Here is a 119,764-nt window from a genome sequence, read left to right as displayed (position 1 = left end):
ATGGTTGAAAACGACGTTAAACACCAAATAAAGAAAGAATCGACTGTGTACTGTGCGGCAACACGAACAACACTTTAAAGGCACAGTAAGCCTCCCGTAAACCATCACAGAGCTCCCCGAGCGTCTACATACAGTACAAGCATACTTCCATTTGAACGCTCACCGAACGGGAACATCCTGGCTGCTTTCTGTCGAGCGTGAGAAATTTTCAAAGAATTTATTTTCGTGGACTTGGTCTTCAACAACAATGGCGCCTCGTTTTGGTGCTGGACGGCTGTTATGAATATTCCCGGACAGTAAGCCTCCCGTAAACCATCACAGATACTGTCAGGCTTTTACACACAGTACAAACACCCTTCCTTTTGAACGCTCACCAAACGGGAACATCCTAGGTGCCCTACGTAAAGAGCGAGCAATTTTTAAAGAATTAATTTTGCAGATTGTCTCAAACACTTGTTGGACCCATCCTGAACTCAGGTCAAAAATGAGTTACTTCCCTTCTGGTCTCATTCTATCGATGTAAACTGGCGATGATTATCAGAATGTTTTTGGACCGTGGTGCGTTTTTGCGCTAGACCTAACTTTTAAAATCTAAATAATAAATTGACAGCTTGTTACACAAACATTCTTTAATCATAAAAGAATTATTTTTTCATCAAGACAAGATCAGTACATCGAAGTTGTGAAAGTTTGAAAAAAGAAAAGCCCGGAAGCACGGTCACGCAAGGATCGTAGCAGACGACGGTTTATCAGTGCATATCGCCGTTCCTCTCAACAGTCAAAAGCCATCGCTAGAGTTCTTGTGAACCACTATAATGAGCGCTCCGTTTGGGCCCATTTGCCCTCTCATAAACCACAGCCGTTCGTTTCGTGCATAAAACCGTGCTATTGTAGATAAGCTGACATCGAGTCGCATTCAAATGACCAACTGACGACTACATTGTGAAAAAGGGAAACTGGATCAAACGGGTTCACGATGGCTCAGGGGTAAGATAAACCACGCAAAAATAAATTCTTTGAAAATTGTTCGCTCTTTACGGCCGGGAGGGCACTTGGGATGTTCTTAATCGGCGAGTGTTTAAATGAAAGGGTGTTTGTACTGTGTGTAAAACTGAGCCTGACCGTATCTGTGATGGTTTACGGAAGGCTTACTGTGCCTTTAAGTCATTCCAATCTACCAACAGTTTTTATCAATCAATCAATCAATGAGGCTTCAATCAATCAATGAGGCTTATATCGCGCATATTCCGTGGGTACAGTTCTAGGCGCTCTGCAGTGATGCCGTGTGAGATGAAATTTTATACGGCCAGTAGATTGCAGCCATGTCGGCGCATATTTACCTTTCACGGCCTTATTCCAAGTCACACGGGTATGGTAGACAATTATTAACTGTGCCTAAGTAATTTTGCCAGGAAAGACCCTTTCGTCAATCGTGGGATCTTTAACGTGCACACCCAATGTAGTATACACGGGGGGTGGTTCGGACTGTAACCGCAGTTGAGTTGTCTCAGTTGTCTCGTTTGAACAAAGCTTTAAACAACTGGAATATAAGTGTTCTTTTGAAAACGAATAAAGTGGTCGAAAGTCATGCAAAAACAAGAAGAATATGTGACTCAGTCAACCCCCCCCCCTCCACCCCCCCCCCACCCTCACCCCACAAATTGTACTAATTGAGTTAATTTCTTTAAGAGACTATGGTTCTAATACGCCGAACAAGACCCGCCACTGAGTTTGACAGGAATACACGCATTGATAATGAGTCTAATAACGGACAAGAAGTAACTCGGAATCATTTTGCGTGTTTATTTTGGCCAGCATGCACAGCCTCACCCACATGCAACGTGACACCTTCTCCGGTGCATCGTTCTGAACACTCTGATATCTTCTGCTTGCCCCATTCCCCCCCAACCCCCCTGCCCTGCCAGAGGCAATGAGAGGCAGCTTTTGATTGGCCCAAGCAAGGCCCCTAAAGTCACGTTCTGATCAGTTGAGCAGTTTCCGTCTCAACACTGAATTAAGAGTCATTTTTCAATGAATAATTATGTGCATGTTCTTATTGATTGAATTTGGATGATTTGCTTTTACATGCACCTAAATAATTAGTGTTAACTTTAGATAATTACAGTAAACTTTAATCGAAATAAAGTGAAGTTTAATTGCTTGCCGGTGTGACGTTTTCATCTTTCGCCGTGTCACGTTGATATTTCGCTTCTCGGTCTCGTTGATCTAGTATAAACTCTACACTGAACAAAAAAACACCCGGCTTCGACAGTACTGATGAGCGACCTTGTGTACCTTACATTCATGGGGCCAAATTTGTCCAACCAATTTATTTTATTTAACTTAGAAACTGATTTGATTCATCCTAAAATGTTTTTCTTATTACTCGATTTTGGGGGTGAAATCTATTAAATTTTACCACCAATTTTCTTCACATGCAACTAGAAACTGACATGCTTTTCGTCCATAAATGATTTCACTTCCTAATTTTACCAGGAAACAACATTTCAGTCTTGAGTATAATGTCGAGGGGGAAATATGTACACAGGCGAAAGATGAAATCGTGACACCGTATCCCCAAGCCGCACATGACACCCCTCTTCCCGCCCCTCCTCAGCCCCTGCCTTTGAGGAGGAAATGAATTGGACCTAATCAGTGCGGATATTTTGTATACCTGTCGGAACCTTTTTTGGAAGTTTTTGGTAAAAAGAAAAGTAGTAATTGGAATCTAAATTGTTTTCTCTCAGACAAATGTCTAGTCGGTGTCATACCACTAAACCACACCAGTTCCGTATTTTCGAAGGGACACAACTCTATTGATTTGCATGCCAAGTGCTTCCGCCGCTTTTACCATTGCAACACAAAGCAGATGAGATTGGATTTTCGGTAATTGTATTCTTATTTTGTTTACATGCACTGCCCAGATAAGATGCATCACTCATGAACAGTACAGGTAACTGCCACCAAACCTTTTTATGAAATGACCTGAATCAACCCCGATGCGGCTGTGTTTTCTGCGTGCCACCTGTCCGTGTCTGGAAAATTCGCAAGCCGAGCGTACCCCAATGCTTGTGCTACTACTTTTCGTGTTTTGATAATGTTCAAGAAAACTGTCCTAAATTCGGAGAAGCTTTTGCAAGGTTCCAATCTTTTCAGATGGAGAGAACCGTCGCGGTATGTCAATTGGTGTGTACTGGCCTCTTTAGTTCTGTTCAAGGAAGTAAAAGACTAAAACCCTCATTTAGTATAATTCTGATACCTAGTATTGTAGTATTTCATCCACTTGTGTACATAGAGAATACTACATGGCTTGCTGTGTCGTACCAGATTTACACGAGTTGTTTTTTTAAATATTGAACTGCGAGCGAAAGCGAGCTGTTCACTATTTGAAAAAGCAACGAGTGTAAATCTGGTATGACACAGCAAGCCATGTAGTATTCTGTTTATCCTACATACTGTACTTACGTGTATTTGACTGAAAATGTCTTGCAGACGAGGCAGCTAAATTGAAGACGCTTGTTTTGGAACCTCGATCTCTTCTAAAGCCTCATGCAATCTATTACGTCAAAGCAAAGAAACGTCACTCTGAAAGTGTGGCGTGACGTGAAAGATTTATCGAGGGTAATTAGCGAGCGCAAGTTTTGTTTCCATAATGACGTTTGTCTCGGTGACTTTGGCATCATAAGCAGTGAAAAAACAGGTCCCTGCCAGACTTGCTTGACATGACCTCATTTACATGATAAACACAAGTAATATGATTTGAACGATTATTATCTCACGGGTGTCTCTCTCACGTATGTAGGATAAAGACCCATATGAGTCTATACAGAGAGGTAGAATCAAAGTCTGTCGTTTGCTATTTGAGCGCTGTTTCTTGAATAGACAGATCTAGATCAGCACTTTTCAGCATGTGTACGGGAACGTGTATGTCATCAAATCTAGTTTTTGCGTCACACTTTTGCCAAGATCTGCAGTCTTGGTGGGAGCAAAACAACGTATGCATAAAAAAAAAGTAGGACATTGGAGAAAAAAATGAGTCAGGGATGACGCTATAACTACACGTACGCGTACAGGTCTTTGCTACATGTTCGATTATCTAGAAGTAGAACACTGTAATACGTCACCTGGAGGGCTGGCCGGCAAAGGCACATGCATGCGTCAGCCATTTAGACAAAAGAGACATGCGCCAGGTGTGCTAACAAAAAGAGTCCACCCAATGTATACAGACAGCATATCGGACAGTCGTGCGCTGCTGATTTGCCTGACAAATGCGGGTAGGTGTCACGATTTCATCTTTCGCCTGTGTACATATTTCCCCCTCGATATATATATACTCAAGACTGAAATGTTGTTTCCTGGTAAAATTAAGAAGTGAAATTATTTATGGACGAAAAACATGTCAGTTTCGTGCATGTGAAGAAAATTGATGGTGAAATGTACCCCCAAAATCGATTTATTTGAAAACGTGTACCGAGTGGTTACGTCCCTTGAGTAAGAAGGGAAACATTTTAGGATGAATCAAATTTCTAAGTTAAATAAAAAAAAAATGGTGGGACAAATTTGGCCCCATGAATGTAAGGTACACAAGGTCGCTCCTCAGTACTATTGAAGGGTGGGTTTTTTGTTCAGTGTAGAGTTTATACTAGATCAACGAGGCCGAGAATCGAAATATCACCAGGGCGAAAGATGAAAACGTCACATAGGCATAAATTGTGAAAGATCGAAGACCGGCCTCTACACTAACATACCGCAGACCTGGTTACTGTACGAAATTTGCGTACAATCTTACGAAATTGAAGACCGCTGTACGATTATACGCCAGACATTAAAATCATACGCAAAAAAAAATAAAACAAGAAGAGCAAACGCTCGATCGAGTCACTTTCGCAGTTCTGAATATTATATGAGGCATCAGATGGACAGGAAGAAATTGCTATTCACAACACAATACAGATGTAAATAATTTGATGTAAAGAATAATCCTATAAAGTTTGAATCAAATCCGATGAATAGTTTCAGAGATATGATATTTCAATTTTTTTCCTTCAAGACATACCTGTGACCTTGAAAAAGGTCAAAGGTCACCAAAGCAGACGTCAAAGTGTAGAGGTCACTGGGAGTCACGTTCACATAAAATTTGAGCCCGGTCACTTTTATAGTTTCCGAGAAAAGCCCAACGTTAAGTTGTGTGTTGCCGAACAGAAAAGGCTAGTTATCTCCCTTGTTTTTCTGATAACGTTCGTAAAAGGCTACAGATGTAAATACTTTGATGTAAAGAATAATCCTACAAAGTTTCAATCACATCCGATGAACTTTGTCAAAGATATAAAATGTCTAATTTTTCCTTTGACGCTGACCTGTGACCTTGAAAAAGGTCAAAGGTCAACGAAACCATCGTTAAAGTGTAGAGGTCATTGGAGGTCACGACTAAACAAAATATGAGCCGGATCGCTTTGATAGTTTCCGAGAAAAGTCCAACGTTAAGGTGGTGTCTACGGACGGCCGGCCGGACAGACTAACACTGACCGATTACATAGAGTCACTTTTTCTCAAGTGACTCAAAAAATAAAATAAAAATTAAAAAACTATTTTAAAAAAAATCAATCGAGAACATTCCTGTACATCACTGAAGGGGTTTTTGTGTGAAGATGGAACATGACTACCTTAATTATGGGGTTCTTCCGGAGTTAAAAATATAAGTCTGAAGAGGACTGTGTGAGCCTAGAAAGCAGTGTGTAAAGAGGACTGTATGAGACCAGAAAATACTGACCCGTGCAGTGACAGAAATGAAGGGCTGACTCAATACTGCTGACAGCAGCTGATGCAAATTTTCCTCAGAGGTCAAAAATAAAAATTATGTTTTTCTATCATTCGTTTTGTGTCACATTTTCAAATATCTAATAGTGCATGGGGTTTTTTTTTCAACAAAAATGTTTTAATTTACTTTCAGCACAAATTCTTTCTTACATGTATTTAGGGGAGAGTTACTGATTGCGTACCTGTTATCCATATCGTACCACCCCCATTCCCGCGAAATGACGAATGCCTGAAGCCCCTGCTGAAGTGTGGGGAGAACCCCGTAGGAAAGAAGCATTCTTCCGGTGTCAACATGGCAGCTAGCGAGAAAACCACCAGCAAGAACGAAAAATTCACTTTTTTCGCATTTTGATGTTATTTTTGTAGTGACAAATTTGTGTGACTATGCAAAGACTACACCACTGAGCAAGTTAACTTGACTATACATTAATACCTTGTTGAGTGTAGGCTGCATTTGGATCAAAACATTGGCCTTTGCTTTACATGTAGAAGGGTAGATCTACTTATTGTCCAGCCTACCGAAGTCACGCATATCGTACCAGCCAGAGTCTTGATATAGTACCGGTGGTACGATAACAATGACTTCTGGTACGATATGCAGGATGACACAACCTCTTATTAATTGCCAAATGATCCATTTAGGAGTACTTATTAAGAAGTCTGAAGCCTGAAGTTGTTTCAGAAAAATGCTTTCCCCCTCGAACTGGACATCAGAGGACATGAAAAAATGTCTGGCAGCCATTGCAAACGGAATGGGCTTCAGCGCTGCTTCAAGAGTTATTGATATTGTACCACAAGGTCACTAATATCGTACCCCTAGTACGTTATAAGTGACTGACAGGTACGCATTACAGAACTGGTCTTGTAATTCGTACCATTTGGATGATCTTTTTAAATCCGTACTGAAACCAAGTTTGCGTTTTTTTCATTGAAAACAATATACGGAACGTTGAAGGCACAGGAGATGAGTGTTTATGGACAATTTGAAGTGCCTAGCATAAAATGGTTGCGTTATAGAGCTGTTTGTCCTTAAGTGGTACGATATCAGTAACTCTCCCCTACAGTCTTTAAATAATGGGGTTTGAGGGGGGAATAAAGCACAGTGTGTACCGCGAGAATATACGAATTGTACACCTTAAAATTCTGATTGTACACATTTTTAGCCTCATTTGTACACCAGGAAATTTTAGTGGTAATCAGGTCTGATACCGGGTAGATTAGATATGGTGTACATCCTGTCAAATCTTTTCCAAATTTGGAATGACTGTATGTGTCATTGTTTTGAGCTATAATGCAGTGAAGTGTGAAACTGAAACCGTGACCGGTGAATTTGCATCACACTTACTGGGAAGTGTTATAAATTCAAGTTCCAGGAAATATGAAATGATTGTGTGTAAAAGTTCTACAAGTGGCTTAGAGTACAGGGACTGCATCATGATGGTTCACTTAGTGACTTGCAGGTGCTGGGCTGCAGTTATATCCCTAGATGGGTGACAGCTGTTTAACTACATTTTATAAAACAGCTGTCACCCATCTAGGGATATATTTTATTACTAAATTTACTTGTATACATTATTTGTTTATTTTAGAGTTGTGCAGCTGATGAATGATTTTTAACAGAAGTATTTACCATACGTAATGAGCCATTTCTTGTACAGTTTGCAATACATTGAGCCATATTTCTGTGTATCACTATATCACTTTCGGGTGGGTCCGGTACGACAGAGTAGTACAGTTATTAATTCACTAATGAAATGAAATAACAGAGAATTAAGTTGCAGAGCAGCATTCATGGTCATAAAATTTAAATATAACAGCATGCACTCATTCATTTACCATTACATGTACCCACAGTCACATGACAGAAGTTACATTTTACATTTAAAATCAGATAGACTGCTAACGTTCTAAAAATAAATAGAAAAACAAATTTTTATGACAATTTTTATTATTATTCAAATTTCAATTAGTTTAAATCATATGTTATAAATGAGATGTTGCAATTACCTGCCATACCAGTGTTTTGATTCTAACATTTTACGTGATCATACATGATACACTCGTGAATATAAACGAACACACAGTAGACACAGGCTCACTGTCACACAGACGCACACGCACACGCACACACACACACACACACACACACATGCACGCACACACACACACACACACACACACACACACACACACACCAAGTGTTGGTATTAATTAGGTTTGAATAATGTTGTTTTCAGATGCTGAGGCAGCTTCCACACCTATAACGGTCCAAGTCCAACAACATCAGAAAGACACAGAAAAAAACTCAGCTTTATAGCTTAGAATAACCATGGAAGTGATCGAGAAAAACAGCATTCCTGAAACGTCAGGTGCAAACAGTAGCGCCTCAGGTGCCAGTGACAAAGACTGGTCTGTGGTGGCAAGTGTACAGGGCAGTGGTAATGGTGGCATGAGTCAGACGCCAGTGGCTGTTCTCAAGGGAGATGCTGGCGAATCCATCGTTGTTCAGAAAAATACAGACGACGCTGACGCCACTTTTACAGAATACAGACAGCCCCCTTCTGAGGACCCATCAGCCAAATCCGATGACGAGTTTCTCATCATGTACAGTGACGATGAAGCAAAAGAGGCAGGAGGATCAGACAAGAGAAAGAAGAAAGGGGACCCCTCGAAGTCGAAACCAGCTGACAGTGTCTCTACCCCTACAAAGGAAGTCAGCGTCAAACCGACTGTGACCAAGCCAAGCAATCCTTTGTTTGACCCTGAGGATAACCCGGAGAACGATGGAGGATTTACATCGTTGGTCACCATGGTGGATAGCTTCATCAAATCCTCTAGTCCTTTTGAGGGCAAAGATGGAGAGGGAGATGCTGCCAACAAGGACACAGAGCAAGCAAACTCTGCAACGCCAGGACTGCTGTTTCAGAACGGTGCCAGCATATCACAGGATCCAGACGACATCCAAGTGGTAGAAGACAGTACCAAGGACTTCCAGGAAGGGGAACTGGTCAAGGAATTTCGCCATGGTACCAACTCCGCAACTTTCCTTAGCCAGATGCACTTCTTCGGTGGTCGTACCTGGGCCAGGGGCCGGGGGAGAGGGAGGGGGAGAGGACGGGGGCGGGACAAAGATGTCACCAACATCGCCCTCAAACTGATCGAGATGGACAAAGATGACAGAGCAGGTGGTACCAGTGAAGAAAGCCCAGAAAAGGTTGCAGCTGAGACGGTGACAACAGATGATGCGACTCCTGCACGTGGCAGAGGCCAGATAAGCCGAGTAACGCCGAGTGCGGGACAGAGAAGGTCACCCAGGGGGCCTGAGTCCACACCTGCCGACAAACCTGTGTCCACCAGAGGCAGAGGGAGGCCGAGGGGCACGAGAAGAGGCAGGGGGAGAGGGAGGGGGTCAAGAGGAGGGGGAGGAGCCGGCAGAGGAAAGCTCCCGACGTCAACACCTGCGGCAGAGCAAAACTCTGAAGATGCTGCAGCAACAGAACAAGGCTACGTATCAAACGAGGAGGAAACTCTTGCTGCCATCAAAGCTTCTTTAGATGAGAAGAACGCTGACAGCACAGATGGGAAAAAGGATGGTGGGAAGAAGAAAAGCATTGATTCAGTAAACGGGAAGAGGAGTGGTGTCTGTGCTAAACAAGCTGGAGGGAAGGCGAACGTCACAACAAAAAGTGACAGAGGAAGGTCTTCTTCACAGAGAACAACAAGAGCCAGGGACAACAGCAAATCTGACAAAGAAGGCGCAGAAAGTTCAGGCAAGGGAAAGAAGTCGAGTCTTGCTGAAACCAAAAAGGCTGAAGTGGCTGAATCTTCCGAGGAGTCAGAGCTGGAGGGATCCCCACTGATGCCAGTAGCGTCCCGTGCCAAACCTACCATCAAACCCAAAGCAGCAGGAAAAACCAGCAGACTCTTAGTCTTAAACCAGCTTGCGGCAGACGTCAAAACATCCGGCTCTAGGAAACGCAGATTTCAGAAGTCGGATGATGAAGATGCTGCCACTGAAGAGTCGCCATCAGCTAGAAAATCCCGTGGATCTCAAGGCGCCAGCATTGAAAGTTTACCTGATGAAAAGTCAGGAACAAAACCAGGAAGAGGAAAAGGCCGTGTCCCACCCTGTGAAAGAGATTCGGTCACGGATGGAAGGATGAGGAGTCTGGTCACAGAAGTTTCTGACTTTGACACTGTGGCAAAAGAACACTTTGCTGGTGCAAAGTCAAAGTCCCCATCGCCCTCTGCTAAACGAGGAAGAGGACGACCGAAGAAAAATACTGCAGGCCCAAGAAAGAATGACTCAAGCTCAGTAGATGTTATAGAAGTAGACTCTGAGGATGAACCACTGCATCATAAATCTGACAGTGACTTTGACACTGTGGCAAAAAACCACTTTGCTGGTGCAAAGTCACAGTCCCCATCGCCCTCTGCTAAACGAGGAAGAGGACGACCGAAGAAAAATACTGCAGGCCCAAGAAAGAATGACTCAAGCTCAGTAGATGTTATAGAAGTAGACTCTGAGGATGAACCACTGCATCATAAATCTGACAGTTCAATGACTTCGGCCAGGATTAATCCATTAGATTCACTGATCCCAGGCAGAACACCTTTTGTCAAGCTCACAAAATTGAACCCTGACAATGAGAATTCGCTGAGTGGAGTTTCATCGCGCGCAAGCTCCGTCATACCAGTTGTGCCCAAAAGATCACGCTCATCTGTAGATGAGCCCATTAAGGCAGGTCCCAGCAAAGTTTCAAGGAGATCAACGTCCAATTCACAAGCAGGTTGGATCCACCATTCTAACAGATCCGTTACTGATATGACGTCTGTTCTTGGGGGTGCTGCATCGGTGAGTAAAACTTGCTTGAGGAATTATTCCTAACAGGTACCAGTTAGAGACTGTGCGTGTGTGTGTGTGTGTGTGTATACGTGCTATAGTCAAAATGTGTGTGTGTTTGTACTTTGTGTGTCCGTCTATGCATCTGTTTGGCTGTTTGTCTGTGCAGTTAGTTGTGTAAAGCATTTAAGGAAATCTCTCTCTCTCTCTCTCTCTCTCTCTCTCTCTCTCTCTCTCCTCTCTCTCTCTCTCTCTCTCTCTCTCTCTTTCTCTTTCTCTCTCTCTCTCTCTCTCTCTCTCTCTCTCTTGTGCATATGCTGGTGGGAATGAAGAAAAAATGGAAAAGGAAAGAGAAAAATTGCATGTAAAAACATCATCAGTCTGCATTCATACATCGTCCAGGACATCTCTTTTGCTTTTATAATGAAGTCTTTTATATTTTTCAGTCCAAAGCTCAGGCAGGGAGTCTGACCAAGTCGGTTGGGGGAAGTAAGTAATTTACCCTACTTTGCATAAGTGTTTGATGACACAAGAATGTATCTGTGAGCGTTTAGTACGAAGGCTTCATAGAAGTGATAAAAAGACTTGTTTTGCTAATTTTGATTGAGTTGATTGCTTTGAAAGTGCAAGTGTAACTATTTTTATCTAGTAATAGTGAAGGAGAAGTGAGAGAATGTGGTTATTCGTTGAACCATGCAAATACAATGCTTGTTAATTTTTTTCAATTTGCTAATAACTATACTCTATAGGGCTCCTTACCTCAGATTTATGTTTACAGATCTATACATGGGTGTACTGTTTACCTAATACAGTTCATGCATTTGTACATGTTGAAGCTGTTAAAAAATAAAGAAACATAAGCACTGCTTTTTCTTTACTTTTAATCAGTATGAAATTCAACCCCTCCCATCATTAAAATATAATACATTTTAAGACCTCCAAAACTCTGAGAAAATCAGGTCTTGAAAAGGAGGGAGTCTTAAAATGGGGGTAAAGTTACAGAGGTTATGAATGCAAAGTCTGAAAAAGTAAGGTCTTAAACTGGGGGGTCTTGAAAGAGGGTTCTACTGTAGTCCGGTGAAGGAAGTGGTTTTTCCTGTGGCTGTGCAGTGATGTCATACCTGTTTGGAGACAATCTGGCGGAGGAGTGCCCGGATGGTTTTGTGGTGAACGTGCGTCTGGAGGTGGAGAAAAAGAACGAAGGCGAAAATAACGCTGATAACAACAGGTGAGCATGACTGGCACTGCTGGTTCAGGGTCTGCCAATGTCAAATTCATATGAAAACTTTGAAAACACATCAAAGTGAGCGTCTTTGAACCATATTTGTTTTACAACTGAGAAAGCATACAATGCGAAAAAACACCATATGCATATATAACAGGCCTGAAAGTAAAAAAAAATGGTGCACTAGCCAAAACTAGTGATTCTTAACATTGATTTACTAGCCAGAGAGTAAACTTTTCTAGCCAAACCAACAATTTTGTTTCAGCAACTTTACTCACATTTGGCGAGTAGATGAACATGTCTACTCGCCAGTTACACGTTTCTACTCGCCATGGCGAGTATTTTACTCGCCATTTTCAGGGCTGTATAAAATATACTGTGCATGAACATTAATTAATTATTTGCATGTACATGGGCTCATATTGCCAATACGACCCCCTGATATTCTTGTCACCAAGAGCCACTATAACAATGACGTTTAATGATTTTTACAGCCTTAAAACATCAGAAAACCTTAAATTGATCCTTGTCTACTCCTTTATTCCAGCCAAGGGGCATGCTGCAAAGGCAAGAAGCCTGAGACGTGCCCGTGCCTGCAGAAAGTGTCGGACAGAAAACTGGCAGCAGTGCTGAAAGAGAGAATCGAGCTGCGCAGAGATCTGACAGTGAGAGCGAAGGGATCTCTTCTCGCCTCCATTCTCAACTTCACACAAGAGCTAGAGTCGGCATAATCGGGCTGAAAAGGGGCAGGGTTTGTATTGAAATCCGGGGCGGGGATGTAGCTCAGTCGGTAGCGCGCTGGATTTGTATCCAGTTGGCCGCTGTCAGCGTGAGTTTGTCCCCACGTTTGGCGAGAGATTTATTTCTCAGAGTCAATTTTGTGTGCAGACTCTCCTCGGTGTCCGAACACCCCCGTGTGTACACGCAAGCACAAGACCAAGTGCGCACGAAAAAGATCCTGTAATCCATGTCAGAGTTCGGTGGGTTATAGAAACACAAAAATACCCAGCATGCTTCCTCCGAAAACGGCATATGGCTGCCTAAATGGCGGGGTAAAAAACGGTCATACACGTAAAATTCCACTCGTGCAAAAAACACGAGTGTACGTGGGAGTTTCAGCTCACGAACGCAGAAGAAGAAGAAGTATTGAAATCCCCTGACAGTGGATGCTGCATAAAAGTTCAGTGGGACGGACGGCCTGAGTGTGAAGTGAGAACCGGACTGGAAAAAATCCACATTTCTAACTTCAGAAACAGAATTCAGACTGCATGTGGTTTTGAGTTGAATGTGACAGATTGTGTGTTGAAATCCAATTTTGGTGGATACTGCACACAAAGTTCAGGTGGACAGAATAAATGTGAAAAGAGCTGGATCGAGGGAAATTTTTAACCATCATAATGGATCAAGAGTCGACCGAATCTAGGTGAATGTGGCAGTGGACCAGTGGATGCTGCACAAAAGATTCAAGTGCACAGAATAACAGACCTGTTTACCAGTACGATTTGGACGTATATTGTACGCCAAATTATTATCGGTACGCAAATACGCGACACACGCACAAAATACGCCTAAGAAAAAGTCTAGAATACGTTTTCCGGTGTTGGTATGCTGATTACGGGATGGTACAACTGATACCGGTTTCGGTAAAAGGGAGATAACCATGACAGCGAGTCTTCAGCTGTGGAAACCTTGTTCAGTTGTTGGCACGTGCGATCGTCTGGACAATTGTGGCAAAATGAAGCGGTAAAATGTGCCAGTTTCGGATGACTGTACCAAGTCTAAACAGCAGAAGCAGCAGATTTTCTTGGAGAAATATAAGAAAGAGCCAGGAATTGTGGAGTCTACTATGGGAAAAAGTCATGCACACTGCAAGTATTGTAAATCAGATTTCTCCGTTGCCCATGCTGGGAAATATGACATCGAACAACACTGCAGTTCCAAAACTCACCTGGACAGGGTTGCTGCAAAGAAATCCGCTGAAAGCTGCCAAGAAATTATGAAGTTCATTCCCGCAAAGCAAATCCTGCCAGAAGAAAAGGCTGTAGTCTGTGCTGAAGCAATGTTTTCTGAGATGATTGTAAAAATGAACTTGCCACTGTCAACCACAGATGTTATTTCACAAACTTCATCTTTTCATTATCAATCTGTTTGGAAGACACTGGTTATAATGCTATAAACTGACAGGTAAATAAAATTGTTTTATCCCTGTTGTATTGGAAGGAGTTAAATTCTGAAGGTGTTCACAAGACATGCTATTCTTACACAAACACGTTTGCACCCACGCGTACATTTTCCCTAGCCCATATGGCTTTGCTTGCAAAGTACACCAACTTTTTGAAAAATACACTCAACTTTTTGGGAAAGTACTCTTGCCTCGGGTTTAGGGTAAACAGGTCTGGAATAAATATGAAGAGGGCTGGACTGTAAAAAAGTCCCCACTCAACTTCAGACATGAGCTGGAGATTGACTCCGCATGATCTAGCTGAACAGGGCAGGAGTTGTATTGACATCCTCTGCTGCCGACAATGGATGCTGTGCAAGGAGGACAGACTGAGTGTAAAGAGAACTGTGTGAAAACAGATATTCATTTTTAAGGTGAGGAATGGGATTCAGATTGCAATGAAAATGGGAGGCTGTTTGTTGAAATACTCGAACAGTGGATGCGGAAAAATGGACAGATTGAGTGTAGAGAGGAAAACGACGTTAAACACCAAATAAAGAAAGAAAGAAAGAAAAGAAAGTGTAGAGAGAGGTTAACGGCTGAAACATCATTAACCATCATGCAGGAATTAAAGTGGACATGACATGGCAGGCAGCGCACTGAAATCCTGTCGGTGAATGCTGCACAAACCTTCACAAGGACAAGTTGAGACCCTTTCTTGTGCATACACCACATCCCTGAACTGTGAAAAAAATCCCCATTTTTAAGTTCAGAAACAGGATTGATGCTGCAATATTGAGCTGAATGTATAGGTGCGTTTCAGAGTAATCTTTGATGTGGTCAGCTTGTTTAATATACTTACAAAAAAAATTACAATGAGGGCCATGAAGGATGTTTTAAGGTTGCCTGTTATGTTTGGTTTTGAGCATTATGAGTGTAGGTCACCAGGTGCTTGGGACGTTTACTGGAGTTTGTGACTGTGAGGTGTGTGATTCCATACAGTGTAATTTGAGGCCAAAAGAGATCCTAAAGTGTAAATGAATAAAGATACCATTCGTCTTGTGTAAGCAATCATGGTGACCACCGCAGATCTGTCAAGGCTTTTGCATGGGGTAAGAGCGTCTTACCACTTTGATACATACCAAAAATTAACAGCATAGCTGCTTCCTTGCAGAGTGGATATTTTTTGCTGAATTAATTTCATAGGTAATGACACTGGCGTCGATCATACAAAAGTACTTCATTCAAAAATTCCCACTCTACACAAAAATTAGCCATGGCGTAGATTTTAGGTGTGTTGACTTCGAGTGATACGATGTTGACTTTTCCCACGTAAAAACCCTGGGCAGATCTGAGATGGTGAGTAAGCCCTGTTTTCACGGGAGGATTGTGTCTATAAATGATTTAATTAACATCTGTCAGTACATTTTTAGACTTCTTGCTTCATTTACTGGTTCGCAAAATTATAAAACTTGGATAGCCTTTTGCTGCTGCTTTTTTTCACTGGACATGGAAGATTTGTAGCCATTATGTCTTCTGAACATTTATACACGCTTTGGCAGAAATATTTTGTTTTTATCTGCAGACAACTTAAAAAATAAAAAAAATATGAAGGATAAATTGTTTGTTTTTATCATTTTACATTAGCTATTTTGCTTTTGGGCGTGTTTTTTAAGGGATGGATGGTGGGAGTATAAAAAAGCTTTTGTTTTAAAAAGAAGAAACTGTATAACCAGTAGATTCAGTACAAACGTCAATAATTTTACTTTTAGGTGCATACCTAGATTGATTTATCTTAAATGGCGATATCTTATTTTGTGTGAATGTTGCTATGTGTTCAAAGTCACCATGTATGCTGGGGTTGTGACATTTTAAAAAGGGGGAGTCTTAAATGGGGGGGGGGGGGGAGGTCTTAAAAGGGGGTTCTACTGTATGGTTTTGTTGATGCCGTTTATTTTAACTTTCCTGGTCAGAAGTTCCATAATGGTTAGGAAATTATATGTGTTGATTGCTGGGTGTGACAATATGTGCATTGAATTGTGTGGATGTTGTGACGTAGACAACTCGATATTTTCTTTTAACATTTTCTGTATTAGTTTAATGTATACCCTGTCTGATCATGCTGTTGTTATTTTTTAGGACAAAGGCAAAAATGCCTGTATTTTTTCATGGCCATTTTGATGCATGCTGGCATTTGTGAATCTGAAACTGACCTCAGATGTCACGAAAACTTATGTCAATAAATTTGAGTGAATAGTATCCATATAAGGTACTATTTTTACCTTTACTCTGTCACAGGTTGCCTGGAGAATTTTTTTTAACCGTTCTACTTGATTTCTGGAAACAAAGTTAGCAGCTGAAATCATGTGGTACAAGTGGAAGTAATTGCATGTAAATCTATAATTTTGTATGTACTGTTCTGCCTGTGTATAGGTGTTTTTTTTAATAATTTTTATAGGTTCTGACTCTGGAAGTGTGTACATGCAGTTCCTGTGTTGAATTGTGTGCAGTTGTTACATTTCATTTCTTGGTTTAATTATTTTTAGCTCTCATTGACACAATCATGTTCTAAAGTATCTGGAAGTGTGTTTCATTTTATGTACTGAGTTCTTGTGTTTATGTCAATGTAGCACTGCCATTGCATTACATGTATTTGTTTGTTGAAATTCTTCTGTTTCTTGCTTTTCTCAGATCTCCTTTGCATTATTTTTGGGAAGTGAACGAGTCAGTACCATCAGTTTGAGATGAGCAAAACATCTGAGAAAGCAGGGTCTTAAATTGGGGGTCCTTTATCTTAGAGTCGGGGTAACACAGGGAGCATGCCCCTGATGGCTTTACTGTGACGGCGTAAAACAAAACATATCAGTTTGGGGTCATAAAAGGGGGTTTCATTGTACTATAACCCCCGCCCCCCGCGGGTTAGGGGGGAGAATTTACCGATGTCGTAAGAGGCGACTAACGGATTCTGTTTCTCCTTTTACCCTTGTTAAGTGTTTCTTGTATAGAATATAGTCAATGTTTGTAAAGATTTTAGTAAGAAATGTTAAGTCCTTTGTACTGGAAACTTGCATTCTCCCAGTAAGGTCATATATTGTACTACGTTGCAAGCCCCTGGAGCAATTTTTTGATTAGTGCTTTTGTGAACAAGAAACAATTAACAAGTGGCTCTATCCCATCCCCCCCCTTTCCCCGCCGCGATACAACCTTGAAGACCGGTTGAAAACGACGTTAAAACACCAAATAAAGAAAGAAAGAAAGAAATTGTACTATAGCAACTTGCTGTCAGTTGGCCCTAGCTATTAGAATGTGGCCCTGTTAGAGTGTTTCAGCTGTTGCACTACTTTTCCTGGCAGAAATACAAGAAATTCTGTATTGTTGGATATCTCATATTTCTATACTTTCACCTCTGGAAATCATTGTTGCTTGAGTTGAGGATTCGATATGCATCCTTTTGGTGGGATACATTTTTGGTGCGTTTTGTGTAAATAAGTTAACTGGCATAATACGACTCTAGATTGCAGTGTTTGTATGACTTAACTCTTACCAGTTCGGGGGTTTTAGGGCATATTTTACGGTGCTGTTGATGCCTACTTGCCGAGTGGCTATCTGGGGTCATATTCTAAATGAAATATAGAAAGTTATATATCAAATGAAAGGAAAATGAATAAGATTTTCATATTTGCAAAGATAAGTGTGCTATCTTTAAAGATAAAAAAGGTTATGGGGGTGACAACATGATTTTTGTTGAAATTTGTACGCCCATTTTTTGGAACACGTGACAAACACAAAGAAGACATTTTTTTTGTGTTCAGTTTATTTTAGATATGCTGCTACCTAGTCTGTTTTGGCATTCATTTTACATAGTCAAGTTTTGACTAAATGTTTTAACATAGAGGGGGAATCGAGACGAGGGTCGTGGTCTGTGTGTCTGTGCGTGTAGAGCGATTCAGACTAAACTACTGGACCGATCTTTATGAAATTTGAAATGAGAGGTCCTGGGAATGATATCCCCGGACGTTTTTTTCATTTTTTCGATAAATGTCTTTGATGACGTCATATCCGGCTTTTTGTAAAAGTTGAGGCGGCACTGTCACACCCTCATTTTTCAATCAAATGGATTGAAATTTTGGCCAAGCAATCTTCGACGAAGGCCGGACTTCGGTATTGCATTTCAGCTTGGTGGCTTAAAAATTAATTAATGACTTTTGTCATTAAAAATCTGAAAATTGTAAAAAAAAATAAAATTATAAAACGATCCAAATTTACGTTCATCTTATTCTTCATCATTTTCTGATTCCAAAAACATATAAATATGTTATATTTGGATTAAAAACAAGCTCTGAAAATTAAAAATATAAAAATTATGATCAAAATTAAATTTTCGAAATCAATTTAAAAACACTTTCATCTTATTCCTTGTCGGTCCCTGATTCCAAAAACATATAGATATGATATGTTTGGATTAAAAACAAACTCAGTAAGCTAAAAAGAATAGACATACAGAAAAGCGTATTATCCTGCTCAGCGCGACCACTACCGCACTATTCTGCATGGCTTGTCGATATCACTGCCTTTGCCACGAGCGGTAGACTGACGAAACTACGAGTATGTGGTCTTGGTGAAAAAAGCAGTGCGTTCAGTTTCATTCTGTGAGTTCGACAGCTTGACTAAATGTTGTTATTTCGCCTTACGCGACTTGTTTATTTTACCCCTGAACTCTCACCTGGCATGAATGAGTGAGACAGCTAAGAATGGTTGAACTAGTCTTCTGAGATGATAACAATCCTCTGAATCAGTTTGATGCCGATCTAGATGTATGAAGTGGTTCATTTTCATTTTGTATTAAGTGGTTTGTGTTCCCATAACCCCTTGGGCGGGGATAATAGCTCAGTTGGTAGCGCGCTGGATTTGTATTCAGTTGGCCGCTGTCAGCGTGAGTTCGATCCCAGGTTCGGCGGAAATTTATTTCACAGAGTCAACTTTGTGTGCAGACTCTCTTCGGTGTCCGAACCACCCCCCGTGTATACTACATTGGGTGTGCACGTTAAAGATCCCACGATTGACAAAAGGGTCTTTCCTGGCAAAATTGCTTAGGCACAGTTAATAATAAACCATACCCGTGTGACTTGGAATAAGGCCGTGAAAGGTAAATATGCGCCGACATGGCTGCAATCTACTGGCCGTATAAAATTTCATCTCACACGGCATCACTGCAGAGCGCCTAGAACTGTACCCACGGAATATGCGCGATATAAGCCTCATTGATTGATTGATTGATTGATTGTGTATAAACTTGAGCAGAACCAACTACGCAAGTCTTTGCTGTGAACAGAAATTTATCAGTGTGTACATGTTTTCAAGGTGTAACCCAAGTGTTATTGATGTAGTCTATTTGTAAAGCTGTGTTTTCATATAGCGACCTGATGACATCGCAACAGTAGAAACAAAGAAGGCATACTTGTTTTCAAATGCGTGGCCTGGGGGCTACAGGGTAGCGATGTTCGAGCAAAAAAAAACTGCTGCCAAGCAGCATTTTCACCAAAAGTGGGCAGGGTTCTACTGTCCTGCCTTAATCTTCACAGTCCCAATAAAACCAGGTTAAAATTGGAATCTTTGTTTACTGTTATTTTGTGAATCGTGCACGTTTTCCTAAATCGCTCTTTTTGAGTCACTTGAGAAAAAGTGACTCTATGTAATCGGTCAGTGTTAGTCTGTCCGGCCGGCCGGCCGTCCGGCCGGCCGTCCGTAGACACCACCTTAACGTTGGACTTTTCTCGGAAACTATCAAAGCGATCCGGCTCATATTTTGTTTAGTCGTGACCTCCAATGACCTCTACACTTTAACGATGGTTTCGTTGACCTTTGACCTTTTTCAAGGTCACAGGTCAGCGTCAAAGGAAAAATTAGACATTTTATATCTTTGACAAAGTTCATCGGATGTGATTGAAACTTTGTAGGATTATTCTTTACATCAAAGTATTTACATCTGTAGCCTTTTACGAACGTTATCAGAAAAACAAGGGAGATAACTAGCCTTTTCTGTTCGGCAACACACAACTTAACGTTGGGCTTTTCTCGGAAACTATAAAAGTGACCGGGCTCAAATTTTATGTGAACGTGACTCATTGTGTTGTGAATAGCAATTTCTTCCTGTCCATCTGATGCCTCATATAATATTCAGAACTGCGAAAGTGACTCGATCGAGCGTTTGCTCTTCTTGTTCTAGTAAGAATTCCTTCTGAGGTTATGAAAGCTGGCACCAAGTGTGTGTCGCTTTTGAGCAGTTAGTGGACATAAAAGGCGTTTTCTTTCTCTTCATATATATATATATATCTATTCTCTTCTGCCATGATTTTTTCACGAAAAGAGTTGACCTTAAATGAAGCATGCCTGCATGAGTTTTGATTAAGATTCATTCGTACGAGTCAAGCCAGAAAGGACGAGACCAGGCTGCTGCACTATTTTTAATGGAAACACACCAACTAAAATTTGCCTGCTGTGCAGCCTTCTCGCTGCGAACATACATGTCCCTTTATGGAAACATAGCTTTCGCCTCAGAGGTCAACTGACAGGGTTATATCTCACGTGTTTAGAGACCCAAGAATTCAGCTTGGTAATGTATGATCCGGTGAGAAATAAGTTTGGAATAAGATTTCGATTTTAGCCGAGCTTTGCGAAAATTGTACAAATCCGGAATTGGGATTTTTACCAAAATTATAAAAAGATCTAAAAAACGTTTTGTATGCAATAGATTAAAACCCACTACAGATCTGTTTACCCCCAAAGCTTGACAAGAGTAATGGTCAAGTAAAAAAATAGTAATCTGATGACCAAAATAGTAATCCATTGGTTACAAACGCCAACATTAGTAACACAAACCTAATTTGAAGCACATTCTAAAATCGTAGTCTGGACTCAAATGGAGTATTTTTTCCCCAACATCCTAAAAAAATAGTAATAAAATACTCCAAAATAGTAAGGGTAAACAGGTCTGCCACTAGATTCCACAAAGCTCAAAACGTTTTCCTCATAACCTTTACCATAGGGTTGACAATTTTCTGTCATTCATCATAGTGTTAAGTCGATAGAGACCTGAAGATTCACTTTGTCAAAATTGAAAATTTAATATTAACAGTTGTTAATATTGCATTGCTGCAAATGAATCATTTGACCATATTTATATCAGGCAGACAATAGTTTCTTGTATTGTACAGAAAACTATCTGTAGTATGGTGAGGAAGTAAGGTGAAATCAGGTAATATTGCCATGATAGACTGTCTCATATGCTTTCAGTATGCATGCAAGTTTACATTTTATTATTTTATAATTGGAAATGTGCATGTGTTGATGTATGTATGGTGCTGATTAAGACAGTTTTTGTGAAATCACACGGCTGTTTCGCTGTATGCGAGTGCATGCATGTCTGGCTGTGCATGTGACAAGGAGAGAGAGAGAGCATGAGAGAAAGTTTCACAGCACTACTGGCCGGAAGACACCAGCCTGGGCACCAAGCTCTGGGGACCCACTGCCGATCTACAGAAGACTGCGGACTTCTTGGCAGCCACCGAACTGAGGATTTAACGGCCATAACATCGAACGCAGAAGAAGATTAAAAAATGAGGCTGTCAGCGCAGTATGTGCCGCCTCAACTTTAGTTATAAGCTGGATGTGAGCCATCAATGACAAAGACACACAGTCACACACACACCAACTTCAATTTGCGCCTCGATCACCACTATTTCAGAAGGCATCCACAAAATTGGTGGAAACACATACACACAGTCACACATACTCGCACTTGTCGCAGGGCTAACACCCAAAAAAAGTGAAAAACCTGAAAAGCCAGGGTCCACAGCGGCGCTCCCCAGAAGCTGTGGCTTTTTTTTTTATTTTTTATTATCTTGTAGGGACAAAGAACAAAGTTTAACTTTGAGAAACCAGATTTTCCGGTTTTAAAAGTTTTCAAAAACCGTATTTCCGGCGAGAACCGGAAAGGTGTTAGCCATGCATACTCTCAAATCAAGAAAAGATTTGTTTACTGCTGGTTAAACCCAAACACTTTCGGGAGAATTTTGTCTTTAATTTTCCACAGGTATAAACCAAATTAGTAAGACAGACTTTGCAAAGAAATCACAACGAGAGAATAAAAGCAAGGAAATGGGCAAAAATTGTACAGCACATTTCACAATGGAAAATATTTATGAACGTTCTTCAGATCTTCTGCCAATCACACTCGCTGTGTGCAGTATGTACTGAATTACATCCCTCTGTGCAATTCACTCTCATCCTTAAATCTTTTCCAGGTATCCTTCTTCAATCTAACATGTAAAAATGGAATCAAAAAACAAGAATTATCAGAATGTTAAATTATTGACAAAACGAAACGTTACGTTTACTAGTATGTCGCCTTAGTTTTGTCAATTAAACTTTGCAATTACCTACAATTCTAGTGTTTTTATTCTGAATTTTGGATTGTTAGCAGTTGATCTGCTTGTGGATTTCAGGTAAAAATGCACATTCACCCACAATTAACAGATACCTACTTAAAACCAACCATGACTGTACTGAAATTACAGACTCATGTTCACAGGCAGCAGATCTGTGTTTCACAAACAAGCAACTTTTACAGTCAAATCATTTTCAACCTACTCCAGCAGGTAAGCATAGCCTGTCATTGTATACAGACAAGTCACACATGTTCTTGCAACTTAGAAACACACACACACAAGTACACCTTTTTTAACTGTGAAAAGAATGATGTTCCATCATCATACGTGTATTCATTTACAATTGTTTCTCCAACCTTCCAAGACATAGTCCTGAAACAAGCTGATGAACAGCCTTTGGAAACATATATTTACACCACAATAATCATGACACATTGGACCACAACAGATTTAACATATATTTACACCACAATAATCATGACACATTGGACCACAACAGATTTAGATTACAACCTTTTGATGCGTTCATTATATACAAAATATATTAAACAAATGAGGAAAATTTGAGAAAATGATAAAAACAACCAAAAGAGATTAACTTGGCAGCCACAAATTTAAAATTCAATTCTGCATTAGCATTATCCGGCTTGATTTAGAATAGAATGTGCTTACTACAACAATAAACTACTAATACATGTGCATCGAAGTACTTGATAAAACTACCAGGATAGATTTGCGAGTTGGAAATGTGTGCATGCGTTGCTCAAGCCAATTAACTCTTTGAACACTGATTAATTTACAAAACAAAATTCAACAAAGTACTATGCTCTCACTCTTCAGCTTCAGTTTAACTCATTGACAAAATACCCACAAAAGTATTACAAATATATGAGGCATGGTTTCATTAGCAACTCTCTTTATTTTCCACTTCCCTAACTTTATACACTCTTTGTGCGCGACTGAAAACTAATTGCTTTGAAAAAAACAAAATTATCCGGAATAAGAACCAGATTACATGTGTTATCATACAAATACATTTTCATTTCCCAAAAATGTTGGTGCGATGCAAGCTTCTTTGCAGCAGATATTATTACAATTAATCACACACAAATTGTCAATAATAGAAAAAGCTGCAAATTAAAAGAATATCTCTATTATCAGGACATAGGTAAATCCACTTAAATTACTGACAGACTGACACACACTGAAATCACAAGTCATGATTGCGTAATGAGAAATCCTAGTTAAATGGTGCATTAAATGTGCCACTTATAATAAATAAATGCAGCATTACCGACTTGTAGATGTAAATTCTACAAAATAGTAAAAGTAAATGGCAACTAAAAAGTGACAACAAATGACCACAAATATCCTAGAGATCCAAAACGTTACCGAAGGGCATAGGCTGGGGACGTTAAAGGGAATGAAGCAGTCAAATAAAGTCATTCCCAGATTTTGGTGCGAGTGCGCATTAGTAGTTCACAATGTTTGCCGCTTGGGGCGGTGCACAGTGTACCGATCAACGCATTATCCTTCTTTCATGTCTGTCCTAAGTTTGAAAAGCTAACATCAATCAGTGACAGGCAGAAGTGATGTTTGATAAAGGAATCGGCATACCGTTAGGCCAGCAAAATGTTTCATTGTTGTGACCTTCGAGTATTTGGTACACGTAACATTGTACACAAACTGTGCCAGCAGGCATTTTGGTGATGCTCACACGCTTGGCAAGACTTATTCTCATCTGACTCTCGAAAAGGGTGCATTAGGAAAATGCAAGGAAACGAGAAGCTATTGCCTCCATATACACATCCCGAAGCGCTCAGAAGGTCAAAAAGATTCTGGCAGACAACTCGCACCCTGCTTACAAGTTGTTCCGGCCCCTACCCTCGGGCAGGCGTTTTCGCTTGATCAGGACACGCACCACGCGTTTCAGAGACAGTTTTTATCCAAGTGCAGTGCGTGTCCTGGCTCCTTAAGTCCTCTAACTGCCGTTCTTAGTTAAAATTGAGCTTTTACTCAAGGTTTATGTCCTGGTATCTTGTGAGACACAGCCGTCAAGCCTTTAAATACCTTATTTCTTAAAGTTCACCTACCCAGTGTAGTATTGTAATAAATGTTTTGGTTTTAAAATTATTAAGGATTTGTGATTTTAGTTATTGTCGTCATAACTGATGTCTGATACATATATAATTCTTACTGATACTTCTATACTGTTTATCTTACGCATATGTACAATTGATGGTTAAACACGTTTTTGTTAAGGAGGAGCATGCTTGCGCGTGTGTGCTGTTGTGGGTTTTGTGTGGGGAATGTATGTGGGCGTGCGTGAGCGTGTGTGTGACTGAGATTGCAAGCGATGTTTGGAAGGGCGTGTATGGATTGATTGATTGTACTCTGGCCAAAACATGTCCCTAGTGTACTGCACATGGTTGAAATAAAGTCTTATGTCTTATGCTATTCAGAGTCAACACCACAGAGTGGTTCACACAATCAACTCAGCTGACATCACAAAACATCAACTTTTGTCAAAATAAGATCAAAAGAACTCTTGTCAAGTCAAGAGGATTGCACTTGAGATACGTCTAATGCTGTCACAACAACAAAACTATTCCTTCAAAAATCCTTTTCAAAACAAAAGGAAAATTTTGACTATAAAGAAAATAGCCTGTTAGAAAATATTGTAGGAAACAAATCATACAAAAAGGAAATACCTACACCACAAACAAAAGCAGTATTTCACAAATGTTTTACAAATATACATAAAATGGTAAAAACACAGATCAAGATATTTCACAGGAATGCCTGCACACAGTGGAAAGCTTGTTTAAAAAAACCATACCAAAGCGTTCATCTTCAGGGTTTAAATAAAGCAGGGATTTCAAAATAATTTGGTATAATATGGGATTTGGAAATCCACGGTCACAGGAGATTATGCATATTCACAATATTCAGTAAAAAAAAAAAAAAAAGTTACTGGGTTCACAAAAAAGGAGTGCAAGACCACAGCTAAAAAAGAACAGACTCAACTGACTCAGTTGAAAGAATATGGATTAGGCCAAAAAAAATAAATGCTTTGGTTACGGTTTCCCGACCGACCCTAACTTTTTGGGCCGACCCTAAACTTTTTTTTTTGGTCCTAAAGCTAAAAATAAAATGAACCAAACACATACATACACACACAAAAAACCCACACACACACAAAAAAAACCACCGAAAACGACAAACACCACGGCACAGAGAAAACATCGATCGCCGGCGAGCAAGCCCGACAAGGGACACCACTCCGCTTTTTACAACTCCCATATCCAAGGGAAGTCAGTCTCGTGCGTTCGTTCGTTGCGCGAACGTAAAAAGATGTCGTCTGCATTTGCAATCGTATTCGGAAAGTGCGTTCATATCGAACAAACACGACTGATAAGTCGGTACTCGAAGAGTGCAACCTTGGTGGACATTTTTCATGATTTTCATCCAACTTTGGACGGCAAACTGTTCGGGATAAAATGTGTTGGGTCGACGAAAATAAGTGCCGAGCCCGAAGACTCTTTCGAACTGGACTTTGGCATGACTCTCGAAAACTATTTTTATCATTTCAAGAGGGACCAACCAAAACAAAAACAAAAAAACAAAAAAAGTTTAATCGACCTACCTACCCTATTTTTTTTGGCCATGAAACCGTAACCAAAGCATTTTTTTTTTTGGCCTTAAGAAAATTAGCTCACCATATAAAAAGTATTTTTCAAAAACGGACTGAATTGTAACCTCATGTTGCAGTTCTTGCTCAACTTATGCCAAGGAATCATAAGTGCCAATTATACTGATGAGCAACTTCAAATGCTTCCTTAACGCCCATTCTTACATAGTAACTCACAACTGGCAAGAACAGACGTCATTAGAAATGCAAGTAAAGAAGGAATATGGAATGTTTCAGTGAACAATTGTCCACACTGGAATAACTTACCAGCCATGACTCAAACATGGGCTGTCATGTAAATGTTAGAAACAAGGAACAACACATGCCATGGAAGAAAAACCCAGCAAAAGACGTACAAATAGATGCACTGTGCCGACATGTCTGAGTTACAATCAAAGCAATTACAATTTTGTACTCATTTTAAACTGATCAGAAAAGAGAGGAGCGCTATTTTAAACATGGGTATATTTTTCTGCCATTCATGATGTCTGATGAGGAAATCTATTTTTGCAGGAAAACCTCTTCTTAAATGTCCAACATTCTCAAAATTGAACCCAAAATCACAACCACACCTGTGCTAGGAACTATTATCCAGTGATGTTCCTAGGACTGGAGGGCAACAGGACAAAATGTCCTGAATCAAAAAAACTAATAGGACATCATGTCCTGACTACAAAAAAACAATAGGACATTCAGATCAAGCGAACCAATCATGGCACCTAACCTTTTTAGATGACTGAGAATATATGAATAAAGGCAAATAAAAACTGAACAGTTCCAAATTTATTTTAATATTTTAAATGCAACAGTGTTCAGTAGGGTTACTTTCACACACACAGACACATGCTTCAGAATGTCATAAGTGATCTTTCACACACACTGACACACACACACACACACACACTATGCTTCAGAATTAATGTCACAAGTGACAAGTGATCTTTCACACACTTCAGAATGTCACACGTGATCAGTTTCAGTGAGCTTGAACTGCTTTCTATCCTTCTTTAGCTTCCATCTCCGACGGGGCCGAAGGCCCTGCAACTTGACTGTCCGTGTCGTCCTTTTTTTTAACAAAGCCACTCAAAAGTGTCTGCCCTTTTCCCACGCAAACCTTTTTCTTCGGCGGCATCTTTGCAGAAATGTGGCGGCGGAAGTAAAGTGTCGCTGTCAAAAGTAGCAAGAGTTGTGGCTCTTGTAATATTGTTCGGTCGAGAGTTGCATCCCTTGTGTTATTGTTCGACCGAGAGTGAAAATTGAAGTTTAAGTAGGCCCCGATTCGAACTCGTTTTAACGGGGTTTGATACTTCAGTTTGTACAGATTCTTCTTGCAGTGACCGCTCTAGACGTAATACTATCGGACAATGACCGCTGACTTCGCGATCGGATCGGACATTTGACGGGACAGAGGTGTTTGCAATCGGTCATTTTACAACCTAAATCGGTCTATGACCGATGACCGACGCCTCAGAACATCACTGATTATCTTCACATGGAGGTACATTGTATGACCCAAAGCAAAGACTTCACAGAAAAAGTTCTGTGCAAATTGTTATACTAAGAGTATAGTAACATTTAAATGCAGACTGTACTGTACAATTGGCGAGTGTAACATGCACTGAGAGCGGATGGAACACCTGCATTAGACATAGATCACAACATTGTTTCATTCGGGAAAAAAAAGGAAAAAAAGGCAAGTGCTTATGTTTGTCACAAAGAAAGAGTCATAACAAGGTCAAGTGAAATGGCAATGGCAAAACAGTGCAATCAGAAGGCAAAGGCAACATGCATGGACGCTTCTGTTTTTAAAAAAACCAATGAAGTAACATGACAGCACTTTAGCTTTACTTCTCTATGAATACAAACATAATTCATAGAAAATAATGGCTAAGTGACAATGGATCATTGAGTTTGGTTTTCAGGCAAGCGTACAGGAAAAATACACACAAAACACTGATATTTTAGTTTCAGCTTCCAAGCAGTGATGTGGAATGTACAAACATTACTGGATTCGCTTTTCAGGCAAGTGTACAGAAGGAATGCACACAAATGACTGAAATTGAAGTTTCAGCTTGCAGGCAGTAACGTGGAATGTACAAACATTACTAGATTTCTTTACACATGTAAGATATTATATGGGTGATGATTCTGAAGAACAGACTAACCTAACCCTTTACCTCTCAAGACAGCTTGAACCAAACTGACATAATACTCAAGGATTCCGCAAATGATGTTCATGACCATTTCACCGTATAACAGTCTCATAGATGTTTATGATCATTTTACCATGCACCAGTTCCCCAGAGATGCCATAAACACATCAATCTGAGCTGGATCAAGAGATTTCCGTGTGCTTCATATCTGTAAAGTACAATGAACAAGATGTGACACAATAGTTTTGTCAATATTACACAACATGTTATTATTTGCAATCCACCAGTGATGAACTTTTTGGGGAAAAACGCAAGCTAAAGCTTAGTATGCACAAGACAATGACAAGGAAGATGATGACCAAAAGAAAAGAGATTCATGTGTCTTCAATTACATGGCAGATCTGCAAAACACTAAATGAACTGAACTAAAATCAGCTTAGTAATTAAAAAAAAAAATTTTTTTTTTTTTTTAATATGACAGAATGAACAAATGGCAGGCAGGAAAGAAAGAAAATGAAAGAAAATGAAAACAAATAAATCCCCAAAATCGGCGTATGCTGCCAGAATGGCAGGGTAAAAACAGTCATACACGTACAAACCCACTCATGCAAAAACACGAGTGAACGTGGGAGTTTCAGCCCATGAACGAAGAAGAAGAAGAAACAAATAAATAAATAAAAGAGAGCAAGACATTTTTTTAACATTGTCTCTACTTTGATTCACAACCTATTGCGTATTCTTGAGACTCACAATTGCTGATAAAATCAAAAAACTTTCTTTACATTGATACAACAACTGGATTAGAAAAAGTTTAGACTGCCAAAATTTACAAAAATCCTTGGAAAAACAAAGAATTACAAAAAAATCATAAATTAAAATAATAATAAGTCGACAAATACAGAAAGAAATAAACAAGTATACAAACAAAACAGCAAATTAGTTTAAAAAAAAATCAATAATCATGCTCAAACTCAAAAACTGATGTATCATACACCGCGTTTATTCTGGATCCTGCAATGTACAATAACCTTAAACTACAGATGCTAGAAAGAAGATCTGTGTGAAGCACTGCATGGCCAGGAGTTAATGAACGAGTAATGAAGCCTGGGTATATATTCACACCAGCGCCTGGTTGTGTGAGAAGAAACACATTGCAGTGACGGACGAGGATGGGCAGAGGCAGTGATGATGAAGACTGCAGTCTAAAGCAAGCGATGGAGGTAAAAGATGATGGAGAGTTTCCAAGGCTGAACAAATCATCTATGTCAGAGGCAGTTTCTCATGCATGCGAACGGCAACAAAGGGGTTGTCATCATCCTGAAACAAACAACAATACCGTCGACTGCCAAGATGGTACAAAAACTCTTAATTTCTGAATAGACAGTTTGGCATGATGCCTCTGACAGTAATAACCTATTGTCAGGATTATGTTGTATCCAAGATGATTACATGTACAAGTCGCGTAAGGCGAAAATACAACATTTAGTCAAGTAGCTGTCGAACTCACAGAATGAAACTGAACGCAGTGCAACGCAGCAAGACCGTATACTCGTAGCATCGTCAGTCCACCACTCACGGCAAAGGCAGTGAAATTGACAAGAAGAGCGGTTTAGTAGTTGCGCTGAGAAGGATAGCACGCTTTTCTATACCTCTCTTCGTTTTAACTTTCTGAGCGTGTTTTTAATCCAAACATATCATATCTATATGTTTTTGGAATCAGGAACCGACAAGGAATAAGATGAAAGTGTTTTTAAATTGATTTCGACAATTTAATTTTCATATTGAATTTTATATATTTAATTTTCAGAGCTTGTGTTTAATCCAAATATAACATATTCATATGTTTTTGGAATCAGCAAATGATAGAGAATAAGATGAATGTAAATTTGGAACGTTTTATAAAAAAAATATTTTTTTTACAATTTTCAGATTTTTAATGACCAAAGTCATTAACTAATTGTTAAGCCACCAAGCTGAAATGCAATACCGAAGTCCGGGCTTCGTCGAACATTACTTGACACAAATTTCAACCAATTTGGTTGAAAAATGAGGGCGTGACAGTGCCGCCTCAAGTTTCACGAAAAGCCGGATATGACGTCATCAAAGACATTTATCAAAAAAATGAAAAAAACGTATGGGGATATCATACCCAGGAACTCTCCTGTCAAATTTCATAAAGATCGGTCCAGTAGTTAAGTCTGAATCGCTCTACACACACACACAGACAGACACACACACACACACACACACACGCACATACACCACGACCCTCGTCTCGATTCCCCCCTCTACGTTAAAACATTTAGTCAAAACTTGACTAAATGTAAAAAAACAAACAAACTAGTTTAACAGCAGGCAAGCAGTTATAAAATAATGGTAATCTGATACCTGCCCTTGAAAGGAATGTCCAGTTCTTTTCCACAACCATCCGTATTTTATTTTAATTTTATTTTTCTCTTTTTTTGAAGGATGATAGAACAAACTTTTATTGCAAAATCTCAGTGCTCTTGTGTACATATAGAAAATCGTCAAGTTCTGGAAGAAAATGTTATACAGTAACAAATACTGTTTTGAAGACCTAATTTTCCCTAAAAAAATAAAAAATAAAAATTAAATAAAAACCTCTGCCAGGTGTGTACGTTGTGAAAGGGTGAAAACTCTTAGAAATATCAACGCAGGGTTTCCCACGTGACATCATAGACCAGTAACTAGCGAGGGGTGTGTCTCCTCTAGTGGTCATTGTCCAGATGTGGAGACAAACCCATCGCTAGTCACTAGTGACAGGTCTGATGTCAAATGGGAAAGCGTGTCTCAATGTTTTCAAGAGTATTCACTCTTTCACAACCCATACAAACCTGACAGAGGCTTTTTTCAAACATTGTCTGTTGTGGGTGGCTACCAAATGATTCATACAACTACATGTATATCTTGCTTTGGCCAGCACATTAATTTTATGTGTGGGTAATTGGACCAACAACAAAAAATAATAATAATAATAAAAAATAAAAATCTGATATTAGATCAACCGATACCAAAATGCAGCCAGTACCAAGACTCAATTTTAGAGAATGTGCAAGAATAAAATCAGTCTGTAATAATCAGCAGAATGGAAGCACCTGTAACCCAAAACCTGCTTTCCCTTCATTCACCACAAGCATCCCACATTTCACAGCACCAGTGCAACAGTTAAACACATGTCCAAGGTAACAGTGGTAGTAATCCAGAATTAAATAAATTAAGAAAATAAAAAGAATGCACAGAATACGTGCTGGAGAAGTACTTGGAAGGTTTAAAAATGAATGCAGCTCATGCGGGTAAAGTAAATCATTCCTGGTGACGTCTTCGCAATGTTTCTGCAGTCAATTTGAAAGCAATTTACACTTGCATGTGTGTACATGAGTTCAGTGACGATGTGTGATACTGTATTTGTCCCCATCTCCCTTCCCCCCACCCCCTATCCTGGAATAATAAACCTGCAAATGATAAAGAAAAAAGACGACTAAAAACCATCAAACAAACTCAAACCGTAACTTAACATCCAACGAACTTTTAACTCCAATCTCGTTCACAACGAACAAGACAAAAGGCAAACCAACAGAAACAGAAAACTTCATGCATAATTTCATGTGCAGAGCTGCTTGTACAGACTATAGTTCCTCGACCAATTTGAAACATATGACACTGAACAGGACAGCTGTATCAGTAATTCTGAATTGTCCCACATATACATATGGGTTTCATTGAAAGCGCAGCATGCATTTTCAGACACCTCAGCCCCTGAAGGAGAGTTTACCTTCAAAATCCAGAATCATCCAAAATCTAGAGTAAAGGAAAAGGGATGGGGTGATAAATAAACGAAATCAGCAGTAGCGACAAACCTTTCCCTTTAACATTTGGTAAAGACACCATGATTCTGTAGTTCAAATAAGATTACTCTTTGACGTCAAGTTTAGGTTAATAATGTTACTGCTATCTTTACAAAATTGGGCCTAAAGATTGCTCTCAATCTCTCTCCTCAACCGTCCCCAACCAGTCACAAAACATAACAAGACAATTCTGCAAGGAAGGATCATAAGGCTTAACCTTTGCTCTGTCAAAAAAAACACGATACCCATAGTTTTACAATTTATCAAGTCACACCAGAGTAATTGATTTTAATTGCAAAGTTTCAACTTAAGTGACCTTTTTAAATTGCAAATGAAAATTAAAGAATTTTCAACATTCCCCCCAAAGCCCAGAAAAAAAGAAGGCAGGAAAGGGATCAGGCAGAAATAAACCTCAACAGTGGAATGCACAAAGAGGCCCTGTGACAGTAGCAATCCACCAACAAGACGAAGAATCACTTACTGAAAGCTCTTCCATGGTGAACTGATTAGTCGGAAACAAAAGGCATACATTTACCACTGCAGTATTGTATGTAAATGTCGTGAAACAGATTGTTGTAAAACAAAAGGACTTTTTTTTTACACCCCCGGTATAGGGGTGTGTATAGGTTTCGGTCGATGTGTTTGTGTGTTTGTGTGTTTTTTTATACTGACTTCATGTAGTACAATACAACTGCCTGAGACCTCCCTCAAGTTTATGGCACCTAAGAATACATCTAATTAGTCCCCTAGCCATGCAATTACGCACAATTCAGGTCTTCGAATATGTTTTATGTGTTAATATCAGGTAATTTTCTGCAAATGTTGACTGGCAAGTTGAAAGCTGCAGACTTTTCCATATGTTTTTAGACTCTTGAATGACACGTCGTAACTTAAATTCTCAAAAATAAGGCCTTTAGGATTCTTTAGATGCTTTTGCTCATGAATTTTAGAAACAAATCTCCTGAAATTTCTCTTCCTTTTTGATAGCAACCAAACTCAAACAAACATGAACGAACTGAACCTGTTCATGCCTCTCACCTTGTTTTTAACGCCGCTGATTTTAAGGCGTATTTTTTGCAGAAGTTTGGGCCCCTTGCTGTCGGAGAAGTGAACAGACTCATCCTCCTCCCCCTCCTCCATACCACATGATTCCACTCCAGGCAGTTCTCCGTCACGTCCTCCAGCAGACTCCACCAGCTTACAGTACTTGTACTCCAGTCTGAGAAATAAGTCAAACATGAAAGATAAGCGAAGAAAAGTTGAGAAAGAAGCACCTACATGGAAAGAAGAAAGACAAAAGAGAACAGCGGCAATGGTGCAGTATTACACAAGGGAAACACAAACAAGAAGCAGACAGACAGAAAAGTCTGACATGGTTAAGTCCTATCTTAGAACCCCCCCTTTTGAAAACCCTGCTGCAACTTGTGCAAGTAGCACTTCAAAAGCCTATTTGGCACACTAACAAAGAAGCAAAACTGTGAAAAGAAATCTAGTAAAATCAAACGGGAACTCTGTGACTCACTTTTTGTTTCTAGACCAGCAGTAGATGAGCATCAGAATGAGGATAAGACCAACTCCCAGAGCCACCGGGATAGACACCATTACCTGTGAAACAAAGGTGCATTCATGTACACACACGTGACATCATGATATTTGAATGAATTTGACACACAGATGATTCATACATGAACATGAAGCAAGATGCCGCAACAACAAGAAAAGCAAATGCTTATACGACTAGCCTTGATCACATGTCCCATTGCAATGGAACCGGGCCTTTCAAGACCCCCATACAGATGGACATTGTCCGCCACTAAGACCCAGGGATTACTCAGGTGAGTCTACAACAAAAAGTATTCAATTGATTGACCTTTAAAATGTTCACTGCTCATAATGGCAAAAGTGATTCTACAAATAACTTTCAACCAAAACAGCCAATTCTGAAAAAAACATGCAATGAACTTTCCCTCTTGTTAAATACCTATATTTTCTATGAACTCCACTGAAAGGAAAAATTTCAACATTAGAATAAGCACACAACTTTTCATTGCTAAGATTTTCTTTTACAACATAACTGAATTCCCAAAATGTGGCAATCTAAACACAGGCATGAAACTTTTTGTAATGCTTCGTTGATTCTGCGGAAGCCTAAATTCCCCCATATCCGAGCTGCATGCATACTCACAACAAAAGGCAGGAGCTGACACTTCTGTTTCATGGGTTTCAAGCCTTCGCCATCCAGTGGTAAACAGAACCTGCCCAAACAACAGGGATTTAAAACAACACATAATCAAGGTTTAGTCTTAAAGTGAAATTTAAAACAATCAAATAATCAAGATAAAGTCCCCAAGTGAAATTAAAAACCCCAAATAATCAAAGGGAAGTAAGCGCTCTAAATGCATACTAGAGTAAGTGAGAGTTATTTGGAAACCTGGCACCTAAGAGAATAACAAGCTTTGAAATAAACAAGCCACTTTCAACCTCGAATAATCAGGCAAAGTCCCCATCCTGAGCAGGTTTCATTACAAGAACCCACAGCGCACTCTAACTGACCATACCACCATGCCACTGCCAATTTAACACAGATATCCTTCAGAAAAAAAGTCATAGCATGTCAACACACCAAAGCTTTAGTTGTAAGCAGCAATAGGGCCAATAAGAGCACCACTATTAGTGGAAATAACGAATATCTCATTGTTATGTTTCTCCCGGTGACTGGTGGCGAAACTCTGCAACTTATTTCAAATCGCAGATTTGCACAACTTTTGCATAGCGGTGGGAAGGGCGATGTCAAGGACTGCCTGAATCTTGGAAATGGCAAAATTTTTTCGGCCATTCTGGCAAATTTGCCAAAGCGAATAAATCCCAGCAACCTCCCATTTCTCACTTTAACAGTACTGTTTCGCTCTTATCAACTGTCACTCACTTGGGAGGGTAGTAGTGAATCAGCTGCTCTCCCCCCACACACTCTCCGCGGATGACGTCATAATCCTCCCGCTGGCAGCGTGGGCAGGCGTGCTGGGTACGCCACAGGAAGTGGAAGGTGCAGCCATCGCATGTTCCGTCTGAGCACTTGGGTGGCAGGTAGATAGAGTTGTTGGCCTTTTCGTCCGGGTCACAGCGAAGACTGATGACGGTTGTTCGACCCTCGGGACAGGCCATGGTGGGGCTGGTGAACAAGAGAGAGGAAGACTGAGTAACGCTGTGTGATGTATTCTGCGCTGTAATAAAACTCAATAAAACATGTCTCCCAACATTGTACAAACTTAATGCACCTACAGTTTTCTAAATACCATACCAAGGTATTTCATTTCATTTTTTTTTCAATTTTCAAAACTATATTGTCCTATCGATGGGAAATTTGGGTCACTTCCTCCAGTGCAAAAGCTAGCAGCAACAAGTCTAAATTTACTAAAAATGTGCAAAACAAATACACGGAAAGGAAATAAACTTAAGTTCACAACATGAGGAGCAAAATTCAAGGTACAACCTCTCACACTTCAGACTCTGGACCTGAATAAAGACAATTTTCCCCATTATGTGTGCCTTACTGAAATCATTCCTTCTTGATCTTCTAACTGTCTTCTTCTACATAATTCTACTTACGTATCTGACTTGTAGTAAAAGTGGACATCCAGCTCTGACCCTGCAAACAATTTGAAGTCAATGTTAGTTAATAAAGCAAACATGAAAATTATGCAGACAAGAAAAGCAAATGCTTATACGACTCGCCAATGCCACATGTTATATGAATCAGAAACGAACTTTTCTGCTGCTCTGACTCAATAGACATCAAAGTAGCAAATGAAAATGTTTCAAAGCCACCAATATCATGGAATTATTGTTACTCTTCCTTCACCTTGGTTCAGACATGAATGTTCTTCAACTGGAACACATCTTTATTTTGGAATTTTTGCCGGAGCTAGCCACTCTCGGTAACAGTGACTCAACCGCAGGACTCTGAGACGTTCGCAAGAACCCAGTCCTCTACGGAAGAAGAAGAAGAAGGCCCAGCCACCCTTGGGTATTGTCAGAATACAAATTACCTTGAACATTTCTTTGCACTCCAACAGCGATTTAGCAACAGTTCTTAGTTTTCTGATATGTTTGCAGCCTCTTGGGGGAAAAAGACAAAGCAGTTAATTACTGGCACAACATGGCAGAGACACTGACTCACCCTCAGCATTAAAGCCCCCTGCAGTGTACATGTCAGCCAGCGATACGTTGTTGACGATCTTGGTCAGGTGAGTGGCCAGGCTGTAACACATAGTAAATCATGTACACCAGAAAAGAAAAGAAAATAGTACATCCCAGAAAAGCAAAACTTTCTCTTTACATGCAGGGGTCACGAAACCACACTGAACCAACCCCAGCTTTAACTCTTACCAGTTCGCTCCCTTACCCATCGTAAGCAAGTTTTCCACTGACCAATTATCTAATTATCCAAAAAAATTTTGTGTTATTTTACATTGGATGGGTCGGACAGTGGATAAACTCATATGTTAGACACACTTTATGACAGAAACAAGCTGGGTTTTTGTTATAAGTTAGTTATAGGAATGCATTATTAAGCACACACAAAAAAAAAGGTCTGTGTTAACGGTAACATAGGCCAATAAAATAGGGTCGGTCGGTCGGGCCTTTTTTTTTCTTTTTTTTTCTTTTCCCTAAAAAAACATATTTATAAGTTATTTTGCCAAAAAACAAAGACCTTTTTTTTATTTTATTTTTTTAATTTTTTATTTTTTCAAAAAATTATATTTTTAAATTATTTTGCCAAATTTTTTTTATTTTTTTATTTTTTTCCCCTTAAATGCCAAAAAAAAGTCTATGGTCGCGCGAAAAAATAGGGTCGGTCGGGATACCGTAAACAGACTATTTTTTTGTGTGCCTTAGGCATGCGTATGTCATGAAACGTCCAACTTTGAAATTTGGATGGGGGTATTCAGGTGACAATAACTTTTTTGTTTATCAGCAAAACTCAATAAAACTTTGCTATGTTATGTAAAATGAATGCCCAAACAGACTAGTTAGCAGCATATCTAAAATAAACTGAACACAAAAAAAATGTCTTCTTTGTGTTTGTCACGTGTTCCAAAAAATGGGCGTACAAATTTCAACAAAAATCATGTTGTCACCCCCATAACATTTTTTACCTTTAAAGATAGCACAATTCTCTTTGCAAATATGAAAAGCTTATTCATTTTCCTTTCATTTGATATATAACTTTCTATATTTCATTTAGAATATGACCCCAGATAGCCACTCGGCAAGTAGGCACCAACAGCACTGTAAAATATGCCCTAAAACCCCCGAACTGGTAAGAGTTAAATAAATCAGAAACAACTGCACACACAGCAAATTTCTATGGCTTATACCCAAAAATGTCAAAGAAGAGTACTGTTTAATGGCACACTGTGGTTCGCAAACACCATTCTTCTATGACTTCACCTTCTAACACAATCAAATCATACAATGTGACTGACTGTGAGCTACCAAATTCCATGCAAAAGTCACACTGAAAGTGGTTCACTAATCACACTGCATTTAGCCAAGCTTCCAACACAACCTTTTGCACATCTATCTACACCAACAATGCCCGAATTAAATGTGCCAAGGCAAGAAAAGTGTGTGTGAATAGTGTTGAAGAGAACCGACCTGGCAGGTTGTGTGGAGACGAGGGGCTTTGCCTTGTCAGACTGTGGGATCAGCGTGGAGCGACACACCATGCCAAACACCTTGGTCGGCATGTTCAGCATCTGATGATTGAAACGCAAACAAGAGTGTTCATTAAATCATACATGATAGATGTAAAAACTGTGGGGAAAATGAAGCGTTTGGAGGCTTTTTCGCAAAATGACACTATATCACTACTAACAGTGGCCTGTACATGCCAGACTACGTGGCTAGTGTTAACAATAAAGTCCCTATCACAGAAGGCCTTTTCCAGTTTAGCTGTTTTTCGTTTGTTTGATTGTTTGTTGTTGGTAGTGGTTTGTTTTTTTACTGGGGGTGGGGCTAAAAATACAGTCAAATATCTGCTTTTACCACAAACTTTAAAACAACTTTAACATTCACTTTCAGGCAACATCTTAAATGTAGCATACAGCTGAGTACAAAAGCCATGTATTTTGCTACAATACCAATGCCCAGGGGAAAACAGAGAACTCAGGCCTGCAATCAAAAATTGCAGCAATGCCTGTATAGTTCAGAGCTGTTGCAGCATTATTGTTATGCCGTGCAAGACTTCAAGACTGAAGAAGAGCTACCTATTGGAGCATATACATATCACTGTTAGTGTTAGGCAATACTAGAAATGATCACACAAATTATATTATTCTAAACTGCACTGCAGACCTTGAACAATATTGTTTTACTGCCTTCACAGACACCTTGTCCCAAGGAGACGTTAGATATGTTAAGTTAAGGTTAATATGTGAAAGAATCGGGTTACCATAGCTCACTAGCTGCTATTTCAGTACTGCAAAGAATATGGTCACAGGCAAAACTAAAAATTCAGTATGTCCACGAAAAAACCCATACCTTTGCCAGTTTTTGTTGCTTCTTTGGTATTTAGGCTCACAAAATTGTATTTCTGTTTACTTTGACTTGTCATAACAGGGGACCCTCACATGAACCCTAGGTTTGAAAACCTCAAACTCATGATCTTGCCTAACCCGATTCTGAATTTCACTGGAGTCTGGCTTTGCCTGTGAAGTAGATAACTGAACAGAAAATACCAACTAAATGAAATTCCTTGCACCCAAAACAAACAGCAGATGGTAAAATGCGTATGAACCACCACCAGGTTTAAGTAATTGATTCTACCTCGAACACACACACACACACACACACAAATCAGAATTGTATTACCATCACCAATCCTGTCCCAAAGCTAATAGACTGAATAGGCTTGTAAAGCAGAATTTATAAAGCTGCACTTCGTAATGTTCTAAATTGATATATTGAAGGACTTCTAGCAACAAAACTAAATGCATTCCAAAGCAAGTTCCTTCTATTAAAGCTGAAAATCTGTAGCATCATAACATCTGAACTGAATACAGAGGTATAGATTTTACACAAATGCCTGGTCTTTATGCACCATTCCGGTAATGACAAAATGAAAGATTTAACTCAAAAGAGGTAGATAAACATGAGTTCCAGAAGTAAAACCTTTCCCATGAGATGCATCTTGAAAGCCTTTTTTCCACACAAAAAGGTAAGATATTGCAAAAGAAAATTCGTCTTGCATATGTAACACATACATTATTACGACTGATTAGTTCACCCTCTTCAGACGTGTGGTTCTTTATCTGCAAATGTAAAACTGATGATAACCAAAAAGAAAACCATAGCCTATCTTGTATGCCATAGTTCAGAAGTGTTACACAACTTTTAAATGATTATAATTAAAATATAGAGTGACCACACCTTACACCTACACCTTACACCTACAGGGGTGAGGTTGTTTCCTATCACAGGCATTGCTTTACTATCTGTTATCAAACCCAAACTAGTTTAACAAAAATTCTGCTGCCACTGGAAGGATCCATGTGCATCTATTAAAAAATAAAATTCTTTGCAGCCAAAATCTACCACTGTACCAGTCTGCCACGCTGTAACTGCTGCACAAGTTATCTACCACACAAAATAATTCCTCAGAAGCTCCAACCTATCTAACTGCTGCAATTAATCATACTTTGTAAATTATTCAGCATTGGCCTAAGGTGGAAGGCATATACATAGATCCCAGGGATAAAGAAATGTCCCACATATATACTTTACCTTGTGATCCTTCTGTATTAGGTAAGTACAGAGAACAAACATTTTAGGTGGCATTCTATTCCCATCATTTGAGCTTCTCTACGCAAAATATGGGTTAATTGAAAGCTGGATTAGTAAAAGCAGCCACAGCCCATTTCAACTCATGTTTTAGTCTCAAATTTTTAAGACCGGAACAGAGGTTAGTTTTGTGCATGTCAAGATGCACGGTTAAATATAAAAAAACTAGTGTGTATACTGCTGTTTTGTGCACACCTTGGACTATATGTTGCTAGAAGTTGTAAAAGGAAATACGTTGATTGAAGAAGCTACCTTCATGACCGCCTTCTTGAGATCCTGAGAAATGCCCACAAAACAAGTATAGTATGAACTGTTCAAAACAAAATAAATGATTATCATGAAATATGTAATTATAATGCCACTCCATGGAGCCAGCATTTCAAGTCTGTATCATACCATGAAAGTGTGTGCAGTCTCAGATTTATACACAATAACTCTGTAAACTGCTTAGCAACTTTATAGCTGCACATACACGTCTATGGTACACACATACGTGTACACTCAAATAGACACTCTCTTCTGTCCCACTTTTTTTTTTACCTGACTCTCCCCTTTCCTTCTATTCATTTCGTTGTTGGACACAGAACGTAGCAACACACAGCAATACCGACCATATCATTTTTTTAATTTCATTTTATTACATTTAGTCAAGTTTTGACTAAATGTTTTAACATAGAGGGGGGAATCGAGACGAGGGTCTTGGTGTATGTGCATGTGTGTGTGTGTGTGTGTGTGTGTGTCTGTCTGTGTGTGTGTGTGTGTAGAGCGATTCAGACTAAACTACTGGGCCGATCTTTATGAAATTTGACATGAGAGTTCCTGGGTATGATATCCTCAGACGTTTTTTTCATTTTTTTGATAAATGTCTTTGATGACGTCATATCCGGCTTTTAGTGAAAGTTGAGGCGGCACTGTCACGCCCTCATTTTTCAACCAAATTGGTTGAAATTTTGGTCAAGTAATCTTCGACGAAGCCCGGACTTCGGTATTGCATTTCAGCTTGGTGGCTTAAAAATTAATTAATGACTTTGGTCATTAAAAATCTGAAAAATGTAAAAAAAAAATTTTTCTTATAAAACGATCCAAATTTACGTTCATCTTATTCTCCATCATTTTCTGATTACAAAAACATATAAATATGTTATATTTGGATTAAAAACAAGCTCTGAAAATTAAAAATATAAAAATTATTATCAAAATTAAATTGTCGAAATCAATTTCAAAACACTTTCATCTTATTCCTTGTCGGTTCCTGATTCCAAAAACATATAGATATGATATGTTTGGATTAAAAACACGCTCAGAAAGTTAAAACGAAGATAGGTACAGAAAAGTGTGCTATCCTTCTCAGCGCAAGTACTACCCCGCTCTTCTTGTCAATTTCACTGCCTTTGCCATGAGCGGTGGACTGACGATGCTACGAGTATACGGTCTTGCTGAAAAATGGCATTGCGTTCAGTTTCATTCTGTGAGTTCGACAGCTACTTGACTAAATGTTGTATTTTCGCCTTACGCGACTTGTTTTTTCTTTCTTCATTTTAATTACTTTATTGTTCCATCGCTGGGAAATTCGGGGTCGCTTCCTCTCAGTGGAAAGCTAGCAGCAACAAGAGTCGCGCTACCCAGGTGTCTGCGTGTTTAGGTGTAATCAGCCACCTGCCCTTATGACAGAATGACCGAGGTCTTTTACGTGCCACTGTGGTGACACGGGGATGGGACATGGATACCGTCTCTGAGTCTGCACATAAAGTTGACCCGTGTCCGTCCCTGCTGGGATTCGAACCTGCGACCTTTGGATCACAAGTCCAGTGCTCTACCAACTGAGCTACCCGGACCCCAATATCACAGCTCACTTTTGCTTTCTTTGGTGTGGCGAGGGATTCAAAACATATATTCAACAGTTGGCCTTTCAATACAGCTCACTAAAAATGTGGTTGTACATTCCCCAAGGACAACAACAAACAACAGCCATTTGCAATTACTTTTTTTGTCTAATCCTGAGATAACACCAGTTTTGCCAACATTCAGACCATCAGTTGACCATGTCCTTACCTGAGTGTCGGCAGTGACGTTGTTGATGCACACAGGGAGCTCCGTGTTCTTGGCATTGCACAGTGTGAGGTTGAAGCCATGGTAGTACATGGTGCCACTGGAAGTGAACAGACGTCCACCCTGAACGTAGTGCACTCTGAAAAACAACGCAAAATGTTCCCAGGTCTTGCAGTTATAACAGAAAATGAGAAAGGAAACGATAGAGTGGAAGAAAGAGGGAAAGAGGTGGAGAGATTTTGAGGTCAATTTGTCTCTGGGTCTGTGTGAATCTTTTTGTGTTTGAGCAGCTACGGCAACAAATGGGCTTGCTTTTCTAGATAACATATTTTTATTTATCTAAAACATCTTTTGTTCATTCTCTAAATGAAAGGAATAAAAAGCATCACAATTGCAGTGAATCACTGATCTGCATTCAAGAAGGCGGCGGGTGAGCCAAGTTAGAATGATATTCACATTGTTCCTACAACTGCCGCTAGTGCTAGTACTGTAAGAGTGTAGCAACTCTGAAATCAGCTAAAAGTATCAGGAATTTCACTTCTCTTCAACTGAGTCCTGGAATCATCAATATAGTTTCAATTCTCACCCATCCAGAGCTGTGAAGTCGTACAGTCTGCCAGCCTTGTCGGTGAACTGACAGTCAGATTTGCAGGCGCGCTTGTCTATTGCCTTGAGCCCCTCACCGCAAATCTTGCAGGAATCTTTGCCCCACGAGTTGCTGCTGGGGAGGACAGTGTCCGGTGGGCACTCCACACACTGTGTTGACTTCTGCTCAATGTACTGTCCATCTGGGCATGGCACGCACCTGAAACAATCATGACAACATCTTCAATGGAGAGTTTTGATTCAAGTTTGCTGTGTCGGCAATCTGCATGTTAGTTCCTGTCAACACACTGTGCTGTGTCAACCTCAGTGTACTGATGACTTTGGCACGGAATACAAATGCAACATTCCACAAAGAATCACTACATTGGGGTGTGCACGTTAAAGATCCCACGATTGACAAAAGGTTCTTTCCTGGCAAAATTGTATAGGCATAGATAAAAATGTCCACCAAATACCCGTGTGACTTGGAATAAAGGCCGTGAAAGGTGAATGCTCGCCCTAATAGGCTTGAGGTTTGCTGGCCGATGTGAATGCGTGATATATTGTGTAAAAAATTCCATCTCACACGGCAGAAATTAATATGTAAAGCGCTTAGAGAACGTCAAGCGCTATATAAATCTCCCCATACAATACAAAGGGTGACATTTACTGGTACTTTGGGTGGGTAGGGGGGGTCACCCAATGTCAATCACAGAAAACTCAACCTCCCCAAAAACACACACACATACAATCTCTTACCCCTTTTCAGAGATACCCTTGGGACAAGCCAAACAGTTAGTGGCACCTCCCCCCAGGGTGTTGGTGACTTTGATGGAATAGATTTTGGCCACACTGTCAAGTCCAATGGTGGTCAGCTTGGATCCGGGATCCTCCCCCTCCTCCTCCTCCATGTCATAGGACAAAGGCTGGAAGGCCCAGCTCAGCGTCACAGGTCCGTTGGTGTGGATGTCATAGCTGTTGCAAGAATAAAATGCAAGATATTATGTATCATCTTTTTGTGCTGCGCATACTGTTCAAATAAATAACAGTTGTTATTAAAAGTTTAAACATTGGTAAGTTAAAAATATCTCTCAAGATCAAAAGGCTGTGTAAATTGGATGCTAAATTTAAAGAGTGAATGCGAGCGCAGGCGCAAATGAATGCTTGGGTGTGTGTGTGTTCCTTTAAATGCAGTTGATGCATAGCAATCACAGAATGTGCAAACATTTATTTAAGAAATATCAGTTAAAAGACAATGACAAGATTGACAGAAAAACAGTCAAAATCTCAGTGTACATGACAAGCTTTCAATTTTCTTTAAAGACACTGTACTCACACAAATTCCTGTCTTTTTACACTGCCCATCCAAGACTGCACAACATTGTTCCTGCCTTTGGCATCCTGCAAAAAACAACCAACAAAACATTATTGTACAAGTAAAACAGGTATTCCCATTGGCAAACCTACAAAGCCAATTCAATAACACTTTACTTTAGATATATCTGTCTTGTTCAAACTGCGAATATTGCCGGAAAAAGAACTTTTCACCACACGCGCATGGCGATTAGAGGTTTGAGTGATAAATGCGCCCTTCGTTAATTGGCTCGGAGTGTGGCGCTGGAACTGACCGATGCGTCGCGGTCAGCGACTCGCGCAAAGCTTAGCTAGCGCACGCCGCTAGATTTTAGCAAGCTGAAAGGTCAAGTTTTTGGATTTGGTGAAAAGTTTTTCCACCACCCACCCCTCCTGCATGTTATCAATGGAGGCATCTTTTTGTAACTTTTTTGTTCTTAAAGCAACTGAAAATGTGATCAGAAAAGAATCTTCTGATGGGAAAAAAACCCAGATCTTTCTTTTCACCGTTATCGTTTTAAGCAGAGTCATTCCGAAAATATTTTCATTAAAGATATGCCACAAAACAGCAACATTATTCCGAACATATTTTCATTAAAGATATGCCACAAACCAGCAACACAACATCAAATGAAGTTTACACCAGCAACACTCACCGAGAGGAAGACCAACTCGCAAGAGATGGAGCAGTTGACCTCAAAGGTGAACTTGACCTGACCCAGAACGGACAGCTTGCCCCCTGATGTCGTGGGCTCCCCACGGAAACCCTCCACGTAGAGCCCCAAGGCCAAGAAGGTGTTGCGATCTGATGGTCCGAAGCTGGTCTGGATGTAGTCTCCTGCTGGCTGCCATCCTGCGTTCTCTGAACACTGGCCCACTGTGGGACGCACAATGTTTCGTACATTTCTTACATTTCAGAAACCTTTATTACTGTATATATTCAAACTGAAGGTAATGTTTGACTTTCAGAAGATATCATTTATCAAGGTAGCAGGGCATCAGCTCACTGAAATTCAAGCAAAAAGAAAATGTAGCATTTGCCTGCAGGAATCATAACACCCAGAGTGAGATGCCTTCTTTATCATGAAACCTCTGTGGTGCATGCACTGAAAATTTTCCCCTGGCATCATATAAACAAATTGATTTTCAATGCAGATGCAGCTTTGTTTCCTCTTTGCATTTTTAGCATACTGCAACTGCAATCCACTTTTGCAAAAATGACCACTTATTAAGACACATACTGCTCTGAAAAGTTTTGTCACCACATTAATAACTGCTTTTCGGTTCAGTACAGACACGACATAATCAAGTGTGGGTGAAAGAGAAACCGCTACACAGAGATTTTTCTGACAATATCAGTTTTGACTGTCTTTGCCATCACACCAAAACATTCATAACAATTAACTCACATCCCATAGGAATACAATGTGAAGACGCGTTCGGGGGCATGACTGTCCACCACTGATAATCCAACCCGTACTCCGGAGAAGTGGACACTGGACAAGCATGACACGCAGATGCTCCGTCGGAGTAGTGACCGTCTGGACAGAACTCGCAGTGTGACGCGTTAACAGGATGCATACCCGAGTTACAAGGAGGGCAAGACTTCAGGTCCGTGCTGGCTGGCAGAGACACGGAGCCAGCAACTTTGTCGTTGCAGGTTCTGGGTTCAATCCACTTGTATGTTCTGCGAGTCTGGACAAAGATTTGGTCAACATTTTGTTTAGTACAGATGATATTATTGGTCACAAAAGGCAGAGGATAGTTCCAAAATGTTAAAACAAATAAGAAAAGGCTGAGAGCTTGAAGGTTATTGGATCAGAATATATTCAATTTCAAGAAGTGTAGTGTAAGTTCTGTAACACAAGATTAAGTTACAACTTTCTGTGAATCTAAAAACTAAACCTAAACATCAAAATCTGACGGAGAAATGTTACAATTCATGGCAACAGCAGCTGGTGAGAACTGATGACGAGACAGTCCTAACTGAAAATCACACAAAGTGGTCACAAATTAATGTGTCTCTTTCTGTTCCTCAGACACAGTTATACCGTGAAAAGAATAGTACAAGTTTGAATACCTGTTTGTTTTGGTCACATGGGGTCTGGTATTCATAGTAGTCATACTTTGTGCAAGGAGGGCGCTTGGAACAGATCCTTGATCCTGGCTCTGAAACAGCACACAAACACTGTGTCTGAAATATGCCATGCTCTGACCCACACACATGTATGCACACACACACACACACACACAAACATACTAACAAATGCACATATACACATTGGAGCATCCACCCAAACACAAACATGCTAATGTTTTTCAAGCAACCTGCATCCACTCACATTTCCATGCACACACAGACCACAAACCTTCATAAAATGAGACTTTTCAAACATTTTCATCAAAATAATATTACATATTGGTAAATACAATCCACTGCAGGCTAACAAGGGAAACATCATGCATGCTTTGACACACATCTTTATTTTCTGGTAAATGTTCATCCCGAACAACCTTTCATTCTTTCTCAGTGTATTTCACGTACCAGCATATTCATCTGACTTGCATGCTTCACACTGTGTGGCCCCTCGCCCTGAATACTTGTTGGCTTCGCAGGGAGCACAGAAGGCAGTCCCCCCACTGCTGTAGGTGCCGTTACGACACTTGGTGCACTCAGAGGTAAATGCCACACCTGGAACAATCAGGCAGTCAAGATTTAACGCAATCAAACATTTTAAAAATCGTGAATATTTTGAGAAAAGTGAAGCTGTGGGCAACCTGGACATTTCTTAATGACAACTTTCTAAACATTACTTGAGTGAAGATTTAACTCACTCAAACATTTTAAACATCCTGACTATTTTGAGAAAAGTGAAGCTGTGGGCAATCTGTACATTTTTTAATGACAACTTAATACACATAACTGACAACACAATGACAGGCTCAACCAGACCTGTGCACACTCAAAACGCTCACCAGTAGAAAACCAAATTTCAGGAGTTTTTTTAAAATGTTTCAGTAGTAAGTTGTCTTGAGAATAACTGGACTTACAGCACTGTTGTGCCGTTTTCTTCTTCTTTCGTAACAGAGCTGGTATCTCCTCTTCACTATCTGAATCTCGCACTCTTTTTTTCTTTTCCATGTTTCACTTCAATCACAAGTTGCCACGCTGGACGAACTAAGTCTAAGAACAAAGACTTAACGCTGAGAACACGCGCGCTTCCGGTAAATCGGAAAACGTCTTTTCAGCGCAACAGCCAACTAATTGGTCAAAACATCTTAAAACAGAAAAAAAGTAAAACTTTTTTTTTTTTAGTAAAACATCGGAATTTTGGAATTTTAATTAAAAATCCGTAGCACCGTATTCTGCATATAAAAATCGGAGAAATTACGGAGAAACCGTAGATGTGCACAGGTCTGCTCAACCAAATTATGAACAACACTTGTTACAGGATGGAAAACTGCAAATGTAACTGATAATCACAAAAATCCTATTACCTTCTGTCAATTAAACAAATAAATAACTTTCTTTCCAAGCTAACCTCACTATTTATAATGGGTAAAAACAAGTAAAAAATATGAAACTGAGCAGGACAGGGCAGCAGCAGCAACAGCAACAACAACCGGAAGACACTCCCAGTCCACATACCTGTGATTTCAATTTTGCGAATGAGAATGGGATTCTGAGACCCGACCATGTCGGACAAAGCCCCAATCACACGCCACTGCAAGATGTTTGTCCCCGTTTTCAGTGCCACCTGCCAATACATAAGCATGTGATTCAGTAAAGAGGAAGCATTCGTTATACTATAGCAGACCAGACACTTACTCTCCTTTCATTTAAGAGTGCGATGTACAAGAATGAGTTTCTAAACAACAACAGTCATGTTTATTATTTGTATCTTTTTTCTTCTTTCTTTTTTTCAAAGAACAATATTTGTATCTTGATAAGTATTCAGAGTCCTATACGTTTAAATGTAACATGTTAAGTTTAACATTCACTTGTTCATGACAATATATTTACACTGAATTCATTATCTCACAGAATAGATGTGAAGTGCTCCGATCTTTATCTTTATTTAGAAGATATTGCAACCCTTAAAATTAAAAAACCCCACTATATGTCAAGAAAGGTAGCTATGTTATCGTCATGGGTGGGACTGAAAAATGTCATGAATCCTGAAGAATTTTAAGGGGGGCCTGGTGGCCCTTGTGCGCTGAAGGATTTGTATAATTAACAACCAAAAAAGCGTCACCACAGACATTACGAATCCAGATTTCCGGAAGAATCCCACCCATGTATCATTTATCACCGTTGTTCCCGTGCCCCGGTTTGCAGTCACTGTTGTACACTTGTTTCATCCGACGCATCTGTCTGATCCCTGGTCGGACGACCGACATATTTTTGTTTTAACATATTTTTAATCTAGGTCCAACAGACCTTTTGCCCTCATTGTGTGGGAACAAGACTGGTTTCTACAGTCCATCATTATCAAACTCACAGTCATAGATCCCCATTTTCCTTCCTCTGTGACTTCTGGCCACCGACTGCTGTTCTCGTCTTCTGCTGCCTGACACTGGTCGTTTTGCACCTGGCCACAACAATATTCACACAGTTAACAATGACTGGCCACAAAGAATGAACAAATCAATATTTGTATTTATTTTACATGCCACAGGAAATAGAGACAAACAATATTTATCTTTTGAAGAAACCATTTTTACCTGCACAAAGCTAGCCACCAACCTACACCCCCCCCCCCCCCCCCCCACACACACACACATTCATCTAAGCTCACATATCAATATGAACTATAATATACTGACACTTCTTTCTCTCTCTCTCTCTAACATTAATTGTCCCAAAGTTGTTTCCCCCCCGAGTTTGCATTGTGCAACAGCAGTACAGAACACACAATCAAACCATAAAATGCTCAAATTACTTTCATGGAAAAATAATGATCACTTATTAACTTCATCCCACATTTCTCCTTTATTATAAATGACATCTGCAAAATAATAAACCTTGCAGCCATCAACAGCGTACAGAATAAACTCTGACCAGTGCATTGACTTCCTTACAGCACAATCAACTCACAATAAAATGAAAGATGGTCTCCGGGTCTCTGTACTGGTATTCAAAAGTGACATGTCCGCCCTTCACCAGCTTTGTTGCGTAGGTCAAGGACGTTGTGCAAGCTGCTGGCAGTGAGTAGACGTAAGCGCCTCGCGGTTTCCACATTGATCTGTAACACAGGACCATTTTACAACTGTTATAATCCACAACAAAACGCAGCTTGCATTCTTCATCAGATTTGTATCAGACTTTGCAGTAACTAGAAATTTACCTATCTAAGTTACAGGGCGAGTTTTGATTCAACACCAGCTGGTGTGAAATTGCTAACACATTATATACACTAGATGATTACCCGCTTCGCCGGGAAGTAGAGCCGAATACCAGGCTGTGCCTGGGACCCGGCTTTGCCGGGTGTACGCCGCCGGCTTTGCCGGCGCACGAAGGAAAGGAGATAAACGCGCAAAACACTGGAGACCTTCTAAAAATAGTAACGTCCAGTGACATTGTAAAAAACGTAGTAACGGGAATATGGATTGACGCTACACGAAGGAAGGGAGATAAACGCTGAAAACACTAAGACTGGAGAAGATAAGGAAGAGTTACTGGAAATGGATCCAGAGAAAAAGCAAAATCGGTTCAGCGCTGCGCACTGAGAGCACGTGTTGAAATATCTCATCGAGCAGGTTGTGTCTGGGGTCTACCTGAATATAGCCCACCAAATTTGAAACAGATCCATCGAGAACCTTGGGCGTGCATCGCGGACACACACACACACACACACACACACACAGACAGACACAAGTCGTATATATATATATATATATAGATACTATTTGTGATTGCTGACAGTTTTCCTCATATAAAATTAAGTTTCACAAGGAGTGGAATTGCACTAGCTTGACTGGTTGCTGTAGCAAGGGATACGGTGTTGTGTTTTTTTGGGTTTTTTTACTTTTCTTTTCTTTATTTGGTGTAACGTCGTTTTCAACCACGAAGGTTATATCGCGACGGGGAAAGGGGGGAGATGGGATAGAGCCACTTGTCAATTGTTTCTTGTTCACAAAAGCACTAATCAAAAATTTGCTCCAGGGGCTTGCAACGTAGTACAATATATATATATATTACCTTACTGGGAGAATGCAAGTTTCCAGTACAAAGGACTTAACATTTCTTACATACTGGCATTGCCTAAAATCTTTACAAAAATTGACTATATTCTATACAAAAAACACTTAACAAGGGTAAAAGGAGAAACAGAATCCGCTTAAGTCACCTCTTACTACATGCTGGGGAGCATCGGGTAAATTCTTCCCCCTAACCCGCGGGTTGGTTTTTTTTTTTTTTTTAACTTCTTAACACTTTCGCGACGGGACACTGATAAATCAGTAACCGCGCTGACACGCCCATGGACGGGACGCGCATTTTTCAGTACCAGTCATACAAGGTACAAGACTCGTGATTGCTTCCCGGTTTTTGAAGATTGCAATAAATTGAGTTGTTTCCCTTGATACACGTGGTTTTCTCTTCCGGCTTGATCAAATTAGTGCAGATTTGCGTGGTGTTTTCGAACAAAAAAAATGAATCGAAGGCGAGCCTTGTCACGGGAGGAGATTCTCCGGATGTTGGATCTTGAGGATCCTGCAGATCATGATACATCGTGTCGTTTTAGCCTCAAGAAAGCGATAATAGCAGTGATATTGAGGAAGAAACAGTCCCGTTGTTGCTAGTACGAGTCGGCAAACTACACGTGGTAGGGGGTGATACTGCTAGACGAACATGTATCTCGGAATCGTGCAGGAGCTATGGGGGCGTGGCAGCACTGATAACAATGGATGGCTGGAGTCTTCAAATCCTTTTGGACTTGTTCATAGGTGTACAGTTGGTACTTTGTTGTGAAAATGTGACTTATATTCAATATGGATTACCTAGACATCATTTGGTGAGTGTTACAGTTTTGTTTCATTTGAGTCAGGATGCTGTGAGTGAATGCGTGATTTGCTTGTTTTTTTCTTTGTACTGTCTCCTTATTTCTGTGTACAATGTTAACAATATTTCAGCTAATTCATAGGTTTTACACCTTGTTTGGTTATAACATTATTTATAATACTTTCTGTTAAAAAATAACTTTTAAAAAAAGCAGTGGAAAATAAAACACACACAAAAAAACGTTAAAAAACACAAATTATCCCCCTTTCACCCCCCTTTGCTAAAACAAATCGCGTGACAAACTTATAAATAGCACGACTGAACTGGGCATCCATTTTTGAATTAGTACACAAAATTTGGTGGTGATTGGACTTAATTCAAGCTTGCTAGACAGATTTCTTTACAGTTACTGATTTTTGGTAAGTTTCTTGGTGGCAAGCTTGGGCTGGCAGGACGTCAACGCCGTGGCAGTGCTAGTCACAATAGTGTTAAAGGGTGTTTGTAATAGTTGCTTATACAATGTATTGACATGTGTTAATGTTGGTGTGTGTTTGTCAGCCACAATGTAAATTTTCATTTTGAGATAATAAAGTATTATTGTATTGTATTGTAATTGTATTGTACTGAACAGTGCCAGAGCTAATTCTTTCCAATATTCAATGTTAACAGTTTACACAAATCCAAGCACAGTCACATGTATTAAATACATGTACATGTACTCTAACTCAGAATGTGTCATGCCCAAACATTTCAACATTACATAAATATTTGCAGCGAGCAAACAATTTATACATTGATGAAACACCAATATTAACACATAAGTCTGGGAATGGGATGTCAGACAGCAATTGTTTGCTAACAAAAACAAGAGGCGAAGCCTTCACGGCTCATGTAAGAAATCGACAAACAGTAACACAAACTCAATCACTCCGTCACACATACACACACACAGTAAGCATACCGTCGCGATATAACCTTGAACGGTTTAAAACGACGTTAAACACCAAATAAAGAAAGAAAGAAACAGTAAGCATAAGTGATACGGTGCAAGAGTGCGAGACACGTACGATCTAGATCTGTCTGTCTGTAGCCTACTTTTTAGTACTTACGGGGACACGACTGCCAGATGGCCAGATCGACACTGCGCTTTCGACAGCGCTTCTTCGCGCAGACACTGGAAACACGCTGTGCAGATTAACCTGTAGGAAATCTCCTTTGGTATCTTCTTTATCTATTTTTCTGGAGCTACGAAACCGAACAATGTGAAAGCGTGTTCTCCGAATCGGCAAACTGCAGCTCGGTGATAACTGTATCTATACCACAATCCTTCACGCGATCTGACCTAACCTTGACCCCTGACCTGGTCTACATACCACACACGACACAAACCAGTCCGCTGTTTTTACCCCCACCACCCGTTTTCTTTGTATACACACTTTAACTACATACGTGCCGACGAAATGTTGATCATTGCTTCAATACTTTGAAGCTGTTGCTTGGATAATAACCAGGTAAAATTAGTATTTCGGTGTTCAGTCAAAAGTTTCTATCACATACACACGCACAGACAGACAAAAGTTAGCATCGCATAGGCTACACTTACGTGAGCCAATAAAAAATTTTGGAACACACGCACACAAACAATTACAAAGACAGACAGACACACACCTGACAGGGCATTTTGTAAAGAAGGCAGAGGGGGAAGGGGGAAGCTGTAATTCAGGTGTAACACATTTGAGCTATCACGCTGTATGGTTAAGTACAATTACATGCCTGTGAGATTCCAAGCCCTGACAGATGACCCTGAAATATTAGATTTTACAATGCTACCTTGTCTTAAGTTTTCTCTTTTGCTTCACAGTGACAAAGGCCTTTATCTTTTCAAAAACACCTGTCAAATTCTCTCGTGAGTGCTATTACTAGTCACACTCCGAAGTGTGTACACAAACGCTACACATTCCTATGCCCTTCCCAGTAACTGTGTGTGTATCAATTATAGGCAATCATCTCTAGGGGGTGGGAGCACATTGGCAGGGTGTTGATAATGGTCGCCTGACATTTTACATCACTTATACAAGGCAACCACACAGGGTGTAATCAAGTTAGCACAGTCTCTGCTGCTGGTGCTATTACAGTGGGTCACACATTGCCTGGGCAGACTGGACTGTACCTTGGAAGACTTCACTGTTCTGTTATAGCACTATTTTGAAGACATGAACAGATAGATTTTTTCTGTGTTTATCTTTTATGTGATGAAGTGTATGCGCAGCTGTTTTTCTTTTACTTCATTTTCTTCTCTTCATGACACCTTTGCACTGTACATTGAATTTTTTAATGTGTCTCAATCACATCCATAATGATATCACTAATGACTGGCAGCTGGCCTCTTCATTTTTATACATACAGTATAAGTTGATAAATAAAATGAGTATGATAATTTGTGTAATGCACCAGTCTAGGTTAACACACTAAAGGTCAAGTTCAAGGGCAAAAAGTATGGGGATAATAGCTCTAGGATATCTTGACATGCACCTGCAGCTTGTGTAATCTAGTACTTTTCTCTCAAAACAAACAGTTCCATGAATGTTTGTGTGAGTATGTAAAACAGATCAAGTTTTCACGCCTCCAACTCCAAGTTTAAGTTATTCAGCAGCTTGTTAACTCACCTAGTAGCATTATTGTAAAAAATTGTAACCAGGTTAAAAAAGCAACAAAACAAAACAAAAAAACATGCACACACACTCAGTCACACAAACAAACCCAAAATAAACACACAACAAAAACGCTGGCAATTGCAGACAACCCTGACAAAGCTTCAGTGTCTGATTTTCACTTGTAAGCACTAGTAGGTGTATGCATTGTTCATGACTTTTCATTTTGCGCACACAATGCACAACTAATGGGAAAAGATTAATAATTTGCAGGCAGGCCACCAAGACTAGTATTGATCTGTGGAAATGAAGAAGCTGTTAACACCCAGATGTGGTAGCAAAAATCGAAGGCAATCTAATTTGGGCCTAAGCTGGCCTTGCACATGCCTGGCTCAGTCTATCATGCATGCATGACTTCATCAAAAAAGGAAAAAATGCAGACTGGGACAATTTCTGTACCCATGAAGTATACTTTTTTGTTGTTACAATTCGCTTATATATGAGTCATTCTCAGAAATGGTGGTCCAGTGAGAGTGAGTAGGGGTGACACATTTGAAATTATGAAAAAGTAAAGTAAAATTATTTCTATTCCTGAGACATTAAAGCATTGTTGTATGCCAATACAAGAAGAGCAAACGCTCGATCGAGTCACTTTCGCAGTTCTGAATATTATATGAGGCATCAGATGGACAGGAAGAAATTGCTATTCACAACACAATGAGTCACGTTCACATAAAATTTGAGCCCGGTCACTTTTATAGTTTCCGAGAAAAGCCCAACGTTAAGTTGTGTGTTGCCGAACAGAAAAGGCTAGTTATCTCCCTTGTTTTTCTGATAACGTTCGTAAAAGGCTACAGATGTAAATACTTTGATGTAAAGAATAATCCTACAAAGTTTCAATCACATCCGATGAACTTTGTCAAAGATATAAAATGTCTAATTTTTCCTTTGACGCTGACCTGTGACCTTGAAAAAGGTCAAAGGTCAACGAAACCATCGTTAAAGTGTAGAGGTCATTGGAGGTCACGACTAAACAAAATATGAGCCCGATCGCTTTGATAGTTTCCGAGAAAAGATATAAAATGTCTAATTTTTCCTTTGACGCTGACCTGTGACCTTGAAAAAGGTCAAAGGTCAACGAAACCATCGTTAAAGTGTAGAGGTCATTGGAGGTCACGACTAAACAAAATATGAGCCCGATCGCTTTGATAGTTTCCGAGAAAAGTCCAACGTTAAGGTGGTGTCTACGGACGGCCGGCCGGACGGCCGGCCGGCCGGACAGACTAACACTGACCGATTACATAGAGTCACTTTTTCTCAAGTGACTCAAAAATGGTTTCTATACGTTGGTGTTGTTTTTGTGTGCTTTTCAATTGCGAAGTTCGGCCGTTTCCGGATCGCCGAAGCGTTACACGACTTTCGTGATCAACAATATGTTCAGTCTCATGGCTAAATGCAAACATGCAAACACCAACAAATTACTGCAATCGACAGTCAGGAGTTCAGTATTGGACGTAGCAACACATCTTTGCAAAAACTCACGCTGAATTTGAAGTTACGGGCTTCGAACAAAAAATTATGAATGTCGTAACGCATCGTATCCGGACTCGACGCGCGAACATCGGACAGCAATGTGCTCCATGACTTTGCCACATCACGGCTATTTTTAGCTCTTTGGCGCACAGGAAGTTCGAACAAAAAAATAGTCCTTTGAATCACAGCCAAATATTCACAGAAAACTCCAGAATCATATCATTTGCTGAAACTCATGGCGTCGTTTCCTGACCTACGTTACAACTGAAGATGGTTTTTACTTAATTGTCGAGCCTGCAAAGCTTTGTCACAAACTTACACACCGCGGATGGCGACAATGTAGTGTCGGAAGGATATCGAGTGCAAACAGTCTCTCAAAGCGCGAAGTTTAGCGGAACAAAGCAGCCAAGAAATTTTCGTATCCTCTGATCGTCGATGTTCGACATTCATCAAGTACTTAAAATGGGTAATCTGAACGCAACAGGAACTTTCAACAAATACAGCAAACTCTGACGAATTGTGTTTTGTGTAGTTATTTTGGGTCAGACGGGTTTTGCCGGCAGGAAAGGCCAAACAGTGCAGATTCATGTCTGTCGCACAGGAACCGAAAGTGGTTCAAGCATTTCGTTTCTGTGTTGCGACATTCACCTTAGTTTTGTTCCAAATGTCATTTTTTTACCAATATTAGTTGAAGTCCTTACCTTTCATAACTAGAATGTGTTGGGTAGAACACAAAAATACTGCAGAACTGATAAAAAATGCACAAAGGATTGAAGGCTTAGGTGGTTTAAAGTTGGAATTTGGTTTCCATGTTACAACATTCATCACGTAAATGAGACAATGACAAAAGGTGCCGTTTTCATGTCAGTATGTCCCAAATGACATCACCAGTACATTTTTCATTCTATCTAATCTGTTTTCGTTCTATTTTTTCTAATAACATGCGTTAACAATTGATTGCCAACTGGAATGGAAGAGCACAAAAAGTGTAACTTGATATGTAGTTTTTCTAGAGGGAAACAAATCTTCCACTTTCATGTCAGTGTGTCCCATGCAACATACATTTGCCAAACAGCTATGTGTAAGTAGATTATTTGTTAGTGGTATAGAACATACTGATCAACAATCAAAGTCAGTTTTCACATTCATTTTCTACCTATTTCTTATTTGTTTATTCTTTTGGCAATGGTGAAATGTCAGCAATCGTGTGTCATTCGGGACAGTAGACATGACACCTGACCTTTTGTCACTGTCTCAATTACTCTTTTTGTCTAATTTTTGCATTATTATGTATAGCAAACAATAGACTTCATAGTAAAAACAATTATTTTGTATTTCTTGACTCTTTATTTTTTACTTTGTATGTAACACTTTGGACCACCATTTCTGAGAATGACCCATATATATTCTGTTATAAAAGTGTGAGCTACATCAATGACTTTGTATCATTCATAGTAAACATACTAATAATATGGACATCAAGACAGACATACATGCATTTGTTGTGTTTTTGTTTTTAGCGAGTTCAAATCGTCTTCCAGGCTATGAACATGCACAATGAAATACATCGGGCAACAAATTTCTCCCCCAAAAAGTTTATGTACTATGGAATTTGTAATTAAATGTTACATAGGACATTCTAATTCCTCATCACTTGGGTTATTTTAGAGTCTAAATCTAATCTTTAAATCTCCCATTAGAGAGACTCAGGGGGTAGTCCACTAGTGTAACAGACAAACGTACAGATGGGAAGAAGAAGATCTGCTTAAATTAAACAAGTCACATTTCTGTAAACCTAAAATGTCAGAGTTAAAAAACAAAGGAATACTGTACTCACCGATACAAGAACGAGACAAGACGGTATGAATTTTCGCTTATGGAAGCTTCATCAGGAAAAATAAGAACACAAAAGACAACAAAAAGCAGACGCAACATGGAACGAACAAGGTTTGAAAGAAAATGTCAGAGACAAAGAGACACTAACAGTAACACACAAAAACAAGAGGGATACATATAATTCTCAGCCTTGCTTCAAAAACATACAAATTCAAAACGTAAATCTTTAATTCCTAATTCTGATGGAGAAGGAGACAGCACGCAGAAGGAAAAAGTGCTGAACAAAAACAGTAACTTCTCATTATGTTGACACAGTTAGTGCGCACCACAGACAACCAGGTGTGTTAGTGTTACTTGTAACTGGACATCCATTATTGAGTGACAGCCCAGACAAGGAATATTAGGTCTGTTCTTCGCAGCATCCTTTGTCCTTTTATTGACTGTTTTCACAGGAAAACCTGTCTTCACTGTCTGTCAGTGAGTGAGTTAAGCCTGTCATTCCGAGTCTCAAACATGGGAATTGAAATACATGTATAATTGTATGTGATTGTGAAATAGTCAGGAGGGGAAAGGGGGGGGGGGGGGGGGTGTGTCTGCGAGTCCAATATAAATATAGTCAGCAAATTCCAGGTTCAACTTAAAATCTTAAAAAGATTTTTTTTAAATTAAAAATCCCTTAAAGGCACAGTAAGCCTCCTGTAAACCATCACAAATACTGTCAGGCTTTTACATACAGTACAAACACCCTTTCATTTAAGCACTCACCGAACGGGAACATCCTAGGTGCCCTGCGTAAAGAGCGAGCAATTTGTAAATAATTAATTTTGCGGATTGTCTCCTCACACAATCGGACCGTGGTGCGTTTGGGCGCTGGACCTAACTTTTAAAATCTAAATAATAAATTGACAGCTTGTTACACAAACATTCTTAAATCATAAAAGAATTCTTTTTTCATCAAGACAAGACCAGTACAATTCGAAGTTTTGAAAGTTTGAAAAAAGAAAAGCCCGGAAGCAGGGTCACGCAAGGTCGTGGTTCTCGTAGCAGACGACGGTTTATGCCTATCGCCAGTTCCTCTGAACAGTCAAAAGCCATCGCTAGAGTTCTTGTGACCCACAACCGTTAGTTTCGTGCATTAGTCAGAGGTACATAATAACGTGCTATTGCAGATAAGCTCACATCGATTCACATTCAAATTACTAACTGACGACTACATTGTGAAAAAGGGATACTGGATCACACGGGTTCACGATGGCTCAGGGGTAAGACAGGGATGTCGTTAGGCGTCGGACATCGGATATATAACGATGAAAATCCCCAAATGTCCGATTCACATTGCCGCATGTCGGTCAGATGTCCTATCGTTTTAGCCTGAGCGTGGTCATTGTCCGATATGTACTCCATTCCTTCGGACAGCGCGATATTCGTTAATTTTCATTTCAAGATACAAATCTTCTAAAAGACCGAACGCTCTTGTGTTCAGCTGACACTGAAGTTGCCAGTGCCGCGTGCGGATCTTTTCTTTTGTCGGGAATTCCCGAACCGTTTGCGGTATGCGCCGTTTGGGTATAACCGTCTCGGTGCAGCGCACTGATCTAAAAATAGTGGATTATTTTTAGATCAGTGCATGCTACAGGAGTACGGGAGACAACTCCAACTGACTAAATTTGTCGTCTGCTTTTGTTTTCGATATGAGACGAAGCACTGAATTATGCCGCTGAAAAAAAACTAAAGCCTGCAAAAGATCAGCATTAGATCAAACCGATCATTTTATTTTTCAACTTTTATCCAAATCATGCAGTTTGTAATCAAAGTAAGAGCTGTGAAGTTGTTCATGTTGATTTCTTTTTTGTGGTTTCTTTGAAACTAAACAAATACAACATTATACGCACACTGTGTTGATGTATTTACTATATTATGTGTGTGTTCTACAGCGCGCGCGCATGGGTGTGTGGGTGTGTGTGTGTGTGTGTGGGCGCATGACTTTGGAACAATTCCATGGAATGTGTTATAAGCTGTTTGGTGCAAATTCATAATGTCCTATTACACTTTCTGAAAACGGTCAAGACTCAAATGTCCTATTGATGCTGAAGAACTTGTAGCAACATCCCTGGTAAGATAAACCATGCAAAAATAAATTCTTTGAAAATTGCTCGCTCTTTACGGAGGGCACCTAGGATGTTTGCATGTTTGTCAATGGAACTGACCGACAACTTAGAATTTTTTATGTGTGTACAAAAAGTGATTTGTAACAATATAATGTAACAATATTGGTCTCGCACCGAAACAGACAACACATTGCCACAAGTTACTGAACAAAGATAATGTATGCTTCGGTACAAGCACTGCGACAGGTACGAGATAAGTTAGTACATGTACTACAATATATGTGCTTGGAAGATGAGAACAAAGAGTTAAGTTTCACAGTAAAACGCCGCAGCAGCTGCTTCCAACACTGCATGTCAGATCCCATACAGCAGTATAATCCCTTCGTTACCCAGCTGACACCTATGCCTGTTGGCATTAACAGTACTGCAGTAACCTAGCTCTTCATTTCTGCCTTATCAAATGATGTATACATGTATAAAACATTTTTATTGTTTCCCTAGTTTTACACACACACACACACACACACAATAATGAAAATGCAGACAAAGAATTCAAACAAAATCAATAATAAAAAATAAAAATATTCAGCTCAATATACATAGAGCATAAAGATAATTGCTATGTTTATATCATTAACACAATTCATTTGAAGTCAGAACTTTATCAATCAATATGAGGCTTATATCGCGCGTATTCCGTGGGTACAGTTCTAAGCGCAGGGATTTTTTTAATTTTTTAAATTTTTTTATGCAATTTATATCGCGCACATATTCAAGGCGCAGGGATTTATTTATGCCGTGTGAGATGGAATTTTTTTTTACACAATACATCACGCATTCACATCGGCCAGCAGATCGCAGCCATTTCGGCGCATATCCTACTTTTCACGGCCTATTATTCCAAGTCACACTGGTATTTTGGTGGACATTGTTATCTATGCCTATACAATTTTGCCAGGAAAGACCCTTTTGTCAATCGTGGGATCTTTAAAGTTTAACGTGCACACCCCAATGTAGTGTACACGAACTTTATCAGACAATCATCTCTTCATGCATGACTGAACAAAGCCAGCTCTTTGGCCCTGGGACAGTGAGATTTGAAGTAGGACAAAGAAAATGAAGGAAAATAAGCCATGCATGAAAATCAATCAAGCATTTGGCCTGTCTAGGATCACTAGGAACTAAGTTGTCTGAAAAAAGTGAAGCCAAACTTCCTTTTAGTTTTACCATAGAAAAAATATTTGTACAGAAATGTCACACTTTGTTGGAGCGTTGTTGCTCACAGAACTGAGTGACCACCAACAGTTTATTATTAATATTATATACACATAATTATGTGGGTAATACAGCCAGAGCTCAGACATAATTTGAAAGTCCAATTAACCAAACACTGAAACACACCTGCCCCGTTGTGATGAACATATTCAACTGCAGTTACTGCGCGCACTGAACTCATGTCAGTCTGTCTGTTGAAGATTTAGTGATTGCCGATTGTCTGGCTAACAGGGGGTAAATGAACTGGCATCCACCTCAGTTGACATCGACAGCTGTGTGTGTCAGCAGCACAAGGATGTTCACTGCTTGCTAAAGGGACAAACTGAAATCTCCAGATATTGATCCGTCTAGAGCTTCCAAAGTCCTCTCTTTCCTCTGTTCACTATTTGTCCTGTTTTGCCCAGCCCACTACAGTCTGTAATGTGCTTCCCTTTAAACAAAACTTGTACAGAACAAGCAGCCTTTGAATTTTTTTATAAAAAATGTTGGTTTAGGGTAAGTTCCCCACTCTCTTACAAAACAATTGGGGCACATTTTGCAAACCATAACGAGGCTAAGGGACAAAATGGTGTTTGTGATGTTTTCATTATATTATTATGAGGTCAACTAAAAAAATTTAAAAGCCTACCTACCAACCCTATATGTTTTGGGTCGCGTTACCCTAAATTAACATTTTTTTGTTTGGCCTAACCTTTTATCTCAGTTAAATCTACTAAAATCTTATAAACCACTTATTTTGTTGATGTTGCTGTAATTAAGAGCTGGAGAAGAAGTTGAATTATTTTCCAAACAAAGCAAAAAGCCACAATTATTAACCATGGCATGTGCCTCAAAATGTACCTTAGTTATGACTAACAGTGTCACAGCATTCATCTCATATCATATCCATGCTGATTAATAACATTAACAGCATATCTCAGTGTGGAATTTCAAAACCAAAATAAGTTAGTGAGTAATGCCAAGGGCAGTATGGCAACAGCTGGAATTGAGACATCTGCAACATCTGTTGCCTTTAACAGGAGGGCTGGGCTAGGCTGTCTGCTGGTAGTGGTATTACACCATGTTAGTTGTTACATAAAACCTGATAACATCAAACCACCCATGTTTTACTAAGTATAATGGAGCTCAGTGGACTGTGACTCAGTGGCAACACTGAACAGGGTTTGATTAAGCTGGATGGTGTTAACCTTTATGTTTTCTAGAATTTACACTGCACATTTTTGAATACATGTGTAGTTTTGTAATCTCTTCTTACTCTTTGAGCCATTAGCTGTTCTGCACAAATAGCTCGGAGTCTACTGCCCTTAAGGCAGATAAGGTTTACTTTGAGTTTGAACACCGATATAATATATTATAATTTTATATGGCCTTGGCTCAGAAATGGCGTCGAACTCCACTTTCCCCCCACTCGGGTTATTCATGGCCTAATTTCTGTGAACAGAGCCACAGAAGGACAACGGAAAGAGATTTCTTGGATCTAAGACATGTTTACCTTTCCGTTTTCACTTCAAGTCGATAGCCGATGTTGTTCTTTTGGTCGCTGTGACCCAATTTATGCTAATTATCGGCCGAGTTTTCTCGATTTGTTTGTGACATTTTACAGTGGGTCTAATTGGATTAATTTATTGCGATAGTGTTCGAGGACATAACATAAAAAATGAAGTTTTCCTGTTCTGCAAAGGCTGATGAAATCATAGAGTATCTTTCGGGCAGAAACGGTCAATGCATCGCCGAGTATTTTCCGGAAACAAACGAAGTGATGTTCATCACGTATTGTCGTAAGGAAACACGCGGATGAATCGTTCACTACAATGAGTTATCAAAAAATACAATCGCCGTTGTTCACTCAAATATTTGATGAGACTAGACCCGAGTATTATTTGCTGGATCAAAATTCATGGTTTGCGTTGTAGTTTGTACAGAAAATGGCTTCATAGGTGAAATGTGTCAATTTGCTGTAAGATGCATCGTGATGAACTACATTTTTGATCGGACTAATATTTTATCGGAAAGGTGTGAGCGGTCACATTCCCTTGTTTTAGGCGCGAAATCAATAAAGGGTGAAGCGTCATTGTGAATGAAGTCGTCATGGACGAAGGAAATAGAGAACGTAAAGGTAAATGTATTGCTGTAATTGTGTTATCTAGCGTGATGAACTGCGTGGCTATGAATAAATGTTTGTAGTTTGTTAATTTGTCACAATGCAATGATGTTTGTTTTTCTGTATTGTTTAGCAAGTACTTGTGCGTAGTTTCCGATCTTGAGACAATTTTCAATTCGATTCCTACATGTAAAAAAAAAAAAAATGTGTATCGATCTTTTGTAAAGTGATGAACTTACATTTTATAGAAACAATTTAATGAAAGACTGGAGAAATAATCATAACTGGCATGATTTCACCAATAATTTGAAAAAAATAAAACCGTCAGCATGTTGTTATTTTGATAGACAAATGCAATGCCTAATGTCGACGTAGTTCATCACTTTTCAGCAAATAAATTACACTGATCTAAAAGTTAGCGATTTTTGTTGTTATTTTAGAAATCAGTCATGAAAAAAATGCCTTAATCTAATTGTTTACCACGGATCTTCATATAGTTTTGATAAAATCAAACTTATCTCCTAGAATTACTTAATTGGCGTAGTTCATAACCTTACAGCAAGCATCTATTGCCAAATGTGTGTAAAGTGATGAACAAAGGTAACTTTTTTTTCCTTTGTCATTGATTGGAATTTTTTAAACAGTTACCTTTTACTTGTGTCAATTTCAAAATCTGTGATGTTCAACTAATTACAAAATGTCTTCAAGTCACATGAGCATGCACAGTTCATCATCTTACATCAGATCTCTGCAATCTGATTTGTGTAAAGTTATGAACAAACACCAAAGTTTTCTCTATCTCACATTATTTTTTTGAACATATCATATTTGGAGTATTTTTAATCTTAAGTCATATATATTCTTCCATTTTCACTTATTTTGCTTATGTTCTGTCACCAAAGTGGTTTGCGGGTCTCATTATGTGTTCATCTTGTGATGTAAGGTGATGAACATTTTTCTTATTGGCGTCACTAAATCTTACTATGCTCGGTTTTTTCCTCCAATGTTCTATATTTTATGTCTGCCACCTAATGTAACTTGTTTAATGACATGTTAAATGAATTATGCAGACAGGACAGTCATTTATGTTCAATTTTTTGACAAGTTTGCTGTAATGTGATGAACATCTCCAGTTTTCATGTGATAACTTTTGAGTGCTTTAAGTTACAAGTTTTTTTTTGCCATTGATGTTACCCTCCTTTGATGTGTGTGTTCTGGATATGTGTATTGTGTTCTAGCTCTGTTCCGTTTGGATATTAATATGTGAAATGTGACCTTGTCACGCTGTAAAGTGATGAACAGAAAAGATGGATGAGTAATTTATGTAATTGTTTCTTGTTCACGAACTTGAATTTTGTCTCGTTGATGATAACATGATAATTTATGTCACTTGACATGATGTTTCAGATGACTTTCTAGATAACGTGCGACCTAAGTTTGATTTTCTAGTTTTTGTACTGAATAGAAACTTGCTGTTCATACAATTCAACATTTCATTGCTTTAAAAGTAAATATTTGCTTGCATTATCACTCTGAAATCTGCTACAGATGCTAATTGGTACATGAATGTGATTCCATGTATATTAACTGATAATTCTGTAAGTTTTTGCTATTTTTAACGGAGGCCCTCACATTGTTGTAAGGTGATGAACTGTCCTGCTGTTTATTTTTGTCGGGAACGTAATTCCAATTACTTTATTTTGAATTTTGTACATATTTATCCTTTTGGCTTCCTTTGTCAATTTACAACTGAAATTTGTAAGCTGTTTATTCAGGTTTCCTTTTAATTGGCATGTTTATCTTGTGACATGATGTAAGTGTGATGAACAGCATGTACGCACATTTTTGTCCACTGTTAACACAATAAATGTCCGATTTCTTCCAGACTTGTTGGGTTGTCTTTGTCATCTTTTTCTCTTTGAGGTGCAGTTTATAAAAACAACATTTTCTGAAAAACACTTTTTGTCACAGTTTCTAGACACCAATTCTGAGCCAAGGCCATATACACATGTGTAATATGCCGCGGAGAGTAATTTTTCCTACACCTGTAAAACAAGTGCCACAAAAACTATGCTGCAATCTAAAATGTTCCTTGGCTGTAGACAATCCATCTCTCTCTCTCTCTCTCAAGACATAGCTTATTTCTATCCAGTGAAAAAAATCTCTTTACCCCATGGGTTGTTCTAATTTCTAACCAAAGTGCCTGCAGTGTCTGAATCTGATGAATGTAACTTTTCATGGCAACATATATCACAATGACATACTCACTTGGAACAGTTTCCACTTCCGTGTCCACTTCGGCCTCTCCAGAGGAAACTGGACTCCAGCCCCTCTGAGGTGACAGAGAACACATCTGGAATTTTCTCCCAGTCGTCAAAACGTACTCCACCTCCCAGAGAGTAGGTGCCGGCCGGACAAGGCTGACATGTCTGGTCAGCACTCAGGTCAAGAAACTGACCAGCTGAGCAAGTGAAAGCTGAAAACAAACAAAAAAGAGAATAATAATGAACTCAAATCGCAAGGACAAACTCAACTTGGATAATTATAGATTAGTTGGGCCATGACTGATTTTGTTTTTAGGTACAAATGTCCTGGCTAAGAATAAGACCTTGTAGTTGTATCAATGTATGTGTCAACAATTTGGACAGCCAACCAGCAAGGGGTCAGAACAATGCTTTAAGATCAAAAAAGCATGTCAGGGACTGAAGACCCAGGACTGACAGCATGTAATGCAAATTGTTGCAAAATGTTCATGACAAGGTGTCTTTAAATGTGATTTTCTCTTGCTGACAATGACAACAGTTTTAGTCATAAAAGTTATGGTTCCCTGAGCATGCCTTGTTTTTGTGACAAAGCAAGTCAACCCACAAACCTGTCAAAACATGTATATTTTAATCTGGAGATAGATCTCTGCCCATCATCAGCACTCATAGATCCATCCTTGATAACAATTTCTGATGTTACAGTTACACTTACAAATACAATTATATTTATAGGTAACAATAATAATTTATATGATATAAATTTCTATTTAAATAAATATGAAAAGGATATTTGTAAACATCGTGCGAGCTAATAATAGAACACCCTGACGAAGGCCACGAGGCCGAAATATTGGTGAAAACGTGAAGGCTTGTTTTGGTTATTTTTTCCATATTTGTTTATATATATATATATATATATATATATATATTGGTAGGGGCTACTGTTACGCCTTTTTCAAGTCGTAATTCGACTCAGAAATTCTATAGTTACGGCATGACGTCATTTTACTGTCGTAACCCGCTCACTGCAGGCTTCGGTTACACCTTTTCCACGAGTCGTAGAGTCACTCGGCCAGACTTTGATTACGGCGCGGCGTGATCCTACCGGGACATTCTCTAGTTACGACATGACGCCATTTTACTGTCGTAACACGCTCACTATTATTCATGTCCCTTGTTAGGACATACTTGTATACATGTACTGGTGGTTGATTTTCCAGATATCCTCTCAGTGATTGAGGCTTATATGAGGCTCAGTGATTATAGATTTCACTGTTCCTTTAACGAGTTTATTCCGTATTTTTATCTGTACTAATGGTACAGGTGAATGTGGGGAGTGAAGTAGTTGTTTGTTCAACCCATCCCGTTATTTTGTTTCTCCAAACAAGGAATCATTTGTGTATGATTTGTGGTGGAATTTCCTCCATGGTGTGTACTAGGATGTACTGTACTGAATGTACTATGGGTTATATTTTCCCCGTATGTGTACTATGCGTACAGGTTAATTGGAGGGAAAATGTAGTGGTTGTTTGTTTGCATCAGATGGTTTCGTCCTCCATTGATGCAGGCATAGTCCAACTCGCCAAACTGCAATGCTTCGTTGAAAATCTTTCTGGGGGCTCGTTTGCGCTGCACCTGCAGAGTTCGCGACAACCGAACGTAGAGCTGGACGAACGCGTTCGTTTCAAAGTCCGAGATAACTTTTTGCAACCTGTCGAAGGACTCGAACGTACTTCCAACTGTCAAAACTGCTTCGCTGTGAAGTCCGCTATCCATGACTAAAGTAAACAGGCTTGCATACGGGTAGAAACGCACAACCACTACTAATGAACTGTTGAACACGTCTGTCCTCACTCAACCCACGCTTTAAAATGGCCGCCCAAACCGGAAGTAGAGCACGGCCCTGGCGGGGAAATGCTTTGTGACATAATCAAAGCAAAGAAGGAAAAAGTTACGGGTGGCGTAAGTGTAGCCACTGCGATATATATATTACAATTATAGGCAATTGCTGAAACTTGAAGTTCTATCATGCTCAACTGATATTTCATTTTGTTATATCATTCCATTCCCGATGCAATTGAATTTAAAGACCCTGCAATACAATGTTGTAACTGGTTATATTCGGAGACTGAATTCAATGCAAAGAATTGTGTTGATTTTTGATTAACACAATGTCAAACAAACAACAAAACACTAATGTGTATTTACAACAGCACCCCCCCCCCCCCCCCCCCACACACTCCTAAAAAAGAAAAGAAAATAACACTTACAGCAGTCTTTTCCTCTAACTGGTGGGTTTGGGGCACCACCGATACAAGTGTCAGGTTTGGGTACAGACACTCTCCATCGCCCTCCCTCACTGTCACACTCTGTGTACTCATAGTGGAAATCTTTCTGCAATGAAAGATTAAGAAAACAGACAGATGTATACAAAACTACAACAACATAATGGGAAATTAAAGGGTTGCCTAACTAAATTCCCTCACATTACCAGAATCCAAAACTTTTCACATGTAGCTGTAAGCATTTGAATTTTTTTTAAAAACATTGTTAAAAAACAAGCAGCCTATATATTATTATCACAAAATTAGAACTTTACCTAGGATTGAGCTTGTAAATCTTAACCTTGAAATTGTCTTTCGAGGAAAGAAAGTGAAAGAATTATGGAAGAAGAAAGAAGAAAAGAAAAGTCTTTCAACATCTACCCTACTTGATAATCTAGATTAGTATCTATAGTTAATAAAAAAAATAAAAACACAAGAAAACAACAATCTGTGATTAAAAAAAAAAATACGAAAGCTATTCTGTTTCACTTTCTGTAGCACCAGTTTGTTAATCAAACATCGGCCCACATGAAAGCAAATCGTCTTCATACATCAACACCTAACAATTTGACATCTCTCTCTTGTCATCTGACCGACAACAGCTGTCGTCTGCATCGTGCACGTGCGTGTCGATGACTGCATCCACAGGCCACCACAAATGATGGGACAAACTGCGATGCAAAATCAGGAAAACGATCATCAATTTGGACAAATATTCTAGCTTGCAGGACTTGTGTGAAAGCTGATCCTGATGAAGATAAAATAAACACATGTGTGTTTGTGTTTGGTTTTTGTCTTTTTTTTACAATATCAACTTACAGGTTGGCAAGCTGGTAAGTCGTCACCTGCTACTTGTCTGCCAGCAAGCACAACACACACCAACACTGCCACAACATATGATTTCATTTTCTGCAACGGTATCCCACACAATTCTTTTTCACAAACTTGCACCAGCCGATTGTTGAGTGAAAATGATGAAGATATGATGCAGTATTGTTACAACAGGACCTTTTCCCCACAAAGCCAGTAGGACCGTTTTGAAAGTGGTAGACAAATCTGCATGACAAGTGGAAGCGCCGTTCGCTGTCCACTGCCACTGCCGAAGTCGTCTGTCGGTCTCTAAATTTAGACTACCTTTCGTTCGCGTGACCTCCTTTTTCTCTACGCCTGCGCAGTGCGATCGGCACAACTCGGAAAATCAATAATTCAATTTATAAATGTTGTCAATATTCAGATGAAGATACAATTTGAGTGAGAATATTCCCTGATTGACTATTGATTTGATGAAAATGCAAAATTAATTCCTATTGAAATAACATTTCACTTTACCTACCCAGCAGGCCTTGCGGTATCCTAGGTGATTACTTCAACATCCTCTGCCTGTCTGCTAGCCACGAAACAGACACAAAACTCTATCTGCTGTGAGCTCTTTAGGTGTGCCTTTTAAACATTAAAACAGTCAAAATGGCTACGATGTCAACAAGGGATCCCTATCCTTTTCCCAAACAGCAAAACGATGGAAATTTCTGTGGCACCAGAATGAAGCAGGTAAGAGTGTTTCAGAACTTGATGCGTGTGTGTCTGGATGGTTACGTTGCAGGGCCGACTAGAAAATTGGTTGATTAAAATCAACATGGCCGAAGCAATGTTTTCATAAAAGAAGCGGTATTGTACGGGCACATGTTGTATTTGGGTTACATGTGTTGCAGAGTATTTGAAAATACGTAGGCATAACCCGAAAAGCATGCAAAGAAGAGTGATATATATGTCCCTGTTGTGAATATAGTCAAGTGCCGAAGTGGATAAATTGATTACTTACACATTAACATGCTTCAATTTGAAACTTTGAGGTCGTCATCGTGGATTGACGCCCGACCAAAGGTAATTGAAGCCCGACGGAGCGAAGCGGCGGAGGGCTCACTCCATCGGGCTTCAATTAAACTTTGGGAGGGCGTCAATCCACGATGAAGACCTCGAAGTTTCAAATGACCCTGTGAATGTGCACTTTCGGATGAACAATGTTTACTGTGTGTGTGTGTGTGTGTGTGTGTGGACATGTGTGGGTGTGTGTGTGTGTGTGTGTGTGTGTGCGCACATTATAATTGTTGTGTATACTGGGAGTTCGTTCCTGTAAGAGCCTCTGGATTTTTGTAACATTTATGTTTTGTTTTTTGGTTTTTGTTGTAAAGTGTTTATGATTGTGTTCTATTCCGTCAATGGCGTCATTCTGGTAATGATGTTGTTATTGCTTTTGTAAAGCGCTTTGTGTGTTCGAAAGCGCTATAGAAATCACCATTATTATTATTATTATTAAATGGAAGCATGTTAATGTTATTGTAATTCAATCTGACGACGATCTCTTTCCTGCTTTCATGCGATGGTAAACAGACAGAATTGGTTCTCTCCTGATTCCAAAAACATATAGATATGATATGTTTGGATTAAAAACACGCTCAGAAAGTTAAAACGAAGAGAGGTACAGAAAAGCGTGCTATCCTTCTCAGCGCAACTACTACCCCGCTCTTCTTGTCAATTTCACTGCCTTTGCCATGAGCGGTGGACTGACGATGCTACGAGTATACGGTCTTGCTGCGTTGCATTGCGTTCAGTTTCATTCTGTGAGTTCGACAGCTACTTGACTAAATGTTGTATTTTCGCCTTACGCGACTTGTTTTAACATTGTAAAAACCAATTCACTGGTTACGCAATTTAATTATTTATCCATCCATCCTCCCAATCACCAACACTTGGCCTTGCAGGTAGCCCCCAAAACCAACAGCTGGACCATCTACAAAGACTCCCAAGATGTGTATGGCGTTCCCACTCACCTTGCCCAGCAGCAAAACCCCTGGAACCGACTCAACAGCAAGCACACACTGAGCAGCTCTCGTCGTGAGGTCTATCACTTCGACCCCAAGGCTCCAAACGATTCACTGGATTTTACTCTCAAGGCCAAGTACAACCACCATGAGGAGATGTTCAAGAACAGGAACGAGACCAAGTACCAGAAAGAAACTATGGATGCTGACCAGGCAGGGTGAGTTGGTTTGAGTTGTGGAACAGTGTGGAACCCCACTCTTAAGACCCGCCAATTATAAACTCCCTCCCTTTTAAGACCCTGTTTTCTCTGATTTTCTGTTCATGGCCTCTGTAAATTTACCCCCATTTTACAACTCCCTCATTTTTAAGACCTGATTTTTTCAGATTTTTGGAGGTCTTAAAATGGGGGTTTCACTGTACATAATGTAATTGTATGTGTGTGCGTGTAGGGGAATTGGATATGTATGTTTGGGTTTGTGTTTTTGTGCATGTCTGTATGTATGCTAATGACTTTATGCGGATGTAATGTGTGTGTGCATGTGCGTGTGTGTGTGACTGTGTGGGAGGGAGGGAGAGAGACAGAGACAGACAGATAGACAGATGGACAGACAGACATACTATGAGACAGAGAGAGTGTGGGGGGGGGGGAGGTGAAGAGGAGAGAGAGTGGGAGAGATAATGACAATGACAATTCTTTATTTTACGAGGATAACAGAATAAGCCTGCATAGAGAGAGAGAGAGAGAGAGAGAGAGAGAGAGAGAGAGAGAGAGAGAGAGAGAGAGAGTGACAGAGAAAGACAGAGAGAGAGACAGAGAGAGATCGCGAGAGACTAAGCGTGGTCTCTGCATGTGTATGCATGTGTGCAGAGAGTGTGGGCTTTCAAAAAATCAACAATTTGTTGTTATCGCACTGAACTCAAAACACTAACTTTTAATGCTACTGTTTACTATCCTTAGCGGATTATGACTTTATTCAGTTATTCTACAGAAAAACAGAAATGCTGGAGAAAAACTGTTTGTTTCTGCAGCATTTCTGCATAATGTCATCTTTCGCGAGAGCAACGTTTTTTTCGGCAGTAAAACAGTTTTACTGCAGTAAAATTGAAATCAAGAATACTGCAGTAAAACGGTGATGTTGTTTTACTGTTTTCACTTTTTCTTCAGCATTTTGGCATTGGTTTAAACAATGTTTTATTAAATCAAACATGATACAATAATACAACGATAAACAATAGGGACACTAACTCAAGCAAACGCTTATATTACGCGCCCTACGTAGTAGGAAAATAACACAAATATGATGTCGGACAAGCATTACTTATAAATTTCTAGATTTTTTTGTTTGTTTGTTCGTTCATGGGCTGAAACTCCCACGACTTTTACGTGTATGACAGTTTTTACCCCGCCATTTAGGCAGCCATACGCCACTTTCGGAGGAAGCATGCTGGGTATTTTCGTGTTTCTATATTAACCCACCGAACTCTGACATGGATTACAGGATCTTTTTCGTGCGCACTTGGTCTTGTGCTTGCGTGTACACACGGGGGTGTTCGGACACCGAGGAGAGTCTGCACACAAAGTTGACTCTGAGAAATAAATCTCTCGCCGAACATGGGGACGAACTCACGCTGACAGCGGCCAACTGGATACAAATCCAGCGCACTACCGACTGAGCTACATCCCCGCCCATAACTTTCTAGATGAAAAGCATAGTTAAAGCAAATCAGAAAGAATAAGAAAAAGCTAGCAGGAGGAAGAGGGGGGAGGGTGGAGGTGGGAGGAAAGAACGGTAGGTACATATACAAGATGAAGGTGGTTAGCTCATACAAAAGAGAATATACATAGTTCATTACAAACCATAATTCTGTGGCAAATAAGCAGTAGCTCGCTAAATATATATTTGAAAAAGGCATATAGAATAAGGGTTGTTGGCATGAATATGGGTACTGAGTCAAATCAACAAAAACGACCAGATTCATGGATAAACGATTGGATACTTTCAAAATTAAGCTTTTTGGTGCATTATTCAGTTATTCTGCAGAAAAACAGAAATGCTGGAGAAAAACTGTCTTTTCTGCAGCATTTCTGCATAATGTCATCTTTCGCCGAAGCAACGGGTTTTTCTGGAGCAAAACATTTTACTGCGGTAAAATTGAAATCAAGAATGCTGCAGTAAAACGGTGCTGTTGTTTTATTGCAGAAAACCTGTTTACACTTTTTCTGCAGCATTTTGTACTGGCTCATTATAATGTTGGAGCACGCGAGCTCCCCTCTGTCGAGAGATGGACTCATCCAGAATTACCAATAGTTACAAACTATCATACTATCCCAGGGGGCGACGAATACAAACGCTACTTTACAAGGTCGTTTGTTTTTCTCCAGAAAAACTGTCACAGACTATTTTGAAGAAAAAGTTAATCGCAATAATGCTGCAGAAAACCAAGTAAACATTATGCTTCAGAAAAACTGTTTTACTGCAGTAAAAAAAACGTTGCTTCGGCGAAAGATGACATTATGCAGAAATGCTGCAGAAAAGACAGTTTTTCTCCAGCATTTCGGTTTTTCTCCAGAATAACTGAATAATGTCATAATCCGCCAAGAGCCAGTACAAAATGCTGCAGAAAAAATGTAAACAGGTTTTCTGCAGTAAAACAACAGCACCGTTTTACTGCAGCATTCTTGATTTCAATTTTACTGCAGTAAAATGTTTTGCTGCAGAAAAAAACGCTGCTTCGGCGAAAGATGACATTATGCAGAAATGCTGCAGAAAAGAACGGTTTTTCTCCAGCATTTGTCTTTTCTACAGAATAACTGAATAAAGTCATAATCCGCTAAGGATAGTTTACTATGTGTTTTAAAGTTTACTGTTGATATAGCTTTGGTTTCACAAAGAAAGCCCTCCCCCCCCCCCCCCCCCCCCCCCCCCCCCCCCCCCCCCCCTCTCCCTGAAAAAAGAAGAAATAATAACAACAAAAACTGACACACACAAAAACACAATTGACAAACAAGCAAGTGTCCTGTTAGCGCTTACCATCAGTACACATCATAAGGCAATTTAATCTATTTTTCTCACAGCCGCAAACTAAAGAACAGAGTGGTGGTTGAACCAAAGAAGGCACCAGAAATGAATCATCCCATCTCTCTTAATGCCCAGCAGAGAATGGAGAGTGCCAGCAGTGTCAAAAACGCTATTGGTGAGGACTATTTTCTCGTTACCATTTATTTGATTTTTCGTCATTTCTATGAATTCTTTTACTTCTATTTTCTTTGTCGTTTTGTTTCTTCTTAATCTGTGCATGCTGTTTGGTAAAGGAGCTCTTTAATTATATATATGAATATTGAAAGATACTCATGGCAAATAATACGCATCCATAAGTATACTTGCACATCTTTTAAAATCAGCCTCATCAACACCCACATTCCCATGCATGCATGTCTACTCAGATGTCAACAGATACTATATGCTAAGATAACACACAGTTTTAATAAAATAATTTCTCTAACTCTTTTTCAAATAAGTCTAACACTTTAGATTTGCAGAAGTCCAAAAGACTTAAGCTTTTCTGTTGAAGATAACTTTTATGCCATGATAGTATTTATACACCGTCGTGGTTAAGAAAGAAAGTATTTATACACGTACAGTTTTATCTGCAATCAGACAAGTTTTACCTTGAAGAACAGCTTATGTATGCATGGTACATTGTATTAAATTAAAATAATTTCAAGTGATCTTTTAGGTAAAAGATGGTTGTCGCTCTATTTGCATGTAATGGTTGTGCATGTGTTATTTTATGACAAAGCATTTTGATGAATGAAAATGATTACGTAATTGTTGTCTGACTCAGAATGACAAAGCCAACGGAATCACACACAAAAGACACAAACATCTCTCTCTCTCTCTTTCTCTGACTCTCTCTCTCTCTCTCTCTCTCTCTCTCTCTCTCTCTCTCTCTCTCTCTCTCTCTCTCTACCTCCCTCACACACACACACACACACACACATGAACGCATGAATACACACACACACACACACACACACACACACACACACACACACACGAATTAAGCAGACTTCTGTATTGTTCATGATTGTGCATGACTAGTTTGTCTTTGTTCATCTGCACGAGCCATGATCTGCCTGCCTTGTTATTCTGCATGTATTTGGTTTCCTTTTTCTGTGCATGCTTTGTGAATACCAGAGAGTCATCACACACAGACAACCAACAAGGGATACACACGAAAGCCAGACGGAGGATTCTTCTCGTCTTGAGGGAGAGCAATGTTTATAGCAGTGGCAGATTTCATAAAGCATGGCTTATGTGTACCCATACTTTGTTTGTGTGTGATGGTGATGACAAACCAATGACTTTAAGCAGAATCAAGGGAGATGACAGATCACCTTGTCAACAGGGTACACATAAGCGTAACATCATGAAACACGTTTTATAGTATTTGCAAGTCCTCAGACATAGAATTGAGTTATTTTCATCATGCATATGATATACCAGGAAGCAGCATCACAAGCAGAGAAATTAAGTTTTCTGCAGTTCTCTGTGTGCGACCCTCCCTCTCTTTTTCTTCTCCTCTCTGTCTTTCTTTCTTCTCTACCAACTCTATGTTTTTCTTTTTTTTCACTCTCTACTCTCATATCAATTAATGCTATGTTATTGCAGAGTGTTTGTACAAAGTTAAATGTTTCAAATCTGTACTGTATACAAAAAATTCAAGTCACACATATAGAAACAAAGGTAGAATTCGAATAGATTTATAGATTGAATCAATAATATTTTGTGATCGCCTGCACCAAACTGTGATACTTGTACATACACAAATAATTATACCTGTAAGCATGTAACCCCTTGTCATTTGTGTTGTAAGTACGTGCATATATGTATTGAATTATGTCTGTGTGCATATGTGCATGATTTATATTACAGATGATTACATTACACCTGTGAATACATTCCTTACTTGTTCAACTCTGCTAATTAGCAACACAATGTTGGTGTTTAAATTATTACTTTTACTTTGTTTAAAACATGATTTACCTGACATGTTCTGAAGCTGAACATGTGCATGATTTTTTTGGGGCACTCTTCTTGCTCATATTTGCCACCTTTCTGCGTTGGGAAAATCCCTGCCTTTTCTAGGAATTTCTTTACTTTGCTATTTTTTGTTTGTTTGTTTGTTAATGTGCAAATTTTCTGTTAATTTGCTCATTTGGAAATCTTTTGTTATTTTGCACACAGAGGGAGCTCATTCTGAGGAAACCAACGCTGGCTTCTCTCGAAAAAGCGATGGCGGTATCTTTGTATTTTGATTGTGGACATGCCTCTAAGAAATATAACACATTTGAAAAAGTGCCAATTGTTTTCATGTTGTATTTCTGGCTGGTAAGAGAGTCTTTGCAGTCATCATTTGTTTTGTGACAGCTTAGTATGTTTACTTGGCTTCAACGATCAACTAAAAGGAAAATAAACACCAAAGTTACTCATAATAAAAGGATGGCATTGTTATCACTCTTTCAAAAAAGACAAGAAAAGATGTGGAAGTAACTATATAAGACGTCATAAAAAAATAGGCATCACTGTTTATTATTTTCATCTTAACAGAAAAAAAGTCTTACCCTACCTTTTAAGAATTGATCTGTTTGCATTTGCTTTGCTTCCACATAAAAGCCTGTGCTTCTGAATAAATAATTAGTATTCAACGTAGGTGTTGGTTACACTAACTAGATCTGTTCCAAGAAACACAGCATTATTATTGTATTAATAATCACTGCTTTTACCTACATATCAGTATTGTAAATGTAGACATTCTGTCAAATTTGTTGAAAGATGCGGCTCAGAGAAAGAGAGACACACACACACACGCACATGCACACACAGGCACACACACAGCACACCACTGTGACATCACATCACATCACACACAAACACACACACACACACACACACACACACACACACACACACACACACACACACACACACAACAAAACATAAAATAGACAAAGACACAACCACACACATACATTTAAACTCAACCAGCCATTGAACTGTTTCAAATCAAACATATTGTGTCATTAAACAAAACAAGCTGTACTATCTGAGAGCAGTATTAGCTTTACATGTACTTGCCTAGAATAAACACTGTGACTGGCATAGTTTGCAATAAACTTGTATTAGTAATGCTGTGTTTAGTACTGTATATTATCAGAGATATTATTAGTGCTCTCTCTCTCTCTCTCTCTCTCTCTCTCTCTCTCTCTCTCTTTCTCTAAATATATATATATATACTAGATGAATACCCGCTTCGCCGGGTACGGCTTCGCTGGGAAGAAGTCGAGCCGAATTCCCGGCTGCGCCGGGGACCCGAAGCTGGCGCACCGCACGAAGGAAGGGAGATAAACGCGCAAAACACTGGAGAAGAGTAAAAATAGTATAACGGGAATATGGATTGAGCGTTGTCGACAGTGACCTTCTAAAAATAGAAACGGGAATATGGATTGACGCCACACGAAGGAAGGGAGATAAACGCTGAAAACACTGGAGAAGATAAGGAAGAGTTACTGGGAATGGATCCAGAGAAAAACCAAAATCGGTTCAGCGCTGCGCGCTGAGAGCACGTGTTGAAATATCTCATCAAGCAGGTTGTGTCCGGGGTCTACCTGAATATGCCCACCAAATTTGAAACAGATCCATTGAGAACCTTGGGCGTGCATCGCGGACACACACACACACACACACAGACACACACACAGACAGACATGCACAAGTCGTATATATTTATAGATATATATCCCATGACCTCCCTTCTTTGTCTCTGTAAATGTACTCTAGATATATTTCTTGTATTTCCATTGTTCCATATATATATAGCCTTTGCCATTAAAAACGCGACAAACGATCGACGGAGGTTTTTATGTTACTGGTTATAGCAAGCACCTGTGGTTTAGACTTCGTCAAAAACAAAAACAAAACTGCACGGAAAACTCATGCAAGAAGACACATAAAACACGTGGCGTTTCATTGAGTACAAAATTGAAACGAAACAGCTGGAGTTATGAATGGGTTATCATGAGTGTCGAGAACTGCACGTGTTTTCCATTATCGGTACTTACAGCTTCAAATCAACACAAGTTGTGGCCGAAGCAACCGACAGTGGTATTGACAGTAATTCTTCTTCTTCTTCTGCGTTCGTGGGCTGAAACTCCCACGTACACTCGTGTTTTTTCACGAGTGGATTTTTACGTGTATGGCCGTTTTTACCCCGCCATATAGGCAGCCATACGCCGCTTTCGGAGGTAATTGACAGTAATAAAGGTCACGGGTTTTTAGTGAATGAAACGTTTTACTGAATTAAACGCCACGTGTTATACGCGTCTTCTGACATGAGTTTTCCGTGCACTGTTTTGTTTTTGACCATGTCTAAACCACAGGTGCTTGCTATAACAAGTAACATAAAAATCGCTGTAGATCGTTTGTCGCGTTTTTAATGGCAAAGGATATATATATATATATATATATATATATATATATATATATATATATATATATATGTATAGGTTACAACACGAGTGGTTTTTTATATGGCTTGTATTTCAGTCAAGACCCAGCGGATGAATATCATCGGGAGACACGAGCCTCTGGCGAGTGGCTCTCGATTGATATTCCCGCTGGGTCTTGACTGAAATACAAGCCATATAAAAAACCACGAGTGTTGTAATCTGTATATCCCATTCTACCATCAAACACAAAGTGTAGACTACTAGCGGCACTGTTGCGATCTGTGCAGGGTAAAACTGTTGCCAGCGAGACTTAGCCCTTTTGCAACCTTAAACTAAGTGACCGTCGCTGAAAAAATAAAACGAATGAGTGCATCGATAAGTACGCGGTAACACTACTTTCAGACCATTTAAAAGCTTTAAGTAAAGGTTCGTAAGTTGCAAGAAAGTAATGAAGTCGAATAGAAATTAATTTAGTTGAAGCGCACAATTCTTTTGTTTTGCGTTTCAGGTCGGCAGAACGGGCGAAACGGGTTTGGGACCCATTTGGCTTACTCGATTCAGAATTGATTCCACGTTGTTTTTCTCGAACGTGTGTAATTAGGCTTATTGACAGAGAAGCAAATTTTAGGGAACAAATATGTAGGTTTAGATTTAACCATTTGCTCCCTATTTGAAATGTATCTACGTGATAAACTGTTTTGCGAGTGTGTTTGCATGGATGAACTTAAACTGGTATGGCCCGTGTGAGGAAAACGCGACCGACACGTCTGTCACCGCCGATTGATTGCATTTTGAAGGAATATGACTGGATTACGGAAAAATATGTGGACTTACTGCAGAGCCAGGCAAAAGAGTAGACTTGCTCGCAAAACACGTGAAACAGCCGATGTTTGATAGCTGAAGGCGCACACCAAAACACACTACCGACAGAAGTTCTCAAAAGTCGTCTGCTAACGATGCAAGGGGAGGGTACTCGTGTTTTTGTTTTGGTTCGCTAGCATCTGGTTATCTTGTAAGTTGAATGTTCGTTTTTTTCGACCTGCATTGCTTTCATAATGAAAGAAACTTTTGCTTATTGCATCTCATACATCAGATCAGTTCTGAGATTCATTTTTGCGTGCAACTGATATGGTTTTCTGAGCCGTGCAATACGATTTTAGAACTTCATACAAATGTGTCACATTGTTCGGCGCGAGGTCAAAGGTCGGGAGGAAAGTAGTCCTTTGCCCAAATCGGAATCTGCACTATCATATATTTTTTGGAGTCCATGATGTATTTATTGAGCTATAAAAATACAACATATATACCCATACTGAAGTAACAGAGACAAAGAAGGGAGGTCATGGGATATATATAGAGAGAGAGAGAGAGAGATATATATATATATATCCCATGACCTCCCTTCTTTGTCTCTGTTACTTCAGTATGGGTATATATGTTGTATTTTTATAGCTCAATAAATACATCATGGACTCAAAAAAATATATGATAGTGCAGATTCCGATTTGGGCGAAGAACTACTTTGCTCCCGACCTTTGACCTCGCGCCGAACAATGTGACACATTTGTATGAAGTTCCAAAATCGTATTGCACGGCTCAGAAAACCATATCAGTTGCACGCAAAAATGAATCTCAGAACTGATCTGATGTATGAGATGCAATAAGCAAACGTTTCTTTCATTATGAAAGCAATGCAGGTGGGAAAAAACGAACATTCAACTTACAAGATAACCAGATGGTAGCGAACCAAAACAAAAACACGAGTACCCTCCCCTTGCTTCGTTAGCAGACGACTTTTGAGAATCTGTCAGACCGTCCTTACCTGGCACGGTTGGGCTTCGCTATCATCAGCTGTTTCACGTGTTTTGCGAGCAAGTCTACTCTTTTGCCTGGCTCTGCAGTAAGTCCACATTGGCGATGAAGGTATCTAAGAACTTAACATGTGTGTATTTTTCCGTAATCCAGTCATATTCTTTCAAAATGCAATCAAGCGGCGGTGACAGACTTGGGTCCTGTTTTCCTCGCACCCATACCAGTTTAGGTTCATGCAAACACACTCGCAAAACATGTAGATACATTTCAAATAGGGAGCAAATGGTTAAATCTACATATGTGTTCCCTAAAATTTGCTTCTCTGTCAATAAGACTAATTGTATAATAATGCGTTCGAAAAAAACAACGTGGAATCGATTCTGAATCGAGTCGAGTAAGCCAAATGGGGGCCAAACCGGTTTCCCCGTTCCGCCGACCTGAAACGCAAAAGAATTGTGCGCTTCAACTAAATGGATTTCTATACGACTTCATTACTTTCTTGCAACTTATGAACCTTTACTTAAAGCTTTTAAACGGTCTGAAAGTAGTGTTACCGCGTACTTATAGATGCACTCATTCGTTTTATTTTTTCAGCGACGGTCACTTAGTTTAAGGTTGCAAAAAGGCCAAGTCTCGCTGAAAACACTGTTTCACACTCCACAGATCGCAAGAGTGCCGCTAGTAGTCTACACTTTGTGTTTGATGGTAGAATGGGATATACAGATTACAACACTCGTGGTTTTTTATATGGCTTGTATTTCAGTCAAGACCCAGCGGGAATATCAATCGAGAGCCACTCGCCAAAGGCTCGTGTCTCCCGATGATATTCATCCGCTGGGTCTTGACTGAAATACAAGCCATATAAAAAACCACTCGTGTTGTAACCTATACATATCCCATGACCTCCCTTCTTTGTCTCTGTTACTTCAGTATGGGTATATATGTTGTATTTTTATAGCTCAATAAATACATCATGGACTCCAAAAAATATATGATAGTGCAGATTCCGATTTGGGCAAAGGACTACTTTCCTCCCGACCTTTGACCTCGCGCCGAACAATGTGACACATTTGTATGAAGTTCTAAAATCGTATTGCACGGCTCAGAAAACCATATCAGTTGCACGCAAAAATGAATCTCAGAACTGATCTGATGTATGAGATGCAATAAGCAAAAGTTTCTTTCATTATGAAAGCAATGCAGGTCGAAAAAAACGAACATTCAACTTACAAGATAACCAGATGCTAGCGAACCAAAACAAAAACACGAGTACCCTCCCCTTGCATCGTTAGCAGACGACTTTTGAGAACTTCTGTCGGTAGTGTGTTTTGGTGTGCGCCTTCAGCTATCAAACATCGGCTGTTTCACGTGTTTTGCGAGCAAGTCTACTCTTTTGCCTGGCTCTGCAGTAAGTCCACATATTTTTCCGTAATCCAGTCATATTCCTTCAAAATGCAATCAATCGGCGGTGACAGACGTGTCGGTCGCGTTTTCCTCACACGGGCCATACCAGTTTAAGTTCATCCATGCAAACACACTCGCAAAACAGTTTATCACGTAGATACATTTCAAATAGGGAGCAAATGGTTAAATCTAAACCTACATATTTGTTCCCTAAAATTTGCTTCTCTGTCAATAAGCCTAATTACACACGTTCGAGAAAAACAACGTGGAATCAATTCTGAATCGAGTAAGCCAAATGGGTCCCAAACCCGTTTCGCCCGTTCTGCCGACCTGAAACGCAAAACAAAAGAATTGTGCGCTTCAACTAAATTAATTTCTATTCGACTTCATTACTTTCTTGCAACTTACGAACCTTTACTTAAAGCTTTTAAATGGTCTGAAAGTAGTGTTACCGCGTACTTATCGATGCACTCATTCGTTTTATTTTTTCAGCGACGGTCACTTAGTTTAAGGTTGCAAAAGGGCTAAGTCTCGCTGGCAACAGTTTTACCCTGCACAGATCGCAACAGTGCCGCTAGTAGTCTACACTTTGTGTTTGATGGTAGAATGGGATATACAGATTACAACACTCGTGGTTTTTTATATGGCTTGTATTTCAGTCAAGACCCAGCGGGAATATCAATCGAGAGCCACTCGCCAGAGGCTCGTGTCTCCCGATGATATTCATCCGCTGGGTCTTGACTGAAATACAAGCCATATAAAAAACCACTCGTGTTGTAACCTATAATATATAGATGTGTGTATGTGTGTGTGTGTGTGTGTGTGCACGCATTTCGCAAAGATACTGAGAAACAAAAAGCACAGACAGACATGCAGAGGCAAAGAGTCGGCAATGCATATTGCCGGTAATGCAAAGGAAACAGCAATATAATAGTAGCTCACAAGCTGAAGAAAACACAACACCAACACAGAGCACGCGTCACGGTAAGCACACAAAAACAAGTTAAGAAAATGCATTAAGGCAAGGGCCATGTCCAGCCAGATATGGTCTTCAGTTTTATCAACTGAAGCATCTATACCTATTACTTCACACGCGTCGGCATACACACTCTTTTACTTTTTCTCTCTCTCTCTTTCACTCATCTCAGAATTAATCCCCCCGGCCCTCACTCTCCTGCAAAACAAACAGAAAGACAAACACGTATCGGCGAGTGCTCATGCCGTACCCTTGCCCTGAGAATCGCGGAGTACCCAAGCCAAGTTCCATAATCCGAAAATCATGGGCCTGAAAAAAAATGCCTTGGCTGGAGAACCGACGAGTCGGTTAATTACGTAGCACGGAGCCACCAGGCTCGAGAACTTGACTAAATGTAAAAAGAAAATTAAACAGGTGATGCAAGTACCCGGCAATGAACTAACTACCAGCAGGTACCGCATTCAATAAAGCCAGAAAAAAAGAAAGTACGACATGCAGGATTTCAATTAATATTTTTGCAAAGTGTGTGTTTGTGGCTGCTTTCATGGGGTGCCTGTATCCCCAGGAATTTGAGGATTTCTTTTATCTCTCTTTTTCTGACACCGTTCATTTAACGTCATTTTTACAGGACAGTTTTTTTCCTTTCAGTTATACGTTGAAGTAGTTTGACCTTATTGTTTTAGTACAAGTAGAGCTCGTTCACCAGTAGCAAAGACTCAGTCAGTCCGTCAGTGTGTCTGAGTACGAGTGTGTGTGATGGGGGGAGGGCCTCTCCCGTGACCGGCCACCTGCAATGTACGGACAGGTTTGCACTGGTCCTAGGGTGTCCGTTCATGAGAGGGACTGCTGTAGCAGTAAAACTAGTGTGATACTAAGTAATCAATTTATCCACTTGACTATATTCACAACAGGGACTTATCACTCTTCTTTGCGTGTTTTTATGCCTACGTACTCTGCAACACTGACATGTAACCCAAATACAACATGTGCCCGTACCTACCGCTTCTTTTATGAAAACATTGCTTCGGCCATGTTGATTTTAATCAACCAATTTTCTTGTCTCATTTTGAAGTGGGCGGTGCACTTGTCAGATGCCTTGCCGTAGACGATACCTTGGGCTTGGGCCCCCAGGTGGTCGTTATGTAATGTGCCGCCAGCCAGACTGGGTATCTCGGGCCAGTCAGGGTTTGTCAAGTGGGTGTCATTCCTTTTGATCGGGTAGATCAAAGGAGAGGCCAGGTGGCTTGGAAGGTTTTGGTCCCTTAACCCCCCCCCCCCCTTCTTTGTCTCTTTGTTTACTTGTTTGACCAATGCGATGCGATGTCAGTTTTGTTAGCTAACTGTTGATTGGATGTTTGTGACTCTAGCTAAAGTTGAATTCTGTATGTACATGCTCGGGTGTGAGAGAGAACTTTGAGAACTTGGGAAGAGTGTGGACGTATTTTGTTGTGTGCTCCACTAACTCAGGAGATGAAGTCAACTTGGTATGTTGTGGCTTGTAGCCACCGGCTTCGCCGTCGGTAGGCAAAGAGGAGGAGGGAAGATCGAGAGACACAGAAATAAAGTTTGCCATGCCATTATACTGCTGTTCAGTGTCACAATTGTCATCTGTTGTGTCCGTGAGAGACTGAGTCCAGAGTGAGTCCGTAACACATCAAGAGAAGAGAAACAAAACAAGAGTTTTCCGAACCTCGTCGTAAAATAAGTTCACTTCTTTAATTTGACCAGGAAACAATATTTCAGTCTTGAGTATATATATCGAGTGGGAAAGGTGACAGAGTGGCCAATCTCGCATCGTTACACCGGTGTAAGTGACTATATATACCCACCCTAACCCCTCTCTCCCTCCTTCCCAATGGACACTATCCTAGTTGTTGTTTTTCTTGGAGTTTTTTTTTTTATCGAGGACCTTTTTTTTTAAAAATGTGAAAAGCTTTCCAAAGAAACAAAACTTAATTCCCTGCCATCTCTGCCCTTATGTTTCATTTTTTTGAACAAGTCCCTGATTGTTTGCTACACCCGTACCAATGAGCCAATCGTTAACGTGGAAACAAAATCAAACAGTTTCAGCTAAGAAACAAACATGACATAATTATTATGCTTGCCCACTCCGTAAAATTTCCGTAGTCTAACCGTAACACAACTAATTTTTGTTTGGCGTCCTTCTTAATATAAGACAATTAGGCTCATGAACTTTCACCAGGACTTTGAAATAATTCTGGTTTCTCGTGCGTCTTCACATTATTGTGCGTCCAGTCTACTGTTTAGCAGCTAAACTAAAGTAGAAAACGAGGACTGGTGTCAACCACTGAGGAGGACATCTTGCTATCATCTTCATGGAAAGTTTAGAAGACGATCTGAGAATAGGTCTGCATGAATATTTGCTTTTATCCCACATACGTGAGAGCAACACTAGTCACGAGTGAGATAATAATCGTTCAAATCACACTTTCTTTCTTTATTTGGTGTTTAACGTCGTTTTCAACCATTCAAGGGGTAATCCGGCTTGAACTTTAGCGTGTTAAATTCATAGCTCAGAATCCAGTGACATTCTTTACTTATTTTTGATACAAGTCCATGTAAGCAAGCCAAAGAACATTCAAGGTTATATCGCGACGGATCAAATCACACGTGTGTATATCATGTAAATGAGGTCATGTCAAGCAAATCTGGCAGGGACCTGTTTTTTCACTGCTTATGATGCCAAAGTCACCGAGACAAACGTCATTATAGAAAAACAAATTGCGCTCGCTAATTACCCTCGATGATTATTTAGAACTAACACGTCACGCCACACTTTTAGAGTGACGTGTCTTTGCTTTGACGTAGATTGCACGAGGCTTTAGAAGAGATCGAGGTTCCAAAAACAAGCGTCTTCAATTTAGCCGCTGCCTCGACTGCAGGACATTTTCAGTGAAATACACGTAAGTAGGCTACAGTAGGCTATGTAGGATAAACAGAATACTACATGGCTTGCTGTGTCGACGGTACCAGATTTACACTCGTTGCTTTTTGAAATAGTGAACGGCTCGCTTTCGCTCGCAGTTCAATATTTAAAAAAACAAACTCGTGTAAATCTGGTACGACACAGCAAGCCATGTAGTATTCTCTATTTCTCTGTCTAAAATGATTTCTTTTTGTTATTTCGATAGTTTAGAAGACAGGCTGAGTAGAGGCCTGAATTAATATAGCATCATGAACATGTACTTTTTCTTTTCTTCTCTGTCTACATATGAACGATGTGCGTGTAGTCTGATGTTCAGCAGGCTCACGACAAGCAGCTCAGTTCACTGAAGAAGACGAGGACTGGTGTCAGCCAGGAGGACATCTCGCTTGCCACTCATCATCTCCATGGAAAATTGGCACCATCTGCAAGACTTCACATTGAAAAGGAGATTTTTAGATTATTTCTTATTGTCAATTCGATCGTTTAGAAGTCAGGCTGAGAATAGGCATTTTTACGAATTTTGTAACTGCAATCACGACTGTTTATGAAAAGGTAAAAAAAAGAAAACGATTAAATACTATGCACTAATCGTCAAGCCAGAAATATTTCCTCCACGAATCTGTCTTTCTTTTTTATGTACCTTATCTGGTTAATATTTTACAACAATTTGAAAATGACGAAAAATCACTTGCAACAGTGGGCGCGAATGAGTTGCGTTTCAGTTATCACAACGACTTTGTGCTAAACTTGCCGTTCTTGCTGAATTTACTGACAGCCTGTTTGACCAGCAAGTCAGCACAGGCAGGTGCTCTGAAATCGGACACATAAGAGAAGTCACGGTTCAGTAGCCCAACCAGACAACAGCCGGGGTTCGCACAATCTTGCCGAAAACTTGTAAAATGTGACACTGACACCCCCCCGGCCCGGGAACCGGCGAGTCGGTAACGGAGCCCCCATGCTCGGAAACCGGTGTAACACGAAATTTTTACTCCACGAAAAATGTACTCCGGAGTAAAAATTTCGTACGAAATTCTTACTCCGAGTAAATTTTTCGTACGAGAAAAGAACTCCCCAAGGCACGAAAAAATTACTCCCTCCACGAAATGTTTACTCCCCATTTTTTTACTTTTAGTAAAAAATCTCGTACGCGAAAATGGGATGCGGGCGAAGGGATAATGCCAAAATTGGCATCTCGCGCAAACGAATGTCGCGCTAGCCTCCCTCCACCCTTTCCACCACCAAGACTAACAGGGGACAAGGGAGTCAACATTTCGTACACCTGGCATGGGAAGTTAAATTGCTCGTGTTAGGGTGAAGTAATTTATTCGTTTTCTTATTCGTCAGGGGAGTAACATTTGTGTACGAAATGTTAACTCGGAACTCACCTGTCGTGGGGAGTAATTTTCTCGTGTAATGGGGGAGTGCTTTTTTCGTAAAGGGAGTAACATTTTCGTACAAAATTTTTACTCCGGAGTAAAAATCTCGTGCGAGTAATTTTCTCGTGTTACACCGGCACTGACTCGATCTCCACAAGCTACCTCTATTTTTCGAGGTCCGATGAGAAGTTCATAAAGATTTGTTTTTCAATTCAAAGAACTGTGGTCTTTGCTCTTTTGGGAGAAGGTTTACGCGGGTGATCAGTTTTAGACTGGGAAAAACTTGTATCTCGGCAACATCACGATCATTAGCGACTGACTCGGCAGTGACGACCGCCCACAGCCGAAGCCCTGGTGTGACGATGACATCTTTCTCCGTGTTGATATTTCGATTCTCGGCCTCGTTGATCTAGTATAAACTCTACACTGAACAAAAAACACCCTTCGATAGTACTGACAAGGAACTTAGTCGATAAATATCGACAGGGGGCGGACAAATGGTTTACATGTGAAATGTGTGTATATGGGTGTGGTTCTGAAACAAACAAACCATGTGAACCCCCCCATCCCACCGCTCGCGGGCTGAACGACTGACGTCACATGTCGCTTCGGTCTTTTCCTGAGAAGAACACCGCGTGTACATAATACACAATTCGATCGCGTAGCACTGCCAATGCACATTTTCGCAACGAAAACCGTGCTACTGTTTCTTGTGTGTTAAATCTGAAAGCAATATAAGTGAACGAACAATTGAAAACTGATATCACGTTACTAAACTCCCAAAAGTAATAAAAAATGCGGTACACAATACGGCAGTCACCTCTGCGAATGCTGTCGAAGAATCTAACCGAAAGTAAACATTCTGGGAATCTACGCGCATCGGCCTTGACGCAAGTTCAATACTTAGCCAATGAGCGCGCCGCGGCGAAGTTGGCCGCTGTAAGTCTCGCAGCGCTGGCTGGCTGAGCGAGTTGCGTGTCCATCCTTTTTTGGTCCAAGCCGCACCGAAAACCAGATTAGTAGGTGCTTGATTTTGGTATTTTGATTTTACATAACATTAAACCTTTCTTGGGGTTCATGGTCATGGCAACAGCCATAATAATATTATATCATGTATAATATTACATTTCAGCATATTTGAATTACATGTCATCATACCAAACTGTCATACATTTTTATTCCTACATCATTCTGATTGATCACAACCAAACCTACTATCAGTGGACACATCCAAATGTAAGCGCCTGTTCTTGACAACTTTTTAATCGATCTAAAAATAGCAACTTGCTGGGCCCTCTGCCGCCAACAGACACTGTTTGGCCTGTAGGTAAAATGTACAATGTATTTTTTGATTTGTGCACAAAAGCTTTATTTCTTTTTTCTTTTTTTTAACATAACAATGTTTAATGTCACTGTATGTTTAAAAGACCATGGTCATATTTGTAAAAAAAATGTTAAATTAGAAAATAAATAACATTTTGGTTCATGATTTTTCCTACACCTGTGCTAAAAATAAGAAATAAAAATGTCGGGTATATAAGTCTCTCAAATACAGCTAGGTATGAATGGCTCGGTTTGAGTTTGTTGCAGTTGACCCTGCACAATGCGACATATCATGTTTTTGTTGAACAATTTTGACGTCACCCCTCCCATAGGGTGACGTATTTCACAACTTCCTGTGTTACACAAACTCTGTGATGACCAATTTTGACGTCACCCCTCCCATAGGGTGACGGATTTCACAACTTTCTACAGATGAACAATGTTGCCTTCACCCCTCCCATACACAAACTGATGACGTATTTCACAACAAAATGGCGCTGCCCATGGTCAACCTCTAAACTATCCGTATAGAATGGGGGCGTCCTCGCCCCCATAATAATGAGCGACCTTGGGTTCCTTACATTCATGGGGCCAAATTTGTCCAACCAACGTTTTGTAAACGGTTCTCCGCGCAAATTTACTCAAGGGACGTAACCACTCGGTAACCATGTTGCGACCCATCTCGTCATCGGCGCTTTTCCGGAAATGACCTGCGCTTTGTTGGAATTCCAACAACGGCCGCCTTTGTAGGAATTCCAACTTTGAGCTACGCGATTCTAGAAATGTACCGCGCGCATAGTGAGAATTCTTAGAATGCGACGTAAAAGGAAACAAGTCATGATGGCCTATGATGATCCTTGTGTTTTAAAGTGACCAATGCTTAGTCTTGAACAAGCAGATGCATTGTATAACGCACCAAACCAGCCGAATTACAAAAAGCAAAAACACTTTTGATAACGGCTTCGGCGGGCTGTAACAACACAGTTCAACGACCCATCCCACTCGACCAAAACGCACCATTTTTACGTAATTTTTAACGTTTCAGATCTTACATTTTACAACAAGAAAAACACAACAAGAGTGTTCCGATATAAGTTTTCACTGGTAACTATCGATTGTAATAATTTTTTACTCAGTCTTAACTGATTATATTTATTAAATTCACACAGTCTCTCTGGACTGCAGAGACAGCATTACGTCCCTTTACTGAGTGGGCTCTTGTCACTGCATGGTAATCTAGGCTCTTGAAACGTAATGTGCAAGTCTGTGCGCTATATTGATGTGATTGATTGTTGCAAAATGTTGATTCAAATTAAAGATGATTTCAGCCTGCTGTAACAAACACTCTACTCTGAGAAATAAAAAATCATTGTGTTCAAAATAGATCGAGACAGCAGCAACTAGCTAGCTGCATGCGCTGAGTGTCACTGAGAGAATTGTTACACAGTGTACCCCCACACCCCCAATTCAAGACTTCCCCTGTATAAGACCTTGCTTTTTCATATACCTTATTCATGACCTGTAAAAAGGGTATACTTTTTTGTGCCAGTCGAAGGGTTGCCATTTTTAGAACGAGGCAGCTCGTTTCCGGAAATGCGACGCTTTGTTGGAAATCAAATGAGGTTTCGGGAAATCCCGATTATTCCAACTCTGCCCCGGATTCTTACTTTGCGCCTAACACACATTTTCGAAGAAATCGATTTTGGGGGTGAAATCTATTAAATTTCACCACCAATTTTCTTCACATGCAAGAAACTGACATGCTTTTCGTCCTTAAATAATTCCACTTCTTAATTTTTCCAAGAAACAACATTTCAGTCTTGAGAATATATATATATATATCGAGGGGGAAATATGACCACGTGGGAAATATGAACGCAAGAATTGTAGTTTCTTTGCTGCAGGTCATGTGTTGATGCAAAGCCGACTTATTGTTTGTCATACTCATAACTACAAAAAAAAGAAGTTGTTTTTTGTTTCTTTTTATGCTAATGATTATGTATTGCATTGTGTTAATAAATGCCGCGGGAAGTATAAGTAGGACATAATATTACAGTAAAAAAAAAAATGCTTGAGTTTTTGAATTTGAGACATTTCAGCAAGGCAAGCGACTCACAGAGCGCGGCGCGCTGTGCAGCGCGGCGATTCACAGAGCGCGGCGTGTTGTGCAGCGCAGCGATTCCCAGAGCGCGGCTATTGCTCTCACCAGCGCAGATTGTTGACGCGCTTTATTTTTGTACATGTATGATTATCAGCAACATTTTTAACAACAATTGATCGCACCTACCTCTATTATATTATCTCAAGTGAATCTATACACCAGTTAACAGTTCCAGCGCTTACATGGAAGAAGAAGGAACCCGAAAGAGGAGAAAATGTAACAGCACAATACATCGCGCGTTGTAAATCGCAACGCTGCACAACGCGCTGCGCGCTGTGAATCCACTTCGTTTCTGAGCCGCAAACTGTGCAGTTACGAACATGCAATGCCTCAGTCACGTGCAGAATTTTGGACAATGCATAGTGTAGCATACATTATATACTCTTGGGCAGGAGAGTCAGTTTTGTGCATTGTATGTCTCTTTTTACATCCACCGGCAATGCCTTTCACGCATTACTCAGTAAGCTTAGTAAGCTTAAAGCGAAAGTAGCTTTGCGCATCAAGGGGGATAAGCAAACAAGTATACCAGTGTTATTTCCCCTGGAGCCAACCACCCAACACCTGCAACAAATTTGATTCTTTTATTTCCTGAAAGTTTAAATTGTTATAGATTATTAGTCACATCAACATTACCGCATTTAGTTGCCCTCGAGCATCTGGTTCGAACTGACTGTGGATGCCAGGGCTATTTTGCAGATCTACTGCTTTGATTGATGAATCATCCTGAAAACACCGCTGCAACAGTTACAGTGACCGATTTATTTTAGGAGACAACTTTGTTGTGAGTTAGACACGATAGTGGGTATGGTACTTGTACAGTGTTAAATTAGATTATTCTGGATCTGGATCTGGATAACCCGCCTGGGTTGGTGGTTGGCGGGTGCGCCACAGAAGCCGACGACGACTATCAACGTGACGTTTTTTTTTATTGAAGATTCGACAACGCTACAGTACAGTACCAAGGGCTGTTTGCTGATCGTCGTCTGTCATGATGTCACATTGTAGTGAGAGTACGAGTTACTAAACTTTCTAACTTTTATGTTGTACTGCTTGATATTTAATGCGCTTTTGTTTCCTTCTTCATGTTCTTGTCAGTTGTAAGGGGGGATCTTGTATGCTAGTCCAGCCCCCTGTGTGTACGGGGAGATACGATTGATTGTCTTGTACTCAGTGCATGTGCATGTGTGAGTGTTTTCTTAAAATTGCAAGTTTTGTTGTTGTTGAGCATCTAGCTGTGTGTGATCATACTAATAGAATTGAACTTTAGTTTAAGTTTAGGCCGTGGCTGCAGAACCCACAAGTTGGTTACGGAGAACCCAGGCCCGAGAACCAGCAAGTCGGTTATGAATCCACCAGGCTCGGGAGCCAGCACTCTTGAGAAGCTCTCAAAACAAAGGTTTCTTTTTATCGAGAACCAACGAGTCATTCATAACTTAGATAAGATTATTGCAAAGAACTGTGGTCTTTGTTATTTAAGTTTTAGAGAAATGTTGAAAAGAAGAAAATGAAGCTTGAAAGATTAGAAAAAACGCACCAACTGTGACAGGTAGCTATAGGAGGACTCAAAGCCCAACCTCTTGGACAGCGGTTGATAGTATTAATAATAAAAATCATTAATTTTCTGTCTTCAATCAGGCACTGCATTTTTATTGTTTTTCATTACTATTTTCATAGTTTCAAGACAATTAACTATTGATGATACATGTTTACCTACAGAAAAGGCAAAGACAATGGACAAGCAAGAGAGCAGAAAACTGCCCAATCTGACCCAGGCAGAACTGGACGGTCTGGCCGCCTCACTGGACATTCATTATGCTGTTCTGGACAATCTGACCGGCGGCCAAGCCAGCTATGAGGCTTCTCTTACAATTTCCAACAAAGGTGACATGACTGCATGAAGCATGTTTTTAACATATATTAATTATAGTTTATGGTTACTTTTGAGATCAACTGCATGCTCCTTTGTAGGGCTAAGACTTTAAATGAATACTCAGAAGCATATATATATATATATATAATATATATTGTATCAGTTTGGTTAAGATCACAAACCATACACTGATGATTCAGTATTAAAAGCAGGACTAAGCCGAAGTTCTACGACTGTGTAATCCGGAATTCAATTCAATTCTTTGTTTTCAAATGTGGCAAGAAATATTGTGACTATCTTTTAGCATTGCTGGTGATAACATGCAGCCATTTTCAGTTACCCAGAGATTAGATGGTGGCCCAAGGCTTTTTGTTTGTTATCAAATGTGCTGACAAGTGTGTTTTTTTTAGCTCTTTCGTTACATTTTGCACACTATTTTATAGGCCATTTAGGTAGTTTTTAAACACATTGACAACTATCTTTATTCTTTGTTGCATTGCAGGTAGTACAGAGCTGAGGTTTGCAAACTGGTCCATGTTCTTTTCCCACATCCGCATGATAGAGCCAGGTCGTCTCCCCTGTGATGAGGGAATCAAGCTAGCGGATGGCCTTCACCTCATGCATATTAACGGCTGTTTGTTTCGACTTCATCCAACGCCAGACTTCAAACCTCTCGGACAAGGGCAGGCGCTGACGATTCCGTTTCGTGGGCAGTATTATTCTGTGGCTCGTTGTGATATTTTGCCCAACTGGTTCCTGGCCGCTCCTGACTTAGAACCCAGAGTGATCGCCTGCACTGCTGGTGAGAGTCTGGACTTTGTGGCGCCGTTCGACACTGCCAGCAAGTGGAAACGCTTTGACTACACCCTCAGTAGTAGTAAGAAGAAGCGATTTGACTTCTATGACCCCTTTACGCCGGAGGTGAGGTTCAACAGAAATGCGGTGGAGGATCAAGGGACATGCGGAAAGCGTGTCATTCCAACACCAGTCAGCTTGACTGTGAGTGAGAACGAACAGCCTGTGAAGTTTGAGGGCCCAATGTGGACTGTTGTGTACGACACCTCGTTCAAGCAGGAAGCGCAATATCTTGCAGGTAATGTGTCATAGTTATGTGTATTGATGTTGTGATGTCTTTGGCTCCAAGAAGCCTTTGTATTGTATTGGCTAATCAATATGTGTGTATATTTTACACATAACTTGCCATAACTTATCGATTATTGCGATATCTGTCCATTGGAGTATCTAGTTGTCTAAGTGTGATGATATCCCAGGCATTTGAGAACTTTAAAACCTAAAAGTGGCTGCCGATTTCGCAAAATGGGGAAATTTTAGAAGCCTGTCCGCGATTTCGGCAAAACGCTGCCGATTTCATGTATTTGGCAGCGTTTTGCCGATTACGCGAAATGGGCAAAAATGTTGCCCATTACGCGGAATCGGCAATTACGTGAATTCGGCACGACATATATATTTATGCACATTTTCAGGCCATAAAAAAATCTGATAAAATCACATCTTAACAAGGAGGGAGTCTAACTCTTAAAAGAAAAAGACATTTATAAAGGTTATGAACAGAAAAAAAGAAAAAAACATTTATAGAGGTTATGAACAGAAAATAAGAAAAAGACATTTATAGAGGTTATGAACAGAAAATAAGAACAAGACATTTATAGAGGTTATGAACAGAAAAAAAGAAAAAGACATAAATTTATAGAGGTTATGAACAGAAAATAAGAAAAAGACATTTATAGAGGTTATGAACAGAAAATAAGAAAAAGACATTTATAGAGGTTATGAACAGAAAATAAGAAAAAGCAAGGTCTTAGAAGGGGGAAAGGCTTAAATTTGGGGTCATGAAAGGAGGAACATCCCACATCCACTTTTGTCAGTATCCACTTTTGTCAGTATTTGATACTGGAAGTGGAGCAGATATATATATGGGCCAAAGTCAAAAGGTGCCAAATGGAACACTATAGTTTTATACTTTCTTTTTTGCATTTTTGACACTATTAATTAAGGCAAAAAAAAAAAAATTGTCTGTTTAGGGTAACCCGACCGACCCTATCGATTTGGCGCCGACCCAAAAACTCTTTTTTGATTTCAAAAAAAAAAAGAAAAAAAAGAGGTAAAAATGCTAAATAGAGACATTTGGCGTTTTGAAACATGTATTCATCAAATATAAGAAGTGAATGTTTAGTCAACATAGCATTTACACACACAAAAAACAAAAAAAACAAAAAAACAAAAAAAAAACCTACCTACCTACCGACCCTACTTTTTTTGGTCATGTTACCCTAAACAGACAAGTTTTTTGGGGGGCCTAATGTACTTTTAATGTTTTTTAAAACTAACCCTGCAGTTTTTCAACCAACTGAATAAATTTTTGTTTTGTGTCCTGTTCTGAAATCTGTTTCTCGTGACATACAACATCTTCAGTGCTGTTTTTTGTTACCTTAAATGCCAATTTCAAGATGGAAATATATCTTTTTGTACAAAATCCAACACACTCTTTTGAATTATGGTCAAAAGAAATGTTCAAATATAATATCTTTTAAGCATGGCCATCATGAAAATGTCACGTCACTAGAAACAGATTTTTGGATTTTCTGCAAATCTTCCTAGAAAAAAAAACAAAGACTTTTCAGACAAACCATGTAGCATTTGATCAGGGATGTTGCTACAAATTCATACCTATAGGACAAATGTCCTGAGTTCTTCGGCATAAATAGGACATTTTGACCGCTTTCACAAAGTGTAATAGGACATTAAATAACATATTCTTACTCCGAATCACATTAGCATTGAGTCACCTGAGATGCTTATCACTGAAAAACGCTTACCCGGCTAAATTTTTTAAAGGGAAGCAACCCATCACCAAAACGAAAGTGAAAGTAGCTTTGGTAATGGGCCAGCACACTGGGAGTTACCTCCCATACGGGAGTGTGCCACGTCACTTCCTCTAGGAACACGTGCCTATCTCATACGTTCTTTTCACCTCGGAGAGGACGGTTCACTTTTTGACGCTCTGTGGCCGACCTTGTGTGTTTGAGTGACACCCGCCGGCCACGTTACCCAGCTTTTCTGCTCGCCTTGCCTACAGTTTGGTGAGCTCGTTCCCGTTTGTTGTTGGTTGTTTGCGCTGTTTTCGTTACTGTACGTTGTCCGTTTTTTGCGGACTTGTGTGTCAGTGACTTGCGTGTTTAGCCATTTTGTTGTGTGAGTTAGTTAGCTAGCTCGTATGACTTTGCTCGTAGCTCTGCGTGCCCCTTTCTGTGTTGGGCAAGTGTAGCTATAGTATTTTGTTGACGCGAAAGAGTGTGTGTTTACTGTGTTCAGTCGTTTAGACTTACGTGTCAGTAAATTTTTTCGCGTTGTCACGCGTCGTTGACTTGTGTGTCAGTTACTTGCGTGTTTCGCCATTTTGTTGTGTGTCGCCATTTTGTGGTGTGAGTTAGTTTTCTAGCTCGTGTGACTTTGTAGCTTTACGTGCCTCTGTTTTTGTTGGGCAAGTGTAGCTATCGTATTTTGTTGACGCGAAAGTGTGTGTTTTTTTTTTACTGAGTTTTCAGTCGTTTAGACTTACGTTCAGTAAAATGTTTTCGTGTTGTTTACATGGATTTGACAGCATGTCTGATTCAGACAACCGCTGTGGCAAGTCGGACCCCATGGGGAAATTTTAAGCCTTAGGCTTCTTCTTTAGCAGTTTTACTTGTACAGACCAAGAACGTAACTATTTGTTGTCTGTACCTTTTTCGGCGCCTAGCGCTGTTACTACTTCTGCTATCTTTTGTGGCGCCTAGCGCTATGGTTACGTCTGCTCCGGTTCTCTACTACGGAGACTTCGTCCTCGTTGTTAGCACCTGTGCAGGGTGCGTTGGTTCCTTTCTGTTTTAGACACTGGTTCCGGGAATCCGCAGCTTGGTGCAAGCAGAGTTCCAGCGTTCCGTCGCCAGTTGTTTGGCGTTTCCGGCATCTGGCAGTGACGTCCGGGAGTTGGCTTCCGTGTCTTTGCCGTCCATTTCCGGTTTGGAGCAGCGTCCTCCCTCTTCAGCTGCGGCTGGTAAGCAGAGCTGGTCCGATAGCCCTCGTGAGGCGCCTGGACGTTCTCTCTCGGGAGACAGCTCTTTCGCATCGGGTCACGACCGATACCATGCTGATCTTTCATTTCCGGCGATAACCTACGAGGCCCCGGATTTGATCGAACAGCTGCGGCAGTCGGTTTCGGCTGCCGCATTTCCGGCACTTGCCGGAAGTGATGATCCGTCCGCTCCGGCACGCTAAGGCGGTCGCGGCAGGATGGAGTATTCACTGACTTCCGGTCCTTCCGGATCGCGAAGTCAACCAGTGCAGCCTTCGCTTCCGCATTGCGCGGTTTCGTCGGCTACACTTCCGGCACTTGCCGGAAGTGATGATCCGTCCGCTCCGGCACGCTAAGGCGGTCGCGGCAGGATGGAGTATTCACTGACTTCCGGTCCTTCCGGATCACGAAGTCAACCAGTGCAGCCTTCACTTCCGCATTGCGCGGTTTCGACGGCTACACTTCCGGTTTCGGCCGGACACGCTGCTTCCTCTTCTGGTGCTTCCTTCCGGATACCAGTGGGTGGATTCCAGCGTACGCCTTCCGGCCAGTTAGTGCCTAGGCTTGAGCAGGCATCACTCCACTCTGATGGGGGAGTGACGTCAGCTCATCCAGCTCCGGTTTTTGCGGATGGTCGTCCTGCCTACCCTTTACTTTCACAAGGTTCTGGGCTGCAGGATGATGTTCGTGTACAGGCATTTCCGGTTTCCGGTTTGCCAGGGCATGCTTCTGCTTCCGGAACTGGTGTTTTTGGTTTCAGTGCAGCCTTCGCTTCCGCATTGCGCGGTTCTGTCGGCTACACTACCGGCACTCGCCAGAAGTGATGATCCGTCCACGCAGGCACGCTACGGCGGCTGCGTTAGTATGGAGTATTCACTGATTTTCCGGTCCTTCCGGATCTCAAAGTCAACGAGGGCAGTCTTCAATTCCGCATTGCGCGGTTTCGTCGGCTACACTTCCGGTTTCGGCCGGACGTGCTGCTTCCTCTTCTGGTGCTTCCTTCCGGATACCAGAGGGTGGATTCCAGCGTACGCCTTCCGGCCTTTTAGTGCCTAGGCTTGAGCAGGCATCACTCCACTCGGATGAGGGAGTGACGTCAGCTCATCCAGCTCCGGATTTTTTACGGATGGTCGTCCTGCCTACCCTTACCTTCACAAGGTTCTGGGTTGCAGGATGATGTTCGTGCACAGGCATTTCCGGTTTCCGGTTTGCCAGGGCATGCTTCTGCTTCCGGAACTGTGGTTTTGGTCATGGCTCCATTTGTGACTATTCTGATGCTCCATCAGGGGTCAACGAGGAGTCTCGGGGCGTGTTTCCGTCGAAGCTCAAGGCTGTTCTTGACATCGCGGTGGAAGTAGCGTCTCGTTTTTTCCCCGAAGGGGTGGTGGCTGCGGACTCTTCCGCTCCGTTCGTTCCTTCGGCCATGGCGGACTTCCGGCCGGCACAGGAAGATGTTTCTTCCTTCCGGTTCGCCGAGTCTCCGTCAGTGGCTTACCAACTTTTGCATTCGCTGGTTCGTCCAGCACATGCGGGGAGTGGTATTCGGCCAGTGCCTGTTCCGTTACTGCTTCCTTTTGGTCCAGTTCCGGTATCAGCTCAGCAGTGGGTGGCGTCGGCTTCTCAAGCCTCTTCCTTTGTGCCTACGGGCAATAGGAAGCTTAGCTTGTCCACTCAGAGCCAGAGCTGGCTGGTGTCTTTTGCACTCCCTAGGGCTACCCTTCCGGTTCTCCGGGAATTGCTGCCTCTTCTGGCTAAACCGATCAAGTATGATCCGGTTCTGCCGGTTTCTGAGGCTTCCTCCTCTCTGCTGAGGAGGTTGGACGTCGGCAGATCGAACTGTCCTCCGTTGCAGAGACTCTTGTTCGAACTCTGTCTCGGTCATCGATCGATTCGCTGGTTCCTTTCACTCTCAGTGAAGAACAATATGCGGACGATGTCTCTGCCCTTTTGACCACCTTGGCCAAGGTCAAGGAGGAGCAATTGCGTCTTTCCTCCCTACAGTTCTCCCAAGCGGTCCTCTGTAGGAGGGATCTCTTCCTCTCGCAGTCCCAGTTCACGGAGCTGGCTACTAGGGAGACCTGGAGAGTCTCCCCTGTCTCAGAGGAATCTCGCTTCTGTTCTCTGGCAATGGTTGCCAGACAGAAGGAGATTCAGTCGAACAAGGACAGTCAGTTCCTCGACTTCACTCTGCAGGGGGTGAAACAGTCTAAGCCTTCTAAACAAAAGCAGGCTCAGACATTGTCGAATCTCAAGCCAGCTCAGAAGCGGCAGGCTCTGCCGGTCGCTCGTGGCGGGAAGAAGAGGACGGCATCGGGGAGGGGGTGTGGCGGCTCTGGGAGTAAGCCACACTCCCAATGATGCGCTCACGATCTCACCCACCTCCCGCCTTCCACCTTGGTGATGGCGGGAGGCCCCTCCCGTGCGCTTTCTCGTTGGATGTCGGTAGTTGACAGCCAATGGATTGTGGGAGTGGTGAGATCGGGCTTCCGCCTGCTCTGGCGGGAGGAAAAGGCGCCTCTTACCCGAGTGCCGCCGCGGTTCAAGCCCCTCTTCTCGCAGGAAGCACGTTCCGCCTTGCAGTCGGAAATTGCCTCTCTGCAGCAGAAGGGCGCGGTGGAGAGAGTTCGGGTCCATAGCTCCCTGGGATTTAAGGGCGTCTTTTCGCCGTTCCCTAAGCGTCAGGAGGATGGCGTCCTGTTTTGGATTTATCTCTCCTCAACACTTTCTTGAGTGAGATAAAAGTCAAGATGGAGACGCCAGCCTCGGTCCGAGACTCTCTCTGCCCAGGAGACTGGGTGACCTTGATCGATCTCAAGGACGCATACTTTCATTCTTATGCATCCGGCCGACCGGAATTGGCTTTGTTTCCGGTGGGGAGATCAGATCTACCAGTTTTGCGCACTCCCTTTCGGGCTGTCCCTCGCACCATGGATTTTCACCATGGTGGTGAGACAGTTCTGTGCACTGGTGAGGTCCTAGGGTATCCGCCTGCGGGCTTATCTGGACGACTGATTCATCATGATCCAGTCCCAGAGCGGCTGTTCGCAGGATACCCTAATGGTTCTTTGAGAATCCAACTTGTTGGGGTTCTCGATCAACCGGGCAAATCCGGAGCTGACCCCGTCACAGACATTCACTTATCTGGGGATGTCTTTCGACACGGTCGCGTGGACTGTCCAGCCTTTTCAGAGAAGGGTGGACAAGCTCCAAGCTCAGATTCGCTCCACTTTGTCTCTCCGGATGGTTTCCATCCGTCTGGACTTGGTGGCTCGCTCGCATAGAGCGTCCACCTCGTCGGTTTATGCTTCCCACTGGAAGGCATGGGCTGCCTGGTGTTCAGCTACAGGGGTGAGGTCGGTGGCTTCGCGCTCTATTCAGGTCGCCAACCGCCTCTCTTTCATGTCTTCGCAGGGCGCCTCAGGCTTCTCGTTGAGGTTCCGGCGCTTCGCTATCTCGGTGACTCTTTAGCAGATCGGTCGGTCTGTTCGAGTCGGGGGCGTTATAGCTGCAGTCATTAAAGGGGCTGCTCTTAGGGAAGCTAAAGCTCGTTTGCCCGCTCCCAAGTGGGACTTGTTTTTAATCCTGGAATTCCTATGTTCTGCGGATTTTGAGCCTTTGAGCGAGGCCATTCTGTTCAATGTCACTCGCTAAGCGCTGGTTCTTCTTTTGTTGGCAACGGCCCAACGGGGTGGCGAGGTCCACGCCCTGTTGGGTCAGCCTGGAGATATCTCCTTTGAGTCGGACGGTTTCGCATCTTTGCGTTTCCGGCCCGATTTCCTGGCCAAGATTCAGGGCAGGCCTCTCCGCTGGTTAGAGTCAAGGCTCTGATCAGCGCGTTTGGCCCCGGATGACCTTGATTTGGTCAATTGCCCTGTGAGGGCTCTTTGTCTGTACTTAGCCCGGACTCAGCTGTTTCGGTCTAGTTCTAAGAAGTTGCTGTTTATCTCGCCCTTTTCTAGGCGCGAGTAAGATTTGTCGTAGGTATCGTTGGCCCGGTGGGTGTCCTCGCTCATTAAGCAAGCTTATGAGTGGAGTCGCACAAAGAGGGGGGGGGGGGGTCATGCCCTCCTTGCCACTTGACTCGGCCCGAGCCCATGATATGAGGGCGTGGGCATCCTCTCTGGCAGTACTGCGCTCCAGATGTCTAGAGGAGGTGCTGACAACTACGTTTTGGCGTTCTGAAGATGTTTTCTTAAACTTTTATCTTCGGGACGTCTCGGCTCTTCGACAGGATGGCTTCAGAGGCCTTCCAGTGCTCATAGCAGCAGGCCAGTTCCTGTCCAGAACTTGATGGTGAGTTTTGATTCATTTCTAGCCCACCGCCTTGTTGATGTTATCTGCTAATGTGATTCGGAGTAAGAATATGTTATTTAATGGAAAATTTCCTAGATAAATTTTCATTTAATTAATATACTTACCCGAATCACATACTGTATTCCCTCCCACCTGCCCCGCGTATGGTTTTAAGTTTTTCTAAGACCGTATGAGATAGGCACGTGTTCCTAGAGGAAGTGACGTGGCACACTCCCGTATGGGAGGTAACTCCCAGTGTGCTGGCCCATTACCAAAGCTACTTTCACTTTCGTTTTGGTGATGGGTTGCTTCCCTTTAAAAAATTTAGCCGGGTAAGCGTTTTTCAGTGATAAGCATCTCAGGTGACTCAATGCTAATGTGATTCGGGTAAGTATATTAATTAAATGAAAATTTATCTAGGAAATTTTCCATTATGAATTTACGCCAAACAGCTTTGAGCTTATAACACATTCCATGGAATTGTTCCAAAGTCATGCGCCCACACACACACGCGCGCGCGCACTGTAGAACACACACATAATATAGTAAATACATCAACACAGTGTGCGTATAATGTTGTATTTGTTTAGTTTCAAAGAAACCACAAAAAAGAAACCAACATGGACAACTTCAGAGCTCTTACTTTGATTACAAACGGCATGATTTGGATAAAAGTTGAAAAACAAAATGATCGGTTTGATCTAATGCTGGTCTTTTGCAGGCTTTAGTTTTTTTTCCAGCGGCATAATTCAGTGCTTCGTCTCATATCTAAAACAAAAGCAGACGACAAATTTAGTCAGTTGGAGTTGTCTCCCGTACTCCTGTAGCATGCACTGATCTAAAAATAATCCACTATTTTTAGATCAGTGCGCTGCACCGAGACGGTATAAATACCCAAACGGCGCATACCACAAACGGTTCGGGAATTCCCGACAAAAGAAAAGATCCGCACGCGGCACTGGCAACTTCAGTGTCAGCTGAACACGAGAGCGTTCGGTGTTTTAGAAGATTTGTATCTTGAAATGAAAATTAACGATTATCGCGCTGTCCGAAGGAATGGAGTACATATCGGACAATGACCACGCTTAGGCTGAAACGATAGGACATCTGACCGACATGCGGCAATGTGAATCGGACATTTGGGGATTTTCATCGTTATATATGTCCGATGTCCGACGCCTAACGACATCCCTGTTTGATTTCTAACATTTATTTAACTTGTGTAAAGAGACAAGAAAATCCTGAAGTAAATTTTTGCATGAAAAACAACACTTTTCCAGTTTCTTGTGACAAGTCAGTGTGACGGAAGAGATTAGTTTTCCGTCACATGTTACGAGAAACATTTTTATTAACATTAATCCTGTAAAATCGAAAGTTAGTTGTGTGCTTCTGTTCCGTAAAACTTCGTTAACATAACATTACAAAGAAGAATAAGCACTCAGTTTTTCTTAGAAGGATGTTCTTTCATGTCTCTCGTTATTTTTGGACCCCGCGTTGTTCCCTGTGACGTGTAAAAAAGCGTGTGACGGATTCAGAAAACGTACCCGGTCGCAAGGACGCCATGCGTTCGAATGTGCCAGAAACTCGTATGTCGCTCAGACCACTTTGCGGATGTCGTAAAAGCAGCTGCCGTTAATCGAGATCGAAAGTAAGGTGCCGAAAATCGCGTGCTGTCTCTCGTGACGTTTGTGACAGATTTTTTGCAACGTGTCAAAACTCGTTTTAATTTTGGTACCATGCTATTTTTTTAACTTTTAATATGTAGCCTACATTGATAACGTTTTGTTGACCCCAAAACGATGGCTCTTTCTTTTCATTTTCTTTATGCAAAAAAGCAAAGAAAGAGGAATTTAGTGTGACAGAACATGTCACAGGAGACTGTAGTTTTTTAACCTTCAAATTCTCAATGTTGATTGTTTTTTTCATATTGAAGACCAATTCAAATAAAAGAATGAACTTTACTGAACCGGCCCATCTATTCTTTATTTAAGAAAAAACAAGGTTACACTGTTTAATTTTGCATTTCTAATGACACCCAAAAACGAGGCTTTAGAAACGACCAAAAATAGGGGGAAATTAGGATAAGAAATTCATAAAAAAATACTTACTATCAACTTTGTGTTCTGAAACTTTGGCAATATCATCTGATATTGAGAGCTTTAGTTAAAATATTAAAAAAATCTTTAATTTATTAGCCTTTTAAAAATGTCACATGACAAGGGGCACCTTTTGACTTTGGCCCATTTATATATGGCTTAGTCAGTGTGTATTTGGAACAGAAAGAAAGAGTGAGATGGATAATAAAAGAAAGAGAGAGATTTTAGACTTTGCCTCACTCCCGCTTTTGGCTCTTTTATCCAGAAAGGATCGGCTCAAGCATATTGTCATCCGGTTCTTCTACCACCCCCTCCTCCCATGCCATCCTTCTCACCAAGGGAGAAGCACCAGTCTCCATCAACAATAAAACAGTGACCAGCAATGAATCCTACCACCTCAGTGTTGACGCAACACAACACCGAGTTCAGATCAGCGCCAGCGAGGGTCCAGGAATTTTCTGGGGAGTTCAGACTCTTTTGAGTCTCGTTAGTGATGGAACCCTTCAGAGTTTGGAGGTCAAGGATGCTCCGAGGTACGTCTACCGAGGGATGCATGTGGATGTGTCGAGGAACTTTCACAGCAAGGAGTCTGTGATGCGGCTGCTGGAAGTGATGGCAATGTATAAGCTGAACAAGTTTCACTTTCACCTGACGGATGACGAGGGATGGCGTCTGGAGATTCCCGGCCTGGAAGAACTTACTGAGGTCAGTGATTGTCTTTGGTGTGTGCAGTTTTGTTTGGCCTCTTAAATTGATGGGGCAAAGTCGGCTTCACAAAGCTGGCTGCATAAAGCTTTGGCGCTGAATTTTTGGTAAAATGACTTTGCAAGTTGACTTCAGTCTCAATTAAGGACCTGCTTGATGGGTAGTTGATGGTATATCGCACTGCATTGTTGAGATTGTGAGGTGAAGATACACAAAATTAAATGATGACCTCTTGCAATCGAATCAAACTTTGACAACATATGTGTGCGTGCTGTTTTAGTCATATACAAGCCAGGTTCCATATTATAGTAAAACTGATGTGCCTGGTTGTTTTTTTCCTTATTAATTTTGTATTTTACATATATTTAACAAGCAAATATTCAGAGCCTGATAGCATCCAGAATGTGTAACAGATTGAAGCTGAGAGGACCTGAAAGAATGTGCCTCTTTTCTCTACAAACCGTGCTAACATAATTGTATTTTTAGCAACAAAGCAAGGATGGGGAAAAGAACATCTCTATGAACGTACTCGCACTCCTTCCTTTGATTTTGCAGGAAGACCAGTCACTGTAACTAAAATATCGGAGCTGAACATAAATTAAATATATAGAATAGCGATTGGAATGTTCAATCAACTACAGTGGAACCCCCCTTTTAAGACCTAAAACCATCTGAGAAAATCGGTTATTAAAAAAGGAAGGAGTCTTAAAATGGGGGTAATTTTACAGAGGTTAAGAACAGCAAGTCTGAGAAAACTAGGTCTTAAAAAGAAGGGAGTCTTAAATTGGTGGGTTTTAAAGGGGGGTTCCACTGTTGTCAAAACAAAACACTCATTTGTACATTAACCTGGTGGTTTTTGAAGTGGATGGACAACAAATCATATACATCCATTCACCAGGTTGGCAGCAGAAGATGCCATACAACATCGGAGGAGAACTCCCTTCTGCCGCTTCTGGGGTCAGGACCCTACACCACAAGTTCGGGGTCAGGGTTCTTAAGCGTAGAGGAGTATCGTGAGATCCTGCGATTTGCCACCCAGCGCCACATCGAGGTCATTCCTGAAATTGACATGCCCGGTCATTGTCACGCTGCTGTCAAGGCCATGCAGGTAATGTGCCTCTGGAAGCATTTTCTTTGCTTTCAGTTATATACAGTATTACATGATGAGCAACCTTAGCTTAGTGGTAGTGCCTCTGTCGTCCAAGTGGGTTCAAATCCCACTGGCAGCAACAGCTGGGTAAAGGGTGGAATCCACTGGTAAAACAATTGTGTGTATGTGCCTGAGTTGTACTACTTGTAGTCCATGAGCACAGAAAAAGAAGTTACATGTATATATACGCCACTTGTGTCAGAATTTAAATGATGCTTTTTAAACATCTATAGAACGTAAAACCTACTTTGAAATCTCAGGAATTTAATCGAGTTTCTTGTTTTGTCCGAAATACAAGTTTGGGGGACAATACTTCCAGAAAAAAAGCAGCTGGATGAAGAGATCTGGTTGAATACTATAGTACCAAAGAATATTTTCCCAAGTTTGGTGCATTTTGAAACATCCTTACACATTTCGCCTTGGTGTCATGATTTTTTTCCCTTCTTCAAGGCACGCTGTTCGAAACTGAAAGCAGCGGGAGACCCAAGAGCAGCAGAGCAGTACCTTCTCTCAGACCTGTCAGCGTCAGCAGCGATAAACAGCGAATCTCAATCCGTGCAAATGTTCAGCGAAAACTCTCTCAACCCTGGGCTTCCAGCCACGTATGAGTTCATCCGCAAAGTGATGAAGGAGATACAGAAGATGCATAGCGACATCTGCCCCCTGCGAGTGTTTCATTTTGGAGGCGATGAAGTGCCGTATGAAGCGTGGGAGGACTCGCCTGCCTGTCAGGCCCTGATAGACACTGGGGAGGTCAAGTCTTTCAAGGATCTGATGGAGTACTTTGTTGTCAAGGTGAGCATTTTGATTTCCTGTAATGTCTATGCTCTGCACTTGTGCAAGTTATTGGAGTGTCATCTTTGAAGAATATGCTGCAACCTTTTCTTTGTTGAAATTTTGCTGATGTAGATTCTGTTCCTTATTGATATAATAGGACTTTACAAGAAAACATTATGTGATGTCAAGATGTACTCCTTATTTTGTTACCTGCTAAATATAATTGTTGGTTACATTTTGCTGTACTTAAAAGGGTAATAGTAATAACAGGAATGGCATTGGGAAGTTATTTCAGAGTGTATTTGATAGACAGCTTCCTTCATCTTTTTCAGTTTCTCTCTTTTCTCTCCAACGTGATCTCCCATGTCCCAAGTGATTGGAGTAACAGAATAGTTCTATATATAATACAGGTTGCAGTATTGTCCTGCTCAGTTTGAGCTACTACATCATGTGTAAAAGAAATTGACTAACATTTGTGTCAATATTGACAGACCTTTGAACTGCTAGTAAAATGACCAATACAGCCTTCAGCCTTTTATTGTTGATCACTGAGTGTGTCCATTTTCAGGTGGCAGAAATTGCAGCAGAACTGGGCCTGGAGGTGGGAGCATGGCAGGATGGGATAGTTTACGAGTTCGAGGAGCCATTTTCTCGTCAAAAGTTTCTCAACAAGAACGTGATGGTGTACGCCTGGAAGAATAGGTGGGAGACTGGCATGGCTTCTGACGTCTACAAGCTGGCCAACTCCAATTATCAGGTGAATTAGGGGTGCATTTGCCTAGAAACTGTGCGTTTTTGATAACAGGAGGCATGGCTGTTGCTGCGACTCTAGCCTGTTTTGACTGTAGACATGAACCATACGTGTCAGGGAAGAGACTCCCTTTCTAGAACTGCTGCATGGAGTAAAATTCTTCCATTTTGAATGCAGCAGCTATAAGTTTCAGTAGCTTTAATATGATGCCGTAAAATTTGTCATAGAAGAGATTTTTCTTTTTCACCTCAAAATGAACTGTTTCAGTGATGACCACGACTAGGACTGTGGACTGTGGACTGGGTGGCCGAGTGGTAACGCACTTGCGCTCGGAAGCGAGAGGTTGCGAGTTCGACCCTGGGTCAGGGCGTTAACAATTTTCTTCCCCCCTTTCCTAACCTAGGTGGTGGGTTCAAGTGCTAGTCTTTCGGATGAGACGAAAAACCGAGGTCCCTTTGTGTACACTACATTGGGGTGTGCACGTTAAAGATCCCACGATTGACAAAAGGGTCTTTCCTGGCAAAATTGTATAGGCATAGATAAAAATGTCCACCAAAATACCCGTGTGACTTGGAATAATAGGCCGTGAAAAGTAGGATATGCGCCAAAATGGCTGCGATCTGCTGGCCGATGTGAATGCGTGATGTATTGTGTAAAAAAATTCCATCTCACACGGCATAATTAAATCCCTGCGCCTTGAATATGTGCGCGATATAAATTGCATAAAAAATAACAAAAAATAAAAATAAAATAAATCCCTGCGCTTAGAACTGTACCCACGGAATACGCGCGATATAAGCCTCATATTGATTGATTGATTGATTGATTGACTACTGAGATGCCTACCTTCCTTTGTTCAGTGTATTTATCAGTGTTATATCTTTTAGTTCGTGTTTAGAATTCCCTGATATTTTAGGTGGTGAGGGTAGTCCTGTTGTCCTCCGGTCATTGTGGAGCAAGATCTAATCTTTGCTTAGGGCCAGCCTCACTGCCTTCACCTTCCCAAAGCATGAATAGGGTCAGGTGCCCAGTTGGAAGCTGGGTGGATGGAAGAGCACTCAGAAATTATGTTGCATATCATGACAAGTACCACTGTAGAGTAATTTAATTAATTTTGTTTATAGGCACTTTCTTCTTTTATAGGTGGTTCTTAGCCCCGGGACCCATCTCTACTTCGACCATCCACAGGAACCTGACCCAGAGGAACGAGGCCTCTACTGGGCTTGCCGCTTCACAGACACACACAAAGTCTTCTGCTTTGCTCCGGACAATCTGTTCTCTAACGCCGATGTCAGGCTTACGGGTGAAGCTTTCTCTGCTGAAGAGCTGAAGGCGTTGGATGGAGCAGAGGAGTCCACTCCCTTGGAGAAGCCCGAGAACATCGTGGGTGAGTTTGGGAAGTTAGATTGACTGGTTTTCTTGTGCGAGATTTGAAGAAGTCAGATTGATTTACTTCTTGGGGATTTTTTAACAGTAGAGTCTTTGTTGGAGTTTCATTTGTTTGTTGTTGTGTCAGGTGCCCAAGGCCAGTTAAACTTGTTAAAAGTCACATTATTTGCTAACAGGAGTATCTGGATGAATCCGGCTGAATAGACTAAATGATTGTGGTGTTTTTAAGGGAAACTTTGCTGTGTGATTTGAATTCTCAGTTTATATCCTTACAGCAAAGCGTGACAGTTACAAAGTAAAAGAAATCATTTGGTTCTCAAACTATATTCTATAAAATCTTCTGCAAAACACATGGTTTACTTGTACATTCTGTGCTCAGGTTTGCAAGGCCAGCTTTGGACAGAACTAATCCGGACAAAGGACCAGTTTGATGCCATGATTTACCCTCGTCTGCTAGCCATGGCCGAGCGTGCCTGGCACAAGGCGTCCTGGGAAAGCCGACACCGTGACGACCAACAGCGAAAGGAGGAATGTGGCAGAGACTGGGAGGAGTTTGCCAAGGCATTGGGGCGGAAAGAGCTGAGACGGTTGGATGCACTGGGTGTGCAGTACTATCTTCCCCCACCAGGTGCAAGGTTTGTATGCAAAACTGAAGCATAAATTGGGCAAAGTGGAAACCTGTTGCTGGTGTTTTCTTTGTTTGTTATTTTCTAAGACTAGCATTGACACAAGTTTACAGTTAGTCACTAACCACAAGCTTGAAAACGGTTAAGTTTCAGTGCAAAACAGCAGTATGCAGGCACAAGTTACAGCAATGAAGGCTCAGTTGCAGGATAGCATTAAATTACATATTATTACCCAACTCACATATAGCAATTAACTCTAGTTCAGTGCTGGTAACGCTGTACGCGTTCCCCTTGGTAACAAGGGAGACCACCCTAAAAAAGAGTGATCCATCCCATAATATCAGACCGATGTCCGGTCCAACATCCGTATGCGTGCGCATACGCCGCCATTTGTATCATTCTCTCTCAGCGGTTCAACTGGGAAGGACGCTCCTGATGTACGCTCCTGCTGTCTTCAGCATTTTGTCTTAGTCTTTGGCTTTGGCATCTCCCCTTGGTCGTCGCCTAACTGTTCACCTTTACCTACGCTGTGTGGTGAGATCTTTCCGTTTTGTTATAACTTTAGCGACGTTTTTCGTCGCTCGTTTTGTACTTGTGAAATTTTTCTGAAATTGTTTTTCTTTGAAATTTTTCGTGAGTTCTTTCGCTATGGCGGAGGCTGCGCTTGTTGATAGCGCCAAAAGGAAGCCTAGTTCGAGGCAGGTTTCTGACGATACGCCTCCAAAACGTAGCTCTAGGAGAGAGAAGGGCGCAGGAAAATCCGCGTCTGTTTCTTCTGATTCAACTTCTGTTAAATCTCCCGTGTTAGCAGACGTCAGTTTAACTTCCGGTCAGGCTTGTTTACGTTCTGGCAAGAGTGGTGTTTCGGGCAAAGCTTCTTCTTCTTCTGCTTCTGCTTCTGCTTCTGCCTCAACTTCAGATGGCTGCCCTGGGTTAGCGCCAACTGAAGTTGCGTCTTTATTGTTGACTTTGAGCGCTCAAGTTTCGACACTTGCGTCGGAATTATCTTCCACTAGGGAGGAATTACGAGCGCTTCCGTCTGGTGTTTCTGATGTTCTCTCCTTAGCACAGGTACGGCAGTCTCCTGCAGTTCCGGCTTCGACTTCCGCTTTGCCTTCGGCGACTGTGACTCGGGCGGATGTCCATGCTTCGCAGGATGGGAGTACCAAGTTGGTGTCTCTCCTTTATGGGACACCAGTTCAAGGTATGTCTACACCGCTTGCCGGTGTGCGAGCTCAGGGGGCTCTCTCTGGCGTTGGTAGTCGTGAGAGTTCCCACGAGCAGCGAAAGGACGAACGCCTCCGTACGTCTCTTTATGAGAATATCGGGGACCGTTTTAGTCCTCTTCCGCCCGGGGGGCAGGAAGTGGTCGGTTCTGCCGACGATAAACTGTCTGATGTTCTGCCTCCTGGCTCCGAGCTTGATCTCGAGTCGGAGTGTAGGGCGGAAGACGGGGATGCCTCAGTGGTAGAGGATTCCCAACTGAATTTGCCCGTGAAGCTGTCAGCCGCAGTGGCGCTGGCGGCGGAAACGGCGTTCAGATACTTTCCGGAAGGGGTGGTGAAGGACAAGGCTCAGCTTCACCCACCTCGTTCTGCTTTTGACGATTTCCGGAGTGCTCAGGAGCAACGGCCTCGCTACCGCTTCCGGGAATCGTCAACTATTGCCTATGAAATGGCTAACGTCTTGTGTGGTAAACGCAAACCGGCGGTGCCGTTGTTGGTTCAGCACGGCGAGGCCCCGGAAGACGTTGTCTCTTGGCTGGCTCAGCCTGGGGCTCGGGCTGCTTCCGGTGTTCCGAAGTTCAAGCTCACCCCTTATCCTGTGAATCTGATTGACTCTTTTGCTCTGCCGTCAGGGGCACTTCCGGTGACGCCGGAACTTGCTGCTTTGAGAGAGGACGGGTACAATAGGGATAGAGTTGTCCCATGTACTGACGGTTCTCTCGCAGCTGTGGAGGAAGTTGGAAGGTCTTTGCTGGAGCTCACGTCCGTGTCGGAGTCTCTGCAAAGGTCTTTATCCAGATCGATTGCCACATCTCTTGATCCTTTTGAATTTCGGTTTGATGCGTCGCCGACAGATGTTTCAACACTGCTGGCTACTCTGGGCAAGGTGACTAGAGAACAGGTTACTTTGTCTGCCCGGCTGTATACTCACGCGGTGCTTTCAAGGAGATCAGCCTTCTTGACGGGGTCCAGATTTCGGGACACCGCGACTGTGGAGAGGCTGAAGGTCTCCCCTTTTGCTGAGGGGTCTCTCTTAGGGCAGGCGTCTTTCGATGCACTCCAGAAAGAGACGCAGGACGCGCGGGATGTAGCGATCGCGCGTTTGGCTTCACAGGGTTTCCAGAAGCCTCAGGGCAAGTCTCAGACTCTGGCGTTTTCTTCTGCTAAGCCTCAGACGTCCTCGTCAGGTGGTGGGAAGGCCCAGAAGCAGTCATTCTCCTCCAGGGGTAGGGGGCGTGGAGCTCCATACCCTAAGAGGGGTCAGTCTTTCGGGGGTTCCAGGGGGTCGGGGCGTAAGCCTCACCCCCAATGAAACTTCCCCGAACAACACATCCCGGTGGCCCCCGCGCTAGTTGTAGCGGGCGGCCCGTCCAGGGCCCTTTCTTCCTGGCTGCAACTGGTGGCCAGCAAGTGGGTCACGGGGATAGTGTGTTCGGGGTTCCGGCTTCTCTGGTCAGGGCAGAAGGCTCCCCTGGTCAGGATAATCCCGCCCTGCAGGGCGCCAAAGGATTTGGTGGCACGGAACGCGGTCCAGGAGGAGGTCTCGGCTCTGCTGCTCAAGGGAGCTATAGAGGAGGTCTTGGACGCGCGGTCCCCGGGGTTTTACGGCAGACTTTTCGTAGTGCCAAAAGCCTCGGGGGCGTGGAGGCCGGTGTTAGATCTTTCTCCTTTGAACAAGTTTCTGAGAGTAATCAAGTTTACCATGGAAACTCCAACCTCGGTTCGGGAGGCCTTACGGCCGGGAGATTGGGCAACGTCGATCGATCTTACAGACGCTTACTTTCACGTCCTCATACATGTCGCGGACAGGAAGTGGCTTCGCTTCCCTTGGGGCGGCAAAGCTTACCAGTTCAGGGCTCTGCCGTTCGGCCTGTCTTTAGCTCCGTGGATTTTCACGATTGTGGTCAGGCAGCTTTGCGCTCTTGTGAGACAGGAAGGCATCCGTCTCAGAGCATACCTGGACGATTGGTTAATCCTTCACCAGAACAGGGGGCTTTGCGAGGCTCATACGCACAGGGTGCTGAGCCGGGCGGCACAGCTGGGTTTCTCTGTCAACCTGACGAAATCCGAGTTGGAACCATCCCAGACGTTTACTTACCTGGGCATGGAATTCGACACACTTCGGTGGTCTGTCCGTCCGTCTCAAAGGCGGATCGACAAACTTCAGGGTCTGATTCGGTCTCTCTACGGAGAGAATCACGCCAGTGCAAGGGTTCTGACTTCGGTTCTGGGTCAGATGGAATCCATGGCTTCCCTCATTCCGTTGGGCAGGGTTCACAAGAGGCCTTTTCAGGCCTCCCTGCAGTCAAGGTGGGATCAGACATCCCAGGAATGGAGTGTTCCGATCGCACTGGGAACTTGGTTTCAGCAGACCACAGGTGTTTGGCTTCTTCCGGATTTGTTCCGGGGTGTTCCCATTGTTCGTCCACCGCCGGAGAGAGAGTTGTTTACGGACGCATCTCTGACGGGGTGGGGTGCTCATCTGGACGAGCACATGGTTTCGGGAGTTTGGGATTGCTCTCAGGCCTCCCTACATATCAATGTACTGGAGTTGGAGGCCGTTTCCCTGGCGCTTCTAGCGTTCAAGCCTTTCCTGGAGGGCAGTCATGTACGTCTTCACACCGACAACATGTCTGTGGCGTCGTATGTGAACAAGCAGGGGGGGACTCGGTCTCACAGTCTTTCCGACATTGCATGTCGCATTCTCAAGTGGTGTCACGCCCAGCACATTCTGTTGTCAGCAGTGTACTTGAAGGGCAGTCTGAACGTCCTTGCAGACACTTTGAGCAGAGGGGACAGGATTGTTCATTCAGAGTGGACTCTCACACACCAGTCTTTGCAGCGGCTTTGGTCGCAGATCGACAAGCCCAAGATAGATCTCTTTGCGACGAGGTTTTCGGCGAGACTTCCTCTCTTTGTGTCCCCCTTCCCGGATCCTCTGGCCTGGAAGGTGAATGCCCTGGAAGTGGATTGGTCAGATCTTCCGGCGTATGCCTTCCCTCCGTTCTGCCTCTTGGGCAAAGTCCTCAGGAAAGTGGACTTGGAGAAACCAGCGCTGGTTCTGGTCGCTCCTCTGTGGCCAAGCCAGCACTGGTTTCCCGACCTACTGCGTCTAGCAGTTCGGCCCCCAATCCCTCTCGCCCTGAAAAGAGGAGATCTCGTGCAGCCTCGGTCAGGCGTTCAGCACGAGAATCCACAGATCCTGGCCCTTCACGCGTGGATTCTGTCCGAAGCGCTTTGCGTAGGGCAGGGGCCTCTTCCCCTACTCTGAGATTCGTTGGTCATGCGCATAGGAAATCGACTTCTTCGGTTTACTCATCGCACTGGGCTTCTTGGTCTAGGTGGTGCGCGCTTAACGGGGTTAAATCTCTTTCTCCTAGGTCTATTCATGTAGCCAACCATCTGTCTTGGTTGGCTGATCAGGGGGCTTCTCCCTCTTCTATTAGGGTCCGGAGGTCGGCGATCTCTTCGACCCTCGCGCAATTAGGCCACAAAATTTCGCTCGGAGGGGTTATCGCTAGTGTTATTAAGGGGGCTGCCCTTTTAGCAGCTCGTTCAAAATCGCTTCTCCCTGCATGGGATTTGTTCCTGGTCTTACGTTTCTTAGCCTCGGATGAGTTCGAGCCTCTTTTGTCAGCCACTTTGGCCGATTTGACGCGTAAGACTGTGTTTTTAACGCTTCTCTCTACTTCGAGGAGAGGTAGTGAGGTGCATTCTTTGTCGGGTTTAGACAAGGATATTGCGTTCGAGAAGGATGGTTCCATTTCTCTCAAATTTGTTCCCGGCTTTCTCGCGAAAAACCAGAAACCTGGCCAGCTTTCTCCAATCTTGCGCATTCCACCCTTGAGCAAGATTTTGGCTCCTGGAGATCCCGATATTGCAAATTGTCCTGTGAGAGCTCTCCGATGTTACCTGTCTCGAACTCGGCCTGTTAGGTCAGAAAGTCAAAAGCTTCTTTTCATATCTTTAAACACGGCTAGGTGTAAGGATATAGCGAAGGTGACTCTGGCCAAATGGATCTCCACTCTGATCAAACGAGCATATGCCTGGTGGCTAGTGCAGTCGGGTGATGATAGGGCAGTTTTGCCTCTCACCGCGGCTAGAACCCATGAGGCGAGAGCCTGGGCATCCTCAGTGGCAGTTCTTCGGTCCGGCAAGCTAGCCGAGGTACTGGAAGCTGCGTATTGGCGCTCTGAGGACGTTTTCGTCAACTTTTACCTCAGAGACGTCGCTTCTGTCAGACAGGATGGAAGCTCCGCGCTGCCTGCCATGGTAGCGGCGGGACAAGTCCTGCGTGCTTAGTTTTGGTAAGTACCCACCACCTATAGTAGCAATCTGCTATATGTGAGTTGGGTAATAATATGTAATTTAATCCAAAATTTTAATAATAAATTTTCATTTAATTAATATACTTACCCAACTCACATTGTTTAAACCCTCCCGCCTCCCCGCTGTGGTGGTATTGGGTTCTAAAAAAGTAGTGAGTTGGGCTTCGTTCGAATGATACAAATGGCGGCGTATGCGCACGCATACGGATGTTGGACCGGACATCGGTCTGATATTATGGGATGGATCACTCTTTTTTAGGGTGGTCTCCCTTGTTACCAAGGGGAACGCGTACAGCGTTACCAGCACTGAACTAGAGTTAATTGCTATATGTGAGTTGGGTAAGTATATTAATTAAATGAAAATTTATTATTAAAATTTTGGAATTATCATCAATGACAAAAACTTATGAAATCATGGTACACATAATTTTCCTTGGCATGAATATCCTCATTGACATTTTCCTCAGCATGAATTTCGCACAGGCGTCAAGCAGATTTGGTATGAGAGTTTGATTCGTGGTTGTGTATTTATTGAAACATCTTCCAGAGACAAACTTGAATCAGCTCAGCAAGTTTTCTTCTTTCGTTGTGTGCATTGCATCCGCTTTAAAGCTGTGGTCTATTTATGACTTTCCGGGGCTACAAGGTTGAAAAGATAGGGATGAAAATCATGTACAGAATTCTGTACAGCAAACGCTACCCGAAACCCCACCTATATGGCGTGTATGACCTTGAGAGCTTCAGTCAACGCTTGAATTTTTCAGGGATAACATCCGGTTTGCTCTCTCAAGACTGATAATATTTTATCTTCAAGAGAGATCAAGGGGAAAAAATAAACACCCCGGCGAAGATTCGAACTCTCGACCTCGAGACTTCGTGTCTGATGTCCTAACCACTAGGCTACTGCGCCAATTGAGAAAAAGAAGGAAAAACAATGATATGAATTCATGTTATGTTATTCTTGAAGCAGCATGATTAATTTTATATCTCTATCCGCCCACTGTTCAGAAGTTAATACATGTATAACTACAGGGATGTCGTTAGGTGTCGGACATCGGACATAGATTGATTAAAAGGTTCAAATGTCCGATTCACAGAGCCGCATGGCGGTCAGATGTCCTATCGTTTCAACTGAGTGCGGTCATTGTCCGAAGAACTCCATTCCTGCGGACAGCATGATAATTGATAATGTTCCTTTCGTGATAGAAATCTTCAAAAAGCGACCAAGCGCTGTCGCGTACATGTGCACTGAAGTTATGCAGTGCAAATCTTACGTTTTCCGAATCATTTGCGGTATGAGCTGTTTGCGTACACCCGTCTACAGCATGGGAGACAACTCCAACTGACCAAGGTTCGCGCCTGCATTAATTTGCTTTCGGTTAGAGATGAAGCGCACGGCACTGAATTATGCCACCGAAAAAAACTAAAGCCTGCCAAAGAACAACAAAAGCTGAACACGTTTGGCGTTTCAACAGCATCGTGTGCTACATAAGGGTCAAGAACATGGGAAAACACGGCTAGCAATTGCATCATTTTGGAAAATGACAGTGACAGTGTCGCCGCTGAAACCTCCACAATGCATGGTGTCGGTACAACAGGAAATTCACACATAGGGTCTTTTAATAAGGTTAACTATTCATGGCTGACCCTGTTTAGTACTACAGTAGTTGGTTAGAATTTGACAGCAAAGAGACCGTCTACATAGGCAAACTTGTCGAATATGTCAAGAAAAAGCTCTGTCAGGATATCATGCGGTTTGTGTACCAATCAAAGTAAGAGTGCTGAAGTGTTTGGTTGCTTTTTAATTTCTTTTTTGTGTGTGTCCTGATTGAAACAAAAGTAATAAAACAATATACGCACACAATGTTGGTGCATATATACTGATATGTGTGTGTGCACATGATTTTGTGTTTTTCACAAAAGTATAATGTCCTATTTAAATGTCTGAAAACAGTCAAATGTCCTATTGATGCCAAAGAGCTCAGGACATTTGTCCTATAGGTGTGAATTTGTGGCAACATCCCTGTAACTATTTCTTTGATGTCTATTTTCAACTGCACAGAGCTTTGAAGAGATTCAATTACTGTTCTTGTAATTTTTCTTGCATGCTGTAAATAGAGATATCGCAGCTATCTGCATGGCGCGATTGTCTTGTAGCATGACGGTGTAAACATGTACTGTGAAACATGTTTGCAAATAAAGGCAAATTTGAATGGCAATTTTTACGTTTTTGTAACGCATGAATGGTAATTCATGCGAAGAATGATATAAAATTATAATTTTTTCTATCGTTGACAACACTGGTGGAGTGGCCTAGCGGTTAAGACATCGGCCCCGACATTTTGAGGCCCCGAGGCCTTGAGTTCGAATCCCTGCCAAGTTGTTTATTTTTTCTGCTCGATCCTTCTTGACAAGTATGCTCAGCTCTGAGAGAGCAAACCGGATGTTACCACTGCAAAATTCAAGCGTTGACTGAAGCTCTCAAGATCATACACGCCGTACAGATGGGGTTTCGAATAGCGTTTGCTTTCATCCCTATCTTTTCAACATCGTAGCCCCGGAAAGTCATAAATAGACCACAGCTTTAATTGATTCATGTAATTTTCTGTACACAAACAGGATAAAAGATGACACTTTCCTGGAGGTGAACTGCCAGATTACAGGATTGCCGGTTCAATTCTCAACTGACAACGGCAAACGCTGGACCACGTATACACAGCCTGCCGAAATCAGAGAGGCCAGTGATCTGATTACTCTGCGCACATGGTAAGCTCAGTGGAAGACAAAAACATTGGGTTTCGTAGAGATTATATTGTTTATATTCCCCTATGCTAGGAAAGCTTGCCTTCTAGCGAAATGAAAGCAAAACACAAACAGGGGCAACTTAGAATTATGTAAACAGAGTTCTTCTTCTTTAGCGTTCCAGAAATTCTGGTGACGTGTGAGCTTGTTTGCCCTTTTTGGGTTCCCCACACTATACTCTGAGAGCATAGTCAGCTTCACTCCCCTTTCGTTGGGTAGGCATGCTGGGTATTTTTGTGTTTCTATAACCCACCGAACTCCGACATGGATTACAGAATCTTTTACGTGCACACTTGTAAAAGAAGAGAGAACAAAATGGGCGAGACATACACATGTGCAAGCCCTCCTCCACATAATTTCCATACCCCAAAGTAACTGTAAGCACATAGTTAACTCATCAGAGGTGTTATTACATTTTATGTTTTCCTTTTAAATAAAGATCCAGTGTTAACATAGTAAATGTAATTTGTGTCAACACAAGGTTTTCTTGAATGTTCAATTTTCTTACTTTTCAGCTCAGCTGATGATAAACGTCACAGCCGTGTGATCAAGCTTTCTGGGCCGAGTAGAGCAACTGCCACACAAGCAGACAGATGATGACAGGATTTGCCTAAAGCTCTCCTGAAACTGAAGTGAACGTCTGAACATCATCTTCTTGTCGATCATCTTCATCATGGGATCATCCTTACCCTGACGGTTGTCAGACATGAGGTGAACTGGGAACATTATTAATTTTGCTGGTGGTAACATATGTGATATGCATGAAGCTTTCCCATATTGATTTGGTTCTTGCTTCAGTACAGTGGAACCCCCTTTTAAGACTTCTGAAAAGCAGAGAAATCCAGGTCATAACAGGGAGGGAATCCTAAAATGGGGGTACATTTTTAGAGGGAATACACAGACATTCTGAGAAGAGGGAGGGTCTTACAGTCCTGGGAACCCATACGATTTCGCCGTATTCTGTACGCATGATTGTCGAGAATACGATCAGTACGGTCAGTGGGAAAAAAATACGACGAGAAAAATTCCTAGACTACTTTCATTCACAAGCCCATCTTGAAGCCGATCAAGTATTTTGACATATGATTTCAGTTTTTGTCAGTAAAAATTGAAAAAAGGATCTGTTTTAAATGTACGTGTATAGGTAAACTTAATTAACGATGTGGCGGACGCGTGTGAAGCATGTTTGAATCATGGATGTTCAAATGCTGTGTGGAGTACGCTCATTTTTCTGAAAATACACCAAGTTTGTTTGAGAATACTCAGTGCAAAACAGGGGTTCCCAGGTCTGGTCTTAACTTTGGGAGTGTTAAAAAGGGGGTTCCACTGCATAAGGTTTGTCTTGTATATTGATGAGCCATTCAACAAAATGGTTACAGAAAACTAATATTATGTCAAATGTTATCTTAGAATTGCTGTGAGAAAACAGTGGGGAACTGTGAACATAAATAATTGTAGGTGCCTGTTTTTCAAGTTAATCTTCTCACTCTGTGATAAAAGCCCCTTTTTGACTCTCAAGGTTTTGTACTGTCATTATAGTAAACCTGGACTGCTGTGTGTTGGGAACCTTCTTTGTTAACATTGATTTACCCTACAGGTTCATGTAGAAAAGTATAAACTACAGAAGGTGGCAATTTAATGCTGTAATCTTTTGTAGATGGCCATTGGGTTTTGCATGAATTGATTGTGAAGAGTTTACTGTTCGTATTGTTTGTTCAGTTGTCAATAATCTTATGTCATCATATTGATGAAAATGAAATCTAAAAAATCTTTTAATTTGATGCTTTCTATTGCATAAAAATGAATAGTTTGTATCAAACTTCATGTGCCCAGTGGTTATTCAATTATTCCAACTGTGAAGACTTGCAGAAAAATCACTCAAAAAGACAAACAGGGATGTTGTTTGACGACGACAGTTGGCAAAACATCGAACGTTTGTTTAAACCGCAGAAAACTTTACAGTTATTTTGGCAGATTTGCAGTGGGGGAAAAAAGAGGATGTCTGTCAAAGCCTGCTTTAAACCTCCCCAGAATTGCAAGACCTAAATGCCAATTTTGGCAAGTTTCCAAAAGAATTTAGATCTTTGCAATATCCCTGTAAGATGTACAGGGAGGTCTATGATTTGAGTTGATTTTGTTGTTGCACTTCATGACAGGAGTCACTTGAAGACCTGTGTATCAGCTAAACATATAAAATATAAAAGCCAACTTTAGAACGATTTTTATTTTTATTTTTATTTTGAAAAGGAAGAAAAATGCACTGTGTCAGCATAATTGACTGACAGAAATACACATAATTACATGTACTTTTTTTTTATTCTGTCAACTATAACAATTACTTCAGAGCGTATGCATGGTTAGTACCGCAAAGTCTACAGTGAAACGGCTTCTGTTGTGTAGATGGTAAAATGTCAAACGTAGTCTCTTCAAATTGTTAATGTTTTTGTTAAACTTACAGCCAAATGTTTATATTTTTGTATCACCAGTATTTATTTTGAATTAATTAATTTGAATGTATACATACAGTAAAGAGTGTTGTAATTCAATTTTCTTTAATTTTTATTGGTGCAAGTTATCAAAAACGACACACGAAGAACAGAGAGGGAAAGAGTGAGAGAAAGAGAGAATTAAATGCACATCATGACCTCAGTACACCTCAAGGAGTTCTCTTTTGGCAAATTCCAGCATCTAACGCATTTAAAGTTACATGGTTTGGAGCACTAGTAACTCATGGAATTGCCACTTTCTTTTTAACACTGCAGCCCTGTAGAATTGGAATTGTTGAAATCTGCTCCGCAATCGATCAATGCTGTTTACCCTCACTCAATCCTTTATGACAAAGGTCTCCTGCTGAAGGAAATATGTCACACACATTTTCTGTTTATAACCTCTGTAAATTGACTTAAATTTTAAGATTTCCTCCTTTTTTAAGGGGGGACAGGGTAGGCAAGCACTTTTTTTTTTAATTTTGGAAACAGCTTGCTGCTTGTTTGATTTTTGCAAGCAGAATAACCTAATTAAGGGAAACCATTTTAAATTTTGAGTGAAAAGCAATTTTTGGGGGTTTTATTCACCAAAATGTGAGAAAAACGTTATAAAATGTGCTTTTTTTAAAATGTTGCAGTTTGTGAACCAGTGCATGTTTTGATCCAATTTTTCTTCTTTGCAGCAATATGTGTGTGTTTAATAATTCTGTGTATCGAAAAGCATTTCTAAGCAATATATTATTTTAATTTAGCATTTTCAGTTACCGGTTCAGTTCTGATAAGAAAAATACATGAAATCCTAACTGTCAGACTCATAAAAACCCAACCAATGCACTGAACTCTTATTCCATACACAGAACTGATGCTGTACAACTCATAAACAACATATACAAAAACTGAACAAATCCATCAAGCCTTTCAAAAGTTGCAACATTTTAATTGTAGCGTTTTGTCTGAAAATTACATTCAGAGAAAACAGCATTTTAAAGATTTGAACCAGTACATAAAAAAACCAGTAGCACAGTGCACCCTGAATTCATATGTTTTTATCAGAATGACCACTTTACTATGTAGGGAAAAGGATTTGACAATCAAATTATCAGGATTTTTTTTATATACATCATATGAAAACAGCCATCTTTGTTTGTACCGATATGAAAACATGAATCAGAACCAAACTGTCAGACTCATAAAAACCCAACCAATGCACTTAACTCTTATTCCATACACAAAACTGACGCTTTACAAATCATAAACAACATAAACAAAAATGAAACAAATCCATCAAGCCATTCAAAAGTTGCAACATTTTAATTACAGATGTTTGTCTGAAAATTACATTCAGAGAAAACAGCATTTGAAAGATTCCAACCAGTACCTCAAACTAGTAGCACAGTGCAGCCTGAATTGATATGTTTTTATAAGAATAACCACTTTACTATAATGGGGAAATGATTTGACGATCAAATTATCCAGACTTTTTTTAAAAAATCATTTGAAAACTCATCTATGTTAGTGCAGATATGAATCAAAACGAAACTGTCGGACTCATAAAAACACAAGGAATCCACTGTATTCTTATTCCATGCACAGAAATGGTGCTTCACAAATCATAAACAACATATACAAAATTGGAACAAATCCATCTTGCCATTCAAAAGTTACAACATTTTAATTACCACATTTTGTCTCAAATTACATGTAGAGAAAACAGCATGTAAAAGAGTCTCACTA

General features: G+C 41.1%; 4 protein-coding genes across 10 annotated transcripts; 3 read left to right on the top strand and 1 right to left on the bottom strand.

The window, feature by feature from the left end:
- The first annotated feature begins 2,827 nt into the window (after positions 1–2,827).
- On the top strand, positions 2,828–15,936 carry LOC138964558 (microtubule-associated protein futsch-like). Its single transcript, XM_070336549.1, has 5 exons — positions 2,828–2,886; positions 8,055–10,672; positions 11,107–11,149; positions 11,771–11,888; positions 12,433–15,936. Exons 2-5 carry the CDS (start codon positions 8,147–8,149, stop codon positions 12,614–12,616), a joined length of 2,871 nt encoding a protein of 956 aa, XP_070192650.1. The 5' UTR covers positions 2,828–2,886; positions 8,055–8,146; the 3' UTR covers positions 12,617–15,936.
- A 7,456-nt stretch (positions 15,937–23,392) lies between these two features.
- LOC138964554 (endosome/lysosome-associated apoptosis and autophagy regulator family member 2-like) lies at positions 23,393–68,242 on the bottom strand. Of its 6 annotated transcripts, XM_070336540.1 has the most exons (25): positions 67,947–68,242; positions 67,074–67,197; positions 64,808–65,015; positions 49,131–49,278; positions 48,535–48,624; positions 47,682–47,790; positions 46,578–46,724; positions 46,113–46,201; positions 45,442–45,727; positions 44,689–44,909; positions 44,016–44,080; positions 43,439–43,654; positions 42,681–42,899; positions 42,098–42,233; positions 39,469–39,516; positions 37,862–37,962; positions 36,381–36,460; positions 35,810–35,849; positions 35,130–35,372; positions 34,389–34,458; positions 33,726–33,808; positions 33,242–33,422; positions 32,685–32,705; positions 32,131–32,156; positions 23,393–29,654 (listed from the first exon to the last, which is right to left on the bottom strand). In XM_070336540.1, the coding sequence occupies exons 1-24, from the start codon at positions 68,031–68,033 to the stop codon at positions 32,133–32,135; spliced, it is 3,036 nt and encodes a 1,011-aa protein (XP_070192641.1). In that variant the 5' UTR covers positions 68,034–68,242; the 3' UTR covers positions 23,393–29,654; positions 32,131–32,132. The 6 variants fall into 6 exon arrangements, with proteins under 6 accessions (XP_070192641.1, XP_070192640.1, XP_070192638.1 ...); XM_070336539.1 differs by lacking the exons at positions 32,131–32,156; positions 39,469–39,516 and adding an exon at positions 40,298–40,321; XM_070336537.1 differs by lacking the exon at positions 32,131–32,156.
- A 274-nt stretch (positions 68,243–68,516) lies between these two features.
- LOC138964553 (protein CFAP276-like) lies at positions 68,517–75,310 on the top strand. Of its 2 annotated transcripts, none has more exons than XM_070336536.1 (4): positions 68,517–68,675; positions 69,887–70,164; positions 73,024–73,142; positions 75,197–75,310. In XM_070336536.1, the coding sequence occupies exons 1-4, from the start codon at positions 68,592–68,594 to the stop codon at positions 75,265–75,267; spliced, it is 552 nt and encodes a 183-aa protein (XP_070192637.1). In that variant the 5' UTR covers positions 68,517–68,591; the 3' UTR covers positions 75,268–75,310. The 2 variants fall into 2 exon arrangements, with proteins under 2 accessions (XP_070192637.1, XP_070192636.1); XM_070336535.1 differs by having other exon boundaries at positions 68,518–68,675; positions 74,147–75,310.
- A 14,674-nt stretch (positions 75,311–89,984) lies between these two features.
- LOC138964559 (chitobiase-like) lies at positions 89,985–118,090 on the top strand. The gene is made up of 11 exons (XM_070336550.1): positions 89,985–90,466; positions 91,173–91,337; positions 91,829–92,419; positions 102,056–102,495; positions 103,394–103,603; positions 104,096–104,440; positions 104,991–105,179; positions 106,317–106,560; positions 106,942–107,197; positions 115,362–115,508; positions 116,060–118,090. The coding sequence occupies exons 1-11, from the start codon at positions 90,445–90,447 to the stop codon at positions 116,139–116,141; spliced, it is 2,691 nt and encodes an 896-aa protein (XP_070192651.1). The 5' UTR covers positions 89,985–90,444; the 3' UTR covers positions 116,142–118,090.
- Positions 118,091–119,764: the final 1,674 nt, after the last annotated feature.

The sequence above is a fragment of the Littorina saxatilis genome, linkage group LG4, assembly GCF_037325665.1.
Source record: "Littorina saxatilis isolate snail1 linkage group LG4, US_GU_Lsax_2.0, whole genome shotgun sequence".
NCBI classification, from domain to species: domain Eukaryota; kingdom Metazoa; phylum Mollusca; class Gastropoda; order Littorinimorpha; family Littorinidae; genus Littorina; species Littorina saxatilis.
The sequence above is the reverse complement of the archived record's forward strand: the minus strand, read 5'-3'. Positions and strand labels throughout refer to the sequence as shown.

What these genes read in the sequence shown, in the direction of transcription:
- LOC138964558 (XM_070336549.1), top strand. Translation starts at nt 8,147, where the DNA reads ATGGAAGTGATCGAGAAAAACAGCATTCCTGAAACGTCAGGTGCAAAC. An exon ending in TTCTTGGGGGTGCTGCATCG is followed by an intron (nt 10,673 to 11,106) that starts GTGAGTAAAACT and finishes TATATTTTTCAG; the next exon opens with TCCAAAGCTCAGGCAGGGAG. An exon ending in GACCAAGTCGGTTGGGGGAA is followed by an intron (nt 11,150 to 11,770) that starts GTAAGTAATTTA and finishes GTGGCTGTGCAG; the next exon opens with TGATGTCATACCTGTTTGGA.
- LOC138964554 (XM_070336537.1), bottom strand. Translation starts at nt 68,033, where the DNA reads ATGAAATCATATGTTGTGGCAGTGTTGGTGTGTGTTGTGCTTGCTGGC. An exon ending in ACGTCACTGCCGACACTCAG is followed by an intron (nt 39,517 to 42,097) that starts GTAAGGACATGG and finishes TTACATTTGCAG; the next exon opens with ATAAAGAACCACACGTCTGA. An exon ending in GTCTCCACACAACCTGCCAG is followed by an intron (nt 36,461 to 37,861) that starts GTCGGTTCTCTT and finishes TATGTGTTACAG; the next exon opens with CCTGGCCACTCACCTGACCA.
- LOC138964553 (XM_070336536.1), top strand. Translation starts at nt 68,592, where the DNA reads ATGGCTACGATGTCAACAAGGGATCCCTATCCTTTTCCCAAACAGCAA. An exon ending in GTGGCACCAGAATGAAGCAG is followed by an intron (nt 68,676 to 69,886) that starts GTAAGAGTGTTT and finishes TTGGCCTTGCAG; the next exon opens with GTAGCCCCCAAAACCAACAG. An exon ending in ATGGATGCTGACCAGGCAGG is followed by an intron (nt 70,165 to 73,023) that starts GTGAGTTGGTTT and finishes TTTTTCTCACAG; the next exon opens with CCGCAAACTAAAGAACAGAG.
- LOC138964559 (XM_070336550.1), top strand. Translation starts at nt 90,445, where the DNA reads ATGATGTCACATTGTAGTGAGA. An exon ending in GCCTGGAAGAACTTACTGAG is followed by an intron (nt 102,496 to 103,393) that starts GTCAGTGATTGT and finishes TCCATTCACCAG; the next exon opens with GTTGGCAGCAGAAGATGCCA. An exon ending in TGGCCAACTCCAATTATCAG is followed by an intron (nt 105,180 to 106,316) that starts GTGAATTAGGGG and finishes CTTCTTTTATAG; the next exon opens with GTGGTTCTTAGCCCCGGGAC.